Below are 144,179 nucleotides of genomic sequence, written 5' to 3'. Positions count from 1 at the left end.
GAAAGACAGTGCAAATGTATGCTTAAGGATGAAAATAAAGGTTCTGGTCAGGATGGCAATGTTGGAGGTGCTTGCCAATATCCAAGCAGAGACAGACCAAAGCGGAGTTATGAGCTGGGATGGCATGCTCAGGTGGCATTACCTGTTGACAATAGCTACATTAGAACATGAGGAGACTCTAGAAAGTCTGTATTTAGGGAGAGACTGAGGTTAAACATTAGACCACCATTCAGAAGCAAGGCAGCAAGAGTTTCAGATGTTTTAGAAATTACACATTCAATTATCAATCTGGGGAAATATCTGTTAAGTTTATATGGTTTTATATCAAAGTATGTCGTTGTGAAATTCATATAGTGATGGTTTATTTATGGTTGGCCCAGGGAGTGGCACTACTAGAAGGTGTGGCCCTGTTGGAGTAGGTGTGGCCTTGTTGGAGTAGTTGTGACACTGTGGATGTGGCCTTTAAGACCCTCATCCTAGCTGTCTGGAAGTCAATCTTCTGCTAGCAGCCTTCAGATGATGTGGAACTCTCAGCTCCTCCTGCACCATACCATGCCTGTCTAGATGCTGCCTTGATGATACTGGACTGAATCTCTGATTCTCTGAAACCACCCCCAATTAAATGTTGTCCTTATAAGAGTTGCCTTGTTCATGGTGTCTGTTCACAGCAGTAAAACTCTAAGATACATGTTTTAGTTTTTCTTGTATGTGAACCCCATTTTATTTTTATTTCAATCATATCTTAGGAAGGCTTCCCCACTTCTATATAAACAGCACAGTTAAGCTGCAGAAAATCCCTAGAAAGCTTTCTTCACACAGAAAATGACAAAACTGAGGATGGCAAGCAAGTACCACAGATAAACCTCAGCAAATCCCTTCATATCAGACATCAAGAGAAGACATAAACCTCTCGAAATCCAGTGTGGTGATCTCTGTGGCAACCATCTGGATGGGGCAAAGAGAAGACAAGTAGAGGTTTCCGCAGAGTTTTAAAACTCATTTAATCCCAAACTAAGTGTTTCTTAATAGGACTCTGTCCTAAGACCACACTGACAAGTGACATATGGCTGAGAGCTTGCACTGTGGTCAGGTATGTCTGTGTTAGTGTAGATGTACTGAGGTTCCTGATATGTGGCGCATGCTTGGTGGCCTGTGTGTGTGTGTGTGTGTGTGTGTGTGTGTGTGTGTGTGTGTGTGGTGTGTGTGTGTGTGAGTGTGTGTGTGTGTGTGTGTGGTGGTGTGTGTGGTGTGTGTGTATGTGAGGTGTGTGTGTGTGTGTGTGTGTGGTGGTGTGTGTGGTGTTTTTGTGTGTGTGGGGTGTGGTTGTTTTGTTGTTTTGTTTGGTTTTTTGTTTTGTTTTTTGGTGTGTGTGTGGTGTGGTTTGTGGGTGTGTTTGTGTGTGTGTGGTGTGTGTGTTGTGTGTGTGGTGTGTGTGTGTGTGTGTGTGTGTGTGTGTGTGTGGTGTGTGTGTGTTGTGTGTGTGTGTTTTGTGTGTGTGTGTGTGTGTGGGGTGTGTGGGTGTGTGTGTGTGTGGTTGGAGTGATGAGTGTGTGTGTTGGTGTGTGTGTGGTGGTGTGTTTGGGTGTTTGTGTGTGTGTGTGGGTGGTGTGTTGTTTGTGTGGGTGTGTTTTGTGTGTGTGGTGGGGTGTTTGTGTGTGTGTGTGTGTGTTGTGTGTGTGTGTGTTGTGTGTGTGTTGTGTGTGTGTGTGTGTGTTGTGTGTGTGTGTGTGGTGTGTGTGGTGTGTGTGTGTGGTGTGTGTGTGTGGTGTGTGTGTGTGTGTGTGTGTGTGTGTGTGTGTGTGTGTGTGTGTGTGTGTGTGTGTGTGTGTGTGTGTGTGCCTTCTTCAACTTTCAGAAGTGTATGGACTATTATAATTTTTTGCTCAATGTATTCTCAACTTTGTAGCTATTCTGATAGTTGTCAGCATTTTAAATAAAATTAGATATTTTCGCCACATTCTCTCTGGTTAGTTTATGATAGATCATTATATCATTGGCAACATTATACAAGAGCTGTTTCTCTGTGTCCCACCTTTGATCTCATGACACAGATATAGTTTCATATGGTGATGGACCTTCACTTAATGGCAGGAATTTTATTCCTGATTGTTTCCATGTGGAGGGAACTTACTTAAAGTAGTACTTCCATTTTCTTCAGTTTTTTCTTAAAAATGTTTGAGATTTTATTAATTTAATTTTATGCATCTGGGTGTTTTGTATGCACGTATGACCGTGTACCACATGTGCGCAGTGCCTGGGGAGGCCAGAAGAGGGCATCTTGTCTTGTGGCACTGGAGTTACAGGTGGTTTTGAGTCCTCACATAGGTGCTGATCCTGTGGATGGGTAGCCAGGGTTCTCAATGCTGAGCTATGTCTAGCCCTCTTGGGCACTTTCCAATCAATTGTTTTCAAGTAGAAGAATCAAACTCTAAAGCATTATGTTCTCAACCTGTGGATCTCCACCCCTTTGGGGTCTTAGCAGCCTTTCACAAAGGTCACCTAAGACCATCAAGAAACATAGATATTTTCATTACAATTCATAACAGTAGCAAAACTACAGTTATGAAGCAGCAACAAAATTCTTTTCTAGTATGTGTGTGGGAATGTCACCAAACATGGTGAGCTGTATTAAAAAGTTATTAGGAAGGTTGAGAACCTGTTCTATGGTTTTACTATTAGCTTTTAACCTGTGTGTCTGATCAGGCATTGGTCCCTGGCAAGTGTGAAACCTGTCAGATTTCTTTTCCCTTCTGATTGATGATAGCTTTGTCTACAAGTCAGTGGCCACGAACCAACTAGGAGTAGGCAGGGCTCCAGTTGTCTGCCTTAGAAGAATACTGAAATTGAGTCCAAGATGTGCAGAGCGAACTCCAGCACACTGTTGGGTAAAGGACTTTTAGACAGCAGCGAGGTGATTGACCTTCACCATGGTTTCTCAGCCCTGCCTTCTGCAAGGCAGGTTTTGCCAACTTCCATGTGCACAGTCTTCTTTTTTTTAAAATTTAATTTAATTTTTTTATATTTATTAACTTGAGTATTTCTTATTTACATTTTGATTGTTATTCCCCTTCTCAGTTTCCGTGCCAACATCCCCCTCACCCCTCCATCTCCCCTTCTACATGGGCTTCCCATCCCCATCCTCCCCACATTACCGCCCTCCCCCCAACAATCACGTTCAGTGGGGTTCAGTCTTGGCAGGACCAAGGTCTTCCCCTTCCACTGGTGCTCTTACTAGGCTATTCATTGCTACCTATGAGGTTGGAGCCCAGGGTCAGTCCATGTATAGTCTTTAGGTAGTGGCTTAGGCCCTGGAAGCTCTGGTTGCTTGGCATTGTTGTTCATATGGGGTCTTGAGCCCCTTCAAGCTCTTCCAGTCTTTTCTCTGATTCCTTCAACAGGGGTCCTATTCTCAGTTCAGTGGTTTGCTGCTGGCATTTGCCTATGTAATTGCTATATTCTGGGTGTGCCTCTCAGGAGAGATCTACATCCGGCTCCTGTCGGCCTGCACTTCTTTGCTTCATCCATCTTATCTAGTTTGGTATATGTATGGGCCACATGTGGGGCAGGCTCTGAATGGGTGTTCCTTCTGCCTCTGTTTTAAACTTTGCCTCCCTATTCCCTGCAAAGGGTATTCTTGTTCCCCTTTTAAAGAAGGAATGAAGCATTAGCATTTTGGTCATCCTTCTTGAGTTTCATGTGTTCTGTGCATCTAGGGTAATTCAAGCATTTGGGCTAATAGCCACTTATCAATGAGTGCATACCATGTGTGTTTTTCTGTGATTGGGTTACCTCACTCAGGATGATATTTTTCCAGCTCGTCTATTTGCCTGAATTTCACAAAGTCATTGTTTTGATAGCTGAGTAATATTCCATTGTGTAGATGTCCCACATTTCTGTATCCATTTCTGTGTTGAAGGGCATCTGGGTTCTTTCCAGCTTCTGGCTATTATAAATAAGGCTGCTATGAAGATAGTGGAGCAGGTGTCTTTGTTACATGTTGGGGCATCTTTTGGGTATATACCTAAGAGAAGTATAGCTGGGTCCTCAGGCAGTTCAATGTCCAATTTTCTGTGGAACCTCCAGACTGATTTCCAGAATGGTTGTACCAGTCTACAATCTCACCTACAATGGAGGAGTGTACCTCTTTCTCCACATCCTCGAAAGCATTTGCCGTCACCTGAGTTTTTTTTCTTTTTTTTATAAGAAGGTAATTTATTGGGGGGCACTTTCAACTTCAAATTCTTTTTTTTTTTTTATTAACTTGAGTATTTCTTATATACATTTCGAGGGTTATTCCCTTTCCCGGTTTCCGGACAAACATCCCCTTAATCCCTCCCCCTCCCCTTCGTTATGGGTGTTCCCCTCCCCATCCTCCCCCCATTGCCGCCTTCCCCCAACAATCTAGTTCACTGGGGGTTCAGTCTTAGCAGGACCCAGGGCTTCCCCTTCCACTGGTTCTCTTACTAGGATATTCATTGCTACCTATGAGGTCAGAGTCCAGGGTCAGTTCATGTATAGTCTTTAGGTAGTGACTTAGTCCCTGGAAGCTCTGGTTGCTTGGCATTGTTGTACATATGGGGTCTTGAGTCCCTTCAAGCTCTTCCAGTTCTTTCTCTGATTCCTTCAACGGGGGTCCTATTCTCAGTTCAGTGGTTTGCTGCTGGCATTCACCTCTGTATTTGCTGTATTCTGGCTGTGTCTCTCATGAGCGATCTACATCCGGCTCCTGTCGGCCTGCACTTCTTTGCTTCATCCATCTTGTCTAATTGGATGGCTGTATATGTATGGGCCACATGTGGGGCAGGCTCTGAATGGGTGTTCCTTCTGTGTCTGTTTTAATCTTTGCCTCTCTATTCCCTGCCAAGGGTATTCTTGTTCCCCTTTTAAAGAAGGAGTGAAGCATTCACATTTTGATCATCTGTCTTGAGTTTCATGTGTTCTATGCATCTAGGGTAATTCAAGCATTTGGGCTAATAGCCACTTATCAATGAGTGCATACCATGTGTGTTTTTCTGTGACTGGGTTACCTCACTCAGGATGATATTTTCCAGTTCCAACCTTTTGCCTACGAATTTCATAAAGTCATTGTTTTTGATAGCTGAGTATTATTCCATTGTGTAGATGTACCACATTTTCTGTATCCATTCCTCTGTTGAAGGGCATCTGGGTTCTTTCCAGCTTCTGGCTATTATAAGTAAGGCTGCGATGAACATAGTGGAGCACGTGTCTTTTTTATATGTTGGGGCATCTTATGGGTATATGCCCAAGAGAGGTATAGCTGGATCCTCAGGCAGTTCAATGTCCAATTTTCTGAGGAACCTCCAGCCTGATTTCCAGAATGGTTGTACCAGTCTGCAATCCCACCAACAATGGAGGAGTGTTCCTCTTTCTCCGCATCCTCGCCAGCATCTGCTGTCACCTGAGTTTTTGATCTTTGCCATTCTCACTGGTGTGAGGTGAAATCTCAGGGTTGTTTGGATTTGCATTTCCCTTATGACTAAAGATGTTGAATATTTCTTTAGGTGTTTCTCAGCCATTCGGCATTCCTCAGCTGTGAATTCTTTGTTTAGCTCTGAACCCCATTTTTTATTTGTCTCCCTGCGGTCTAACTTCTTGAGTTCTTTGTATATTTTGGATATAATCCCTCTATCAGTTGAAGGATTGGTAAAGATCTTTTCCCAATCTGTTGGTTGCCATTTTGTCCTAACAACAGTGTCCTTTGCCTTAGAGAAGCTTTGCAGTTTTATGAGATCCCATTTTTCCCATTTATTTGCTTTTTTCAGGAAATTTTCTCCAGTGTCCATGTGTTCGAGATCCTTCCCCACTTTTTCTTCTGTTAGTTTTAATGTATCTGGTTTGATGTGGAGGTCCTTGATCCACTTGGACTTGAGCTTTGTACAGGGTGATAAGCATGGATCTGATCTGCATTCTTCTACATGTTGACCTCCAGGTGAACCAGCACCATTTGCTGAAAATGCTATCTTTTTTCCATTGGATGGTTTTGGGTCCTTTGTCAAAAATCAAGTGACCATAGGTATGTTATTTCATTTCTGGGTCTTCAATTCTATTCCACTGGTCTATTTTTCTGTCTCTGTACAAATACCATGCAGTTTTTATCAGAATTGCTCTGTAATACTGCTTGAGTTCAGGGATAGTGATTCCCCCGGAAGTACTTTTTTTTTTGAGGATAATTTTAGGTATCCTGGGTTTTTTTGTTATTCCAGATGAATTTGCAAATTGTTCTGTCTAACTCTCTGAAGAATTGGATTGGAATTTTGATGGAGATTGCATTGAATCTGTAGATTGCTTTTGGTAAAATGGCCATTTTTACTATATTAATCCTGCTAATCCATGAGCATGGGAGATCTTTCCATCTTCTGAGGTCTTCTTCAATTTCTTTCTTCAGAGGCTTGAACTTCTTATCATACATATCTTTTATTTGCTTGGTTAAAGTCACACCGAGGTATTTTGTATTATTTGGGACTATTATGAACGGTGTCATTTTCCTAATTTCTTTCTCGGCTTGTTTCTCTTTTGTGTAGAGGAAGGTACTGATTTATTTGAGTTAATTTTATACCCAGCCACTTTGCTGAAGGTGTTTATCAGCTTTAGTAGTTCTCTGGTAGAACTTTTGGGATCACTTAAGTATACTATCATATCATCTGCAAATAGTGATATTTTGACTTCTCCTTTTCCAATCTGTATCCCCTTGGTCTCCTTTTGTTGTCTGATTGCTCTGGCTAGGACTTCGACTATATTGAATCAGTAGGGAGAGAGTCGGCAACCTTGTCTAGTCCCTGATTTTAGTGGGATTGCTTCAAGTTTCTCTCCATTTAGTTTAATGTTAGCTACTGGTTTGCTGTATATGGCTTTTACTATGTTTAGGTATGGGCCTTGAATTCCTATTCTTTCCAGGACTTTTATCATGAAGGGGTGTTGAATTTTGTCAAAATTTCTCAGCATCTGATGAAATGATCATGTGGTTTTGTTCTTTCAGTTTGTTTATATAATGGATTACGTTGATGGTTTTCTGTATATTAAACCATCCCTGCATGCCTGGGATGAAGCCTACTTGATCATGGTGGATGATTGTCTTGATGTGCTCTTGGATTCAGTTTGCCAGAATTTTATTGAGTATTTTTGCGTCAATATTCATAAGGGAAATTGGTCTGAAGTTGTCTTTCTTTGTTGGGTGTTTGTGTGGTTTAGGTATAAGAGTAATTGTGGCTTCATAGAAGGAATTCGGTAGTCCTCCATCTGTTTCAATTTTGTGGAATAGTTTGGATAGTATTGGTATGAGGTCTTCTATGAAGGTCTGATAGAATTCTGCACTGAACCCATCTTTTTGGTTGGGAGACCTTTAATGACTGCTTCCATTTCGTGAGGAGTTATGGGGTTGTTTAAATGGTTTATCTGTTTCTGATTTAACTTTGGTACCTGATATCTGTCCAGAAAATTGTCCATTTCCTCCAGATTTTCAAGTTTTGTTGAATATAGGCTTTTGTAGTAGGATCTGACGATTTTTAAAATTTCCTCTGATTCTGTAGTTATGTCTCCCTTTTCATTTCTGATTTTGTTAATTTGGACACACTCTCTTTGTTCTCTGGTTAGTCTGGGTAAGGGTTTATCTATCTAGTTGATTTTCTCAAAGAAACAGCTTTTGATTCTGTTGATTCTTTGTATAGTCCTTTTTGTTTCTACTTGGTTGATTTCAGCTCTGAGTTTGATTATTTCCTGCCTTGTACTCCTCCTGTGTATGTTTGCTTCATTTTGTTCTAGAGCTTTTAGGTGTGCTGTCAAGCTGCTGATATATGCTCTCTCCTGTTTCTTTCTGCAGGCACTCAGAGCTATGAATTTTCCTCTTAGCACAGCTTTCATTGTGTCCCATAAGTTTGGGTATGTTGTACCTTCATTTTCATTAAATTCTAAGAAGTCTTTAATTTCTTTCTTTATTTCTTCCTTGACCAGGTTATCATTGAGTAGAGCATTGTTCAACTTCCAGGCATATGTGGGCATTTGTTGCTTATTGTTATTGAAGACTAGCTTTAGTCCATGGCAGTCTGATAGAATGCATGGGATTATTTCCATCTTTCTGTATCTGTGGAGGCCTGTTTTATGACCGATTATATGGTCACTTTTGGAGAAAGTACCATTGGGTGGTGAGAAGAAGGTATATCTTTTTGTTTTAGAATAGAATGTTCTATAAATATCTATTAAGTCCATTTGGTTCATGACTTCTCTTAGTCTGTCTATGTCTCTGTTTAATTTCTGTTTCCATGATATGTCCATTGATGAGAGTGGGGTGTTGAAATCTCCTACTATTATTGTGTGAGATGCAATGTGTGCTTTGAGTGGTAGTAAGGTTTCTTTTATGTATGTAGGTGCCCTTGTATTTGGAGCATAGATATTTAGGATTGAGAGTTCATGTTGGTGGATTTTTCCTTTGATGAATATGAAGTGTCCTTCCTTATCTCCTTTGATGACTTTTAGTTGAAAATCGATTTTATTCGATATTAGAATGGCTACTCCAGCTTGCTTCTTCAGACCATTTGCTTGGAAAGTTGTTTTCCAGCCTTTCACTCTAAGGTCTGTCTTTGTCTCTGAGGTGTGTTTCCTGTAGGCAGCAGAATGCAGGGTCCTCATTGCATATCCAGTTTATTAATCTATGTCTTTTTATTGGGGAGTTGAGACCATTGATATTGAGAGATATTAAGGAATAGTGATTATTGCTTCCTGTTATATTTATATTTGGCTGTGAGGTTATGTTTGTGTGCTTTTCTTCTCTTTGTTTTGTTGCTAAGACAATTAGTTTCTTGCTTTTTCTAGGGTGTAGCTTGCCCCTTATGTTGGGCTTTACCATTTATTTTCCTTTGTAGCACTGGATTTGTAGAAAGATATTGTGCAAATTTGGTTTTGTCATGGAATATCTTGACTTCTCCATCTATGTTAATCGAGAGTTTTGCAGGATACAGTAACCTGGGCTGGCATTTGTATTCTCTTAGGGTCTGTATGACATCTGTTCAGGATTTTCTGGCTTTCACAGTCTCTGGTGAGACGTCTGGTGTGATTCTGATAAGTCTGCCTTATATGTTACTTGACCTTTTTCCTTAACTGCTTTTAATATTCTTTCTTTATTCTGTTTATTTGGTGTTTTGACTATTATGTGATGGGAGGAGTTTCTTTTCTGGTCCAATCTATTTGGAGTTCTGTAGGCTTCTTGTATGTTTATGGGCATCTCTTTCTTTAGGTTAGGGAAGTTTTCTTCTATGATTTTGTTGAAGATATTTACTGGTCCTTTGAGCTGGGAGTCTTCACTCTCTTCTATGCCTATTATCCTTAGGTTTGATCTTCTCATTGAGTCCTGGATTTCCAGTATGTTTTGGACCATTAGCTTTTTCAGTTTTACATTATCTTTGACAGTTGTGTCTATGATTTCTATGGAATCTTCTGCTCCTGAGATTCTCTCTTCTATCTCTTGTATTCTGTTGGTGATGCTTGTATCTTTGGCTCCTTGTCTCTTCCTTTGGTGTTCTATATCCATGGTTATCTCCTTTTGTGCTTTCTTTATTGCTTCTATTTCCATTTTTAATTCCTTCACCTGTTTAATTGTTTTTTCCTGGAATTCTTTCAGGGATTTTTTTGATTCCTCTCTATAGCCTTCTACTTGTTTATTTATGTTACCTGCATTTCTCTAAGGGAGTTCTTTATGTCTTTCTTGAAGTCCTCCAGCATCATGATCAAATGTGATTTTAAATCTAGATCTTGCTTTTCTGGTGTGTTTGGATTTCAGTGTTTACTTTGGTGGGAGAATTGGGTTCTGATGATGCCATGTAGTCTTGGTTTCTGTTTCTTGGCTTCCTATGCTTACCTCTCGCCATCAGGTTGTCTCTGGTGTTACCTTGTTCTGTGATTTCTGACAGTGGTTAGATCGTCCTGTGTGTCAAGAGTGTTGTAGACCTGTTTTCCTATTTTCTTTCAGCCAGTTGTGGGAACAGAGTGTTCTGCTTTTGGGCGTGTAGTCTTTCCTGCCTACTGGTCTTCAGCTGTTCCTGTGGGCCTGTGTCCTGAGTCCACCTGGCATATTGCTTGGAGCAGAAAAGTTGGTCTTACCTGTGCTTCCAGGGCTCAAGTTGCTTGTGGGGGGGCTGCTTTTGAGCTCTCAGTGAGGGAGGCAACCAGGAGGGCCTCCGATGCCTTTTCCCGGAGCCCCCGTGCACTGGGGTCCCAGATGGTGTTAGGTGTTCTCCTCTGCAGTCAGAAATGTGGACAGAGTGTAGTCTCTTCTCGTGCACAGTCTTCTAACTTTAGTATACCAGGCCTATGCCCCAGCCCAGGAGGGCAGCATTATTTTGATTGGTTGAATTCATGATCCTCTTTTAGGACAGAAAATGGAATTAACATAGTGACTTGTTGTAATTGTAGAGTTTTTTGTAATTTTGTTTCTGAACATTCACCCCTGGGGAGAATACATACTAACCCCACATGGTAATATAAACAAGTATGTTAGGAGTAGCATACCACATCTTCTTGTGTTGAGCTAGAGTGAAATTCACTCAAATATTGTCAATGCAAAGTCCTACCAGTAGGAGTCAGGGATTGAAGGAAAAACTCAAGGGCTTGGAAGAATGTACTTTCATTTAACAGCTGCATCAGGAGTAGGGGAAAATTGGAAAAAGAATAACAAAGGCACACTGATTAAAACCTGCAGGGAAAGAAAGGTCTCCAAGAGAGACAGGCTGAGATCTTAGAAGACAGATCGTGATAGATGTGAAATCTCTCAAGGCCAGAAGAGACAGAGATAAAACACAGATGAACCTAAGTAAAAATGCTCCTGCTCCTAAAAGGAATCTTGGCAACATGAGAAAAGCCTTTAACTATTGTTCCTTTGGAAAAGTTGGGTAGGCCAATGAAACAGAACAGAACAGAAGGCAAAATTGCAGAATACCTGGAATCGCTCCTCCAAAGGATGCTAGAATCCAGAAAAGTTCTGCAGACACTTAAAAAAAGTGCTTGAAGGTCACACTCATCCACATTCTGATGTGTTGGGTCAGTACAGAAAGTACTAGAGACATATTGGTAGATGCACTTTTTATGGAAACTTGGGGGAAAGCAACATGAGATGCTTAATGATTTCAAGTGATAGCCATATGTTAGGTGGCATGCAAGTGCTTCCTTAACTTTCTGAGAGTTTTGTTTAAAGAATTTATGAGATCAGAACCCTATGACAAGGCAGAGTTGGGATGTAGTCTGTGGAAAGACAGGACAATGTTGGAACTATTCCTAGGTGCCACACTTCCCTGATGGGAAAATGTCATCCAGGTGGGATTCATAGCTTAGAGATGCTTGCAACTTGTTTGAGAAGTTGATGGCATGTCAGGAACTTCTATTTCTTACCAGGGGAGTTCTTTCATGATGATATCTAAAGAGCTATCTTAGAAAACCAATTATTTGGTTTGGGAGGAAAATGCTTCCCAAATTTAGCTAACAGAGTTAGTCTTGTAAGCATTAGAAACAGAAAGAAATCAAGGATTAGGGCAAACACTGAAGACATCCACTCACATCTTCCTAAAAGAGAAAACTTTCACAGAGAAATGGTCCTCAGCCTTCAAAAGTCACAGGTTCAGGGAGGCAATGTTCCCTTTTTCGTTATATTAATTTCAGGGTACACGACTTCACATCTGTGTATTTGAAAATTAAATAAAATGTTCACTAAATCTACATGTTACTATGCCAGGTATAGGGGTTGAGTCCACAGGTGTGAGTTGGGGTGCTCCTATCTGGAGGCACTCAGCAGAACAACCCCTATTTTTGCTTTCCCTTGTCACACCCACCTCGTCCGACAAGGAAGACGCAACACCGTCGGATCCTTGTCAACAGCCTTTATTGCAGGACACCTTCATTGCTGATACGGGGACCTCGAGCGGCAAAAGCGCTCGCCTTATATACACAACAGTATGCTAATAATCCTTCAGGGATTGGCGGGGCACAGGTCACCCCACTATCACCCCACCGTCATCCCAATATCACCCCACTACTTGTCCTCCAGGGATTGGCGGAGAATGAATCACCTCACTAGCATGGTACCGCCCCTCATTAGCATATTACTGGCCAACTGACACCAGGTGCAAAACCGGCGCATGCACAGTACCATTGTTCACCACTGGAGGGCGCCCTACACTCCCTTTGTCCTTTCATGTAGGTGAACTGAACTCACTCAACCGCCTGACAGGCTGGTGATGTGTGATGGAAGGATGAGAGGATGAGATATGTCTTCAGTCATCTTTGCTCTGGGTCTTGCTACCTGCATAGTATTCATTTGCTCGTCCCCTGTATAGGTTATGTTACAGGTTTCTGGCTCTGGTCTTTAAGGAGGGCTGAGGGGCTAGGATGGGTGTGGCTTGGCTATTCTCTCTCTTTGATTTAGTACTTTAGATTGGGGTAGGTCCTACACCATTTTCTTCAACAGCTTTATCATGAAAAAGGTGAAGTTTAATCTCCTGCATTTGCCTCTGAGCTGGTTTCGAATTCATGATGGATGAGGATGGGCATTCTCTGCCCTGAGCCCTTAATTTCTGGTTACACACACACACACACACACACACACACACACACACACACACACGTAAGTAAAAGCAATACTTTGAAAAGGAACCTAAACTCAAATGCTTCTATGAGAAAAATCTGAAGAAAATAGGACAAAATCTACAAATCTACAACAGGAAAAGACAACGTTTTAGAGGCTAAGATGGAGTCCCAGTTCACATCACATGTTGTCTTCTGGAAGTTGAATAAATTCCCATTCAGCCCAATAGGACAGACACAATCATCTCATACCATTCAGGCTTTTCTTGGTCCTGGGGATAAAGCACAGAAATATAATTCCTTCTGAGAGTTCGCAATCCCTCATGGGACCATGGTAACCACACACAGAGGTCTGGTGTTGGTCTGTGTGGATGCCTGGTAAGTGACAGGAAAACATGGAGCTGTATCTGGAAACATCAGCACCTGGAGACTGATTCTTGTGCATTTTGTGCTCTCTTGAGTTATTTAACAAAAGAAACGTGTCTGTGCACTTCAGGTGTGCAAGTATCTGAAGAGGCTGGAGGCCATGGGGCTCTCTGGAACTGGAGTTACAGGTGGCTATGAGCTGTATGACATGCTCCAGTAAGGGAACCTGGAGCCTTTTTTTTTTTTTTTTTTTTTTTTTTTTTTTTTTTTTATTAACTTGAATATTTCTTATATACATTTCGAGTGTTATTCCCTTTCCGGTTTCGCAAACATCCCCTCCCCTCCCCTTCCTTATGGGTGTTCCCCCTCCCACCTCCCCCATTGCCGCCCTCCCCCAACAGTCTAGTTCACTGGGGTTCAGTCTTAGCAGGACCCAGGGCTTCCCTTCCACTCGTGCTCTTACTAGGATATTCATTGCTACCTATGAGGTCAGAGTCCAGGGTCAGTCCATGTATAGTCTTTAGGTAGTGGCTTAGTCCCTGGAAGCTCTGGTTGCTTGGCATTGTTGTACATATGGGGTCTCGAGCCCCTTCAAGCTCTTCCAGTTCTTTCTCTGATTCCTTCAACGGGGCTCCTATTCTCAGTTCGGTGGTTTGCTGCTGGCATTCACCTCTGTATTTGCTGTATTCTGGCTGTGTCTCTCATGAGCGATCTACATCCGGCTCCTGTCGGTCTGCACTTCTTTGCTTCATCCATCTTGTCTAATTGGGTGGCTGTATGTATATGGAGCCTTTTAAGTGTTTCCTCTTAGCTGCTGAGTCACCTCTCCAGCCTCCCTTTCATACTGACAAGAAAACACTGAAGCACCATGTACCCAACTTAAAGATGCAACGTACAGGGGGAATCTCTTTGCCTGCGTTCTGGAAATGGAAGGAAGCTAAAATTTCAGAGCTGTGCTTTGAGGACACTCCATGTTTTTTCTTTACAAACATACGTTTATCCATATTTTCTTGAACTGACTTTGATAACTTTTTTTTCAGAAAAGCATTTATACCACTTGGCTTAGAAACCAGGTCAGTCTGAGTTTTATATGCATTTCCTCACAATTTTCAAAGCTATCTTACTGCATGTTTTGAATTCTATATATTTTAGCTACATGATGCATTATTGGTACATGGGTCATGGATGTGATCTTTGTAGTGTTGCCTAAGTAACCTTTTACCTATAATTTTGCTTCTATGACATCTTCTATTTTTCAGATTCTTCAATGACATTTTATTATTATTGAAAAATTGTCTAAGTTCCTTTCTCTAGGTATCTTAAAATTTCTTTTATAGAGTTTAGTTTTGTTTTTGTTTGTGTGTGTGTGTGTGTGTGTGTGTGTGTGTGTGTGTGTGTGTGTATACATGCTTTGGATATGAAGAACAGAAAACTATTTGTGGAAGTCAGTTATTGTTTACCATAAGCCCAGGGGTTTGAATTCAGGTCATAAGTTTCTGTGCAAGTGGCACTACTGTTGAGCCATCCTGTTGGCTTGTCTAGGAATCTTTGGTTACTGCTTCTGACCATTGTGTTTTTCTTTCTTCTGTAGAATTACCTGCATTTCTGCTGTGTTTATCTTGTTTCTTATTTTCCACTTCTTCCTGAATTCCAAGAAACTTCCTGGTGTCAAGTCTCTGTACCTTGGCCTTGACATGCACGAGAGAAACCATTCTAACTAAGTATGTTAGTTACTAGCATACACACTTATGTTTAAAGAAAAAGATCGGGGTTGGGGATTTAGCTCAGTGGTAGAGCGCTTGACTAGCAAGCGCAAGGCCCTGGGTTCGGGCCCCAGCTCCGAAAAAAAGAAAATTAAAAAAAAAAAAGGAAGAAAAAGATCAAGGCACATTGACTTAGAGACCTCCAAATGTTGAAATAAATGCGTCTTAATCCAGCACAAACAAAAGCTCAGTGAAGACAAATTGAGAAGCAACATTATAGCATGTGACTCAGTAAACCCCAGCAGTATACTGCTTGGGTTCATGTGCTAATTCTTATTAGCTATGTACTGACAAGTGTCAGAAGTACTTTTTCCCCCTTAGTTACTTTATTTCAATGTTGGCTATTACAACAGTAACTTGTTCAAAAGTTATTGGAATAAATGAATAATCAAAATGAAGTATTCATAATGTGGTTCAAATAAATGTTCCATTCATTATTTTTTTATGTAAAAACATAAAAATCCTCAAAACTTTAATTGTAAGAAGCTGGCATTCTTTTTATAAATGAAGGATTCAGAGGAATTAAGTGTGCTTAGTTTTCATATAGTGTTGAGGTGGAGATAATAAATGTATTAAGTAAAATAAGATACAAATGAAAAGCTATTTAAACGCACAATTATCCAGGCAAAACTTTAATTTAAGCTAACAGTGGTTTTAAGATTCCATAGTTCCATATTTTAGTATATTCTATATAATAATGGCATTCCTAATTGCCTTATTAAAATGCATCATATTTCAAGAGCAGAAATGACCTGTTGATCTGTTAAAATTTATGTGCAATATTTTTTCTTACTTCATGACTATCATACCATGATTACTAATCTATTTAACTATAAAAGGAAAGCTTTAAAATACAAAAGACTTGCCATTGTAAGAATTTATTTCTTTGCCCCGAGGAAACTTTTAATACAATATTGTTCTGAACTTCAGGGAAACTCAGAGAAACTGCATATACATTTTACATTTTATCTACTGGGGCAAAGAAGCAGATAACACTAAATTCTTTCCATCCTTCTGTGATATCAAAATGAGGAGCAAGTGGAGCAGCCTGGTACCACATAGAAATATGGGCCTGCTTCTGTCTCCATAGTCACCATAGACCTGGATTATGCAAGAAAAGTGAGGAAAAGGAGGCTCACTCCTTTCCTTAACTTCCTGAGAAACGTCAACAGAGTTAATTTGAACAAGGGAAGGGTTGTATATTGTGCCAGATGAAATTCATGGGAATAGCCTTCTGGTTTTGGAACGTCATCAAATCAACCAGTTATACTGGTCATACTTCAGAGAAGATTAGAAAATAAATCAATAAAAAGTAAAGCTGTACTTATTGATTGCAATGTCTTCTCTCTCTCTCTCTCTCTCTCTCTCTCTCTCTCTGTGTGTGTGTGTGTGTGTGAGAGAGAGAGAGAGAGAGAGAGAGCGAGAGAGAGAGAGAGAGAGCGAGCGAGAGAGAGAGAGAGAGAGAGAGAGAGAGAGAGAGAGAGAGAGAGAATTTGTCTTCACTAAATTTGTGCTTCTGGGTTATTCTACTATGTTGTGTAGTGGTTATGTAGCCAGAGCTGTGTGTTATCAAGACCTTGAGTATGGCTTACACTGTATAGGGTCCACCATTAAAGACTGGTGGACTAAAATGGGTTAGCCCTTGAATTTAATCAGTGGCAGGTTCATCCCAGATAATGTAGTTATAAAAACTAAGTTAAATCCAAAGTTAGCTTGAAATTTTTATAGTTAGGCTTTGGCCTCATTATTCCTTCTGTCTTGAAGAAATGAGGTATGGAAACAGATATGATGACTAACAGAGACTCTTCTAAAGCTTATCTCATCTGCTACATTATGGAGGAAGCTGAGTCTAGTACTTCACTGAGCCTGCCACAGTCAATTAAGATACAATTGCTTCCCTGCTGATGGTTAATCAGGGTCACCTCGGTATTTATAACTGATTCAAGTTGGGAGCCAATTAATGTCTATTTTCACATGAACATAATCCAGACTCTTTCAAATGCTTATTCAGCTATCTCTTTTAAGGCTGACAAAAATCTATGAGCCTGGTATAATTTGGGGTAAGGAATTAGAAATATTCAGAAATTCAAGTTGCTTTGAACTGTTCAGTTCAGATCCACAGAGTGGCTGTGCAGGTGCCTTAGGATGTCTCACATTGAATCTAGAAAGAAATGGGGATCCATTTGCATTTCTACAGTTACATCTGCACAACCAGTGTGCTATTGAAAGAGGCAAGAAAAGAATCAGAGGGACTTCTTAGTACTTTGGGGACTCTACGGAGAGCTGTAAATAAAGGGCTGTAGAGTAGGGAAGTCTCACAAGCCCTCTCCTTCATCTGCACACTTTCCCCAGGATGAGGCTGCTTGCTCTGACATTCATCTTCAGCTTTTTCTTCACATTGAACCATTGGAGTAGATGCACAAAATTATTTCTTCCCTGCAGTTTTAAAGAAGAACAGCGAAAACCAATACTGTACCCATGTGCTAATGTGACTCAACATTTATTCTTGGTCTGGGGAATAAAGGACAGAGATACAATCCTTTCTGAGTGTCCATAATCCCACAGAGGAGAGTGATAAATATACATATTGCTCTGATGTCATTGTCAACTTCACGGGGCTGTAAAATCACCTAGGAGATACACCTCTGGGCATGTCCTGAAGAAAGGTTTAAGCGAGGAAGAAGGATCCACCCATGCCCCAGCATCCTGAACTGAATAAAAATGGAAAAAATGAAAAACAATAAAACAATCCTCAGACTGGGTTAGGAATACCTCATGGGTTTTATACTTCATGAAGAAGCTAGCAGAGATCCAGCATTTATCTCTCTTGGTTTTCCCATTGCAGACACAATATGAACAGCTGCAGCTACTACATGTTTACACTGTCATGTCTTCTGCTGCTATGACAGACTATTTCGTCTAAAAGTGCAAGGCAGAAGAAACCCTTCCATCTGAAAGAGCCAGAGTTGGGGCCAATCTGGGGCCAGTGGGAAAATTCCCACCACAAACCTCTGAGCACAAGGACCCCTCCCTTCCAGGAAGAAAAAAGCTGGTTTAGTTCTTAGAACAGCTGCAAGCCAAACTGTCACACAGAGCTACCTGACTCCCAACTCAAAGTCCTGAATGGTACACTGAATCGTTCTGAAAGTCATTTCGATCCACCAAATGCACATAGTACTCTGCTTAGTTACCACTGTGCAAATTCTGCCTCAAATTGTTTGAATTCTGCACCAATTGTTTGCAAGGTATGTAACTCTCTATTACAGTCTGCTCAGGGTTGTCTCCCTTTGAAGTGGGATGACCCTGATATGTCGAAATGATTAAACTCCTCTTGCTTTTGCATTGATCACAGTCTCCATGGGTCTCATTCAAGAGGTCCTGGAGGAGGTTCAATTCGGACCTGACACATCTTCACATTGTTTCTGCCAGGTGTTTTACCACAGCAATAAGAAATTACAACAGGAACCAAAGGGAAAGAACCCAATCCATGAACTGGAACTAGAGGGAGGGAGCAAAGCTCTAAAGATCAGTTTCACTTTCCTCTCAGTTCAGAGAATTTGAAGAGAATTCTGTGGGAGCAGTAAGGAATCCTACATGTGTTTCCTGTCAGATAATATAGACTTCACTTTCAGCAAATGATTATATTATATGATTTTCAACAGCAACACATGACATCACACATGCTTTGGTGTTGTGAGGATGGGATGGAGAAAAGAGCTAATCGCCAACGTGTTAGCATGATCACCTTGACTCACCCTTAGCTTCTCAACCCCAGAGTTAAATTCTCACTGGGTCTCTAGGAAATGTCTCTCATCTGTGCCTGCCTGTATTTCAGTTCATGCCATTCCATGAGATCTTCCCCTTGGCTTAGGACATTAGTCATGTTCCCAGTTAGGACTTTCACCTCCAACTTTTCCACTTTACTGATATCCTCTGTTCTGTTCACAAATTGAGGCTGAAATTTCCTTAGGTGTTGTGCCAGTGTGGATGAGAAATGGCCTTATAGGCTCAGGCATTTGAATTCTTAGTCACCAGTAGGTGGCACTGTCAGGGGAGGTTTAGGAGATATGGCCTTGGAGGAAGTATATCCCTGGGAATGGGCTTTGAGAGTTCATAGCCTCACCTCACCCTACTTTTTGCTCACTCTTTCTGCTTCTTGTTTGCTGTTGGAGGGTGTGCTCTTTCTCTTGCCATGCCTGCTGCTTTCTGTCATGACTTCCTGTCATGACAGGTTCTTATCCCTCTGGAGCCTAAGCCCAATACATTCTTTCTTCTGTAAATTGCTTCCATCACAGGGGTTTATCAGACCAGCAGAAAGATAACCAACTTGGCCAGTGGCCTGAAACTACATTTCTTGTCTCATGTTCCAAAGTGCTATGTATTCTGCATCTATCCAGAAACTTCTGGTCTCTGGGGAGTCAATACCTCCTTTCTTCTGCTCCACATCTGGACTTTGCTCTTAATCTTTTCAGTATCACATCAAGGACTGGTTCTTCCAGGAAATTCTCTGAACCATAGAGTAGAATACATCTTTAATATCTACTTTTTAATCATAGCATTAGTATAACACTGCATTATTCTACTAATTCCTTGCATGCCCCCTCTACATTTAGCCAGTGCTTAAGAGGACTTAACTAGTGGGCTGCTAGATCAGAGAACTTGACAGAGTCTTTTTGCATGAACAACTGTGTTTTTCTAGAATCATATAGAAAATGGACCTCCGGTTGGTTGACTGATGTATTGTAAGGAGATATCAGGGAAGTGCTGGGAAGTAGGGCATGGATAAGGAAACTTTACTATGTTTTTGTAATTCAAGTTTCTGGCAGTGTCTAGTACAGGATTTTGAAGCTTCAGGTTTTTCTGCTCACGGAAATTAGATGGAAACATCCAAGTTTATTATGAAATGTAATAGTCGACTCAAATAATCTTAATAAAGCCATGGTCAATGTAGCTTCAATTTCTACTAGAGAAAGGTATTTTTTTTTCAGACTAGTGATTATTTTGTCTGAATCATTCAACTGTCTGGGAGAAAACCATGGAGGAAGCTGAGATGGGACAGTATGATAAACTTCCTACACATCTGTAGAGGAAGAAGCAGCAGATTGCTGAAAGTGGACGTGGGCTATGAAGCTACACACAGTCTCATTAAGTCATTAGGAACTTGGAGTAGGAAGATGTTAAATGTTAAGATACTTTGGTGTTAAAGAGACTTTGGTTAGGACTAGGAAAATGGCCCAGTGGATAAGATGCTTGCCTAGTAAACATGAAGTCTGAAATTTGAATATTCAGATCCCATGCAAATGCCAGGCACGGAGGTTGTCTTAGGGTTTCTATTCCTGCAGAAAACGTCATGACCAAGAAGCAAGTTGGGGAGGAAAGGGTTTATTCAACTTACACTTCCACATTGCTGTTCATCACCAAAGGAAGTCAGGACTGGAACTCACACAGGGTAGGAATCTGGAGGCAGGAGCTGATGCAGAGGCCATGGAGGGCTGCTGCTTACTGGATTGATTCCCTTGATTTGCTCAGCTTGCTTTCTTATAGAACCCAGGACTGCCAGCCCAGGGATGGAACCACCCACAATGGGCCCTCCCACCCTTGATCACTAATTGAGAAAATGCCTAACAGTTGGATCTCATGGAGGCATTTCCTTAAGGAAGGCTCCTTTCCCTGTGATAACTCCAGCTTGTGTCAAGTTGACACACAAAATCAGCCAGTACCTGTAATTCTGGGTTCCGACAAAAGATTGTGTTTCAAAGAATAAGATGGATAGTGATAACAAAAGATTCATGGCAACAGCCTTGTTCAGGTTTCTGCGTGTACACACACCTCCTTCACAAATGTGGACCCAAATACAAGTGTGTATGTAAACACACACACACACACACACACACACACACACACACACACACACTGCATAAATAAGAGACCTAGTTGTGGGAGCTGGAGAGATAGCTAAATTGAAAGTGCCTGCTGGGCAAATATGAGGCCATGAGTTTGATTCCCAGAACCCACATAAAAGTTGGGTGTCTAAGGGTTTCTATTGTGATAAACACCGTGTACCAAAATATTCTGGACATGAAAGGTTCTAGGCAGTAGTTCATATGCACCATAGCACCACAGAAACCTGGAGGCAGGGACAGAAGCAGAGGCCATGGAGGGGTGCTGCTTACTGCTTTGCCCCTCAAAGTTTACTCAACTGGCTTTCTTATAGCACCCAGGACCAGCAGCCCAGGAATGGCACTGCCCACACTGAGTTTTGCCCTCCCACAGCAACCATCAGTCAGAAAAACAGACTACATCTGTGCCTGTGGGCCAATCTGGTGGGGCACTTTCTCAACTGAGGTTCCCTCACTTGAAATGACTATGATTTGTGTCAGGTTGACATAAAATGAGCTGTCATACTGGGTGTACAGGAGACTCCATGGGATTTTATGGACAGCTTAAAATACATAAATTTAAAAGAATCCAGAGAAATTATGCCTAGCAAAGTAACATGTTACATATATTTTACAATTTTCAAAGAGAGAAGAATGAATTATACCCCACCAACACCATTTGTTTATTGTGTATGTATGTGTACTCTATAGCTTGCATGTGGGGGGGGGGGATGCCACAGGACAACTTTCAGGAGTTGGATATCTCCTTCTACCATGTGGCTCCTGGGAATCAAGCTCAAGTTGAAAACAACTGCACTTACCTGAGATATCTTGCCATCACCTGATAAGACATTTTTACAATGATAATTTACTTATGTAAACTATAAATTAATGGAAGTTGCTGTGATATTTCTACACATGCATACATAGTAAGACAATTATATTATCTATTCTTTTATGCTATCTCTATTATTCTCCTTCAAGAGCAGTAATGAACTCTTTCTACTTTCAAACACTCTCCCCTTTCCCCCTTGTATTTTTAAACTTTTATGAACAAAAATGAATTAGGTTTATTTTTCTGCATCTCAGTTCACTCAACATAATGTCCAATGAGCTACTCATCTTGTTGCAACTGGTAAGAGTCTTATTCTTCTGTGTGACTGAGAAATAGTTGTTGATGTTTGTTTTATTACTGTGTATGGTAATGTCAATACCGGTCCCCAAGGTCAGATGCTACGTGACATTATTCCTTAATTTAAAACTATTGGTTGAATAATGATGCTGACAGCCTATAGCTGGGCAGAAGAGAAGTAGGTGGGGATTTGGTTCTCGGGCTTGGGGTCTGAGGAAGACCACAAGAGAAGAGAGAAAAGTTGGAGAGAAGAGAGATGCCCTGGGGTAAATGATCATTGAGAATTGGCCATGAGGGTTGGCCAGTTTGACTAAGAGTGGCCCAGATGGAATATGGCAAGTCATATTTCATGGTTATTGGCAGGGAAGTAGACATAGTAGCATAGAGGGTAGATACCTGCCCAGTGTTAGTGCTGATTAAGATTTATCATTAAATATAGAACTTTCGTGTCTTTTATCTGAGAACTGAATGATCAAAGGTGGGTAGAAACCCGTGATCGAGATTAAGAAAATTACTACAACAAATAGTCCATTGTATGTACTTGTGCATGATATATATGTGTATAGACACACACATAGCATGACACATGTATGGAGGCCAGGGGACAGCTATGTGGAGTTAGGCTTGTGCAGCAAGAGTTTTGATGACAGACTAAGTTATCTCACTGGTACTTAATAAGTATGTCTTTTATATGTTGAGTCTACTTCAGGCAGATGTTTACTCAAGAATGGCCAGATGCAATGAAAGCTTTGCCAGTAGTTAAGAATTCTCCTAACTGGTATTTGTGATTGAACTCCCTTGCTGTTTTCCATAGTAGCTGGACCTACTTACTTTCCCACCAACAGTATTTGAGGTTCCTTCACCCCACACTGATACCAGCTTTGATAAGTTTTAAATTTACTTTTGATAATAGACAATTTAAATGAAATAAGATGAAATTTTATCGTAGACTTGATTTGTACCTATAAATCAAGGTGGATAAAATATTAAGCCTTTGTATTTATTTATTATGCATGACAACATTTTCTTTTAAGAGATATCTTTTGACATCATTTAACATTTTATTTGGATTACCTTTATTTTAAACCAAATTCTGACTGATAATCCTGTATCAGATTAATAGCAGGGAAATATGCTTCTCCTATTCTGTAATAGTGTCTTCTGAATTATTTTCTTTCGCTGTGCAGAAACTTTTAATTTGATATAATTTCATTGCCATTCTTGCTGATTTCCTATGTAACTTTTGTTTTGCTTGTTTACTTAATTTTTGCTTTTAAGATGTAATGAGTAACCATGGATCTTGTGAACTACACACTCAGCATGGGAATAAACATGCCTTTTATCAGTAACATCTTTAAAGAGAAAGATGTTCCATATGGCATAATTGCTCACTATACATGAAATCACAGTCTGCTAATAGGGATTGTAAACCTTTACACTGTACAGAAACTCAGATTTGTATTAGCAGATTGAGCCTCATAATACAACTTTAAAGTTGGTTCTTTCTATTATTGTCTCCTCATCTTTATGGAGTTAACTGAGCATAGTGAGGCCTCTCCTCACTCGTATGAGCCAGAAATGAAACCACAGGGCCTTTGGGGCTGTTTCCCCTTTTACTCATTATGCAGATTCTGTCTGCTTCAGCACTGATGTCTGTTCTCTACTGTGTCTCCTGAATTAATCTCAGAGGTCAGGATCAGCACCCCAATTCTAGCCTCTTGTACTCTTTGTAATAAAACCCTATAAAAAACAACGATCTACTAGTAGCCTAGTCTGCATATCAATGGACATAAAATTCAAAGTCAAGCACATTTAGTGTTTCAGCCCAGTGCCCCTGGGGACTCCTGATTATTCCAAATGAAAACTTTGCCTGGCTCTGGAATTTTTTGTATTGAACATAAGCTAGCATCTGTGAATCATTCTTCATTCAACAATGGCAAATTTTCTTACAAAACCTTTAGCCTTCAGGGAACTATCACGTTAAGCTTCATATCCTGCAGGGGCACCAGCATTTGTGAAAATATCTAAAGGCAAGGAAACTGTGGCTCATGAGTGACACAAATGAGCTGTCACCACTTAGTTACCATAGTTACAACAGGAAAAGCTAGGAGATGTACTCTCCCCTATAAACACCAAGACTAGCCTTGTGTAATTTAGGATCATTAGGGTAAATAATATTCTACCTAACTGCAGGGCTTCCTCATGGCGGCTATGAGGTTAGATGTGTAACAAGGAGATAGATGAAGGAAGGGTGAACGATGTTGATGATGTCCTGCCAGTCAACCTTTACTCTTAGAACCTGCCACAATTATTCATTCCTTAAACTATTCATTCTTCCACTAACATGCTATTGAAATGAACAGCTACAAGTGATTTTAACCTAAGCAAAGCACTCTAGAATGAATGTCTTATATTTCAGAATTTCCTAGGCTGGATTTAGGCAGAGCTGTTAAGAACATGACACCTACCCTGGATATAGAAAACCAAGGGAAGAGACAAGGAGCTGTAGATACAAGCATCACCAACAGAATACAAGAGATAGAAGAGGGAATCTCAGGAGTAGAAGATTCCATAGAAATCATTGACACAACTGTCAAAGGTAATGTAAAAAAAGCTACTGGTCCAAAACATACAGGAAATCCAGGACTCAATGAGAAGATCAAACCTAAGGATAGTAGGTATAGAAGAGAGTGAAGACTCCCAGCTCAAAGGACCAGTGAATATCTTCAACAAAATCATAGAAGAAAACTTCCCTAACCTAAAGAAAGAGATGCCCATAAACATACAAGAAGCCTACAGAACTCCAAATAGATTGGACCAGAAAAGAAACTCCTCCCATCACATAATAGTCAAAAGACCAAATGCACAAAACAAAGAAAGAATATTAAAAGCAGTGAGGGAAAAAGGTCAAGTTCTACTTTGAAATCAGTTCTACTCTGGACCCACAGTAAGATGGTTCTTAAGAGATCAGTAGGATCATTTTTCCCCAATTTGTTCAACACATTTCTTTGACTTCCTTTGTCACTCAGAGTAAAAGTGGAATATTTATTCTCTTAATACTATTTTCTTTATGAGATTGATGGTTCCTAATTATACTGAGCACAAGGATGCACAATACTTTTAAAAATAAATTCTAAAGGTCTCTCATTCCTGTATCTTCCTCCTTTGCTCCCACTCTTCCAGGCACAGTGGCCTGCTTGCTGTGCCCTGAACATGCCAAGGACATGCCTGAGAGCCACTCCTTGAAGATCTCTCATCTACAATATCAGCCTGGTTCTTTTCCACCCCATTTTCCTTTCATGGTCTCCCATTGATATCATAATCTCTCCTCTTTCTGAGTATTTCCTCTATTGTGTTGATCACTATCTGACATGTTATTATATTTAGGTTTTTGCTTGCCCCTTTCTACTTCTAACCACATAAAGATACATGCTTCAAGAGGGTGGGGAATCTTATTGTCTTAGCTCATTGATAAGTTTGAATCAAGAGAATCTGGCACCCCAAAGACACTACCACATACCTTACCCTGGCACATGTCCAATATTAACAACAGCCCCTGAAACATACAAACCTTAATTCAATTCATTGTCTTTGGTAAGAACTTTCCCACCAGCCAGTCAGGTCTGAAATCACTGCAGGGTCTAGTATGTATATCTGAATGAGTATGGATAGACAAACTAACATTAAAAACTCTCTTATAGAAATACTGTGGTAGTTTGAGTGATAATGGTCCTCGAAGGCTCATATGTTTGAATGCTTGGTCTCAGTTGGTGGAACAGTTTGGGAAGGATTAAGAGGTGTGGCTTTTTGAAGTGGCGTGGCCTTGGTGGAGGAAGTGTGTCACTTGGGGGCTCCGAGAGAGGAATACTTTTTGAAGTTTCAAAACCCCATTCATTCTATATTTGGCTCTCACTCTGCCTTGTGTTATCATCTCAAAGTGTAAGCTCCCAGCTACTTCTCCAGTACATGTATGCCTTCCTGCTGCCATATTTCCCACCATGATGGTTATGCCTCGGAGCATCCTGTTTCAGCTCCCATGGATGACTAGACATGTTTTGGATTCAAGATACGGCTTTCTTACACAAGGTGTGGAAGTGATTTTGTACATTCACCCACTACAGAACTGATCTCCTTATACCACTACCACAGTGCTTACATAGAGGAGGATGCCCTCTTCAGAACAGCACACTTAGCTAATAGTGATGCTCTTCATGAAAAGACTTTGTTGACATGTTTGACGCTTGTAGTGAACCTCAGTCTGGAAATCACTGTAGACATAAATTCATGAGGTACCATTTCCTGTTGGGTTTGACTAGCATGTTTGGTTGACTTTACGAAATCTTTCAGCCATTGTATTTAAAGAAATATTGAGGGAATAAAAAGATACTGTAACAGTCTAAATCATGCAGCTAGACAGGGGAAGCTATGTTAGTTATGGCAGGACTGAGAGAGCCATCCTTATTGCTGATTGCAAGCTGGATAGCCAGTCAACTCCACTCATTCTAGCCATGAATATTTCAACAATTTCACCATTCATCTATAACATTCCTTGTGAAAAGCTGGAGAGATATTTTTCCCTTTTACATGTGTAGATAAGAAGACAGTTAAATTTCTTTAAAATAAATATTTAAGAAAGCTTCCTCTTGGAACAAACAAAAACAAACAAAGAATAATAAAACGAAACCCAGAAACCTAACCCCCACCAATGAGCACACATTTGAACATTCTCATGACTGAATAGAAGAAAGCATTAGTGTTTTTATACCCACAACAAAACATGGACCTGCAGAACTTTTCAAGCACTCCTCCAGCAGCTTCATGCGCATCTTCTGCAGCTCCGGGCTGTCCCATTCATCTTCCTCAACTCCCCAGTACAGATCTATGACCTGTGGAAAAATGGATGAAGCAGTGTTAATTCCCCTGCAGGGAAATTAAATTTACCTGTGGACTTTAGTCTTGCTCACAATGTCAAGTTAATGGGACTGTCCACTTTTCTCTCTGTAGCATGGGTTTCCTTGGTGGAGGGGTACTGGGGGGGTGCGGTGAGCACTGATTTTCAAGTTCTATCTAAAGAGACATGTCTTTACTCCATGATGGTTTGGGAATGAGCACTGAATTTTTTATTTTGTTTCTGATATAGGAATCACACAAGCCTGGAGAAAAGGAAATGCTAAATGTCAAAGGTTTTGGAGTGTAGCATTTAATTACATTACACTAGCGAAAATGATTGTATCTGGGATAAGTTTACCACATTACTTTTGAAAAAAATCACACTGTAAGTTATTATGTACTGTGAATACTAATATAAGAAGAGAGCCAGATCTGTCACTAAATACCCATGTTTCTTTAGAAAAGAAAAAAGACCCCCCCCTTTCCTGTTAATACCACACTTTATTCCAGAGGATAGATATTTTGACTACATCTGTTTTATCTGGGAACAATTTGGCTTTCATCAATACATATCTGAAGAACCTTGTTGGAAAACAGAAAGGTATGCTGTACTGAGAGAGGAAGATAATGGGGGCCTCTATGTCCTGACTTCAAACACTCCTTGGGAAGGTTCTGTTAGTCTGTAACAACTTTCAGAAGTCAGTTCATCAGCAGGGGGACCCTGTTCCCTTTACTCAGCACTATCTGCAGAAAGCAACTGTTTCTGCCTGAGGCTTTGAAGGTTTTTGCTTTTCCTTCCCTTCTGCTCTCCCCACATCAGGGAAAAGAAACGTCCTGCCTCTCTTACAGGCCCTGACATGGGCTTGGGTGAGGGGTAAACAGAAGGGGAGTCCTCTGTGATACAAGCAGATTCCAGAGACTTTGTGTGCTCCCTGGTTTTTGGCTGTGGTTCCCACATTAATTGTGTTTCTAGTAGACATCTGACATCATGAATTTGAGGTTTTAGGTTAAAGACAGTATTTCTCTAATAAATATTTCCATGAGGAAAGGGCAGGGGAGTGACCTGGTTCACTGGTGAAGAGTGCTTGCTGTTCAATTGTGGGGAACACAGAATTAGGATCCCAGTGTCCATGCTGGTGGACTGCAGCATCTATAACTGCATTTCCAAAGCCTACACAGACAATAAATCTCCTAAAATTACTTCCACAGAGTCCATTCCAGGACTTCCAGCCTATCTGAAAACTCTCCCATTGATTTGAGGAACACTATTTAAACTACATTGTAAGGTTTAACCACACATTAGTAAGGAGGGAAGTGATAGTTGGCAAGGACATAATAATTCTACTGATTAATTGGAGAATCACTAGCTGGAATGATTTAAAATTAATGATGAACAAATGAAAATGCAATATTCAGTTTCTCAAGGGCTCCCTGGTTCTGTAACTGCTGACTCTTAGGCTGGACAAGATATGCTTGTCACTGAGTTCCAAAGAACAGAGCTGTGTGCTTTTGAGTTTCAGGAGGGCACAGAAGTCATCTATGAAGAAAATCCAACAGAAAAGGCAGTAAAGTTAGTAATTTGGTAAGTAATTTGAACTGTGCGACTTAGAAAAGTGCCCCCTTTTTTAGACATTTTGATTTCTGTTGCCAAAAAACCAGTATGTATGTATGTATATGTATGTATGTATATATATATGTATATATATATATGTGTGTGTGTGTGTGTGTGTGTGTGTGTGTGTTAAAACAGGATATTTCAACAAATGTATTTCTTTTTAAAATTTATTTATTTGATTATTTTGAGTGTATGAGCATTCTGCCTGCTTATACATTTGTGCACCACATGCATGTCTAGTGCCCACAGAAAGGTCAGAAGAGGGTCTGAACTCCCTGGGATTCGAGTTAGTAGATACTTGTTAGCTGCCAATGTGGGTGTGGAAATTGAATGTGGGTCCTCTGCAAGAACAACAAGTGCTCTTAATTCTTGAGCCAACTCTTTAGCCTCGAAAACAGGACATTTCTATCCGTCAGTCAATAAAGCATCAAACACACTCAAATCCATTGCTGTGTGAATGCACTCTTGTTTGTATACTGTACAACAGAACAGTTGCACATAAACTTGGTCTTTCTCTTCTTAACTGACACTGGCTGGATGTGAAACCATGCTCTATGGGACAACATTACAGTGAATGACAGACCACATAAGGATGTATATGCCATAAAATAACTAGCAAGAAAACCCTTGAAAATGGTGACAAATGAGAAAGGGCAGCATTTGTTAATGGCACATAGGTCAAGAAGGAAATCACAAGTGAAATAAAGATTTAGGCAAATGAAAAAGAAGATATAGCATGTCAAAGTTATGGGAGGAAGTCAAAGTAGCATCAAGACAAAGAGCATTGTAGTTAAAAGGAACTACATTAAAAAATTTAAAATCACTGACTGTTTCCCTTTTAAGGTACTAAAAAAAAAAAAAAAAAAAAAAAAAAAAAAAAGGAAGAGCAACCAAGAACAGTGTAACCAATCAAAAAGCGAGAAGTAGCAGCTCATCATGGAAATGTATAAGCTAGAAAAAGGTAGGAACTGACAAAACAAAGCTTCATTGAAAAGGTTAACAAAATGACATTTTAGAGACAATTAAAATGATGTTAAAGGAAAGAGTCGATTATTACCCGCTCTAGAGGAATAGTGAGCACTAAGGAATATACCAGAAACAACTGACTGTGTGCCACTAAGTTAACTGAGATGAGACTGGAAATTTGCCAACAAGACACAAATTAGCAGAGCTGACTCAAGACCAAACACACAATCTATAGGCATCTTTAAGAAGAGATCAGACGGCCATTCAGAGCCTGCCCCACATGTAGCCACCAAAACTAGATAAGATTGATGAAGCTAAAAAGTGCATGCTGAAAGGGACGGGATATAGATCTCTCCTGAGAGACACATCCAGATCATGTCCAATAAGGAGGTCAATGCTAGCAGCAAATCACTGAACTGAGAACAGGACCCTGTTTAGGGGAATTAGAAGAAGGACTGAAAGAGCTGAAGGGGCTTGCAACCTCATAAGAACAACAATGCCAACCAAGCAGAGCTTTCATGACTAAACCAGGACTGACCCAGGGCTTCAACTGCATATGTAGCAGAGAATAGCCTTGTTGGGGCACCAGTGGAAGGTGAAGCCCTTGGTCCTGCCAAGGTTGGACCCCCAGTGCAGGGGAATGCTGGTAAAGGAGGTGGATGGGGGGAACACCCGTATGGGGGAGGGGGTGGGGATGTGAACTTATGGACAGGAAACTGGGAAAGGGAATACCATTTGAAATGTAAGTAAAGAAATACATCTAATAAAAAATTAAAAAAAGAAGAGATCACACAGTAAATGACACATTAAATATTGCTGAAAGAGAAGGCACAGCGCCAGATGGACGTGTTGGCAATGTCTGTCAAAGACTTAAAGAAGAATTAATATCAATTCTTTGTAAACACTTCCAAAAATTTGAAGGAGAAAGGACCCTCCTAAGCACAGTATGAATTAGGTACAAAAACTATACAAAAAAATTCCCCAGGAAGTTATGTATTGATATAATTTTTATGACTATAAGGCAAGAATCCTCAATGAAATATTAGTCCAATCTAGTTGTATAGAAATATAGAAATAGGATTATACAAGACAATCAAGTAAGATTTGCTTGGAATTCAAGGTTGGTTAAAATGTTAGACAAACTGGCTAATATAATATGTTATAGTAATAGAAAATAGGGCAACATTTACATGATCATCTCAACAGACAGAGAAAGAACTGACAGAATTGAGCCCCATTTCATGATAAAAGTACCTAAAAATGTAGAAACAGAAACAGACATTCCCTTAACCAGATGAAACACACTTCTATTCAACACTCTACTAGAGATTCAACTAGGATCGTTAGAAAAGAAATAAGTACATATATAAGGCATATTTTTGTATAATAAAATACTGAGGAATCTGCTAAAATGTGAGTGTGGGTGTGCCATGGTATTTGTGTGGAGAATCAGTGGCAAATTTGTGGAGTCCTTTCTCTCCTGCCACCTCCATGTGGGCTCCAGAGATCAAATGCAGGTTGCTAAGCTTGCCCAGCAAGAGCCTCAACATGCTGAGCCCTCTTGCTGACCACTTAATTATTGTTACAGATACTGGCAATCACATACTGTATACATGACCTGAAAGTAGAAGCAAAGCTACTTAGGGGGTAGAAAGCACTGATGGGGGAGGGCTGGAGGAAAAAGGGAGGATGGGAGCATATGGCAGAGAATGTTCAAATAGATCAGGGTAATAATCTTAGGAAACTCAATGCTATGTACAGTAAATACATGCCAGTGAAACCAAGAAGAGGCAGCAAGGATGTGGAAATAACAACACACAGAAGGAAGTTGTAAGTCAGAACATCGAGAGCACGTGGAGAATGTCGTTGACTCCATAATAATAGAAAAATAACATTTAAGTTTGGGAAGAGTATCTGAGTAGTTTCTTTTCCAAAGAGTACATACACATTTTTGTAATCATAAAAAGATACTCTGTATTATTTGTTATTATTATTCACATCACAAGTCAAAGCCAAGGTCAGATCATAATTATGTATACACCCAGGTGTCTGTAATGAAAAAGGTTGAACGTGAGGAGAGACCAGACCCTCCATGCATTCTGGATGGCTCAAACACTGGGAAGGGTCTAGCAGTTACTGAAGTGCTCAAACAGGGTTAACACATGACCCAGCAATAGTACCCAGAGAAACAAGCCCAAGATTAATGACCACATGTGTCCATGAAAACTTATGCTTGGATGCTAGTAGGGACCTTTAGTATTCCTAGCAGCCGGGGACAACCCAGCATTCCACCAGGTGATCAGTAGGCAACACGTGAGGTAATGAGATATGGTTACAGGCTACAATGCAGGTGAAGTTTGCAAGTCTTAACTAAAAGAGGCCAGTTGCAAAGAGCTACAGATTATACAGTTGTGCTTAAGTGAGCAGTCTGCACATAATGATAGAACATGAAGTAGTGTGGTTCCTTAGTGCAAGTCGGGAGGGGGAAGAGGTGGGTTTCTGTTACGAGCACAGGGTTTCTTTTGGGTTGAAAAAATGTTCTAAATTTGATTTTTCTAACTACCATATACCTGTGAATATACAAGACACCCCAATTGAGTCATACAGCTTAAGACTGCGTCTCAATGAAGCTGGATTCTCTGTACATCTATTCATATTGTGATTTTATAATGTTTTTATATTCCCTGACCATAGAGTACATGGGTACAAGAATAATGGATGTTTATTTACACCAAGTACTGGAATAGTAAAGGCAACCATCAGGATCTAAGTAAGTAGGTGCAGACCAAATGACCGCAATAAAAATTTCAAACAGGGTTCTTTTCATTCATCTAGTGCATTGTGGAAGGCAGAGCATCCCATGACTTACCTGCCACATTGTCTTTTGTCAATCATCTTTTTGTCTTTTGTGTTTGTATCAATCATCCTTACGCTTTGGTTACTGTTAGCCTCTTGTTGGTGACTGGTACCCTCTTCCAGCCCTTCTTCATAAACTGTCCTTTTCTTTTCTTCTTCTTCCTTTTTTTTTTTAAAACACTTCAGTAGCTTTGTTTAAATATTTTCCTGCCCCCAATTTTTCTCCATTAAACTGCTCTTTCTTGTATGTCTTTATGGGAATTAAATGATAAGAAAGGATAAAATCAAGCAACCTCAAAGACAGGGACAGAGTAAATACATGAAGCATTGAACTTATGCAATGCAAAACTCCATTTTGGGCAAATAGATGTGCCATCTATCTACATGATCAATAACTGGTAAAAAAAACCGCTTGGAACGAAAGTGCTCAACAAGACAAGATTTATTATACACTTAAAAAAAAATTAAGTTTAACTTTGAGAGTGATGCCTGGGCAGAGCATCTCCCATGATGCTCTTTGCTGTGTGTTGGACTACAGTCCTGTCAACAGCACATTTTCCATGCCTTTATTTATTGTGCCATTTAAGGAGAAAGCTTAGAGAAGCAATCTGACTTTTATCTTTTTTTAAAAACCTAAAACCATCTCATTTTTTTTAAGTTCTTAGGGATGCTGATTTATCCTGCTAATTATAATGTGCTCAATTGATCTGAAAGCAAAATAATCAACCAAGAAAGCCCTAATAAATCCTCCCCAGCAATAAGACGGAATTTGCTTTTCCGTCCGTTTTTGTTTGCCAACCTCACAAGACTATCAAGCAACATGTAAGAAATAGTTACTAAGCTAACATTTCAGCTTCTATCTATCTTCCAGAAAATTTGAATTTGAATTGATAATGCTCTAGTACTATCTCTTATTTGAAAAAAGCCTTTGGGGATGGGAGGAAGATTGTGGGAGGGGGTGACTGGGAAGGAGGCAGTGAGCAGGATACAATGTTAATAAGAAAAAAAAAAAGACTAAAAACAAAACCAAAACAAAAGGAAATCACAGGTGGCTGGGGATGTAGCTTAATGGCAGAGTGACTACTGCCTCCTGCACACAAAGTCTTGCACTTAATACCTAGCTCCACAGAAGTGAAAAGTAATAAAATAGTTTTTTAAAAGGAAAAGAAAAAAAAATAAAAAGAAAAGAAGAAAGCCTTTGAGGAAATGTTGACCAAAATGTTTCCTTGATAAAACTCTCCACATTATAGAACCTTATCTGGATATAAAACACCAAAGTCAGAAAGTCTATGTCTGATATAATTTGTGTATGGTGTTAAATGTGCATGTGAGTGTGGATGTGTGGGCGTGCATGCCTGTGCATGGCTGGAGACCAGTGGAGGAATTTCCTTGGCTTATTCCCTTGAGACAAGGTCACACCGAACTTGGAGGCTGGGTGGGGGGAGGAGGGGCTGAAGGCTGGAAGCTGGTAAGCCCTCTTTATTTTCCTGTCTCTGCCTATTACCAGCACAGAAATTACAGGCACGCTTGTAACTACACTCAGCATTTTGTTTGGGTGCTGGGATCTCAACTCAGGTCTTAATGCTTTGACTTACCCACTGAGCCATTGTTCCCATCCCTACATTATACATACATTATTTACACATTCATTTATTTATTTAAACAAATCCTATACTGAAGCGAGAGCTGTTAGTGATTGTAGTGGCTCTTTATTGCTTAAGGCACTTCCTCCTTAGGAATGATGTCCTTTCACCCTTAAAAATAATCTTATCACATTTTAGTTAGTTTGGGTTAAAAAATGGATTTCTCTAGCTTTCATTATCGCCATCCCCCCACCCCGCCCAACTTTTAGGGATATCATTTTAAGAACTCCAATATCTCAGGAAATAATTACAGAATTTGGCAAATGGGAGCACATGAAATTAAAAAACCTTCTGCCTAGCAGAGGAAACAAATGGCAGCGTGAACAGACATTGCAGAGAATAGGAGAAAACTGTTGCCAACTGTACATCAGATGGGGGATAATGCTTGAATCTATAAAGTTCTGGAAAACTATAGATCATCCTACCAATGAGTGAGTAAATGAAGCAGATTTTTCTCAAAAGCAGAGATGCAAATGATCAATAAATTATGCCTGTTATCAAAGAAACCAGTGACAAATGCAAGTGAGGGTGTGAGCAAAGGGGACCATGTGGGAATTGTCTCTGGGAATTAAATTTTTTGTCACCAGCCTGGAAATCAGTATGGTGGTTCCTCAGACACTGAAAACAGAATTAGAGCAAGATCCAGTCATGGGAATCTAACAGCAGCTTGGTGGGCGCATCGTCCCAAAATAAGAAAGATGGAATTTATATCCTAGGCTCATAGCGAGGATTAAGCAAATCAATAGTAAACTCTACATAAATTTCAAGTTCTCCAAATTTGCCCATGAGAATGTTTCTTTTTCCTGCAACTTTTTTCCCTCCAGCAGATCATCTTCCTCTACCCGTTTTTTAAAAAGAATTCAGCTTAAGTAGGCCTTTCTGAAAATGCTGGACAATAAGAACACTGACCACTTTCCCTCCTGCCCCCCACCCGCTGCCTCCATGATGCATGCCAACAGCACCTGCATCTCCTTGGCAGTAAGCGTCACATGGGTCAGTGCCAGCTCATGACTACATACTTTGTGAGACTCAGCAACCTTGGGTCAGAGACTGTTCAACACTGGCACTGCTAGTCTCATACCTCTTCCTGAGGCAGTGTGCTATCACTAAATGTCTCAGTTACTTGTTTTGTTGCTGTGACAAAAAACAAGAACAAGAACAAGAACAAAAACAAAACAAAACAACCCCCCACCCCCCAAATCGTGGTCGAAATGTCATGGCATCAGGAGCTTCTGAGACAGCTGTTCACAATGACGTAGTCAGCAAATAGAGAGATGAATACTGGTGCTCAGCAGGCTTCCTCCTTTTTATTTGGTCCAGGACTGCAGCCTAGAGGATGGGTCCACCCACAGTGAAGGGGGATCTTCTCATGTTAATTTACCTACTTTAGATTATTCTTCACAGACATGTCCAAACATTTGTCTCCCAAAGAATTTTAGCTTCTTTCAGTTTATTAATTTGAACAATATTGATCATCATAGTAACTATCTGAAAGCTATGTGGACAGGGCTCTGAGGTTCCCAAACAAGCCTGATTCATAAGATCAAGAGTAGACATCAGCAAGGACGTGATACAAAAATACATGTGATTGACCTTAAAGGACAGCTACATAGCCTCTACTCCAAAGAGGGTTGGAGGAACTTTTTAGTACACATGAAAGTGATGCAAAGACAAGAACTGTGCTGTATCCTGTTTGTGCATAGACACTAAGATTATGATATAAACTTCTGTAGTCAGAAGGACTTAAGGACCAGGTAGAGAAAATGCTTTACTCTATAGGTAAGTGAATAAGTTAACTACATCTCAGTGGTCTCTACCTAATTATGGACAAAGCAAATCTTTCATACAAGTTATCCTTTTAGTTTTTGAACATTTGTTAAACTGTCTCCCCCTCCCTCCTGAGAAAACAGGAAAAGTAATAATGGAAAACTTAAGTACTGTGAGTTTAGGATTTACAGAAGGCTTTGTGTTGAGTGTATTCAACCGAGACACTTAAATGTCACCTGAAAATTGGGGACTGTTTCTCATTCTGCTTACCAAAGGACAAATTCTCTTGGGTGATTTCCACTGCTGGGGGGTAATTGAGACAGTCACAGTTAGCAGAAATTAAGGCTTAGTAGAGAATAATGCTCTACTAAATCCCGAATCTCCCCCAATGCTTCCACTCTACATTTAGGAGAAATATTAAGAAGATCAACCCTGAGCACAAACTAAAATGAGGAATAATATTGTGTAAGAAGTCAGGTTTGGTTATTCAGAGGAGCCACTGCATGCTGTGGAAATTGTGATTAAATCAAAACAATGAAGGTCATGTCCACACTCTCCTTCTCCTTGCCTGCTGTCATCCTTATTTATTTTCACTCTCATAATCTGGCTCTCTCACAGGGATGGGAGATGGATGATGTAACATGCTTATACTCCCAGGGAGTATCAGCTTGGGAAAGCCTGGCTAGGCTCTGATGGACAGCACTGAAATGCGAAGTGACTAAACAAATTAGACCTCTGGCCTGAGTGAAGTGATGCGATCCAATGAAGAGCTGTTCATTTCCCGGTAGACAGAGGCATCCATTAGATAAATAGAAAAGAGAGAAAGGTGATTAGTTGACAAGGTGCAGGCGAGACCAAGGGTACCATAACAGAGTGTGTCAGTTACAAAGCCTACAAGGTATGTTGGTAACTTAGGGGACAAAAAAAAATCTTGGGATGCCCGAGCAGGCAGAAATGAAGAACACATGAAGAAACAATGTAGGAACCCATGTTCTTGCAACCAAAATAAAAATATAATATATAATAAAATAGGTTAGTGGAACATATATGAAATGAAAGAACAAAGGGGGGGTTTAGGAGCTGCTAAGGTTTTGAGTGATCAGGAGATCAGGGATCAGAGGGTGAGGGAAATGAGAGGGTGGGGGTAGATACACAACATTAAGGATGTATGAAGAAGTCTTGTGAAACTCAGTGAGTCTCTAAGCACAATAAAAGAAGACGTTTGAGCAGGGATATCTGGCACGGGCAAACAACGCTGCTTGCTTCCAGAAGACATGGGTTATTATATGAAGATGTCACCCCAAACAAGACAGGCTTCTGCTCTGGATCTGAACTGCTCCCCATAACTAGATTTGGCCCTATTGCTAAGGAAACCACCCACTGTTGTTGTAGAATGTAGAGAATCAACTTTTGGATGGACCAGGAAATTCTTCCTGCTGGTCATTGGTAAGTTTCCTGTTTCAGTGGCTGGCTCTACACACACTAGCATATGGGTAACACGAACTGCATATAATGGGTTATTTACAAAAGATGTAAAGTTTGGAAGGAGATAAGATATGTGGAAGGTAAGGTGGGAATGGAGAGAGAGAGCTGGGAGAGGGGGTTTGGGGATGACCATGACCAAGATGCACCAAAAAAAATGTTATACATGGATTTTTTAAAAAAAGTTAGGCATATAATTTTATAATTAAAAGAAATCAAGAAAAGAGGTGTAGAAGAGACTGGCTTGATGGGGTATGAGGACTTTGGTGAGATAATGCAAAGGGAAAACAGTAAGCATCTGCAAGGCCATGCTAATCTGAGGTTCACAAAATTTAATCCAGCCTGAGACTATGATGTACATAGTTCTACACATACATAGCTTATTTATTTTGCTTAAACCCAGTTTTGGCTTCCTGCCCATCAGAATAAAAAGGGTTGTTAGTTAAGTTAAACTGTAGTTAAGGATGATATATTCATGGAGCCTTTGTGGCAAGTCTTGGTTTTTCCATTGCTTATGAAGATGACCTCACATCCTGAAGGGAGAAACGGGAGTTCTTGGGCACTGGATGCCAAGTGCATGAGGAAGCAACACAGGAATCTATGCTCTTGCAACCAAAATTGTTGTAGACAGTCAGGGCTGTGTTTGGGGAAAGGGAAACCATGAACTGGTGTTTTCCTGTCAGCTAGATAGCAGCTGCTGTTCCTCAGCTGACCAACCCCCACTTCCCTTTCCCTGGATAGAGAGCCTCCATTGTATCATGCTCCATGTACCCTACTCATCCACCCCAGGTCTTTTGTGTGGTTCTTTTTCCTGCCCAAAGCATTGGTAGTAGCTTTCTATAGTGATAGATATGATTTGACATATCATAGTTAGAGGGCGTCTATGTGGATTGAGTTTGACTATACAGCTTTTTGTCATGTTGACTAAGAAGTTGGTGTCCCAGTTGCAAGTGCAGAGTGTTATGAGGTAATCTCTTTCTAGTGTCCTTTGTAGAGAACAGAGCAAGCATCCCTAAGAATTATTATCTACCTGCTTAATTTTGTTTATCAAATTCAGACCACACTCACCTTCTGAAGCAGAGCTCACAGAAAGGAAATGGGGGCATGTCTGCTGACTCTGCTCCCCATCTCCTCCCATTCTTTCAACAGCCATGTTGGGTAAGGTCTAACTCTGCCTTTTAAAAGAAAATAACAAACCCCCACCTCTTTCTCTATAAATTAGAGCTCCAGAGAGAGGTAGAATCTCACAACTAGCCAATGTGCTGAAGAAATGGATCAGAAGAATTGAATAAATGTTAAAGTTTGAGTGTAGGAAATTTATCCTCACTATGGCTGCTGTGGGGAGGAGAATTTTGAGAGATGTGTAGGTCGTGAAGCCTCCACTGCTCTGGGTATATTAAAGCTTTAAAAGGGCACTGGCAGAGGGGGAAAGTGGCCTTTCTGCCCTTCCACTGCCCAGCCTGTAGTATATCGTGCTTCTCTTTCCCAGAGGATACAGATACCAAGGTGCCATGTTGGAGACAGAGGCTGCACCCTTATGAGGAAGCAACCTATTGGTATCTTGCTTTGTTTTTTCCAGACTATACGACTGTTCTATTTTTGATAAATTAGTCTCAGGTGTTCTGTTACATGAGCACAGACTACCACAGTCTTTGTCTTGCTGCATCATCTCTTCTTGTATGTAATGCAATAAATGCTTTCTGAACTCAACTCTCCTTCTGCACCTGATAGAACTAATACACTCCTTAAAGTCATGGTTCTCAACCCGTGGGTTGTAATCTCTTCAGGGGCAGTTGAACAAACCTTTCAGAGGGTCACCTAAGACCACCAGAAAACACAAAATATTTTTTATTGTGATTCACAACGTAGCACACAATTACAATAATGAAGTAACCAAAATAATTTTATGGTTGGGGGGTTATCACAACATAAAGGACTGTATTACAGGTTACAGCATTAAAAAGGTTGAGGGCCACTGCCTTAGAGTAGCAGATGCCTTGGGATAACTAGTGTAAAAATCTTTTATGATACTCAGAAAGCCAAGAGAAGAACATATGCTCTTTCTTTGTATTTGGTTCCTGGTGGAAGAATGAAGAGTATGAAAGACAAGGAAGTTAGCATTGCTCCAGTGTAAGGATGGGCCAGCATTTATTTCCATTTAATTCGCACAATAATTCTGGAAGTTAGGACTGACTCATTCACTTATGCAAGTCTCAGCCACAGGTCAAATGGCAAGCAATGTGCCTAGAATACAGGGCTGGGAACTTACAGATTTGACATGTCAACTTTTGTATATCTGCAATAAAAACTGATGCTTTTGCTACTGTACTTCGTAAATGATGTAACAGGCTGTGCTGAACAGAAGGATCAATGCAGGCTGTTCTGGTATTATGTGTCTCAACAACAAAGAAATGTACTGTCAGTTCAAAGATGCCACACCATTTATTTGTGTCTTCAATTCAAATTTCAAATGTAATAAATGTGTAAAGCCCTGCCTCTGAGAATCAATGAAATCTGGTAAGTATTGTTTCAAAGAAGATTGTTTCAATAGCTGTGAGCAGTCTAGACAAGAGCAACAAGATATAAAGACAGAGAGAGGTCACAATAAAGAACCCTGTTAGACTTTCACATCCAAGCAAGGCAGAGACTTTCGAAATGGAAAGAAGATGAATTTCTAGGAGCTCCACAGCAGATGACTCAAAGGGAGCACTGGCAGCTTGGAGCTAGGCTTAGAAGGGTGGAAGAATGAACTCACTCTGAGCCAGGAGTTTATGTTTTAAAGAGTGGTAAATAGTAGCAGCTGGAAAACTGGGTAAAGAAAAAGTATGAGTTCTGTTTTAAGATACTAACATTCAAAGCAGAAAGGTCCTCATGCAACTATGGAAAGCAGATCTGTAGATGCTGAGAAAGGAAATACCATACTGACAAAAGCTTAAGTAGATAAGGTTTGAACTACCTTTTGAGGAAAGAAGGCCATAGAGAGGAAAGATCTAGATAGACCTGTGCTCTCAGAGGCAGCCTGGAATGATGGAACCACCAGGGATGAGCATCCATTTGTGTCTTTGAGGGTCAGCACAATGTCATCTAGGGGTAGAAACACAGGTGTGGAGATACCAGCAAGAACTCCTTGCTAGCAGAAGCTGGTTCCACTCTTATTATTTCCCAGCTCTTCTGGGAAGCCAGCTGGTTCCATGAAATGAAGGAAAAGGGCTGGAGCTAACATACCAGGAGGAGTTCTCAATGGGAGAACAAGTCAGGGCCCCTAAAGGCAAAGGCATGGGGAAAATTACTTTGACAGAAGTATTTAGTAAAATTGCAAAGGGCAGGAAAATAGACAGAGGGATATCAACTTAAGATATAGAAATAAGAGGGATTAGGGTGGCCTTCAGATGCCTTTTTTTGACTTGAGACAATTTAAGCATTAATCCCCCAGGCCTCTGACTTGCTAAGCTCTAGTCTTTTTGCATCCCGTTCCATAGCCAGCAAGTCAAGACAGAACAGCACCTTTGAAATAATAAAATGATTAATAAGTAAGAAAAAAGAAAGTTGAATTAACTACATCAATCACTTCAGATAACATATTCTATCAAGGCAATGACCAAAAAGAATGAGGGAATTTTAAATTACTATTTTGGCTGGTGGACAATTATTTTCTTTATACTTTTCTGGGTACTTAACATGTATAAATGAACTCCGTTTCTTCTGGCTCATCTATCTAATTGCTGTCTTTGCTGTTGTCAGCTGAAAGCTTGTCACTGGGCATCCAGGCTTCTTCCTGTCAGGATGATCGCTCCAGGAGCTCATTACCATCCAGAACTGCACTGCCCCACCCGGAAGCTCTATTGTCTACTTGTATCTGTCCACTGGCTGAAAAGAGGCTGGTTCAAATTTGGATGTGTTTCCCACATAAACTATAAGACTATAGAAAACAGTATGTAAAATACACTATAAACACTTTTTTTTACATTGATGGTATGTTTTGGATATATTGATTTCAATTGTAATATTAAATACATTATCAGGGTTATGGGAAAATTTTCAGCTGTATGTATGACTTGCATGGGTGATTGCTGTTTTCTATACCTCTCCAGAGATTCTACAGCATCTCATTTTTTAATTAATATATTCAGTCCAACCAACCAGCATTTATTGTACAGCCACTATGTGGCAGATATTATAAGAGATGCTGATAATAGAAAGATATAATAATACAGTTGCTGGCTTCTGAGAGCTCCGACTTAGTGGAGGAGAGAAATTAAAAATGATTAAAGTGTTACATGAATACTCTGTTAAAGACCAGGAATGAGAAGCTATATACCCTTAAGGAAGAATGTTCTCTGTTTCTTAAAGAATAAATATTGGGCTGCAGCGAGGCTAAGGGCGCTTACTGTGAAGCTGGAGCAAGCAGATACAGCTCACAGGAACTGATAGCAAATGATCCTCTTTAATTTTTACCACAACACAAGAGGACCTGGGTTTTAAAACCAAGTCCCAGATAAAAGCCATTGCAGGGCAGAGACAGATAGACCCTCCCTTTACCAATCTATTTGCCTCAGAGCAAAGCTCTAAAGTAACTCAGATCATACCCCTTGTTACTTTCATTATTTACATCTTATGTATGTATTTGTATGTGTGGGTGTGCTCACACACATGTCACATGCATGTGTGGCAGTCAGAGGATTTCTTGGGGAAACCACTCCTTTCCTTCCATTATGTAGTTTCTGGGGATCCAGCTCAGTTGTCAACCTTGATGGTAAGTACCTTTAGTCACTGAGGCATCTCTCTGAACCTTTCTAAAATTCCAAGTCCTTGATCACGTTCCATCAGGTCCCATGTGATCGACTTTTATGTCTTCTAGAATTAGTCCCTTGCTCCCTCTATGCATTTGTGTCCTCCTCACTGTTTGTAGAATATTCTAAGCATTCCCTTTCCCTTCTTGAGCCTCCTTTCTTGTTCCCCATGTCTGGGCTCCTCTTCCAGACATCTGCATGATTTGCTTTGTCGCTCTCTGAAGATATTTGCTTAAATATCATCTTGTCAGCAAATCCTTCCTGGCCACCTGGTCTCCCTTAACTCCCTAAAGCCATCTTCATTTCTCATACACTTTTCACTCAATAAGATGCATTTATCCTCCTTGGAATTTGCTTATCACCTGCCTCCCTCAACAGCATTGCTCCTTCTATGAAGAGGGCTTCTGAGAGTTCCCACTTCTCTGTTCCTGTATTTCTAGCATTTAGAATGTCAGCCAGTGTGAGTCCAGTGTTCTCTATACTCCTTTTGAATGAATTCAATGAATGATTATTGTGTAGAGGTTTAGAAGATCCCAGGAGAGGATATGTGTCATATCTTGTCAGGGTCTGGTGATCAGAGAAGTTTTTAAGGTGGTCAAGTTTACACTGTTATGCTGCAAATTCTTGCTAAGTCTTACTGATAACAGGCATCATCCTAGGATGAGGGGTGTAGCTGCCATGGGGATAGGTTAGTGCTTCATACTGTGAAATTTAGATCCCAGTGAGAAAGGGTAAGAAATACAACCTGTAAGAAAACATCAGACAATGGCACACACTATCCAAAGAGTTAAAATAATGTGACAATAAAGTGGCATGTGGGGTTGACTTTAGGTCCCAAGGTACATGCCCTTAGGAAGTGGAGCACATTGGAATAATTAGAAAATATTCCCCTGAAGAGGAAGGAGTAAGTACTCATGGCAAGAAAACAGCCAGGGCCAATTTAAAGGGGGCAGGGTTCAAGGTTTAAGAGCTAAAAGTGACACATATAGTCACAGCCAGATAGATAGATAGATAGATAGATAGACAGATAGATGGACGGATAGATAGAGATGGATAGATAGATATCTGAGATTAGATGTGAAGAGACCTAAGAATGAGCAGGTTCAGAAGGCAATGATGGGGAGGAAGAACCAGCCAAGAAAGAAGAGTAGTTGGGAGAGAACCAGAGCCCATGAAAACAGCATCTTAAACAAAGGCCAACTAGAAGCAAAAGAGGCTTTCATGCCACAGGGGTGCTGACCTTTGTTTCCCATGGGTTTATCGCACAATTGAGGATGTAATCTGGAGTACTATGGATGAGCCAGTTTCTCATGAAGCCCCTGGGAGCACATCTAATTGCAGTTGAGGAAAGAGAACTGTTGCCTAGAAAATCCATCTTCCAGGAGATGTATAATTAACTGCCCACAGAGGTACCACAAGGTACATTCTTGGAAGATTCAGATAACATGCATTTGGGCTTCTGTTATGCTGGCAGCTGGCAAGCAAATGCTACTTGGCACATTTTGCTTTAGTCTCAGCATCATCTCACATGGACCCCATCTCCATGGCTGCTTTGGATGCTGCCCTTGAGCAAGGGCGGGTAAAGGCACTTGGGATCATGTTTGTTTCTGTGATCATTTATGTTTACGCTGCCACCTAGCACCTCATGGAGGGGAATTCTGACACTCTTGTCTATGCTGACATCTTTTGGAGTGTTCCTCTGGCTACTTCAGCCTTTATCCATGGTTATCTTCAATTTTCAAAAAACACCTTTAACACTTCTATTTCCTTCCTTTTGCTAATCTCCGTTGATGCCTCGTTTTGTGACGTGTGTTCTGTACTCAACACCTTCCTTCCTCTGCTGACAGAGATGATGCACAATGAACTCAAAACCACAACTAACATGCCAAGACACTTTTCTCTCCCTACAGTAATTGAGTCCCCAAGGAATGTCCAAGTCCTTGGGAATCTTGACAGGTTGGGAGTTTGTAACAATTGGCGAGCTGTTATCTGTACAGCCAGGATCACCAGAGAAGGCACTGCTGAAATCATGTCAAAGAATTTAATTTAGGTTTCCATTTATCAAGGAAATGGTGATGTATGAGTAACTGTTCAGCGTGTTTCATAATGGCCCACTGCTGACTGACAATGTGTATCAAGATTGGAACCATTTAGAGGTGATTACTTCCTAAACCGTATTTGAAATCATCATGAGGTGTACTGAGATAAACTATTTATCCAGGATGCAACAAATGGAGGGTGAAATTGTCTTCCTCCCACAATAGTGAATGATGTGCTATTCTACCATGAAGTCTAATTTCATATTCATCACCTGACACATAAACATGGAGTTGAGAACACCTGACAGTTAAGATTTCCATGGTAAATGAGGCTCAAAAGTTCTGAATAAATAGTACTATTTGCTTTAGAAGCTATCAACTTTAGATGTTGGATGTCCAAGATACATTTAGCATTTTTTCCTATCATATGGCAAAATAAATAAAATTGCTGGGTTTGGTGAACTTTAATAATGATGTGTGTGGTTACTGTTTTTGCAGGACCAACACACACACATGGGGGTGGGGAAGCTTGGGAAAGGTACACCACTGAAATCCTTAGGGAAGAAGACATCCCATTTATAGATAGGATAAGAGAACGAGAGGGTTGTTCACCCTCTGAAAGGAAGGACTGCAAAAAGCTGGTCCCGACTTGAGTTGTAATACGTTTCTGTTGGCCACAGCCTAAGGCTGAAGTTTTAGCAACTTTCAGCTTTTTGGTATAGAATAGATACGAAGAAAATTAAAATAAATATGGTTTGAAGAAAAATATGACAAACACTAGGCAGAGTCTAAGAAACAGAAGCAAATATGAAATCATCAAAATTATCTAAGGTATTTGCATTTCTCATGTATGCATTTCTTTTTCCATATTTAAAGACATAAAGACTATCTGGAGCTTAAAAACTGTCTTTTGTAGTGCCCATGTTGTGATGGAAAGCAAGGTGAGTATTACCTGAAATTCCAACCCATAGTTTTCTCTGCAGAATTCTCGAAGTTTTGGATACACAGTTTCTCTTAGCGCCTGCCGTTCTGCTCCTGTATCTGTAACAGAAAACAAACATGTGCCAAATGAGTATGCCAAGGAGTAACTAATAATATAAATGTAATCAAACTGGGGTGCTCAGTTGTGAACTGATGTGATCTTTGGCTGCTAGGCTAATTCCACAGGCATCCATCCACTCGGCCTGTGAAAAAAAATTCATCCAATGGATGAATGACAGCTTCAACTGGCAGCTGTGTGTGACCAGTGAGGCTGAGAATTTACAGTTGATTGTTCATGCCCAGGTAGGTGTTTATACGAAACTTTTCCACATCCATGCTCCACTGTTTTTGGAGGAAGGAGAAGGAAGTACTTTTGGCCTATCGGATATTTGAGCTTCATATATCACAAGCATTTAAAAATATACAGGTTGGGGTTGGGGATTTAGCTCAGTGGTAGAGTGCTTGCCTAGCAAGCACAAGGCCCTGGGTTTGGTCCCCAGCTCCGAAAAAAAGAAAAGAAAAAAAAATATACAGGTTGATTGGTTCAGTTACACCCATCTGGACTATACTATTGTTTTCTATAATGTCCAGAAATAATCCAGCATTTTTTACAAAGTGAGATGCAGCATCCACATACTCAGCACGATAAATAGGAATAATTATCATTAAACTAATCATGGAAAGCACTATTCCCAACTATCAGAGCCCACTGTCTGTAGAGTCACTGGACCAGTGGTTCAACAGATGGCATCTTCCACCCTGGACTTAGGGATGCCATGTTGTATATCAGAAGCAGGAGCTGTTTTTATGAATGCTCTATCACATAAGAGTTCTGAAATAAAATATTTTTATTCCCAGTTATTAGAAAATGCAAGAAGTAACAGAGAACCCGAAACAGAACTCCATAAGCATTATGTGTTTAATTTTAAACATTTTGAAGAGGAGGGGGAGGAGTATCAAAGCTCTCTGTGTTGCTAGTGCCAAAATTCTGCCATGAGTGGTGACATTCTTGAGATTATGGCTGCCAAGAGTCTGTTGTCTAGCTGACTTCAGTAAACATGAGAACCACAGTGTTCAGGAACTAGGTTAATGGGCTATCTCATGAAAACTATATTATCTGAGAGTACCTCAATTCCAGCTATAATACAAAATATCTGCACATCTCATTTATAACGAAGATAATAACTTAAAAGAATAAATATCCTTGTTATTCTCCAGCACATCTGTCCATGAAAATTCAGCCATATGCTGCTCTGACCTACCGTATTTTCCTACTGTTCTCAAGCCTATTTTGAGAAGCAAATATTCAATCACGGGTCTAAAGTGCAGCTGTAGCTCTGTAGCACGGCAGACGCTGGTGTTTACAGGGAAGCCAGAACCAGAGGAATACAAGGATTTCAGATAATTTGAGACCTGGGAAAATAGAGTCTTTTCCTACCTTAGAGGCAATGTGGTCCAGAGCCTAATGGGGAAGAGAACGTAGGAGGACCATGCTGAGCCAACCCTGTGGTGTCACAGCGTTGCTAGAGACAACATATTGATCTTTTGTATGATCTATATAATCTTGGGATCAGATACCCACTCTCCCTTGGCCTATTTTAAAAGCTGAAAACATTGACTTTATTATAAAGCTGATAATAGTCAATATCTCTGAAAAACCTTAGCCGATTTTAAAAATCAAAGTACTGAAAGGTCATTAAAAAATAAATACCAGCTGGGAATGGGGGCCTATACTTGTAATCCCTGCAGTTGAGAGGCCGAAGTGAGTGGATCTCTGTGAGCTCAAGACCAGCATGATCTTTCCTCACAGTGAGTTCTAGGACACCTGGGATGACAAAGAAAGATGCTGTTTCCCAAATTAAAACATAAACAAATGGTACAGTGCATGGAAGTTTGGAGCATTGTTAAATAGGGATCGTTGTCTTAAAATTTGAAAATTGATGTTTGATACATGGAAATAACTATAGTAAAATATGAGGAACATGGAACACTCTTATTGTTAATTCTTATTATTCAGTGCTGATTTTAATATACCATAGCCAGGAGGAAAAGAGTAGTGTAGGACCTACTCATTAACATTTCTTTAGTGTTTATGATAGTATATCAAGTACTTCTGTGTGCATTATCTTAAGTAATTTCTAATGAGGACTCTATGAAAAAGTAACATTATATGTATGTTTTCCTGTGCTTAATTAAAAGAATACAAATGGCAGAAGTGTTGAGAAAGGTGCCACATGTTAGATACCTCTAGGTAGCCAAACTCAGACAAGTTCAGGCAGCCACACCAGGGATTAGTTTGTTACAATAGCAGAAATAGACACAAGAGAAAACTGTGAATATAGCCTATGCAATAAGTTATGTTATGGGTTAAGGGATGTGTGAAATAAAAATTGTTAAAGTTAGAGCTAATCTAGAGACCATTCTTAACATGAATAAGGCCCTGGTTTCAACCTCAGTCCCTCCAACAACAACAGTAAAAAAATATCGTTTATAGGACTACTTTCTCCTCTGGAGTCAGCAGGTCTAAATCTAAGCAGAAAGTGGTTATTATCCCTGTAACTATAATACCACTGTGGCAAGAGTAGGCATATCTTGCTTGTTATGTTGGCATTACAAACTATAAGCATTTTAGAGTTTGGGAAGGATGTTGATGACTCTTCTCCTCCAACAGCCTGCATAGCACTAGCCTAGGGAAGAGTCTGTCACTGTTGTCTTGGTATATAGACATGATATCACACTGCCATCTAACATTTTCTGTTTATGCACCTGGATTAGTACAGCTCTCAGCCTTGGCCAGAGAAGCTTCCTTTTCAAGTGCAAATCAGTTAATGTAGGGATTTCTAATGGGTGGAAGTGCTGGGGCGAAGTGGTTGTTGAGTTTGTGGTCCTCAACAGCACATATACACATCATCTTCTATAAGACTTGGGGACATCACAGAGGGCAGTAAGAGTGCTAGACTCAGAGTTCAGGAAGGGGCGGCAATGAAATGATTGTTTTCTTGGCATAATATGACTATTGTACTTATGAGATCAGAGTGCCAGTATCTACCTGCCCATCTGAGACTGGAGTGGTGTCTCAGTGGTTAAGAGCACTTGTTAGTCTTGTAGAACTCCTGTGTTTGATTCCCATGATTCACATGGTTGCTCACAACTGCCCATAACTCAATTTCTAGGGGATCTAGTGACCTCTTCTAACCTCTGTGGGCACCATGCATATATGTGGTACACATACAGACATGTAGGCAACATAATCAGATATATAAAAAAATTGGGCCCAACATCATTCTATCACAGATTCGGGAGGGACTCATGAGGTTCCACCCATCTCAAGAAACTTTAAGCAGGTAATGTCTGTGTGCGCGTGTGTGTGTGTGTTTGTGTGAGTGTGTATTTGTGTAAATGTTTATGTGATATCCCTTAGTGGTAGCCATTGATACATTTCCCTTGATCAAGAAAATAATCTCCAATCCTCGCTCAGAAAGGCAACCCCAATCAAATACAGTGGGCCATAAACAAATGAAAAAGCCACAATGACAGGAATGAAATGAGAAAAAGAAGAGGTTTGGTGAGAAAAAGAAAGGGAGAGTGAGGAGAAGACAATGGTGGGGACAATGATCAAAGTCAATATATATGTATGCAGTAAGGTTGGGAAAGAATGGAAAATTCTTTTGCCTTTAGAATAGAAGCTGAGCTCTTTCTCATCTGGACTGTGCCAATTCCATATTAGAATTCTCCCAACCTATTTACCACAGGCTCTCCAGACTGATCTTTCCAAGCGTAGCTCAGATCACATGTAGGAATCTACACTCCCTTGATTGAATACTCCCTCTCTCTTGCCATATGTTTATCTTTCAATACTTCCTCTGTTTGTTCCACCCCAGTGCTGGCCTTCACTGTTCCTGAGTTAGACTCCCACACCAGATCTTTGCTTCTGTTGTGACCTGATATGCCTGGTCCTGTGATCAGCTCATGACCCCATACTGTTATTTCAGTGCCAGCTTCAATGTTATCCCCTCAGAGAGAGCACTGACTGCAGAAGCCATGAAGACATCTTCTACTATCGTGTACTTCTTTTCCCAGTACTTGTTTCTGTGCTCCTGCAGGAATGTATGCTCCAGGAACTTTTATTTGCTTCATTCCCTTGCTAGCTCTTCAGTGATTATGAGTGAATGAAAGATCCACCAGTAGTAAAGTAAGCTGATGGGCACTGTGACCCCGCAACTAACCCCAGAAGCAGAATGGCTTCCTGGGGGTACTGCTTTACTGTTCTTCGCTGGACGAGTGTAAAAATAAGAGAATGGGAAATTAGGTGAAGTACATGGTGGAATTTAAATATTTGATGTTGTCAGGTAAATGAACAAGTTGAGATACTGATTTCCTTTTCTGATTTGTGAGTTTCTGGTGGGTTACGAATGAATTTTCACTAAGCTATTTTGAATCTTTCTAAATATGTGAAGGAAGTGTGCAACTGAATCTAACAGACATTCCACACTCTTCTATCACCAAATGACTCAATTTTCCTATATTTATGTTAATATATGATGACTGAATCTGAAAATGGAAAAGCAATTAAGATAGGATGGATTAATTATGAGGGTTGATAGATAAGCTGGTTTAATTAAATAAAAAAGCCCTGATTCACACCAACAGCAAATCTGGAAGGTTAGTAATTAAAATTATTTGAATGTCACAGACAGGAAAAATGAACTCACAGAATCTTACATATCAACAGGGATCTCAAAGAGGCAAGGTACTTTATGATTTATTTTTTTCATACATTGTCACTGGGTTTGTTAGATCTCTATTCAGATCCTCAATTCTCTGAAAAGCTACACTTATACCAGGACTCCAATAACTATTAGGATTTGAGAAACTGCTTTCTAAATAGTTTCTGGGTAATGTGGGAGCTAATGGAGGCTCATGGGCAGTGTCCGAATTACCCACAAGAAGTACATTAGTGCAGAGAATTATTAACTAAGTCTATGATCTTTGGAACTTGCTGATTTTACCCCAGGAGTTGAGATTAGTTCCAAGGTTTATTGAGTGCTGAAAAGACCATGCTGGACACTTTCGGTTTTTAGCTGGAGCCAGAACCTCGCTGATCCCCGCCCACAGCCTACAGCTCTCTGCTCCCAAACCCTGTGTGAGAGAGAGCTCACCACCTGGACAGGTGGGCACTCTTGAGACTGCAGAGCAGGAGAGACCACCAATACTGCCCACGCCTGCCCACATCCCTGGCCCAAGAGGAAACTGTATAGGGCCTCTGGGAACCAGAAGATAGGGGCACTCAAGCAGCAGGTCCCCTGCAATCCAGACACCGCCCAGAACTGAAGAGTCCCGGTCAACAGCTCCCTGCACCCAAATCCCGTAGGAGGGAGAGCTAAACCTTCAGAGGGGAAAACACCCCTGGGAAGCCAGAAGAGACTACACTCTGCCCACATTTCTGACTCCAGAGGAAAATACCCAACACCATCTGGGACCCCGGTGCACAGGGGCCCCGGGAAAAGGTGGCACAGGCCCTCCTGGTTGTCGCCCTCACAAAGAGCTCAAAAGCAGCCCTCCAGGAGCAACTTCAGCTGTGGGACCACGGGTAAGACCAACTTTTCTGTTCCAAGCGATCTGCCTGGTAGAGTCAGGACAAAAGCCCACAGGAACAGCTGAAGACCAGTAGACAGGAATGACTACACACCTGAAAGCACAACACTCTGTTCCCACAACTGGCTGAAAGAAAACAGGAAAACAGGTCTACAGCATTCTGACACACGCCTATAGGACAGTCTAGCCACTGTCAGAAATCAGCAGAACAAGGTAACACCAGAGACAACCTGATGGTGAGAGGCAAGCACAGGAACCCAAGAAACAGAAACCAAGACTACATGGCATCATCAGAGCCCAATTCTCCCACCAAAGCAAACACTGAATATCCGAACACACCAGAAAAGCAAGATCTAGATTCAAAATCACAATTGATCATGATGCTGGAGGACTTCAAGAAAGACATAAAGAACTCCCTTAGAGAAACGCAGGAAAACATAAATAAACAAGTAGAAGCCTATGGAGAGGAATCACAAAAATCCCTGAAAGAATTCCAGGAAAACACAATCAAACAGGTGAAGGAATTAAAAATGGAAATAGAAGCAATAAAGAAAGAACAACGGGAGACAACCCTGGATATAGAAAACCAAAGGGAGAGAAAAGGAGCCGGAGATACAAGCATCACCAACAGAATACAAGAGATAGAAGAGAGAATCTCAGGAGCAGAAGATTCCATAGAAATCATAGACACAACTGTCAAAGATAATGTAAAACAGAAAAAGCTACTGGTCCAAAACATACAGGAAACCCAGGACTCAATGAGAAGATCAAACCTAAGGATAATAGGTATAGAAGAGAGTGAAGACTTCCAGCTCAAAGGACCAGTAAATATCTTCAACAAAATCATGGAAGAAAACTTCCCTAACCTAAAGAAAGAGATGCCCATAAACATACAAGAAGCCTACAGAACTCCAAATAGATTGGACCAGAAAAGAAACTCCTCCCATCACATAATAGTCAAAACACCAAATAAACAGAATAAAGAAAGAATATTAAAAGTAGTCAGGGAAAAAGGTCAAGTAACATATAAAGGCAGACCCATCAGAATCACACTAGACTTCTTGCCAGAGACTATGAAAGCCAGAAGATCCTGGACAGACGTCATACAGACTCTGAGAGAACACAAATGCCAGCCCAGGTTACTGTATCCTGCAAAACTCTCAATTAACATAGATGGAGAAACCAAGATATTCCATGACAAAACGAAATTTACACAATATCTTTCTACAAATCCAGCACTACAAAGGATAATAAATGGTAAACCCCAACATAAGGAGGCAAGCTACACCCTAGAAAAAGCAAGAAACTAATCATCTTGGCAACAAAACAAAGAGAAGAAAAGCACACAAACATAACCTCACATCCAAATATGAATATAACAGGAAGCAAAAATCACTATTCCTTAATATCTCTCAATATCAATGGTCTCAACTCCCCAATAAAAAGATATAGATTAACAAACTGAATATGCAATGAGGACCCTGCATTCTGTTGCCTACAGGAAACACACCTCAGAGACAAAGACAGACCTTAGAGTGAAAGGCTGGAAAACAACTTTCCAAGCAAATGGTCTGAAGAAGCAAGCTGGAGTAGCCATTCTAATATTGAATAAAATCGATTTTCAACTAAAAGTCATCAAAAAAGCTAAGGAAGGACACTTCATATTCATCAAAGGAAAAATCCACCATGATGAACTCTCAATCCTAAATATCTGTGCTCCAAATAACAGGGCACCTACATACATAAAAGAAACCTTACTAAAGCTCAAAGCACATATTGCACCTCACACAATAATAGTAGGAGATTTCAACACCCCACTCTCATCAATGGACAGATCATGGAAACAGAAATTAAACAGAGACATAGACAGACTAAGAGAAGTCACGAACCAAATGGACTTAACCGATAGAACATTCTATCCTAAAACAAAAGGATATACCTTCTTTTCACCACCTCATGGTACTTTCTCCAAAATTGACCATATAATTGGTCATAAAACAGGCCTCCCCAGATACAGAAAGATAGAAATAGTCCCATGTGTCCTATCAGACCACCAAGTTTTAAAGCTGGTCTTCAATAATAATAAGGGAAGAACGCCCACATATACATGGAAGTTGAACAATGCTGTATTCAATGATAATCTGGTCAAGGAAGAAATAAAGAAAGAAATTAAAGACTTCTTAGAATTTAATGAAAATGAAGGTACAACGTACCCAAACTTATGGGGCACAATGAAAGCTGTGCTAAGAGGAAAACTCATAGCTCTGAGTGCCTGCAGAAAGAAACAGGAGAGAGCATATATCAGCAGCTTGACAGTACACCTAAAAGCTCTAGAACAAAAAGAAGCAGATACACCCAGGAGGAGTAGAAGGCAGGAAATAATCAAACTCCGAGCAGAAATCAACCAAGCAGAAACCAAAAGGACTATACAAAGAACCAAAACTTGATTTTTGAGAAAATCAACAAGATAGATAAAGCCTTAGCCAGACTAATGAGACGACACAGAGATTGTGTCCAAATTAACAAAATCAGAAATGAAAATGGAGACATAACTACAGAATCAGAGGAAATTAAAAAAATCATTAGATCTTACAACAAAAGAATATATTATTCAAAAGTTGAAAGTCTGCAGGAAATGGACAATTTCCTAGACAGATGCCAGGTACCAAAGTTAAATCAGGAACAGATAAACCATTTAAACAACCCCATAACTCCTAACGAAATAGAAGCAGTCATTTAAGGTCTCCCAACCAAAAAGAGCCCAGGTCCAGATGGGTTCAGTGCAGAATTCTGTCAGACCTTCATAGAAGATCTCATACCAATAGTATCCAAACTATTCCACAAACTTGAAACAGATGGAGCTCTACCGAATTCCTTCTATGAAGCTACAATTACTCTTATACCTAAACCACACAAAGACCCAACAAAGAAAGAGAACTTCTGACCAATTTCCCTCATGAATATCAACACAAAATATTCAATAAAATTCTTGCAAACCAAATTCAAGAGCACATCTAAACAATAATCCATCATGATCAAGTAGGCTTCATCCCAGGCATGAGGATGGATTAATATACGGAAAACCATCAACGTGATCCATTATATAAACAAACTGAAAGAACAATACCACAGGATCATTTCGTTAGATGCTGAGAAAGTATTTGACAAAATTCAACACCCCTTCATGATAAAAGTCCTGGAAAGAATAGGAATTCAAGGCCAATACCTAAACATAGTAAAAGCTGTATACACCAAACCAGTAGCTAACATTAAACTAAATGGAGAGAAACTTGAAGCAATCCCCCTAAAATCAGATACTAGACAAGGCTGCCCACTCTCTCCCTACTTATTCAGTATAGTTCTCGAAGTTCTAGTCAGAGCAATCCCACAACAAAAGGAGATCAAAGGGATACAGATTGGCAATGAAGAAGTCAAAATATCACTATTTGCAGATGATATGATAGTATATTTAAGTGATCCCAAAAGTTCCACCAGAGAACTACTAAAGCTGATAAACACCTTCAGCAAAGTGACTGGGTATAAAATTAACTCAAATAAATCAGTAGACTTCCTCTACACAAAAGAGAAAGAAGCTGAGAAAGAAATTAGGGAAACAACACCCTTCATAATAGTCCCAAATAACACAAAAGTCCTTGGTGTGACTTTAAACAAACAAGTAAAAGATCTGTATGATAAGAAGTTCAAGTCTCTGAAGAAAGAAATTGAAGAAGACCTCAGAAGATGGAAAGATCTCCCATGCTCATGGATTGGCAGGATTAAAATAGTAAAAATGGCCATTTAACCAAAAGCAACCTACAGAATCAATGCAATCCCCATCAAAATCCTAATCTAATTCTTCAGAGAGTTAGACAGAACAATTTGCAAATTCATTTGGAATAACAAAAACCCAGGGTAGCTAAAACTATTCTCAACAATAAAAAAACTTCTGTGGGAATCACTATCCCTGAACTCAAGCAGTATTACAGAGCAATATTGTTAAAAACTGAATGGTATTGTTACAGAGATAGATAGATAGACCAGTGGAATAGAATTGAAGACCCAGAAATGAACCCACACAACTATGGTCTTTGATTTTTGACAAAGGAGCCAAAACCATCCAATGGAAAAAGATAGCATTTTCAGCAAATGGTGCTGGTTCAACTGGAGGTCAACATGTAGAAGAATGCAGATCGATCCATGCTTATCACCCTGTACAAAGCTTAAGTCAAGTGGATTAAGGACTTTTTACATTAAACCAGATACAAGGAAACTAATAGAAGAAAAACTGGGGAAGCATCTCGAACACATGGGCACTGGAGAAAATTTCCTGAACCAAACACCAATGGCTTATGCTCTAAGATCAAGAATCGACAAATGGAATCTCATAAAACTGCAAAGCTTCTGTAAGGCAAAGGACACTGTTGTTTGGAGAAAACGGCAACCAACAGATTGGGAAAAGATCTTTACCAATCCTACAACTGATAGAGGGCTTATATCCAAAATATACAAAGAACCCAAGAAATTAGATTGCAGGGAGACAAATAACCCTAGTAAAAATGGGGTTTTGAGCTAAACAAAGAATTCACAGCTGAGGAATGCCGAATGGCTGAGAAACACCTAAAGAAATGTTCAACATCTTTAGTCATAAGGGAAATGCAAATCAAAACAACCTTGAGATTTCAACTCACACCAGTGAGAATGGCTAAGATCAAAAACTCAGGTGACAGCAGATGCTGGTGAGGATGTGGAGAAATAGGAACACTCCTCCATTTTTGGTGGGATTGCAGACTATTACAACAATTCTCGAAATCAGTCTGGAGGTTCCTCAGAAAATTGGACATTGAACTACCTGAGGACCCAGCTGTACCTCTCTTTTGCATATACCTAAAAGATGCCCCAACATATAACAAAGACACATTCTCCACTATTCATAGCAGCCTTATTTATAATAGCCAGAAGCTGGAAAGAACCCAGATGCCCTTCCACAGAGGAATGGATACAGAAAATGTGGTACATCTACGCAATGGAATATTACTCAACTATCAAAAACAATGAGTTTATGAAATTCATGGGCAAATGGATCGTAGTGGAAAATATCATCCTGAGTGATGTAACCCAATCACAGAAAAACACACATGGTATGCACTCATTGATAAGTGGATATTAGCCCAAATGCTTGAAGTGCCCTAGATGCGCAGAGCACATGAAACTCAAGAGGGAAGACCAAAATGCGAATGCTTCACTCCTTCTTTAAAAGGGGAACAAGAATACCCTTGGCAGGGAATAGGGAGGCAAAGTTTAAAACAGAGGCAGAAGGAACACCCATTCAGAGCCTGCCCCCCATGTGGCCCATACATATACAGCCACCAAACTAGATAAGATGGATGAAGCAAAGAAGTGCAGGCTGACAGAAACTGGATGTAGATCTCTCCTGAGAGACACAGCCAGAATACAGCAAGTACATAGGCGAATGCCAGCAGCAAACCACTGAATTGAGAACGGGACCCCTGTTGAAGGAATCAGAGAAAGGACTGAAAGAGCTTGAAGGGTTTTGAGACCCCATATGAACAACAATGCTAACCAACCCGGGCTTCCAGGGAGTAAGCCACTACCCAAAGAGTATACATGGACTGACCCTGGGCTCCAACCTCATAGGTAGCAATGAATAGCCTCGTAAGAGCACCAGTGGAAGGGGAAACCCTTGGTCTTGCCATGGCTGTACCTCCAGTGAATGTGATTGTTGGGGGGAGGGCTATAATGGGGGGAGGATTAGGAGGGGAACACCCATATAGAAGGGGAGCAGGAGGGCTTAGGGGATGTTGGCCTGGAACCTGGGACAGGGAATAACAATGGAAATGTAAATAAGAAATACCCGAGTTAATAAAAATGAAAAAAAAAAAGAAAAAGAAAAAAAAAGAAAAAGAATAAAAAGAAAAGACCATGCTGGATGAGAACTTCATATAGTGCCTGCTTCACCAAGACCTGAGTCTAAGGGCATTAGATCAAGTTATTTTTTCCAACGGTGCCTGAGTGCCGAATATCTGTTTATGATGCATCACACTTCCTGGGCCAAGAGTGACCTGGCTCTAACATTTCTGGGTGTGAGGATTCTACCACTGCATCACTAATACTTTCCTAGCCCTAAGCTTTTGTACATAGCTTGTCACTTGGATTGTATCCTAGCTTTTTAGCCAGTGACTCTTTGTATAATTTTACACAGCTGTTGGAACTGTTATTTCTTATGCATTAGCTTTCTCAAGTACTGTTTCTTCTTGATAGTCTTCTGATAAGTCCTTTGTACCCAATCAGTCACTAAGCCTCTCCTGTCTCACTGTTAACACATTGTGTCAGTTTTGTGCCATAAATGTCTTCTGAATGTAATCCATTTCTCCCTCTTTCAACCTGAAGTGTCCAAAGCCTGTTCGTGTAAACTGTCACCCGCCTTTCATATATCACTTTCTGATGCAGTGTAAAATAATAAGAGTTAAAGTTTAAGAGGAAAAAACAAACAAACAATAGTTTGATCATCAAGGACCTTGGTGAGCATCAGTGGTCTAGAGGCAGAAGATTCAGTTGCTTAGCAGTCAGAAATACATCTTCTCATTGACTTAAATCTTCTATTACAATTTACATGTGTCTTCTAGACACATTTTCATGCTACTTGACCTGGAGTTCTGTTCTCCCACAAGCCACTTTCTCCACTCAGAAGTGTGGATCTATTGCACACACTCTTTGTGTGGCTAGCTCTTATAAATAGCAGTCAAAGACAATACTGTTACTCCTTGCAAGAGTCAGACAGACCTTCTCCAGGATACCCACTCTGTTCACTCCTGTATGACATCACTTACTGATCTCTTGTAATTTATTATAATTAATATTTTTAGTTAATTCCTCCACTAAACTGTGAATTCAAAAGCAGGGAGTTTCTCGTACACTCTCAGATTATGGAAAGTAAGGCAGATTTCAAGGATAATCAATATTTGACAAATAATGACACAAATAAATTTTATTATAATAAGAGTATTAAAACAAATTAATTTTACGAAATTTTAGCACAGATCAAAATCCCATGTTATTTCTAATTAATAGCAGGTTACAGTGATGGTATCATTAATCATTTGTGAATCTGGGCTGATATAACAAAGTAGATGGTTCTATGGCTCCATCAGGAGTACAGGGGTATCCTCTTTCTAATAAGTGATAACTGCACTTGACAGCATTATCAAACTAGTTTCAAATGGTAATTCGACAAAAGAAACACCTACAAGCTGAAAGGAAGCAACATTAGGCACAGAATGGTTTAGTCCCTGGGAGCGCTGGGAGGTCTGGTTAGTTGGTATTGTTGTTCTATATGAATCTGTGTATAGAACTCAGATGGAGTATCTATATGTTTTAAGGAATATGGAACTGCTGTGTTTTAGACTGTGTTTCCACACAGGTTCATGTGTGAAAGGTTTGGTTCCTAATTGAAGACTTATTAATATAACATATAACTGTTTGCCATCTATAAGAGATGAACTTTGGGTTCAAAAAACACAAGTTGAAAGTAAAATTAGCTCTTTTCTCTTCTTTCTCTCGCCCCTTCCCCTTGTCTTGTTCTCCCATTAAATATTTCTATGTGGAAAAAAAGAAAGGAAACTAAATGGAAAAGATGCCTGATATTCAGATCTAAGAGTGGATTGGACTGTCTGGACCTGAAGCAGAAATCTCTGATTTCCTCGGAGACTCCATGGTGTCATGTGTTTGTGTTTTTGTTTTTGTTTTTGTTTTTTTTTTTAGTGGATATTTTTTAAAATTTACATTTCAAATGTTAGCCCCTTTCCTAGTTTCACCTTCAGAAACTCCCTATCCCATCCCATTTCTTCTTGCTTCTCTGAGGGTGCCCCCCTCCACCCACACCCTCCCACCTTACCACCCTGGCATTCCCCTACACTGGGGAATTGAGCCTTCATAGGACCAAGGGGCTCTCCTCTCATTGATGCCAGACAAAGCCATTTTCTGCTACATATGTGGCTGGAGTCATGGGTCTGCTCCATGTGTACTCTTTGGTTTAGTCCCTGGGAGCTCTGGGAGGTCTGGTTGGTTGGTATTGTTGTTCTTCCTATTGGGTTGCAAACCCCTTTAGCACCTTCATTGCTTTCTCTAACTCCTCCATTGGGAACCCTGTTCTCAGTCCAATGGCTAGCTCTGTATTTGTCAGGCTGGTGGAGTCTCAGATGACAGCTATATCAGGCTCCTGTCAGCATGTACTTCTTGGTATTCGAAATAATGTCTGGGTTTGGTGACTGTATGTGGGATGGATCCCTGGAAGCTGTCTTTTGAGAGTATGTTTTGCTGAGGCAGACACTTGAGCAGTTGTATGATGTTTGGAAAGAGTACAAGTAGAACTCAAGAGTGAATGACACTCTTGCATTGATTCACTTTGCAAAGTTTTGCTTGTCTTTGCTGACAGTGCTCTTGCATTGGTTTGTCTTGCAACATTTTTTTGGTCTTCACTGATCTTCACTTGTGACTTTGTTAGAGAAATGCACCAAAAAGCTTCTTGAGGTATCCTGGCTGCTTTTTGCTGCTTCTTGGACCCATGCCAATTTGGCGGAGCCTCATGGTTTCTTTTGGCTCGAGCTGCTGCTACTGATGTATGTTTGGTATTTGCCAATTGGTCTGGACTGTCACTACTGATTTGTGTTTGATGTTTTGTAATAGACTGCTGATATCCTGATAGCGAAGTTTGTAATTGCCCCAAAGAACTACTTCTAAACACACTGTATCCTATTAACCATCTTTCTCACCTACCCTTGTTTGGAGGACTAGAAGAGAAGTTGAAGCATTTAAGAACCCCTATTAAAGTAGGTTGCAAAGGATTGCCCTATCTGGCATCAATGGGACATGGGGACCTTGGTCCTATGGAGCTTGATGCCCCAGCATGGGGAATGCTAGGGCAGTGGTGGGAGTGGCTGGGTGGGGGGGGGGCATCCTCATAGAAGCAGGGGGAGGGAGGATGGAATAGGAGGTGTTCTGGAGGAGAAACCAGGAAGGAAGATAACATTTGAAATGTATATAAATAAAATAACCAATCCCCCCCCCCAATAAAGTAGGGTTTGAAAAGTCTAGGCCTACGGACCATTAAAACAGGCTTTGATAAATACTACTAGAGATAAAAGGATCTGTGACATAGTAACCATACTGTATATACATTCACAGAGAGAATTTGAAAATATCTAAGCTATAAAAACTAGGCTCAGTAGGTAAAGGGGCTTGTAGCCAAGTCAGCTGACCTGAAGTTGATATCCTAATGCCAACATATAGGAAGGAGAACTGACTCTGTAGAGTTGACCTCTGACCTTCACACACACATGCTGTGACAGCAGCAGAAGCGTGTGTGTGTGTGTGTGTGTATTAAATGTGAATTTAAAAAACTTAAAAGTATAAAGCAAAAATCTGAAGAATTAAGAGAAGAAACTAATGTTTTGATAACAGTCTGGTAGCTTGGTAACTTCAGTGTCTGACTCTTAATAGTTGGTGACAAAAACTGAATTAAGAGTCAACATGGCTAGAGAAGATTAGTGTCATTGTATCCAGAAATGTGACCTGACATTTGTAGACGATTATGAAGCAACTGGCACTCATGTAATCCAGAAGATACTCAAGGACAGCATATTCCTGTCTGGTACGCACAGATCATTTCCCATGGTGCCCATATGCTACATCACAAACAAGCCTCATAAATTTAACAGTATTGAAATCACAGAAAGTACATCCTCCAAGCATAATTAAATTAGAAATTAACAGCTCAGACTCTGGGAAAAGTTGGAAATTAAACAAAAACACTTCTTACATGCCAACAAACTTTTGAAGTACTTTTTTTTCCTTTTCTTTCTTTTTTTTTTCGGAGCTGGGGACCGAACCCAGTGCCTTGCACTTGCTAGGCAAGCGCTCTACCACTGAGCTAAATCCCCAACCCCTTGAAGTACTTGATATTAGTACCCACAGGTCAAAGAGAGAAGCACACGATAAGCTCCACATTTTGAACTCAGTGAAATGGAAGTGTACACCAAAGGTTATGAAAGGCAGAGAAAATAATGTTCAGAGAATAAAAAATTAGAACTTTGAACTACACCAGAAATGTAAAATCTAGAATCAGTAATGTTGGTGTGCATCTTAGGAAGTATAAAAAAGAAAGCAAACTGAGTTCAAAGCTGAAAGAGTGATAGATTAGGGACATAAGACAGAGATGATGTGATGTGGCTTGTAAGGTGATATCTTAGGTTTACTATTGCTGTGATAAAACATGGTCATCCAATCCAGCTGGGGAGGAAAGGGTTAATTATCCAAGGAAGTCAGGACAGGAACTCAAGCAGGAAAGAAACATGGAGGAAGGAGCTGATGCAGAGGTCATGGAGGGGTGCTGCTTAATGTAGCCATTGCAGTTCATGTCTAAATGAAATTTATTTAATACATTGGCTTCCTCCTAAAGGAACACCAAAGCCTTCTCTCATTTAGAGACACTACACAAGCCTGTAGCACACTGTGCAAACCACAGACTTGCCAGCATAAAAATATCAAAACTATTTTTCAAAAAGAACAGCAGGAAAAGCAGAGCCATGTCCTCACCACAGCTGGGAATACGCATTCCAGGAGGCTAACATTCTCCAGCGCTCTATAATATTATTGTGAATAACCCTGAAAGCATCAGTATTGATAATGAAGTATTTGACCAGTATAGATTTTGGTGTTACAAATACACACAGAATCTGTGAATATGTGCATGTGTGGATATTTTCCGGGTCTCCAAGAGTTGAAGGTCTAGGTTTTTATCAGTTGCCTGACAGGGGTACTAGAAACTAAACTGTAGATCCTCTCTCATAAGATCAACAAACTCTCTTACCGAGCCATCTTTCCAATCCTCTGTTACTTTATCTTTTATAGACACAACTCATAAGTATAAAAACCCATGAATTCTGAATGTTAACTTTATATTTAAAAGTTCAAGAACATATTCTTTCAACCTAGGAAATTAAAAACTTTACAGTATAATAAAATAAAATTTAATTGATGAGTACCAGGGTTGTCCTAAGAGGAAAAATACTATTGAAATCAAGTTATAGATTTGAAAGTTTGCCCCAGAAAGGCCTTGGAGATATTTGAAAGTTGTGGAGTCTGGGAAGACCAAGCCAGTGTAATAGAAGTTTCTAGGTTTACTGGTAATGGTGCAGCTCATTGATTCATGAGCAGGGTACAGGGAAAGCTGGATTCTTTGTCCAATCCATAATACAAAGGATGTCAGTGTAAGGAAGAAGGGCAGAGTCATAGCTAATAAACCAGGCACAGATCAAAGTATGACTTGCCATCTTGGTGTGGAGTCCTAAGCACATGTGTGGAGCTGAGGGGCAATATCAGATAGTTCTCCATGAGACAGCCCCAATTGAAATGTGAGGAAAATGTGCCACAGTAAAAGCTTTTCAGATGGTTGGGTTCCTTTGAGAGACGTCTGCTGCCTGGAGATGCACAAAGATGTAGAGTATAAGGCTGTCTACTGGAATCAAAGTTCTTTTTTTTCCTTGTTTTTTTTTTTCTCTTTTTTTCCTCCATCTTTATTAAATTGAGTATTTCTTATGTGCATTTCAATTGTTATTCCCTTTCCTGGTTTCCAAGCCACCATCCCCCTAACCCCTCTCTTTCCCCTTCTATATAGGTGTTCCCCTCCCCATCCTCCCCCCATTACCGCCCTTCCCCCAACAATCACGTTCACTGGGGGTTCAGTCTTGGCAGGACAAAGGGCTTCCCCTTCCACTGGTGCTCTTACTAGGCTATTCATTGCTACCTATGAGGTTGGAACCCAGGGTCAGTCCATGTATAGACTTTGGGTAGTGGCTTAGTCCCTGAAAGCTCTGGTTGGTTGGCATTGTTGTTCATATGGAGTCTCAAGCCCCTTCAAGCTCTTTCAGTCCTGTCTAAGATTCCTTCAACGGGGGTCCCGTTCTCAGTTCAGTGGTTTAATGATGGCATTCTGCTATGTATTTGCTGTATTCTGGCTGTGTCTCTCAGGAGAGATCTACATCATCCATCTTGTCTAATTGGGTGGCTGTATATGTATGGGCCACATGTGGGGCAGGCTCTGAATGGGTGTTCCTTCTGCCTCTGTTTTAAACTTTGCCTCCCTATTCCCTGCCAAGGGTATTGCTGTTCCCCTTTTAAAGAAGAAGTGAAGCATTCACATTTTGGTCATCCTTCTTGAGTTTCATGTGTTCTGTGCATGTAGGGTAATTTGAGCATTTGGGCTAATATCCACTTATCAATGAGTGCATACCATGTGCGTTTTTCTGTGATTGGCTTACATCACTCAGGATGATATTTTCCAGTACCATCCATTTGCCTATGAATTTCATAAACTCATTGTTTTTGATAGCTGAGTAATATTCCGTTGTGTAGATGTACCACATTTTCTGTATCCATTCCTCTGTGGAAGGGTATCTGGGTTCTTTCCAGCTTCTGGCTATTATAAAGAAGGCTGCTATGAACATAGTGGAGCACTTGTCTTTGTTATATGTTGGGGCATCTTTTGGGTATATACCTAAGAGATGTATAGCTGGGTCCTCAGGTAGTTCAATGTTCAATTTCCTGAGGAACCTCCAGACTGATTTCCAGAATGGTTGTAACACAGTCTGCAATCCCACCAACAATGGAGGAGTGTTCCTCTTTCTCCACATCCTCGCCAGCATTTGCTGTCACCTGAGTTTTTGATTTTAGCCATTCTCACTGGTGTGAGTTGAAATCTCAAGGTTGTTTTGATTTGCATTTCCCTTATGACTAAAGATGTTGAACATTTCTTTAGGCGTTTCTCAGCCATTCGGCATTCCTCAGCTGTGAATTCTTTGTTTATCTCTTAACCCCACTTTTTAATGGGATTATTTGTCTCCCTGCAATCTAACTTCTTGAGTTCTTTGTATATTTTGGATATAAGCCCTCTATCTGTTGTAGGATTGGTAAAGGTCTTTTCCCAATCTGTTGGTTGCCATTTTGTCCTAACAACAGTGTCCTTTGCCTTACAAAAGCTTTGCAGTTTTGAGATCCTACTTGTCAATTCTTGATCTTAGAGCATAAGCCATTGGTGTTTTGTTCAGGACATTTTCTCCAGTGCCCATGTGTTCGAGATGCTTCCTCACTTTTTCTTCTATTAATTTGAGTATATCTGGTTTGATGTGGAGGTCCTTGATCCACTTGGACTTAAGCTTTGTACAGGGTGATAAGTATGGATTATTCTGCATTCTTCTACATGTTGACCTCCAGTTGAACCAGCACCATTTGCTGAAAATGCTATCTTTTTTCCATTGGATGGTTTTGGCTCCTTTGTCAAAAATTAAGTGACCATAGGTGTGTTGGTTCATTTCTGGGTCTTCAATTCTATTCCACTGGTCTATCTATCTATCTCTGTAACAATACCATTCAGTTTTTATCAATATTGCTCTGTAATACTGCTTGAGTTCAGGGATAGTGATCCCCCAGAAGTTCTTTTATTGTCGAGGATAGTTTTAGCTATCCTGGGTTTTTTGTTATTCCAGATGAATTTGCAAATTTTTCTGTCTAACACTCTGAAGAATTGGATTGGTATTTTGATTGGGATTGCATTGAATGTATAGATTGCTTTTGGTAAAATGGCCATTTTTACTATATTAATCCTGCCAATCCATGAGCATGGGAGATTTTTCCATCTTCTGAGGTCTTCTTCAATTTCTTTCTTCAGAGACTTGAAATTCTTATCATACAGATCTTCTATTTCCTTGGTAAAAGTCACACCGAGGTATTTTATATTATTTGAGTTAATTTTATACCCAACCATTTTGCTGAAGGTGTTTATCAGTTTTAGTAGTTCGATGGTGGAACTTTTGGGATTACTTAAATATACTATCATATCATCTGCAAATAGTGATATTTTCACTTCTTCTTTTCCGATCTGTATCCCCTTGACCTCCTTTTGTTGTCTGATTGCTCTACCTAGAATTTCAAGAGCTATATTGAATAAGGAGGGAGAGAGTCGGTAACCTTGTCTACTCCCTGATTTTAGTGGGATTGCTTCAAGTTTCTCTCCATTTAGTTTAATGTTAGCTACTGGTTTGCTGTATATGGCTTTTACTATGTTTAGGTATGGGCCTTGAATTCCTATTCTTTCCAGGACTTTTGTCATGAAGGGGTGTTGAATTTTGTCAAATGCTTTCTCAGCATCTAATGAAATGATCATGTGGTTTTGTTCTTTCAGTTTGTTTATATAATGGATTACATTGACGGTTTTCCATATATCAACCTCTCCCTGCATGCCTGGGATGAAGCCTACTTGATCATGGTGGATGATTGTTTTGATGTGCTTTTGGATTCGGTTTGCCAGAATTTTATTGAGTATTTTTGTGTCGATATTCATAAGGGAAATTGGTCTGAAGTTCTCTTTCTTTGTTGGGTCTTTGTGTGGTTTAGGTATAAGAGTAAGTGTGGCTTCATAGAAGGAATTCGGTAGAGCTCCATCTGTTTCAATTTTGTGGAATAGTTTGGATAGTATTGGTATGAGGTTATGTATGAAGGTCTGATAAAAATTGTCCATTTCCTCCAGATTTTCAAGTTGTTTTGAATATAGGCTTTTGTAGTAGGATCTGTTGACTTTTTGGATTTCCTCTGATTCTGTTGTTATATCTTCCTTTTCATTTCTGATTTTGTTAATTTGGACACACTCTCTTTGTACTCTGGTTAGTCTGGGTAAGGGTTTATCTATCTAGTTGATTTTCTCAAAGAACCAGCTTTTGGTTCTGTTGATACTTTCTATGGTCCTTTTTGTTTCTACTTGGTTGATTTCAGCTCTGAGTTTGATTATTTCCTGCCTTGTACTCCTCCTGGGTATGTTTGCTCCATTTTAGGTGTGCTGTCAATGCTGATATATGCTCTTTCCTGTTTCTTTCTGTAGGAACTCAGAGCTATGAGTTTTCCTCTTAGCACAGCTTTCATTGTGTCCCATAAGTTTGGGTATGTTGTACCTTCATTTTCATTAAATTCTAAGAAGTCTTTAATTTCTTTCTTTATTTCTTCCTTGACCAGGTTATCATTGAGCAGAGCATTGTTCAACTTCCATGTATATGTGGGCATTCTTTGCTTATTGTTATTGAAGACCAGCTTTAGCCCGTGGTAGTCTGATAGGTCACATGGGATTATTTCTATCTTTCTGTATCTGTGGAGGCCTGTTTTATGACCAATTATATGGTCAGTTTTGGAGAAAGTACCATGAGATGGTGAGAAGAAGGTATATCCTTTTGTTTTAGGATAGAATGTTCTATAAATATCGGTTAAGTCCATTTGGTTTGTGACTTCTCTTAGTCTGTCTATGTCTCTGTTTAATTTGTTTCCATTATCTGTCCATTGATGAGAGTGGGATGTTGAAATCTGCTACTATTATTGTGTGAGATGCAATATGTGCTTCGAGCTTTAGTAAGGTTTCTTTTATATATGTAGGTGCCCTGTTATTTGGAGCATTTTTATTTAGGATTGAGAGTTCATGTTGGTGGATTTTTCCTTTGATGAATATGAAGTGTCCTTCCTTATCTTTTTTGATGACTTTTAGTTGAAAATTGATCTTATTCGACATTAGAATGACTACTCCAGCTTGCTTCTTCAGACCATTTGCTTGGAAAGTTGTTTTCCAGCCTTTCACTCTAAGGCCTGTCTTTGTCTTTGAGGTGTACTTCCTGTAGGCAGCAGAATGCAGGGTTCTCATTGCCTATCCAGTTTGTTATGCAATCTGTGTCTTTTTATTGGGGAGCTGAGACCATTATATTGAGAGATATTAAGGAATAGTGATTATTGCTTCCTGTTATATTCATATTTGGATGTGAGGTTATGTTTGTGTGCTTTTCTTCTCTTTGTTTTGTTGCCAAGATGATTAGTTTCTTGCTTTTTTTAGGGTGTAGCATGCCTCCTTATGTTGGGGTTTACCATTTATTATCCTTTGTAGTGCTGGATTTGTAGAAAGATATTGTGTAAATTTCGTTTGTCATGGAATATCTTGGTTTCTCCATCTATGTTAATTGAGAGTTTTGCACAATACAGTAACCTGGGCTGGCATTTGTGTTCTCTTAGAGTCTGTATGACGTCTGTCCAGGATCTTCTGGCTTTCTTAGTCTCTGGTGAGAAGTCTGGTGTGATTCTGATAAGTCTGCCTTTATATGTTACTTGACCTTTTTCCTTAACTGCCTTTTAATATTCTTTCTTTGTTTTGTTTATTTGGTGTTTTGACTATTATGTGATGGGAGGAGTTTCTTTTCCGGTCCAATCTATTTGGAGTTTTGTAGGCTTCTTGTATGTTTATGGGCATCTCTTTCTTTAGGTTAGGGAAGTTTTCTTCTATGATTTTGTTGAAGATATTTACTGGTCCTTTGAGCTGGGAGTCTTCACTCTCTTCTATGCCTATTATCCTTAGGTTTGATCTTTTCATTGAGTCCTGGATTTCCTGTATTTTTGGGACCAGTAGCTTTTTCTATTTTACATTATCTTTGTCAGTTGTGTCTATGATTTCTATGGAATCTTCTGCTCCTGAGATTCTCTCTTCTATCTCTTGTATTCTGTTGGTGATGCTTGTATCTTTTGCTCCTTGTCTCTTCCTTTGGTTTTCTATATCCATGGTTGTCCCCCTTTGTTCTTTCTTTATTGCTTCTATTTCCATTTTTAATTCCTTCACCTGTTTGATTGTTTTTTCCTGGAATTCTTTCAGGGATTTTTTTGATTTCTCTCTATAGCCTTCTACTTGTTTATTTATGTTTTCCTGCGTTTCTCTAAGGGAGTTCTTTATGTCTTTCTTGAAGTCCTCCAGCATCATGATCAATTGTGATTTTAAATCTAGATCTTGTTTTTCTGGTGTGTTTGGATTTCAGTGTTTGCTTTGTTGGGAGAATTGGGCTCTGATGATGCCATGTATTCTTGGTTTCTGTTGCTTGGGTTCCTGTGCTTGCCTCTCACCATCAGGTTGTCTCTGGTGTTACCTTGTTCTGTGATTTCTGACAGTGGCTAGATCGTCCTATATCTGTGTGTCAGGAGTGCTGTAGACCTGTTTTCCTGTTTTCTTTCAGCCAGTTGTGGGAACAGAGTGTTGTGCTTTCAGGTGTGTAGTCATTCCTGCCTACTGGTCTTCAGCTGTTCCTGTGGTACTGTGTCCTGAATCCACCTGGCAGATCACTTGGAGCAGAAATGTTGGTCTTACCTGTTGCTCGTGGGGGGCTGCTTTTGAGCTCTTGGTGAGGGTGGTGACCAGGAGGGCCTGTGCTGCCTTTTCCTGGAGCCCCTGTGGCCTGGGGTCCCAGGTGGTGTTAGGTATTTTCCTCTGGAGTCAGAAATGTGGGCAGAATGTAATCTCTTCTGGCTTCCCAGGGGTGTCTGCCCCTCTGAAGGTTTAGCTCTCCCTTCCACGGGATTTGGGTGGAAAGAACTTTTGACCCATGTCCGGAGGTGTCTGGACTGCGGGGGATCTGCCATTTGAGTCAAAAATCCCAATTTTTGAGAGTATCTTCTTTTGTTTCCTTTGAATCAGTGTCCAGACATGATGTAGAAAGGAGGCAGTCTACAGACCTCCGCTATGCACCATGCCTCAGCCCTTGTTCCCTCAGGTGCCTTATTAGCCTTCTGCCTCCATGATATTTTGTTTAATTTTTTTTTCTTTTTTCTTTTTTTCTTTTTTTCGGAGCTGGGGACCGAACCCAGGGCCTTGCCCTTGCTAGGCAAGCGCTCTACCACTGAGCTAAATCCCCAACCCCTTTTGTTTAATTTTTAATGACTCTTTACTTTGGTGTCTTTACAAGTTCTTCTGATATATTTCATCAGTCTAGAAGTAGTTTTCATGTTGTCTTTAAAAAAAGTTAAGAGTGGGGCTGGAGAGATGGTTTAGCATTTAAGAATACTAGCTGCTCTTCCAGATGAAGATCTATTCCCAGTATCTACGTGGCAGCTCACAACTGTCAGTTAACATACCAGTCCTAGGAAATCCAGTGCTCTCTTCTATACTCCATAACCACTACACGTATGTGGTGCACAGACATGTATGCATTCAAAACACCAAGAAAATAAACAATAACACAACTGTTAAGATTATTATAATATTATAATTTAGTTTCTTTCTAAAATTTATCTAGACAAAAGCAAAGTTAATTTTATTGCAGCATCTGAAACAAAAGAAGACAAGAACTGTAATGTACTCCACCCTTCTCTTCCTATTATCCCATTAGTGGCAAGAGGTGGGAGGTAATGCCTCCTCCTCAGACACTTCAGGGGGAGCTGCATCCAGTCCTATAAAGCCAAATAATAAGCTTAAGGATGCAATTTTTGAAAGACATAATTCTGGAACTCCCTACTAGACTGAGTTCTTTGTTCTAAGAACTAAATTAAACTATTGCTATTATCATTATTAGTATTATTATTGTTGTTGTTTTGTGTGTGTGTGTGTGTGTGTGTGTGTGTGTGTTTATATACCTGTGGACATATGTACATGTGACAGGATTTATGTGGAGACCAGAGGCCAACTCTGAGGAGACAATTCTTCCTTCTACTTTTATGTAGGTTCTGAGGAATCAAACCCAGGTTTCCAGGCTTCTACAGAAAGTGCTGAGCTGTGTTACTTGGCCTTCTTCTAATGATTTTTTAAAAAACCAATCTAGCTTCCATTGGTGATTAGTGGCACACCAGAAGACAACATTATCAAGGGAACAAATGAAAATTCTCAAGCCATTGCATAAATGCTCTTCTGGTGGTGGTTGGAAGTCCAACTGAGAATAGAGACAGCTACCAAATCACTACACTGGAGATGCTAATATCTGTCACACTTTGTCCATTCTGTTTGCCTTCCATCACTCTTCCTTACTGAGCAACACAAAAATCACCCTCTTCCTAAGGTGTGTGGGTGGAGCTGGGGCAACCTACAGAATTTCTACAGTAGTTTTGACCTGCTTTCTATCATTTACCTAAAACAAATAGCTTTTTCTGAGCCCAGAACAGGAAAGAATGCTCTATAAATACTCAGTGAGAAATTGAGAAAATTCAGGGAGAAATGAGGTGAGGCCCAGTTTCACTTAACTTATAGAGTATCTTGAACTTATTAACATTTCTTAATTATTACAATACCAAATGGTTTACAGTAGCCTCTAGGAATAATAATAGTTGGATGACTTTTCCACACTAAATAAGAAAGCATTTTAAAACATTAACCTTACTAAAGGCAAATATTCATTTTCTATATAAATTCATTTCACTACACACTGACAATACAATCATCCAATTAAAAAATTTCATCCACTATCAGTTACAAAGAAATCTGAACGTGTAGATCACTTTGAGATGCACTTTAAAGAAATTTATGTAAAACATTGCACTAGTTAGAGGAAAGGGAATTAATTCATTTTGGCAATATGAATTCTGACATAGTAAATGTCCATATGTCATAGTTAATGCTTTTTAACAAATTGGCAAATGAAATTATGTGAAACTTGGCATTCTTTTCTGAAAAAAAAATTAGTTCTGAAGAAGATACAAATAGATATTGTGCTAGTTTCTATAACAACTGCTTTGGGGAACAACTATGGCTTTAATTTGTCAGATAAGATTATTAGCAATTGTGGTTTGCATACTTGGCACATTCAGAGTCCTGACCAGCAGAGCTGATGTGAGAGAGATCTGCCTCTCCTTAGAGTTAGTTGGGGAAGCATCTAGTGCACAGGCAGACAATGACACATGGGTGTAATGCCAGCAAGCACACCACGTCAAAAGTTGTGTGTTTGTTTTGTTTTGTCTTTTTAATGGAGAGATGTTGAAATTGGCTCAATGAAAAAAATCTAATGGAAAAAAATCCTCCAGTAAAATTAGAACCATAGGGCCAGGGAGATGATCCATGAATGAGGACATGGAGCAAGCATAAGGATCTGAGTTTAAATCCACAGCATCCACTGAAAGACCAAGCACAGATGCAGGTATCTGTAAGCCCAGTACAGGAGTAAAAAAGAAACTGGGGGCAACTCGGTCAAGTGGAAACTGTGAGTTTCAGGTTCAGTGGAGGACCATGTCTCAAGGGAGTAAGTTGAATAGCAATAAAGGAAAGTACTTAGTGTCCTGCTCTGGCCTATGCATGGGCATACACAACACGTATATCTACACATTTACATGCATACATCATACACAACACACTACAATCACACTTGCAAGTGTGCACGTACACACCCCACACACTATTCTTAAAAATAAATAACTTACTAATATATAGCATGTGTGTGCATGTGTGCATGTGTGCCTGTATGTGCGTGCGTGAGTGTGCGTGTGTGTGTGTGTGTGTGTGTGTGTGTGTGTGTACAAGCATATACAGACAGGTTCGTGTGTGTGTGAGTGCAGATGTATGTGTGCCATGACACCAATTGTGAAGGTGAGAGGACAGCCTAAGGTATCAATCCTTGTCTCCCACTTTTTTGGGCCAGGGTCTCTTTGTTTACTGCTGTTTATGCCAGGATAGTAGCCTGCATGCATCCAGAGATCTTCCTGTCTCTCCCTTCCACCTTCCCCCAAGAGTGCTGGGGTTACTGACATGCCATTCACCTAGCTTTCATGAAGATACTGGGAATGAAAGCTCAGGTCCTCATGCTTGAATGGTAAGTGCTTTTGCGCATGGGACCATATCCTCAGCTTTAGAAAGTTATTCCTCATAGTCTGAAGACTAGGAAGTCCATCATCAAGGTGACAATAGATTTAGGGACGAGTAAGGACCTGTTCTCTGTTTCACACTTAAGCTGTCTACATGATCACATGGAAGAAGAGGTTGGTGAGGCCAAGGGCTTTCTTAAACTTTTTATAAGGTTACTAGTGGCTTTATGAGTTATTCACATTCTACCTTTTATTACTGTCACAATGGTGATTTACATCTCAACATGTGGATTTGGGGGCATTTAACAATCACACCAGAGCCACTGGCTTTAATTCCTGCATGGCACTTGAGAGCTGGCAGTTCCTGGCAGTTTATCTACAGAGAGAAGACACTTGCAGGTGGGATTATGTGGAGCCTCATTGAAGCCTAAAGTAATCCAATCATATTTAAGGACCATTAAGTTTGGCTTTAGCACCATTAAAAAAAATCCTGAAATCTATGTGATAATTTGGACAATTAGCCAATCAAATTCTTTGCTCTCAGAGAGATGTTCAGGTCTGAGGCATCTGCTCATTTCCCATCTTCCTCAACTCTTCACAAAACGATGTAAACTGCAGCGGAACTCAAGGAGTGTCCTACACCAGTGGTGCATGAGAAAGGCGCCTTAACTTGTTTATTAACTTTTTTATTTCTAAAATTAGCACGGAAGGTATTATATATAGTTATGGTACCTTAGCTTTAATATTTAGGATAAGCTAAAATAGTTTTTCGTGCATATGGATGCTTTCAACCCAGAAAGAGGGAGTCTCCCAATGCATATCACATACCATGTAAGAACACTGGCCCAGTTCTGCACAAAAGAAACAGCGAAAGCAAACAAAATTTTTGGTAAAGCTCTCTGCTCTAATGCATTTATGAATAATACATTATTATTATCAGTGTCAACTTCTAAATTCTACTCACAGCTAAAGGTTGCAAAGGTCTCCTTTTAATCCATCACAAGATACTTTCACCTCACCTTCCCCAATGTATCAATATTGAATGATATAAAAATACTTTTAGCATTTGCTTTCAAATAAAATATTCAACACTCAATGCTTTCATGGAGTGTTTTTCCTTAAAAATCCATTATGCTAAAAGTAAATATCTACATGGAGACCACTAGACTGATGTAATTAAAATGTAATGGTGCTTATGTCAGCAATGGGTGCAGTGGCTGGATCACTGTGGATTTTCCTTATATAATCCTATCTAGAATAAACAAAAGTTACTTTTAAGTATTTAAATCCCATAGTAGTTTTAAGGCTATTTTTTTGTTTGGTTTACTTAATAATTTTATCACAGATTATTTTAAAGATGTAAGCGATTCAAAATAAGAATAAGTTTGGCCACTTTTGTATTTCTTTGATTGTGTGTGTGTTCTCTCTCTCTCTCTCTCTCTCTCTCTCTCTCTCTCTCTCTGTGTGTGTGTGTGTGTGTGCATGTGTGTATGTGGTTACTCTGTGTGTGTGTATGTGTGCTTGTGGTTGCTTTGCGTGTGTGTATGCATATAGTTGCTCTCTTTCTGTGTGTGTGTGTGTGTGTGCGTGTGTGCGTGTGTGTGTGCGTGTGTGCATGTGTATGTGTATGTGTGTTTGTGCTTGCTTTGTGTGTATATATATTAGTTGCTCTCTTTCTTTGTGTGTGTGTTCTCTCTCTGTCTCTCTGTCTCTCTGTCTCTCTGTCTCTCTGTCTCTCTCTGTCTCTCTGTCTCTCTGTCTCTCTCTGTCTCTCTCTCTCTCTCTCTCTCTCTCTCTGTGTGTTTGTATATTGGTCAAAGTGTGTGCATCAGTATAAGCAAGAGCTCTATACCTCTGTCCTGATTGCTCTCCACTTTCTTCTTTGAGACAGTGAAATGTTGAGCATACAGCTGCTCTGGCTAGGTTTGTTGAGTCAGTCCTTGGGATCTGCTTGTCTCTCTGTGCCCTCCACTGCTTGTCTCTCTGTCAGCACTGGAGTTATAGACATTTACTGACACACCTGGCTTTTACATGGGTCCTGGGCATCTGAACTCAGGTTCTTTTGATTATGCTGCCAGCACTTTACCATTGAACCACATCCTCAGTTACCCACAGTTATTTGAATCAGTAAATTCCTCCAGGGTTGGTGACCTGCTCATTAGTATGCTGGTCCCCACTATATGTTCTGATTTCTGGATTTGTTCCCAGTTTCCCCATGGTACCTTTTAGACTTTTCCTCAGGATTCCACTGTTGCCAGAGGTGCTTTTAGATGAGTTTCCATTACATCAGAGTCATGCATGACTCATATGCTTTAAGGCAATTCTTCTCATCCTGTGGATCACGACCCCTTTGGGTTTCAAACAATCTTTTTGCAGGGGTTGCATATCAGATATCCTGCATGTATGGTATTTATATTATGATTCATAACAATAGCAAAATTACAGTTATGAAGTAGAAATGAAAATAACTTCATGGCTGAGGATTACTACAACATTAAAATTACAGTGCCCACCTTGTGAGTTATCACACACAAGGTGAGAGCGATTCTTGAAAGGGCTATATACTATATGTCCCAAATCTCAGTGATAGGCATGGAAAAACTATTTGTAGAGGAATTTTAATCCAGCAACATGGCTGCTCTGGCAAGGGTTCACATCCAAATATATGATCTGGCCAGAATGCAGGCAAAACCTTAGTATATACCTAACAATTCCTAACAATGAAGGTAAGGTTAGTTTGTAGAAGGAAGCAGCTATGTTTGAAAGTGAGCTAATTGAGGCCAGACAAAGTGACGAATCAGAGAAAGATTTGACAGAATGAACTAAATATAAGATACACCCAATTTACATGAGAACAGCAGAGGAAGAGAGATTACTTAAGAGCAGAGGGAGAGATAAGTGATGTAGTGGTATGTGTGTGTATATGGCATTCTACTAGGACAGTTTTACAGAGACAGGTTACAGAGAGAACATGCTAGACATGGACGAAGAAAGAATGAGCCAGAGAATGAGAAGGAGCCAGAAGATTAATACACATTGTCAAAGATAGTATAAGGTCAAGCAGAGAAATTCAGTCAGAAGCCAAGAGAAGCCAGAATGAAATTCAGCTAGGAAGATTAGCTTCCAGGTCTACGTCTAGGGATAGTTAGAACAGAGGAGGAAGTGCTTTGGACTCAGCCCAAGCTGTGTATTCTCACAACTTGGGTACAGCACTCATTTCATCCTATCTCTGAGGGAATACAACTGACATTTATCCTACTTTTGAATTGTTGGTCCAGGACAGTTCAAGACACTTCCAAAAAGTGTAAACTGCTCCCATTATCTTCCCAGGAAATGAAGGCAAGACCCTATTGCTGAATACACCACACATTTCTTTTTTTTTTTTTTTTTTTTTTTTTTTTGGAGCTGGGGACCAACCCAGGGCCTTGTGCTTCCTAGGTAAGCGCTCTACCACTGAGCTAAATCCCCAGCCCCCACCACACATTTCTAATACAGAATGTGAAGGAATTGAGATGGAATTGACTTGTAAGCCTCCTACCTGAGAACTAGCTCTGAGGGTGCTGTGCATGCTGCCAAGAGGGAAAAATCAATCACTAGTCCTACCTTGCTGTAAAGCCTGTGGACCACAGGAATGATGAACATGACAAGATATTCCTAATTGTACAGTACAGTTCCTAATTGTTGTAATTGCAACAGTTTTATCTTGGGTTAACTGACAGTCACCTAATTGTACTTAAGACCTACTTGATAGGAGGGAATTAACGCTTGCACTGTAGACCTAACTAACTATCCATAGCTAGAGATGTCATAGACTCTTGAAGAGAGTCCTGCTATTTTCCTACATCAATATGAGTTCTAATTATATTTGTAAATACTTAACCTTACACTCACAGGTTAAGTGTAGCTTTCACTCATAATCTAAAAACACTTCTTTTTTTTTGTAACAAAATGAGACTATTACAGATATACCTAACTGTTGGAAATATAGATAATAAATGACCATGGGGTACCCACCTCTAATCTAACATTTACAATGCAACCTCTACATCTATGGTTCAGGAAACATTGAGGAAGAAACAGTTAAAACATTGAAGCAGAGGTCCAGGATGCCTGCCTGATGCTACAGTGTCTTTTAGACATAAAGGAGAAGCCACACCCATGAAATCGCAACAATATGGTTAGCTAACAAGACAGTCATAATGACAAACCTAGTTGATGTCCTAACAAGGATGACAGAAATGTCACAAGGCTCTACACTTAAATTGAAGAGTTATAGGTAATTTATGGCTGTGCGACGTCAGGGGTAGGGGGAAGAGGTAGAATCACTAAGTAGATCTAGTTGGTTTTACACACACACACATACACACACACACATGCACACACACACACATGCACACACACACACACACACACACACACACACTTATGTATGTACCATTAATAACTAAAGACTAAGTTGGAGAGGTAGTTGGGACTCTGTGAGAGAAGTTGCAATGGGGAGAAGTAGTACTAATGTTAAAAATATACTGTTTTGGGTAAAAGGATGCAAGGATGAGGTGTGCTATTAGAATTTATATGTTGGGAGACTGAGACTTGTTGGTTTCTCAATAGTTTAGCCATAACAAGGGGTATTTGATACACATTTAACTGAGGAATCAATCCCAATTACGTTAGTCTTTTTAGCCTTATTAACAGGAGCCAAACGAAAGGCTAAAATAGAAGAAATGAGTTACCACATTAAACTTCCTTCAACTTGCAATCCTGGCAAATGCTTACCTGGTTTATGACTGTCCTTGTATTCATTTATGAGTAATATTTAGGTATTTATTGATCTAAGCCAATAATAAAAAAAATATCAAAAATATAGTGCTCATGTGTGAAGCAATTAAAAAATTTTAAACTAAAAAAAAAAGAAAATGGGTTATTCTCTGTCTTTAGGCAAGATATTCTTTTTTTCTCCATCTTTATTAAATTGGTTATTTCTTATTTACATTTCAATTGTTACTCCTTTCCTGGTTTCCAGGCCAACATCCCCCTAACCCCTACCCCTCCCCTTCTATATAGGTGTTCCCCTCCACATCCTCCTCCCATTACCACCCTCGACACAACAATCACGTTCACTGGGGGTTCAGTCTTGGCAGGACCAAGGGCTTCCCCTTCCACTGGTGCTCTTACTAGACTATTCATTGCTACCTATGCAGTTGGAGTCCAGGGTCAGTCTTTGGGTAGTGGCTTAGTCCCTGGAAGCTCTGGTTGGTTGGCATTGTTGTTCTTATGGGGTCTCAAGCCCCTTCAAGCTCTTTCAGTCCTTTCTAAGATTCCTTCAACGGGGGTCCCGTTCTCGGTTCAGTGGTTTAATGATGGCATTTGCCTATGTATTTGCTGTATTCTGGCTGTGTCTCTCAGGAGAGATCTACATCCGGTTCCTGTTGGCCTGCACTTCTTTGCTTCATCTATCTTATCTAGTTGGGGTATATGTATGGGCCACATGTGGGGCAGGCTCTGAATGGGTGTTCCTTCTGCCTCTGTTCTAAACTTTGTCTCCCTATTCCCTGCCAAGGGTATTCTTGTTCCCCTTTTAAAGAAGGAGTGAAGCATTCACATTTTGGTCATCCTTCTTGAGTTTCATGTGTTCTGTGCATCTAGGGTAATTCAAGCACTTGGGCTAATATCCACTTATCAATGAGTGCATACCATGTGTGTTTTTCTGTGATTGGGTTACCTCACTCAAGATGATATTTTCCAGTTCCATCCATTTGCCTATGAATTTCATAAAGTCATTTGTTTTTGATAGCTGAGTAGTATTCCATTGTGTAAATGTACCACACTTTCTGTATCCATTCCTCTGTTGAAGGGCATCTGGGTTCTTTCTAGCTTCTGGCTATTACAAATAAGGCTGCTATGAACATTGTGGAGCATGTGTCTTTTTTATATGTTGGGGCATCTTTTGGGTATATGACCAAGAGAGGTATAGCTGGGTCCTCAGGTAGTGCCATGTCCAGTTTTCTGTGGAACCTCCAGACTGATTTCCAGAATGGTTGTACCAGTCTGCAATCCTACGAACAATGGAGGAGTGTTCCTCTTTCTCCACATCCTCACCAGCATCTGCTGTCACCTGAGTTTTTGATCTTAGCCATTCTCACTGGTGTGAGGTGGAATCTCAGGGTTGTTTGGATTTGCATTTCCCTTATGACTAAAGATGTTGAACATTTCTTTAGGTGTTTCTCAGCCATTCGGCATTCCTCAGTGGTGAATTCTTTGTTTGGCTCTGATCCCCATTTTTTAATAGGGTTATTTGTCTCCCTACAGTCTAACTTCTTAAGTTCTTTGTATATTTTGGATATAAGCCCTCTATCAGTTGTAGGATTGGTAAATATCTTTTCCCAATCTGTTGGTTAGGCAAGATATTCTTAGTGTGCACCAAAACAATCAACAACTTTATGGAAAATTACTAATTAAAAGCTAGTATCTTGAAACTAATAAACATTGGTAAAATTCAGAGCTGTGGTTGTCCCTCAGAGTGAGTCTTGGGCTCACAGGCAATGAAGCAGAAGGAATTTGGGGTCAATTAGAATGTTCTGTGCTCTGCTTTGGGCTCTTCTCTTCTGGGTTATGCTGATGCAAGCATTTTGCAAAACCTCCATATTTAGGAATTGCATATTTATTGTATGTAAACTTGACCTAACAAATAAAAAGAATCATGGATGCACTCTGAGTTCTTCTGTAAGTGCAGGAACGTTTAAATGTGGTGGGTAGTGATTATTGCCATGTATTTGGAAATGCACTAATAAAAAGAAATTGGATGAAGAGAAAGACCTATGATAAAAGAAATATATAAAATGTTAATCATCAAACTGGTTGGTTATGTAAGTGTTTGCTGGAAATTGTTTTTAGCATTAATGGATGCTGGAAATTCTTTAGCACAAAACATTATAAAAACAATACAAAACCTTATAAAAATGATTGCCTGGCCTCATCTAGATGGAGGTACATTAGCACCCAAAAGTTAAGAGTTGAGTTCTCCTTCAGCTATACTCAGAATTTCAATTGTGAATGAAAGGATAGGATTAAGTGGTTCTAAAAATGTCAGGATAATAAGGAAAGTCCTGTTATCTATTATTGATGGGCTAATTCATTAATTCAGTAAATGCCTATAGAATTACTAGAATGTATAGAAACTGCTTTCAACACATTAGCCAAGAGTCATGTGCAGGACTACAACCTCAGAACTCAAGAGGTTGAGGCTGAAGGTCATGAGTTAAAGGCTAGCTCAGGATTAGTAAAATCATGTCTCAAAAACATGAGATCCTGGAGAGATGGCTGTGTGGTTAAGAACGTGTATTGCTTTTACTGAGGTCTCAAGTTCAGTTCCCAAATCCACATTGGGCAGATCACAACCACATATGTCTTCAGTGTTATCGGATACTCTCTCTGCTGCCCTTCAAAGGCACCCTCACCCATGTGTGTGAACACATGTGCATGCACGTGTGTGAGTTCATGCACACGCATGCACACACACACATACACATACACAACAGAGACACAGAGAATGTTAGATAGATATATAAAAAAATAAAAAAAATAAAAAAATAAATCTTTAAAAGTAACAGAAACAAAAGACCACAGCAAGAAGTCTAATGTTTTAGAAATGTAGATTTTCATCATAATTTCGAAGAGGAGAAAGAGTGGTAGTGGGTAGGCTTAGCAACAGAAGTGGGAGGAATCAGCAGCAGACAAGGTTGTAATTTTGTTTTTGTTTCAGGGTCCAGGACATTCCTCATGAAGGAATAATATCATTTGTCAGCTTTAAGTAGACTGCGGCACTGGACCTGGTATGAAGAATGATGCATTTCTGGCACAGCATCTTCAGCTGAGATGACTTTTAGTTTGTAATTGCATATTAACATGCATTCCAAAGCAGAATCGGCTTCTTTGGCTTTCTTATCACGTGGTTCACTTTGCCCTGGCAAAATGCACCAACTGCAAAGAGTAGAACAGTTCTGTGTTGTAGCCGAGTGCCCTGTACATAATGCCTGCACCCTCGAGGAGAGGAAGTGTGGTGGTTGGGATTGTGTACAATGAATTCTAAGTAGGGTTGGGGATTTAGCTCAGTGGCAGAGCGCTTGCCTAGCAAGCACAAGGCCCTGGGTTCGGTCCTCAGCTCCAAAGTTAGGGTTAAAATATTTAGTGTGAACTATCTATGGAATTAACAAAGAAAAGTAATGAGAAGTCATCGGACACAGATTTTAAGGTTTCTGCTTTTTTGCTTAGAGTTCAGCTCTGTTTCTGTTGGAGAGTTGGAGTCAGTAGCATACACACTCATACATACACACACAGACACATACACAGACACATGCACATACATACACACACAGACACACACACATAATACACACTCATACACACACAGACACATAAACACACACACAAACACAGACACACACATACACAAACACACACACAGACAGTCAGACAGACACACACACACACACGCACACACACATGCACACATACACACACAGGCACACACACAGACACACACATAATATACACTCATACACACAGCACACACACACACATAATATACACTCATACACACACAGCACACACACAGACACATAAACACACACAGACACAGACACACAAACACACACACAGACAGACAGAGAGATACACGCGCACACACACACACCCTGCAACTTTGGAGCTGACAATGGAACCCAGGACTTTGCCCTTGCTAGGCAAGTGCTCTAAATCCAAGATTTATTTATTTTTTTTATTTGATTTTTTCAAATGATTTAGGAAGTCAAACAATGGAGTCAAACAGGCAACCTGAGGTTACATAACCCCCTTTACATTTCCCCTCCTTGTGCTTGTGACCCCTGAGAGATCAGGCAGCAGACATTTTAGAATGTACCCACTAAATCTTCATGGAAATGATGGTAAGCTGATTAAATTTCTGCACACACTGTCCTGAAATATTAATATATAAATTAGGCTGACAATTAGAAACACTATAAATAACAAGTTTAATTTGATAGCTTGGTTACTGTAATAAATTTAACAACTGTTTCTCTCTCTCTTGCTGTATTCATTTTCACCTTGGGGTTAAGTGATACTGGCTAAAGTGCTCCTGGAACAAGAGGCATTTGCAGAAGGCCAAAGTGAGAAATTCATTTTCCTTGCTCTGGCTTTATTCCTGGTGACATAAAGGCTCCACATAAAACATTTCACACTAGACCATTGCCTATCTCTCTCACATTGATTTTTTTCCTTTAAGGTCACTAAGTTAAGGTTTGTGAGAAAATGATCATATTCAATATTTGTCTGTGTACAGAAATTCATAGTTAATGTTCAAAACATTAACTTGTGTGGTGCTATGCCAAGCATCTTCATGTGCACAGATTGGCTCACTTCATCTCACAATGATGGTGTGAAAGTGATCCAGTGAGCTCCATTTTCCCCATGAGGAATTGTGGTTACACAGTAGCTTGTCCAAGCTTATAAATGTTGCTGCTACTTGGTCTTTGATTTAATCTGGGAGATGTACTCCAAAGACCAAGTTCTTTCTACCATTCCCTGCAGTGATCTTAGTTCTTTACCCTTTTATTGTCTCCTGCAATTTGTGCTTGTCCTGGGGACTCCAGTGAAACCTGAACCTCTGCCTGATGAGTATCTGCAGTCAGTGCCTTGTGAAGGTATTCTTAATTTTAGGACTGCATGGCCCTACATTGTAGTGCAGCAATGTGAAGCAGCAATTGTTCTTCTTCAAGTTAATTCAGGTACTACGGGAATCCTGATGCAACAATACAAGGGTAATTTGGATGGCATTTCCATTCTATGTTATCTTGAGAATCTTACCATCACCACTATTACCATTAATAAGCTGATAAAGATGACTGAGGGGACTCTGGTCAGCTGGAGAGTGGTGGGCATGGCTTAGGTAGGCCTTCCCCTTCTCTACCAATCCCTCTGCCTTGCTAAAAACTATTAAATTCCTAAAGCTAGCCAGCAAGGCTGCTTTCCTCATTTGGCCACTTCCTCCTTCTAAGGCTGACTACTAAGATCCAGCTATCAAAGTATTGAGGTCCAATAATCAAAAGCCCTCTTTGGCCTTCCTAATTAACACACCTAATTAAAATGAAATACTTCATCTTAACTAGGGCTTTCCCCATTTACCTCCACAGACCGCTGTTTGTCCAACTGCCCCATGTCTGTCTTTTCTCTATCCAGAGATAGTCTTTGTCTGTTCTCCCCTAGGAAAATACTCTTTCTCCCTCTCTCACTCCTTTATCCCCCTCCCTTGTTCTCATTCCCATCTTCCTTTATGTCTTTGTCCTTTCTGCCCACCCTCTGTCCCTCTAGGGCAAATAAATCTCCTTTGTGCAAGAACACAGGTCTTGGGTTGTCTTGAACCAACTCTGAGGTTCCCAAACAGGTGTCTAAGGCTGATGGTAGACAACATGTGAAGCCACATGAAATGACTCATCTACCCAGGCACATTAGAGAATTCAAGTTCTCTTTACAGATGACCATTGAACATAACCACTACGCGTGTTAAGGCCATACTCTGCAATGTTAAAATATTTGTGCCACCTACTCACCACAAGAAAATAATTGTGTAGATTCCTGTTGTCAGAACTTTCAAGGTACTTACATCCAAACAGTTTAAGGTCACTTAATCCCATTATTTTGACACCAAGATGCTTCCTCCCCAGCTCCACCCCCAACCTCATGTTTCTGATGGGTCTTTAAAAACATCAGGGTAAAATTATTCTCTTATATCTAAGTGTGACACTATAGTAGTTTAAAGGACAACTGTCTGAATGGCATGAACTCTTACTATCTTAAACAGGATTTCCAGATGAGAAATCAAAGGGAGGCCATTTTATTTTATGTTATGGTTTGGGAATGAAGCTGCCCCAGGGATGACTTGTGTTTTAAAGGCTTCACCTCCTGGTGGAGGTGTTACTTTGGGAGATCCTGGACACTTTAGGAAGTGGGGTCTAATGAAGGAAGGCAGTCACTCAGAACTTATGCATAGATATGTCTTATTCTAGGCAGGGCCCTTTCTCTGTTTCTTGTCTATCATGATTATATCACGGTATCATCACATCATAGCTTCCGGCACATGCTCTCCCTGCTGAGATGTTCCACCTTACAGGGCATGAAGCCAGTGGAACAAGGACTGTGGGCTGACTTATCTGGACGGTGGGTCAGTGTGTGTCCTTTCCCTTCAAGCTGCTGTCCCCTAACACAATTTGTCACAGCAATGGAAAGTCTTATTCATATAGTATCTAAATGTTTTTATAGAAAAGATCATGTCCTGTCATGAATTCAGTCTAGATGTTCATTAACAGGTGTATGGATGAAGAAAATGTGGTATATGTACAAAATTGAGTTTTATTCAGCCACAAAATAGCAACTTATTATTTGCAGGAAAACATTAAACTGTACATTATCCTGTGAAGTGAAATAGCTGAATTCAGAAACACAAATATCTAATTTTTTTCTACATGCATATTCTAGATTTAAAAGTATTTGTGAATAGAATCGTGTATAAAATTTGTATATGTAAGAGATGAGAATAGGAGAGAGATTATTTGGACAATGAAAGGCATTGTTTTATGGGGAGAGTTGCCAGAGAAAGTGGTGAATACAACCAAAGCACATAATATACCTTTATGAAAATGGTATAATGAACTCTGTTATTTCATATAAAATATATACCAGTAATAAGAAATACATATATAATCAAAATGTCCACCAATCACAATCTTTTGCATATAAAGTTTCAGCATAACCATGTGAAGATAAATTATACAGAATAGTAATATGGACCCCAAATGAAGTAAAAATACATTGTTAACCCAAGATCAGTGAGAATATATTATTTATAGCAATTGAACAAAAATGTATAGGGTTTCTCAAAGAAAATTAAGTAAATATTAGGAACTAGCATCTTTCAGGTTGATAGCAAACACTTAATAGGGCAAAATGAGAATATAATTTGTGAAAACAATTCCTAGTAGTATTTTCACATGATTCTTGGATAAATAGAAAAATATTTGGTCAGGATAGTAGCATTAACTTAATCATTTAATATTATGATTAATTATAATTTAATTAATTATAATATTACCAGGTCTTATCAGGTCTTAGAGATCACTTAACTTGAAAAGTATATAAGAAATTTAGGATCATTATTTACAAATATGGTTTTTCAGCCTTACTGCTTCTTTTAACTATTCAGGAGTTAATGAGAAAACAGCCAAAAGTTGTTTGAGTGCAGAAAACACATGACAGAGATAATTTGCAAAATAGTCTATTTCTACTAATATCACATACTATGCTGCAATGTTCATCTTGGTAAGGGCTGTGTGAACCAAGTTTAAGCTCTGACAGTAGCTACTGTGTCTAGTAGGCTTTGGTCCCTCACTGCAAAATTAGGAGAGGGTAGAATGTAAAACGGAGGGTTAAAATTGTCTGATACTCAAGGTGGTTTGCAGTTTTCTGATTTTGATCAGTCCTACCCATCCTTCAACATGGAGGTTAGTGTGTGACTGTGGAGTTGAGCTGAGAGGGACAGTTCACTGTTGAAATCATACTGACAGTGTCATCTTTTAAGACAAATGGGTGAAGGGTCCTTCCATTTTGTCTCAGCATTCTCTCAGATATTGCTTCTAGTTTCCACTGAAGGAAGGCATGAAAGCATGTAGCTGTAACAGTGCAGGTGTGCAGCCTTGGTTTAGGGAGCAGTTATCCAAAATGGCTATGGCCATGCTCTGTGTTAATGACCTGCCGTGAAGACACAGCACAACCACAGCCCCTCTTATAAAGGTAATCATTTAATTGGGGCTGGTCTACAGTTTCCATGGCTTAGTCCATTCTCATCATGGAGGAGAGTATGGTGCTCCACAGGCAGACGTGGTCCTGGAGAGGTGGCTGAGAGTTCTACATCTGGATCTCCATCTGCACCTACATCTGCAGCAGGATGAGAGAGAGACACTGCACCTAGCTTGAGCATTTGAAACCCTAAAGCCCACCCACAAAGAAATAGACTTTCTCCAACAAGGCCACACATTCTAATTCCTGTCAAGTAGCACCACTTCCTAATGACCAAAAATTCAAATCTATGAGAAAATGGGAGGACATTCTTATTCAAACCACCACACTGTTAGAATCACACCCTGATCAGCATGGAGGTGGGTATTCCCTACCTTTGCTTGAGTTGTCCAAACTGAACTGTATTCCTTCACCTCTTAGTTTTACATAACTAAGGCTAAAGAAGTTTCTTGCATGTGGGCTGTAGACAGCACAATCAGATATATGGGGTCCTGATGGTAGTGGAACCCTAATGGCTTCAGTCTAGATATGCAAGTCTGAATGTTCATGTTCTTCTGAAATTGATATGAAGAAATTCTAACTCCAAAGGTAATGTTACATAGAGTTCTTCTGCATGGGATGGTTCTTAGATTAGAGACCTCAGGAGATCACTTGTCCTTTTACCATATGGAGATACAATATAAAGACTGCCACAAGGGAAGTAAGGCGGGCTATCACCAGACATCAAATCTGTGGATACTTTGATTTTTGACTTCCCAAGTAATTTTCACAGTGAAGAGAATATTATTATTTGCGTGTCAAAAAGTTTGATTGCTTTTATACTCATTATGTATTGAGCCTACTGTTCTTCTACAGTTAGGTAAAATATAATAAAATATTACCAATACGAATGCTGATCATTTCCACAGTTTGGGTGAGAGGAAGCTTTTCTATGATGACAGGAGATAATGTTGCAGTACATTTGAGTTGGTACAGCTGGTGACTGGGTGCCCAGGGTCAGGATGTCAGGAAAGACAGAACATGAGTCCCAGCACCACCACAAAAGCTTCAGTACTCACATCAGCAAAACAAGGGAAACAATTATGTCTTCAGCCTAACCTATGAATAACAATAATTATACAAGGTCCTGGGTGCATATTAAATAATACTAGCTGTTAACATCTATAAATTACAGTCATCCACACACCCTGCTTTGTTCTGTGGTCCCCGGATTCTAATGAAGCTGACAAATTCGTGAGGCAATATGGCCATTGTGATATCATGGGAGCACATTCCTCACATGTCTGTGGTGATGCTGGTGTGTTCTAAGGCTACAGATATTCCTTTAGAAGTCCATCACACAATTATGTACAGTACATAACACTTGATAAGAACTACTAGTACTCATGTTACTGAATTGTATATTTATGTTTCATCTTTATGTGAATGGATATTTCTTATCCTTATAAACATGGAGTTTGCTGAAAAGCAGTATGTCCTGTCCTGTGGTACAGCCTCAGATATCTTGATATTAACTGCCTTCTTGATTGCATTGTTTTCTGGTGTGTGATTTCATGCCATTATTTGTAAGTATGCTTACTTCATTGTGCTCACTATGATGGGACTACATAATTATTAATTTCTTAGGATGCATCCTGTATCTACGTGGCAGATGACTACAATTCATCTCCCACAATGACTCTAGAGGGAAGAGCTACGATGTAACTTTGACATTTGTGGAAAGGGGGATATAGAGGGGTTAAGGAAACTCTTCAAGAACACTCATGGGAGACATCCTCATTATCTTGATTAAGTATTTGTAAAGTGGGACTCAGGGAAGGAGAATCTAATGACTCAAAACCATTGATACTGATATGTTAAACAAACATGCCTAGTATGACAGCTAGCTCTTGTTGCTAAACCAATAGTGAACAACAAGGAGGCATAGAGCTGAACTTGAGCTTTTGTATTTTTTTACACTCTGTACAGATTATGATTGATCAGAAGGTAAATGATTGGACTTATCAAATTACTGGTGTTTACTCAGAGACATTCCCTTCCTTCTTTCCTTCCTTCCTTCTTTCCTTCCTTCCTTCTTTCTTTCCTTCCTTCCTTCCTTCCTCCCTTCCTTCCTTCCTTCGTTCCTTCCTTCCTTCCTTCTTTCCTTCCTTCTTCCTTTCTTTTTTTCACAGCTATAAGCTACATTCTCTGAGGAAGGTTAAGAGTACCAAATGCTTTCCAATCAGCTGTATTTTCTTCACTGTTAGGAAGTGAAACAGACTCAGGAAAGAACACTAAGTTGTTCTATACCATATGATTTTTACATAAAAAATAAGATGCAGCTATAATGTAATCATTATGATAAGAGTTTTTCTTTAATTGGAGCAGACTATATACTGTATGCTTAAGAGATTGTCAGTATGTGTTTTGATTTTAACTTTAAATTGTTTTTATGAAAATAAGGTGCTATTTTTAAATGATGAGATTAGCAACACTGTCGAATATTGAGGGTTATGCATAATTCCTAAAATTTATTGGTGGAGATAAACAAAGCTGAATGCATTGTAAATAAAACAGGGTCCATTTGGAGAAGACACACCCTGTTCTTTATTCCCTGGGGAGTCAAAATGGTCTTGGAGGTTCTATGAAGTTTAGTTTAGTTAGGACACCTTCTTTTACTTATTTCTTTTTATTCTTTTTGTGGTGTGTGTGTATGTGTGTGTGTGTGTGTGTGTGTGTATGTGTTAATGTGCATGTGTTTATGTTCTTTCACAAGTATATTGGCATGTATATGCATTTGTGTGTACAAGACAGCAGTTGGCATCTACTTTGAATGTTGTCTACTTTATTGATGAAGGCAGAGCTTCTTGATAAGCCTGGAGCTCTAGTATAGTTAGCCAGCTTGCTCTGGGGCCCCACTGTCTCTGCCTCCTGAGCACTGGGAGTACAGGTGGGCCACTATGCCTCTCAATGTTTTGTGTGGTCTAAGTATCTGACTCTAGTCTCCCACTTCTAAAGCAATCACTTTGTGCATTGAGTTATCTCCTCAGCCCTACCTTGCTTTCGATACTAGAATGATAATGTATTTATGTAAAATGGGTTTAAATTAATTACAATTTTATATCCATAAATTCATTAACTTAAATATTTTCATAATAACCACAATGAGTAAATGTTATATGATGAAATATAATTGTAAAAAGGAAATGCAAATACTTTAAAATTTGTATCTTTTGTGTCTGTTTCATTACTTGCACTGCTTCTAGTTTTAAACAATACTGAGTCTCAGTGTATATCACTGAGTCTCACTGTATATATGTGTGACGACAGATGGTCCCTACTTTCCAATGTTCATGAAAATCACATGGGAGAATGCAGAACGTTTTCCCCTGCCCTTTTGTCTATTTAGTCCCACATGCTTTCCCCTAAGTTCTTAAAATCCTATAAATTCTGAAATGGAAAAGATTTCTTTACTCATTCATCTGTTCCAGGAATTCTTATGTTTACAATGTGTGTGTGTGTGTGTGTGTGTGTGTGTGTGTGTGTGTGTATGCGCGTGCATGCGCGTGCATGCAAGCATATAAAGACAGGTTCGTGTGTGTGAGTGCAGATGTATGTGTGGTGTGTTTGCATAACTGTCAATCTGTCTATCTATCTGTCTGTCTGTCTGTCTATTTATCTGTCTATGTATCTATGCAATACTGTTGAGGTCACCAGATAACCTTGGGTGTCTGTCTTCACCTTCCAATTTGTTTGAGATAGGGTCTCTTGTTCAATGCTGTATAAGCCAGACCAGCTGGCCCACAAACTCCTGCCTCTGCTTCCCTTCTTCTTTAGGAGCACTAGGATTGCAGACACAGAAATTTGTACTCAACTTCACGTGGGTTATGAGGATCTGATTTGTCATCCTTGTATTTTCTCTTTTTTTATTGGTTATTTTATTTATTTACATTTCAAATGTTTTCCCCCTTCCCAGTTTCCCCTCCAAAACTCCTATCCCCTCCCTCTGCCTCTATGAGGGTGCTCATCCACCTACCCACTTCCACCTCACTACCATAGCATTCTCCTATGCTTGGGCATTGAGCCTTCACAGGACTAAGGCCCTCACTCCCATTGATGCCAGATAAGGTCATCTTCTGCTACATATGCAGCTGAAGCCATGGGTCCTTCCTCTTTGGTTGGTGGTTTAGTCTTTGGGAGCTCTGGGGAGTCTAGTTCATTGATATTGTTATTCTTCCTGTGGGATTGTAAACCTCTTCAGCTCCCTTAGTCCTTCCCCTAACTCCTCAATTGGGGTCCCTATGCTCAGTCTGATGGTTGGCTGTAAGCATCTGATTCTGTATTGGTCAGGCTCTGGCAAAGACTCTCAAGAGACAGCTATATCAGGCTCCTGTCAGCAAGTACTTCTTGGCATGAACAATAGTATCTGGGTTTGGTGGCCACATATGGAATGGATCCCCAGGTGGGACAGTCTCTGGATGACTTTTCCTTCAGTGTCTGCTCCATTCCTGTATTTCCTTTAGACAGGAACAATTTTGGGTTAAAGTTTTTGAGATGTGTAGGTGGCCCCATTCCTCAACTGGGAGCCGTGACTAACCTCTGAATATGGTCTCTACAGGTTCTCTCTCCCCTTTGTTGGGTATTTCAGCTAAGGTCATCCCCATTGGGTCCTGGGAGCTTCTTGATTTCTTGGCATCTGAGACTTTCTGTTGGCTACCCCAAGTTCCCCAACCCCCACTGGTACACATCTCTGTTCAATTTCCTGGCCCTCTGTACATCTCCCCCTCATCCTCGTACTTTCACAGTAAGCCTTTTAGCCCCAGAGCTATTCTTCTTGCTCTCCAAGGAATTAATTCTTTTAAGAGAAAACCTCTCTGTCTTAACATAAGCATACTTTCTCCCTATTTCTTGCTGTTTTGCTTTGTTGGAAACAGGGTCTCACCATGAATTGTCCTGACTGGCTTGGCACATTCTATTATCCCAGATGTGTCTTTTACTCACAAAAATCTTCCTGCCTTTACTTCCTGAGTGTTAGAATTGTAGACATGAGCATGAAACATGTTGTTCATTTTTCCTCTTTTTAAAAAAAATTCAGATTTACTTGTGTGCGTTCTTGAGGCATTGCTTTAATCAATTATATTACACTTTAGAGGTAGCTACAAGTATAAAAAACTACATATAAACCTGGACTTTTTTTCCACAAGAAACTTGGCTTTGGAACTACTCATTTTTTTCCTGTGTATCAGGACAAAAACTTAAGCTTGTCAAGCATCTAATTGGCAAAGAATATGAGGTAAATGCTATTTTCAGGATGATGTCGATAAAATAGAAATGTTTTTACATTTGAGCACTGAACAGTGTACATTTCCTGCATTGTACTCCTGATCTTATACTACAAAACTCACAATTCAACTCTATTTCTTTCGAGAGGCTACTGTGACTAATGACAAATAGCCAGTAATCGTGTTGGCTTCCTTTCCTTTTTTCACATCTAGACTTACCATTGTTGTTCATCGTTGTTCATAAACCAACCTTTCCATTGGTGAGGCATATTTTAAAATCAAAGCTCTGCCCCACATCTGTTTATTTCGGCTTCTAAAGAGAAAGGAAACAGAGCAGGAATGTGGAAGCAGAAAACCATAAAGCAAAGTGAATGATAAGTCACAAATAGACTTTAACCCCAGAGAAGCAAAATGTTTTCTCTGTTTAAGATATGGCTAGTTATCAACTGCATATTTCCTTAAGGTAAACTTATTTTCTCTTCCTTTTGTATCATGTCATATTTCTTGCAGCCATTATTCTTTTATATTGTCCAAAGGAGCTGACTGTAGTGGGGAAGGGGGCATATACTTAACAAGACCTTAAAAGATCCCTATTCAAGGTTGGCATTCTTGAGGTGAAAGGTGGACAAAAATTTAAAATATCTTGAGCTTTAAATAGATTGCTTGTTGTATGTACACAGGTAGGAGCAGTTGACAAAGAACATACCGGGAAGGGAACTAATCTCTTAGAGCTAGGCAATGAAGACCCTTATGAAATAAAGCTTAATATTTAATATTTAATATTAAGAGAACATCTACATTTCTCTATATATATGCATATACATATATATATGCAGCTGTGGTCTCATCATCAAACTGCATGGAAGACAGGTTTTATAGGACTAACTCAGATAATTTACAAAGCAATTAAATACACAGGAAGCTCAAAACAATGGACTTCAATGGAACATCAAACTATGTCATTGCTGCAATGTGTTATCTAGAATGTTCTGTTTCCAACAAAAATTTTGAGAGCTGTTATGAAATATACTTTACAGGGTAAATAGAATTGCCTGTAATATCTCCAATGCCATAGAAAAGGCTTCAAAGAAGCTATTATGCATAAAGGTAAGGAAGTAAAGGAAAGATATTTAATGAATTAATAAGGTATGAAAAGAGTGAGTGAAAATATCAAATATCTAGGAGACAAAGTTATCTAAAAATCTAGAGTTGAAAATTATAACAATAAATAAAACTTCCTATAAGGCCTAATGGCAGTGTTGAGCTATCAGAAGAATCCATGAATGACGTATTAGTAGATATTATCCAGACTGAGGACTTGAGAATGAAAGTAAATCAACAGAGCCTGAGAAACATGAACTAGAGTAGCAAATGTGAGTCCCTGAACAGGGGAAGGAAGTCGAGAACAGAAAACTTTCTTCTTTAACAAATAAGACAATACTTTCCAAAAGCTTATAAAAATACTAAATATGGATTTATGAAATTTAAATGCAAGATAAATGCAAACAGATTATCAGTTTGACTAAACATAACAAACGTCTGAAAACAAAGAAAGGAAACACTGAATAGAGAAAGGAAAGCTGGTGATCCCCTAGAGCAGAGCAATACCATTCCTGACTTCTCTTTCTTCTCTTGTGAATTCCTTGTATATCTTGATGGAACTATCAGATGACAAATGAGTTTTGGAAAATGACAGGTTCAAGGAGAGAAGGAAGTGGAATAGTATCAGCAAAATAAAGCAATTAAAAAAAAAACCTCCTGTAAATCAAGAAGTTATACCTATTAAAACTATCTTCCTAGAAAATGCAAAAAATCTTTCAGAGCAATATGAACTAGTTCAACAGAAATAATTAAGGCAGTGTAGCAAGAGTAAAGAGAAGGTTATCAAAGAAGCAGGGTGAAAGCAGAGAAAGGAAGCACAGTTTCACAGTGAAGTGACCTCCAACAAAGATATCAAAATAACTTTGGAGAGGGAGAGGTTGTCTTTCCAAAGAGTGGCACAGAGACAGATGGATCCACATGAATCAAGTGAATCCCAATATCTGCCTTGGACCTTAATCAACTCAACTTGAATTATAGACCTAAAAGTGAAGCCAGGAGACTGTAGAAGAGAATAATGCTTTTTCAAAATGGAAGAGGGCCTCACTGGAGCAAGATGCACTGACAGAGTCACATTTCAGAGGTAAACTCTTCTTCTTTTCCTCAAAAGTTATGACTTAGAAAATGAAAAGGGCATCAACATACTGACATGCATGTATGACACAGGACTTATACCTGTACTACATTCTCAAAACCCACCAAATCACATGTTTATGGTTTTTATTATTTTATAAAAGATTATTAGTTATGAGACTATGGACAACATCTCATTCTTTAATAACATAGTAAAATTACCATTTGGTAATATAGATAATTTATCTAATTCAAAATGAGTTAAAATCATTGATTACAACTTCACAGAAAGCATAGATGATTAGTTGATAAGCACCTGACAAGATACATAACATCTGTATCATTTTTAGAAATTGTAGTTGGTAACTAAGGAATTTGGCCACTCAAAGACTGGTTGTCATCTTATGATGTAAGGTTTGTGAATTCCTTGTATATCTTGATGGAACTATCAGATGACAAATGAGTTTTGGAAAATGACAGGTTCAAGGTTAAATACACCTTCTGAGTCAACAATTTTACTCACAGTCATTTAAATCAACAAAACCAAAAACTTGACCTTTTTGTAAAGGCTCATAAAACTCAAACTGGAAATAACCTAAAATTCAATTAAAAAGATCACATGTAATCAGTTTTCAGTGTATTTATAAGGCATAATACACAGTGTTGAAAATATTGAACCCCTGAAACATATTTCAATGAAGAGAAAAATCTTGAAAATTGAGACAAGAATATTGCTTTCAATATTCTGTTTGAATGAAGCTTAAAACCACAACTAGTCAAAATGCATAGAAATGGGAAGAGGGGGCCTTATATGGGAATGACCGGACAAGTGTAGGTCTCTTGGGTAGTGAGTAGGTGATGGAAGTGGTTTACACATTTAATGGAGTTTGATTACTCAAGTGAATATAGTCCCAAAACTCACAAAATCTTAAATTTTCATATTCTATATATTATAAATGGATTGTTAGTTGTGAGACTATGGACTAATATTCTATTATTTATTAATGTAGACATAAGTCTTGCATCACACCTGAAATAAATTACAAGCAACCACAGAGAGCAATATGGGCAGAGACAAACATATGGATGTCCTGAATCAGACCAGTTGTGACTGGTGCCATTTGTAATATGTTTGGTTTTTATTTAAGAAACTTTCTGGTGATTGGAGTGCAATTATGTCCTCTTATTGTAGACAAGGAAATAGGTTATCATGTTTAATTTAGTATGATATTTAATTCTTAAACATATCTACATAATATGAATGAAAACAAAACTCACAATAAAAAAAGGATCCCTTAAGGGCTGGGGAAAATCTAAAATTCTTCATTACAAATCTTCTTTGATTGCACTGGACTGTGATCAGTTACTGAAACACAGCCCGGTGATTTATTTCCACTTGTCAAATGATTTTTAGTGATACTTAAATACTCTTTGATGCCAATAGGTTATGCAGGTGCCCAACAGGACCCTGACTCAGTGACCTGCCTTCCTGTCATGTCTGATTCACTGTATCTTCCCTAAGTCTCATTTTCTAGTCTTTTCTCTCACTCATGGTCTGGCCCCACTCTATACATGGGTACCAGAGTATCAATTTCTTCATAGAAACTATTTGTTTCTCCCCTTCCCCTGTAAATATTGGAAAAATAGCCTTTTAAGGTTCTCTGGAATTACAGGGCACATCCCCCTATGCCAATAAGTGATCTTACTGCACAAAGATGCCATATTTTAATCTGTATGTGTAATTGTCTCATCAACATTCATGCTTGGCTGCCAACAGTACTGCATATTTATGGAGTCTTGCTGGCAGGGTGCTGATCATCTATAAATGAATGCAGTGGAGCCTTGGCTTTTCATTAGTTACTGAATTTGGAAACAAGGCATACACATTATATGTAGAGGGAAAAATAGAGGGAAAGGCTGATGTTTAAGAATCAGTGCTTATGCAGTGGTTTTCATAGCTAAATGAGGATGGCTTCTGGCAGGAAGTAGATCTTAGAAATGCAAAAAAAAATCCATGGGTTTTGATGAGCAATGAGTAAAGAGAACACTTTAGGAGAGGATAAAAACCATAAAGGTTTAATTTGATGAATATTTGGAGGCAGGTACAAAGAACTCATCTATCTGGCTGGATAATGTCACATTATGAGAGGTTTGGCACATCAGGCTCCTGATTTCAGACTTTATCTCATAGGTGATGAGGGTACTGAGATATTCTGCATTGAGAAGGAGAACATGAACTTTAAAAGAATAGAAATCAATCTTTCCTATTGAGAAGTGCCCATGGAATGTCAGTAGATGACAGGAACTGGTAAGGGGAGTGGTGTGAAGAATGAGGTCTGGAAGTGGGACCAGGAGTTCCATGTAACCAGGAACAAATGTCCTCCACTCTACGAATCACATTTGGCTGAAATATTCTGCTTCTGTGTTTGTCTCCCTAATCAGACAAGAGATCCCAGGACATAAGTCTCCTTCATATTGTTATGATGGCATCAGTCACAATTTTTAATTATGTTGTCATGATGTGAATATCAACTTTTCACAATCGACAAGCACTCACACTTACGTTTGCTTTAAGTCCAAGAAACATTGCAGGACCCACCCTGATCATAGAACTTTTATTATTTCAAAATTTTAGCCCATTATTTCGATAATCTATAGAATGCAGCAAGTTTCATCCTTAAGTTCTTAACTGAAGGACCATTGCCTCATAATAAGATGCTATTTTTCCTAGAAAGGGGGCAGTTCAGATAAATGTATTAGCCCCTAACGGTCTGCACCAGAGATGGAAGCTGTCTCTTGTGTCCTGACAGACAGGCAGACAGGCTATTAATTATAAGAGCTGCTGGTTCTGGTGGGACTGTATAACTAGGATAGTGTTGCTTTCTGCTACTTCTGCCTCAGCTTTCTGTTCCCTTATCTCTTTGCCTTTTTCTCTTTAAATCAGGAAGTTATCTGATATGAGTCATATAACTTAATTTGCACAAACAATCACAGTAAGTTCCCAATAAGTGAATGAACGACTGAATGAATCACTGAAAAATATGGAAAACTGGCTATTCTGCTATGACAATTTTTAATTAATGTGAACATGAAATATTTATGTCTTCTAGTAATAGAGTCATAGAAGAGATCCCAGAGCGGAAGCTGCTTCAAAGCAAGACTACAGTTTTCTGTTCCTTCTGTATCCTTTATTGCCTCGTGGGTTTTATAGCACACTATTACCTGTGCTTTCTTTTCTTCCTACCTAAATTCTACTCATCTTTCAAGTGCCAGCTTAAGCTATAAAATCTTCTCAACTCATTAAACTTCATAATGCACCTAATTCCTCTGATTTTTTAACACTTATTTTAATTAACCTTGAGCTACCTTGAGATATCTCTTGGGCTAAAATATTCTTTTCCACCTAATTTAACACATTTGCTGTATTTTTACTATATTAGTGGCACAGTACAAGGTGCTGGATGGGAAAAGTGGGGTGAAAACCAATATAAGCAGATTCTTTAGAGACTCAATATGTCAGTGGAGTGAAACAAAGCAAAATATGATTAATGTCATCAAAAGAGAAATATATATATATATATTACAATAAGCAATGATACAAATTAAGACCACCATAAATTTGATGATCTTCTGAAAAGTCACACCAGTTGGTAGCTACAGACTTCTTTTAGTGTCAGGCAATTCCTGTCTTCCTAATAAATGCTGCTTCCCACTTCTCATCTCTAGCTTCCATACATCATTATCTGTCCATGAATGACTGATCTAAGGTTTGGACATGTCAAGTCAGCCGAGATAAAGTTATTCTGGTTTGTAATGATTTTAACTGAAATAGGTTTTTATTATTTCACCACTTTCACCCCGTTCAGTTACCTTCCCTCAAACCTTTCCTATCCCCATGCTTTCAGACTGGTATTGATAACCTCTTTTTCATTGATTATATTTGTTGCACACACATGAACACATTCTTGTATATGTAAGAACCTGCTGAATCTGTTTTTGTTGTTTATGTGTCTGTGGTTTCAATGTTGACTATTCTGCATTGGACAAAGAGTTAGAGTCTCACACCTGAGTGAGGCTAATTGTCCTTCTCCCACTAGTTAATAGTTGCTTGTGTTTTTTTTTTGTTGGTCAAGGGTGGGATCCCCAAAATTCCACCTTCCATGTTATCACCGCATCAATATCCCTATTGATCTGGTTTTGTTTTTGCATGCATTTCTAAAAGAGACAATTTCATAGCAGAATTTCTGGTATTTTGAATCTTAACATTTTTCTGTCCCCTTTTCCATGTTGATCTATAAGCCAGAGATGAAAGATTTGCAATGCATAGAGGTAGGAAAATTTGCACTCAGAAGTTAATGGTAACCAACATGTCTAATCTAACTCAAGGGCCACTGAGGAGGAAGGAAATCATGACTTGTAGTAGAAACTCATCCAACTTCCAGAAACTAGTGAGGTCACAGATTTCAGGAAATAATTTACTACTACTAATTTGTTAGATAAGCACAGTTCCTTACTACATTATAAATCTTACCCTTATACCCATAATTAAATATAGTTACCATTCATCATCAAAGATGCTTCTTTTTATAGAAAATTGAGGCCATCATATAAAACCACAGCTAGACACAATGTAGAGATCAGTGGATTGATGGGAGTCCCAATGAATGTGTCTAGTCCAAAGTTTCTTCTTCTGAATTTTTCTTCAAGTTCCAATTTTTTATTTCATTAAAAATTTGTAAAATCTGACCTTGGAATGATCTCTGACTACATACACTTCTGCTAAAAAGCCTGTCTAAGAGACCTTTCTCAAGAAAGTAAAAACAATAGTGAGACCCTTCAAGTTTCTGACTGATGCTGCTTCAGTTGTTGTGCCTGTCTTGCTTTGTCCTTTACTATTAAACCTCTTGAGTTAACAATGTCTCAAATTCTTTGTATACCTGTGTGAGATTGGGGTTTTTCATCATCAAATACATTAGGCTTGAAGGCCACATGGGTCCCAGGTTAGTGATCAATGTGATCCAACACATTTGTAGATAACAATGCCATTACAATGTCAGAAGTTGGATACTGACCTTGTTAGCTTCAGATATCACTTCAAGACAATCTAGAGTCTTCTGTCTCAGTGGAGAGATTTCTCAAGTGAGATTTACCTGTGGCCATATTTGTAAGGAATTGTCTTGATTGATGACTAAAGTAGAGAAACCCATCTCACCGTGTGTGGAACCATGCCTGACAGTTTGATCTATACTGTATAAGAAGGTAGCTGATTAGCTCTGTACCCCATTTTAAAAATTGGGTTATTTGGGTTGTTAAAGAAGTGTTCAACCTTCTTAGTTATCAGGGAACTGTGAATAAAGATGACTCTGAGATTCTATGTTACACACATTAGAATGGCTAAGGTCAAAAACTAACGTGATACCATATGTTGGCAAGAATGCAGAGCAAGTGGAATACTCCTCCATTGCTGGTAGAAGTGCAAGCTTGTACAACCACTTTGGAAATCAATTTGATAGTTTCTCAGAAATTTGGGAATAGTTCTATCAGAAGATCCAGCAATATACCTATACTACTACATACCTATATATCTATACTCTGGGTCATATACCCAAAAGATGCTTCACCATCCCACAAAAACACTTGCTCAGATATGCTTTTAGCAGCATTATTCATAAAAACCAGAAATTGGAAACAACCTAGATTTCCCTCAACCGAAAAATGGATAAAGAAAATATGGTTCATTTACACAGTGGACTACTACTCAGCTATTAAAAACAAGGACACCATGAATCTTGCAGGTAAATGGATGCTACTTGGAAGTCATCCTGAGTGGGGTAACACAGACCCAAAAGGACATGCATGGTAAGTGCTCACTTATAGGTGGATATTCACATAAAGTACAGAATAGCCACACTATAATCTACAGACACAAGCCAAATAACAAGGAGGGCCATGGAAGGATAGTTTAATCTTTCTCAGATAGTTTATTGTAGGTGGGTGGAGGGTAGGAACTGAGTGGGAGAGAATATGGGGTGGGGAGTGGGACAGGTAGGGAACAGGTATAGGGAGAGCAGGGAAGAAAGAACAGAAATTGGCAGCAGGGGGCCAACCTCTAGGATGTGTTAGAGACTTGGGAAGGGGGGAACACAGTGTCTATGGGGGCAACTCTAGCTGAGACTCCTAGCAATGGGGACTATGGATCTTGTAGTGACCACTTCTTGTAGCCAGGCAGGACTCTCAGTGGAGGAATAAGAACAGTAACCAAGCCACAAGGCCTTCGACAAAAAGTATGTCCTGCCTACAAGATGTGCAGGGACAAAGATAGAGCAGAACCTGAGGGAATGGTCAATCATTCTAACTTGACTGATCCAAATTGAGACCCATCCCATGGGCAGGAACCAATTCCTCAAACTATCAATGATACCTTGTTATGCTTGCAGACAGGAGCCTAGCATAACTGTCCTCTGAAAGGCTCCACCCAGAAAGAGATGCAGAGACCAACAGCCAAACAAGAGATGGAGCTTTGAGTGTCTTATGAAAGAGTTGGGGGGAGGGATTGAGGTACCAGTAGAGGACAAGGACTCCACAGGAAGACCAACATTGTCAATAATCTGATACATTGGGGGCTCCCAGAGACTGAACCACCAACCAAAAAATGAACAAGGACTGGACCTAGTCCCCTCTGCACATAAGTAGCAGATGTGCAGCTTGGTTTCACGCAGGTCCCCTAACAACTGAAGCAGGGGCTGTCCCTGAATCTGCTGCTTACCTGCCTGTGGATCCTCTTCCCTTACTTGGGCTGCCTGGTTTGGCCTCAGTGGGAGAGGATATGCCTAGTCTTGCAATAACTTGATGCGTGTGTGTTGGGGGGGGAGTGGTGAGGGTCAAAGGGGTAAGTGTGTGGGGTGATACCCAGAGGGGGTTCCTTTTCTCAGAGGAGAAGGAGAAGAAGGAATGGATCTGTGTGAGGGGGTACTGGAAGGAGAAGTGGGGCTCATAGTGGGATGCAAAAGTGAATAAAGAAATAAATAAAAGAAAAAAGAAAAAGAAAAGAAAGACAAATTAATAGACCAGGCTCTACAGAACTCATGGAAAGCAATACAGGATCAATGGTTTGGTTATTTAACATGTATTATAAACATCTGTTTGTTATTAAAAAATTCCTGTTTGTATAACTAAAACCACAAACTGTAAAGGGCTAAACAGTATTATGTAAATTTGCATCTAAAAGATAGATAGATAGATAGATAGATAGATAGATAGATAGATAGATGGATAGCAAGCAAGCAAGCAAGCAACCAATCAACCAACCAATCAACCAAGCAACCAAGCAACCAAACAAGCAAGGTAGCTGAGAAAGCCAGGGAGAACCAGAAGTAGCATTCATCCATGTTCATGCTCTGGTTTCTGCTTAAGCTCCTGCTCTGTATTCCCTCACTGAAGGACTGAAGCCAAGAAAACCCTTTCTTTTTGAATTTGCTTTTGGTCAGAGTATGTGCTAGTTTAAATAGCTATGGTCTCCATACACTTAAATGTTTGAATGCATGGCTCATATGGAGTGATACTATTAGGAGGTGTGGCCTTGTTGGAGGAAGTGGGCTTTAAGGTCTCCTATGCTCGGGCTATGCCCAGTTTGATACACTGTCTCCTTTTTCTCCTTTTTCTACCGGTGGATCAATATGTAGAACTCTCAACTTCTTCTGCAGCTCTGCAGACCATATCTGCAGACTTACTGCCATCTTTCCCACCAGCTAGACCCAATTAAATGTTGTCCTTTATAAGAGTTGTCATGGTCATGGTGTCTCTTCACAGCAATAAAACCCCAACTAAGACAGTATTTGCTTTTTTTTTTTTTCATCACATAAAGAAGGAAGCTAACTAATCTAGACATCCATGAAATTCACTGACTGGAGAACACATTCTTTGAGATTGATGTTAAAAGAGAGATAGTATTCTGAAAAGTGAAGTTTTAAGATTAGGGGAGGGAAAGTGAGACACTGTTGCCAGAAAGGATGGACTTAGAAGACTGACAGGGAAGGAAGGTGACGATGAAATCTGGGCCATCTTTGGAAAATCTTGAATCTGAAGTGGGAAAAGTCCTTTCTTTTTTTTTCTTAAAGGTTCCAACATTTTGGCAACCTTACTATTGACAAGAACCTCAGTTATGAAATTCCTGAATATTACCTGACACAGCAGACTTGACTCAGACTTGACCTGTATAGGGAAGAAAAACTATTCTGCATTATCTGGTGGATGTAAAATGGTCAGAGTGAGAGAAGGAGACATAGTCATGGAAGCAGAACCAGAGGAGAATGACAACATGGACAGAGGTCATAGGAAGAGATGTGGCAGGTGATACGCTGCTGGCTTTGAAGACAGAGGAAGCAGCCATGACCTAAGCAACACAGACAGAGTCTAGATGGCAGACCAACAGCAGCATGGATCTGTTTATATCTCCTAGAGATGATGACAGCCAGTGAGCTATTTTGCACTAGCCTAACAAAATGCAGTTCAGACCAGACTTCTGGCCTCCCCAAGACAATACCTTTATAATGTAAATCGCTGAACTTTTAGCAACCAGTCATAGTCAGCAGAAACTAGTTCAAATTACTCATTGATGCTTAGTATTGGTTTCATTAATTAGCTTTTTAACTTTGCAGATGCGAATATCAACAATCCTACGACAGGCCCCTGGGCATAAATCTCATTTTTCTTATTTCTATGTGTCTTTATATCAAGATACATAGCACAAACCTACTGAATCTTACCAGCTTTTTGGTTCATTTCGGGTTATCTTATTAGAGTTACCGTCACGTGTCACATGATACCTGCTATGTTTTGGTATGATTTGTCTACCAATGGTTCATGTATTGGAAGCTTGGTTTTTAGTGTGACTTTGTTAAAAGGTGGCAAGATCTTTCTGAGATGCAGTGTTGTGGGAGATCTTTCTGAGATGCAGTGTGTGGTCTTGAAGGGGGTATAGCCCTTGGAAGGTAGTTCCTATAGGACTCTGAGATAGCTCTTGCCAGAATGAGTCATCTTATGATTCCTATCTCACAATATGATTATGTCCTCACCTAATTTTTTTTCTCCTCACTATGATGTGGTAGTGTAAATGGGTTCCCAGGGCCAGCACAATATATTCTAGCTTTGAGTCTCCAAACCTGTGAGTGAAATAACCTACTTTTCTTTGTCTACAGCTATTCATCACTCTAACTGTAGATATGCGAATGGAAGGCTGTTTCAGTCAGTGACAAAATGCATAGATGATGCTGGTCCCACAAGAATGCATGGCTTAGTAACACTCAGCCACCTCAATTCATATTATTCACACACTAATTTTCATACAATGACAAAATTGTCTCATTAATCCTGTCAGAACATATCCTTGTTAAGTGACAAGGCTGCATATCATCACATCTATATCTCCAGGTGGTTTTTATTAAAATAATTATGTACAGCTGCCATTATTATTACAAAGTATTATCTCTAATTATGACATTCTTGCAAGAATGAGTTGTCTTATGATTCCTGTCTCATAATATGATCATATGCTCAATCAAATTGCAGCACTGGTTGGAGCTGAGCTACATATAAAATAATAATTTCTTATGATCTATTTTCACTATTGAAACTTATGACAATTTACGCTTTTAATGGTATGGACCCTTCACATTCAGAACTAAGCACTGTCCAGGATAGTTGGATAATATAATTGTATATTGCAAAAGTTTGCAAAGACAAAATTTTGTATTTTGTTTATCTTGTGTATAGTTGTCATTTTGATGAGAAAATGGTATTGTGTTAAGCTATTTTTAAAAACACAATTTTCTTACAAATACAAGTTTTTCTTTACAGAGCTTAAGTGGAAGGTATTTATATATTGTTTGTGAAATATAAACAGATTAGTGAAATATAAACAAGTTGATTTTCTCCAGCTTATGTTTTATTTCTGATTTTATTTTATAAGACAAAACCTTTCACTTTTGATCTTTTTTAAATATCCGGTGACATGTCAAGACCATTGTTTTTTATTTGATTTTATGAAACAGGAAATTTCACAGTGTTCTATACCCTCAATGGCTTTCAAATACAGATTGAGATATTTGTTTGACATATGGACACATCCAGATATAAATACATCTAACTTCCTCAGGCCAAAAATCTACAGAACACCCAGTTTACTGGCTATGCAATAAAATGACCTATTTAGGAAAAAAAGGTCAACTGGTTATAAAAATCCAAATCATAAACAGAACAATTTCAGGTGGAAGGAGCTAGAAAAACATCCTTTTACTAAGGGAGCAGAAGGACGGAAAGGACACGCCCATCGGCAGTAGGCCGACCTCCTTTAAAAGAGGCTTATTTTCATTATTAAGCCTTTAGAAATCCACTCAATTCCCTCACACCTTCCTAATACATACTTTAAAACATCATCCATCCATTTGAATTCACCCCAGGCACTGAGTTAAGCAGACATTTAACTGTTCAACTGGGACTGGGCAAATAATTAACAAACTCTAAATATTAAGTCTTTACTGCTTTGAGTGGGTTTCTAGTTTAATACGGAATGAATGGAACAGCTATTTACTGCCTGCAACTGGAATCTGTATCTGAGTAACTATCACACACATCTTAGTGCCTTCACTAATTGCTACTTTGAATCAGAGATGTCCAGGAAGTATTATTTCCCTCACTGTTTATAGGCACTGCATGCTATGTCAGTGGTCAAGAAAGAAGGCAATAACCAGTTGCCTCCAGTTGGTTCTCTGAAGTTATGGTGTTAATATCATTTAATCATTTCCCTTCATTCATCCATAATTCAGAGACAATTCAAGTTTATGGTTCTTGTCTATAAATTGGTTCTCTGGCTTTAAAGTTTATAAAGGATAAGATATTTCCCCTATCACTCTATTCCTTCTCCTCAATAATATTCTGACATGACAATAATTAACTATGTTCCAGGACAGTGCTAGATATGTTTCACACCTCACTAATCACCATGGGAAATGACTGATGGTGAACCACCCAATGTGAGTGAGGGGAACCAAACCATGGTCCTGTTCAACAGTGCTATGAGTTCTTAACCACTGAGCAATCACTCTAGCCTAGATCTTGAGGTTTTGGAAAGCTTTCTTGTTGCTTCTTTTAAAAAATAAAGCTATATGTAATTTACGCAGCTCTGTTTGAGCTTATAAGGGTTGGCATCTACAGGAAGAGGTAAATATCAACTGCTATGAGGCCACCCAGTGAAGTGAAGCGCTCATCTTCTGGAGCTAGTGGTGTGCGCGTGCCCACACACATTCACAGTCTGTTGGGGCTTATCATAAGTAAAAGCCAAATGAAAATCACAGTAGGGTATCACTGAACATCTGTTAACATGGCTTTATTAGCAGAGAGAGTAAGTATTGGGGAAAATGGAGAAAATGCCCCTTTTTGTGTTGGTGGGAGTGAGCATTGGTTTAGCCATTGTCTTAGAACTTTGTCTTAGGATCACTTTTAAATCACTTTAAAAATTGAGTTGAATTAATGAAGTATTTTTTTCTCCAGAAAAGGAAAGAAAAATCCCTACCTTTTGTGAATAAAGTTAGCTGTTGGGCCTCTGTCCAATAATTATGGTGAGATAGCACCCTGACCTCCCCTGATCTGCCCTCCTCTAGTCCCTTGATCTCATTTCCTATCTCAGCTGATACCTGACAGACATACAGATAGAGCTTCCTGGATGTTTATGGATAGTGTCTCTTCTGGCTGGCTGCTGTCTGCCCTTAGAGGATATTACATTTTTTGAAAACCACCCACCTCTCCACTTACCATTTACTCTGTTTGATCTGGCTGTTCACTGAACATCCCTGGCTACACTCTGAAACATGGTTCTTGAGCCCGGCTTTGGATTCACTGGTCCCCTTGGTAGTTTATCTTTTGCTTATCTGCCTTGGCCTCTTCCTCACCACTAAAATTTCATCTCATCAGACACATCTTCTTTGGTTTCCTAAAAAGAGGGGAGAGCAGCTGTCCTTCACCATTTGTCCTTACCTTTATTCCAGTTCTCTTTATTGTGCTTACCAGTGCTTTCAAAATCTTTACAGTGCTGCACAATTCACTATAGTTATAGAAAACATTGAAAACTAATCACCCATCAGACAGTGCGCACAGTGAGGGTAGGCCTTGTGCTTGCTAGGTCAGCGCTCTACCACTGAGCTAAATCCCCAACCCTGGAGTAGTAATTTGCATGTGGAAAGCCTTCAATAAATACTTGTTGAATGACTCTTCTGAATGTTTTGTTAAAATTTGGTTCTTAATGTGGAGGAGGAAAACATGGTTTATAACTTACTTCAGTGGTTTATAACTTACTTCTTACGGTGATGTTTCAAAGGCACGTTAGACATAAAAAGAAATAAATAAATGAAGCCTGTTAAAGAGGCCGGATAGTTGGCAATAAACATTCTGTTGTGTTACAAATAAACAAGATAGAAATGTTCCTTAGAAGTGTCATTATACCACAGGTCTTTCTCTTTCCAAAGGATCAGTGCAAAAAGATATCCCTAGACAATGCCTGGCTATCTCGAGCCTGTTGGTTGGTTAAGGCTTGACAATCTTTTTCTATCTGAACTTGGAGTTTAGCATATCCTAGGAAAGGGAGCCATACCAGCATTGTGTCTGTTAGTGCTTAAGTATCTAGTTAATGTTTAGGGAAAGTTTATTGTGATCATCCTGTGTCACAAGCTACAAGTCATTTAAACTTCATAGGAAGCCTATGGTATTTTCAGTTTTGAAGATGATGGGAACTCAAGGAGATAAGTGATTATCTTTAGGCTCCTGTATCAGAAATGGCACAGGACAATATCTCCAACTCCATTTCTGCCACAAGTCTGGCCTGGCCCTTAGGCTCTGTGTACTCTAGTCTTTATGCCTTGAGTATTGCATACTCTTTCATAATGGATTACACCTCACAATCCCTTCTATCCAGGAGTTTATATTGAACTGACCCAGTCCCACTGAAAGCTTCAGCCATTGGGCTAATGAAAGAATTATCTGTGCGTATATTCCCAACTCTTAAAGCTCCCTCCACCGTGTTTCTCATTAACTCAGTCTTCTCATTGTTGGACAGTCTCTGTAGTATCTCCTCATCTCTAACAAGGCAGAACATCTGAGGCAGGAGGGGAGGGTGACATCGCTGTTACCTTCAGAGAAGGTAGTAGTGTATTGTAGAGTTAGGTGGGATGCTCCTCTCCTCTACATGGAAAACAATGATCCCTGCTGTCACAGAAGCAGTCATGTAACATTGCAGTTGGAAGATGCCCCAGAGATTCCACTTTTCAACCCCTTCATTCTGCGAATGGAGAAAAACATTGCAGAGAGAATGCACATAGGTCCAGAGCTAATGTGTAAACCAGAAGCATAAGTCATTTGTTTCATGCCCTATCCATTTCATGATTCAAATATGATAAAATCTGTACAAGTGTCATGAGAAAAGACGGAAAAAGCTCCTTGGAAAAAATTGATGTTGTACTTCCCAAGTGTACATGATTTAAATGGAATGCAGGATGATGTGCTCCTTAATAATAATGTTACAGAGAGCAGCAAGGTTCTCAACTGGTCCCCAAAGTCATCAGGTTGCTTACTGGAAGCTCTTGAACTCTCCTTGTTTTGGTGAGGAATTCATGGGATTTAATATTCATTGTGATTGCATAATTTTATAAGCACTTCATTTCTCAGTCTTTGCTTCCTTGGGGTGGTACAAAAACATTCTTTGCTTTCTATTGTCCCCTTCCTCTTGTGGCCATGTCAGAGCACTGGAGAGCTACATCCATGGAATCTGTTTTGGCTGGGAATAATGATCTCTGTGTATTAGAGACTTGAGATTCTCAGGATAAGTATCCCTGGTTGTTTCTTAGAAACCTAGTTAATAAGATTTTAAAAAAATCTTTGTGAAAAATACCTTAGAACAAGTCAATGGGAGATAAACACACACACACACACACACACACACACACACACAAACACACATATTTAATTTTTACTCAGTTTCAAGGATTCAGTCGTCAGTTTCCTTGATGGCTGTGGGCTTGGGGTAAGGCAAAATCTTCTAGTGGCAAAAGTGTGTGGTAGAGAGAAGCAGCTCATTTTATTACAGCTAGGATGCAAAGAGAGGAAGCAAGGGGATTGGGACAAGAGACCCTTTGTGGTGGTTTAAGTGAGAATGGTCCTCATTTCCTCATATGTTTGAATAGTTGGTCCCAGCTGCTAGGACTCTCTGGGAAGGACTTGGAGTCGTGATCTTGTGGGAGGAATTTTATCACTGGAGGTGAGATGCCTCTCATTCCCAGCGTGCTCTCTTTGCCTCCTTTGTGTGGATCAGGATGTGGACTCTCAGCTGTTCCTGACATTATCCTTCAGCCATTCTGGGCTCTAACTCACTGAAACCATAAGTTCAACTAAATGCTTTCTTTTATAAGTTGCCTCTGTCACAGTGTTTTGTCACAGCCACAGAAAACCCTTCAAACTAGAAACCCTTCAAAAACACCTACTTCCTCTAATAAGGTATAGGCACCTAAAATTTCCAGAAACATCTGTTAAGGACTAGGTTTTCAAAATTGACATTTATGGGAACTTGTCAAACACTAATATCTGACATCCTGAGGCAAAGTGACAGGGGAACCTCTTGGGCATGAATGTGGTTGGGAGATGATATTCTAGTTAGAGTTGGCCCTGGTGCAGTAGACTTGCAGGAATGCCTGAGAATAAGGTCACAAAGCTTTTTTTTTTATCCTCTTCCTTCTTCTTAATCTAAAGATCTCACTATCCAACGAGCAGTTCTATGCTTCTATTTCATGGGTAGATACTAGTTCATTAGTTACAAGATTAGTTAGGGTTATTTTTAAGGGTTTAAGTACTATGCATTTGGAAGAGTGTTAAGCAAAAGGTCCTCTTTTGTTTCTGTTTAATGTTCATAGCTATTATATTAAGATCTAATTTTCTGAACTCTATCAGATAGTCAGTATAAGCATGATGGCTAGTGGTAACTGTCAATATGAAAGGATCCAGACCACCCAGGAAACAACCATAAAGGATTATCTAGGTTAGCCTCTGGGAGTATCTATGGGGTTTCATCTTGATTAATTAATTAATGGGAAGATATGCCTATTAATGTATGGTCCTAGTCCCGGGGTTTGGACTTAGGACCATATGAAAAGGAAACATGGCGTAAATGAAATCTCCTAAAACATGTTTTGTGTGAAGATGTCATAATGACATCTAATATCTTGAAAGGCATTTAACATTTTTTTTAAACAGGGAAAAGTGAGCTCAGCTCACGTATTCATTGCTGTCTTCCTCTCCTCGACCGTGGATACCATGTAACTAACTGCTTCATGTTCTTGCAGCCTTAATTTCCCCACCACAGAGGACTGCACTTGACTGTAAGCCAGAATAAGCTCACAGTGGCCAGCACGCTGCTCTTGTTGGGGCATTCGAACACAGCAACAGAAAAGGCACCAAGATGGTGGACTGGGTTTGGGTTTTCGCTGTTGAGGAATATTATAGCACCTGCTTCAGGTCATGTACCTGATGTACACCAAATCTAGACTCCTGAGGCCGAGGTTTAAGATACTCTGATATCAGTGAAATTCATGCCTTGGCATTCTTTACATGTGGACATCAGCAGAGAAGAAATCCGTATATTTTATTCACAGGGTCACCTGTGACTTTAACATTGCAGCCACCTCCTGAGCAGGGGTCTGTTCCACCCCACCCCTGTGATCAGTAAAAGCCAGGTTCTTCTCAATTGAGTTAGACACATTCATGTTCCAGAAGGACACGGGTGAAGAAACATAAGGAGATTACACCATAAGAACACAGGACAAATAACCAGTTAATGAGTTTCAAATATCGTCTTAAAAACCCGGTAAAAGCTAACACACTTGGCTAAGGTCTAAATTTCCTTTCCCTTGGCTATCCCATATATATACAGGACACTGGCTCATGACCCTTTGATGTGGTGTCATTTGACTTTGAGAACAGCTGGATGACATTAATTTCTAGTGTTTGAAAATAGACCAAGCCACAAAGCTGAAACCAGAGTACTCCATGCTTCAGAATGACTGGATGCCTGTGTCTCCCTCATTCTACTTGCTCTATCCTTTGCACGGCAGAACTGTGGTCAGGTGCTTGAGCAGACCCTTGTCAGACTCAACTCTGAACTGTCAGCCCATTCCTTGCTCATGTATCCCCCAAACATGCACTCCTGTGGCAAAAGTGATGAAGCAATGTCCTTTTACGAGAACAAGGGTTTACAATAGCCATCAGAGGTATATGATATAATTTATATTAAGAACTGAAGGGTTATGTTTGAAATAGTAACTACTTGGAATTAACATAGATTTTCTTTTCTTTTTCACTTTTTAAAATTGTTTTATTTACATCTCAAATGGTGCTTCCTATTCCCCCTTGCAGGATTCTCCCCCTCTCCTCCTCTGATAGGGTAGCCCCTGTGTATTCCCCCTTCTGGGGGGCATCAAGTCTCTATAGGATAAGGTATATCCTCTCCTACTGAGGCCAGACAAGGCAGAGCTCTGGTACATATGTGCTGCTGGTGGTGGGTGGTGGTGGCTTGGATCAACCCATGTGTGCTCTTTGGTCAATGGCTCACTCCAGTGGTCTGGCTTAGTTGACACTATTGGTCTTCCATCCCACTCAGCTCCTTCAGTCCTTCCATATGGATCCCTGATCTCCATTCAATGCTTGGCTGTGTCTGTATTTGTCTCAGTCAGCTGCTAGGTAGCTATATCTTTATAATATTGCACTAGATTTGCATAAAAGTTTCTCAGACCACGGTGGCTACCTTATTCTTTTTCTTTTCTTTCTTTCTTTTTTATTAGATCTAACCTTTTCCACATGACATTTAGCTTTAAAACATCTGTGGTAAGCAAACTGTGCAGTGAGGTTTAAAAGATTAACAGAAGTCAGAAAAGTCTTTATGTAGGCTTAAAGTCCCATTAAAAGGACCCTTTTTACATGTAAAAGAAATAATAACTTTTAGAATAAGAGATTAGCACATCTTCCTTTAAAAAGTGGAAGTGCTAACTTTATTCTCTTTGAAAGCAATTCTATTGATCTCTGTCTACTATCATTTCAAAGACTTTTTTTTTTAAATGAGCCCCCTTTTTAAAAAAAAAAATAGGGAGTTGGTAATTTCTGCTCTAGTAGAGAAGTAACTTATTAACTTAATATTTCCCAGTTTGGGCTGAAGTTACATTTGTGTTTCAAATCAATATTTTAAAAGTATGATGTCTTAGATGGATGAAGCAAAGAAGTGCAGGCTGACAGGAGCCGGATGTAGATCGCTCCTGAGAGACACAGCCAGAATACAGCAAATACAGAGGCGAATGCCAGCAGCAAACCACTGAACTGAGAATAGGACCCCCGTTGAAGGAATCAGAGAAAGAACTGGAAGAGCTTGAAGGGGCTCGAGACCCCTTATGAACAACAATGCCAAGCAACCAGAGCTTCCAGGGACTAAGTCACTACCTAAAGACTATACATGGACTGACCCTGGACTCTGACCTCATAGGTAGCAATGAATAGCCTAGTAAGATCACCAGTGGAAGGGGAAGCCCTGGGTCCTGCTAAGACTGAACCCCCAGTGAATGTGATTGTTGGGGGGAGGGCGGCAATGGGGGGAGGGTGGGGAGGGGAACACCCATAAAGAAGGGGAGGGGGAGGGATTAGGGGGATGGTTGCCTGGAAACCGGGAAAGGGAATAACATTCGAAATGTAAATAAGAAATGCTCAAGTTAATAAAAAAAAAAAAAAGTATGATGTCTTTAAGTGGTCTCTTCCAGCTAAAAGCATTCATGATTTCAGAGGCAAGAGAACTTGGAGTTACTAGTCTTTTCTGTGCCACAATTTAAAAGAAATTGGGAAAAGAATTTATTCAAATAATTCTCACTCACTTGCAGTCCATTTAGCTATCTTCTATGGCTTTTTAACAAACTCTCCTATATAATTTCTGAGTCCTTGCTATGTTTTACGAACTACTCTTGATGCTGTATACAATATCCATTTCTTTCCCACAACAGCCTTTTAAGGTTAATCATTATTGTCCCCAATTTTCAGGAGAAGTGGAACAGGAAAAGACCAAACACTATACTCAGGTTTGTAACAAATCTTGAGTTTTAAACCAGGACCTTGCCTTCCCACCAGTTCTTTATTATTAGCGGGTACATGCGTTTACTTTATTTTTATTACTTTCTTTTTTTCATCTTTATTAACTTGGGTATTTCTTATTTACATTTCGACTGTTATTCCCTTTCCCGGTTTCCAGGGCCAACATCCCCCTCCCCTTCTCGATGGGTGTTCCTCTCCCCATCCTCCCCCCATTACCGCCCTCCCCTCCCAACAATCATGTTCACTGGGGGTTCAGTCTTGGCAGGACTAAGAGCTTCTCCTTCCACTGGTGCTCTTACTAGGCTATTCATTGTTACCTATGCATTTGGAGCCCAGGGTCAGTCCATGTATAGTCTTTGTGTAGTGGCTTAGTCCCTGGAAGCTCTGGTTGGTTGGCATTGTTGTTCATATGGGGTTTCAAGCCCCTTCAAGCTCTTTCAGTCCTTTCTAAGATTCCTTCAACAGGGGTCCCATTCTCAGTTCAGTGGTTTAATGATGGCCTTCGCCTATGTATTTGCTGTATTCTGGCTGTGTCTCTCAGGAGAGATCTACATCCGGTTCCTGTCAGCCTGCACTTCTTTGCTTCATCCATCTTATCTAGTTTGGTGGCTGTATACGTATGGACCACATGTGGGGCAGGCTCTGAATGGGCATTCCTTCAGTCTCTGTTCTAAACTTTGCCTCCCTATCTTCTCCTAAGGGTATTCTTGTTCCTCTTTTAAAGAAGGAGTGAAGCATTTGCATTTTGGTCATCCATCATGAGTTTCATGTGTTCTGTGCATCTAGTGTAATTCGAGCATTTGGGCTAATATCCACTTATCAATGAGTGCATACCATGTGTGTTTTTCTGTGATTGGGTTACCTCACTCAGGATGATATTTTCCAGTTCCATCCATTTGCCTATGAATTTCATAAACTCATTGTTTTTGATAGCTGAGTAATATCCGTTGTGTAGATGTACCACATTTTCTGTATCCATTCCTCTGTTGAAGGGCATCTTTCCAGCTTCTGGTTATTATAAATAAGGCTGCTATGAACATAGTGGAGCATGTGTCTTTGTTATATGTTGGGGCATCTTTTGGGTATATGCCCAAGAGAGGTATAGCTGGGTCCTCAGGTAGTTCAATGTCCAATTTTCTGAGGAACCTCCAGACTGATTTCCAGAAAGGTTGTCCCAGTCTGCAATCCCACCAACAATGGAGGAGTGTTCCTCTTTCTCTCCAGCCTCGCCAGCATTTGCTGTCACCTGAGTTTTTGATCTTAGCCATTCTCACTGGTTATTTTTTATTACTTTCATTTATATGTTGCAATGTAACAACTTAAAATCAGTGGCCTAGAACAATTACTGCTATTCTCTTCCTGAGTCTGCAATTTGCAGAGTTTTGAGATGTTGGGCTAGTTTTCCCCATATGTCATCAGTCATTGTGCCTTGTGATATAGAGCCCCTACCAACGTAGCTCGTGCTCCTCATGAGCAATGTGGTATTGGTTGTTAGTGATTCTCTCTTGAGGCTTCTGCACTGGGTAGTAGGGTTCCAAGAATGATTGTTTCAGAATAATTATGGGAAGGGTCAGATACTGTCTTTATGCTTCTTCTATTTCATATCTGATGGAACAGTCAACAGAATCTAGATTCAAAAGAACAGAATCAAAAGATGCGCAGACTTCACCTCTTTATGTGTCATGTTTGCAAAACTGTTGACACTTTGCAAAAGGTCTTGCGCAGCAGTTTTCTTTAAGTTATAAATCTGCCTAATTTTAGATTGCTCTTTCATAACCTTGAAGATGATGGCTGAAAATGGTGGCTTTGATGATTAGTCTAACTTTCCACATCTGAGAAGAGAATAACATTAAGGGAAGAATTGTCTCTATTAGATTGGCCTGTTGGCATTTCTATGGAGCCACTTCCTTGACTGTTAATTGATATAGAAGGGTCCAGGTCCCTGTGGACAGGTGGGCCTGGGCTGAATAGGAAAGAGAGATGAATGTGAGCCAGAGAGCATCTCAGAAAGCAACCTCCTGCCATTGTTTCTACTGCAGGATCCTACCCAGATTTTCCTTAAAGTATAAAAGAGCTAAAGTCTGAATCTTCTACTTCAGTTCTTTTGAATCTAGATTCTGTTGACTGCACCATCAGATAGAACACAGAAAATCAGAAAAGACACAGAACCCATATTTGGGGCTAGGCTTTTAGACATTGGTTATTTCCCATAATTATTCTGACTATAACCTGTAAGCTGAATTAAATCCTTTCTTCCCCAAGTTGCTTTTTAAAAAAAATAGCAGAAAAACAAAACAGAACAACTGAAAAACAACTATCAAAACAAACAAACAAACAAACAAACAAAACAAGCTACAATAGAAAGTGGAGTAGGTTGTTGCTGTCATGGGTCACTATCTATCTATCTATCTATCTATCTATCTATCTATCTATCTATCTATCTATCTATCAGCTCATAAAAACATTTAGAACTTAGGATAGAAAGAGCCATCAGGCTACTCTATGGGAGCTTGGTAAATAACAATGTGGAGAGAGATTCAGACACTGCAGGTCTGGATTGTAAAGTTTCAGTTGGGAAGCAAAGCCTCTCTAAGGGCGATATGTAGGCACATTTTCATTAAGACACTGTGGAGGGGAAATCTTCCAGCTTTACTGGGACAATGGGTGTTTTTTAGGTGCAGCTGAACTACCAAGGTGTAACCCTTGCATTACTGAGGTGAAATCTTTTAGGGAAGAATTCCCATAAAGTCAGCCAGCACAGGGAGACTGTCAGAGACCAAAGCTACATGTCAAGCTACTAGTAGAACTTGGCAAAGTGTAAGAGTTGCCTACAGGGTTTTAAAGACATGAGGGATGCAAGATTGAGGGATCATGGGGAGTAGGTGAGGCCTGGCACTATGTGGCAGGGTCAGAGTCCCAAAAGAGAGGCTACAAGTGAAGATGCAGTCTCAGTTGCTGGAGACTTGGGATATTGGAGGTGCTAGGAGCGTGGGTTGTACACCCAGGGCATTGCAGGTGTGGAGCAAGCCTGAGCCTCAAGACAAGCTGCATGTGTTTTAGGTGGCAGAGCAGGGGAAGAGGTACGACCTAAGCACTTTGGAACCAGAAAATCATTATTAAGTCCCAGAGTTGGACATTGATATATACTGCTGAATTTCAGTTTTACTTTGATCTCGTTGAAATCATTCCCTGGTCCTCCCCTCTTGGAACAAGAAATTACATAAACTGGTTTGGATAATAAAGGTAGCCACATGTGAAAGGCTTGAGCTTTTAAGGAGACCTTAGAGTTACAATGTATCAAACATTTTAAAAAAGACTATGGGACATTTAAAATGAGCAGGAGACCTTGAAACAAAGGTATGGTTTAACAGAAATATGTTTGGCTGACAAAGGGTGTTGACAAAGGGTGGACTTCTGAGAGCTAATTTTGGTTGTTAACACATAGGGGAAGATGGACCTCAACTGAAGAACTGCCTGCATGTGACCAGCCTGAGGGCAAGTTTATAGGGTATGTTCTTGCTAGATGGAGCAAGAATCAGCCACTGTGGGTAATGCAATTCCTAGTTCGGTGGGTCTAATAATATGAAAGGTAGATGAATGTGAGCAAAAAGCTCACCAACGAGGAAACAACGTTCCTCAATGGTTTCTGTTCCACTTTCTTGCTCAAGTTCTTACGATGACTTCTTTTGTTAATGGACAGTAAGCCAAAAGCAGTAAGCCAAAATCCCTCCTTCCTCAAGATGCTTTTGGTCATGATGCTTCTCATAGCAGCAGAGAGGAAAATTAGAAAATATTTTCATGGGGAAAATGGGCCTGGATCATTTTCCTTTTTCTTATGTAATACCAATATTATTATTTAAATTGCTTTTGTACAAAGTGGAGAGACTTCAGTACCCTACAGAGGTGGGAGCTCACAGCAGGCAGTTAGGTGTCACCCTCAGAAGAAATTCATGCAGTTATCGCTGGGTAGCGAGAGAGTGGGTCACTATGAAATGAGCAAATCCAGTTGTTGAATCACTCTGCTTTCTTATTTTGTGGTGTGATTTCTCCCTCTTGCATAAACTTCTGCCATGAATAGACTGGCCATGGGTAATGAAGACAGAAGACCCTCACCTGAGCTAAACAGATGTGGATGAGATGTTTCCTGATCTTCTGAACTATGAATTCATACCCCCTAGCCTGGAGTAGTTTTTTTTTTGTAGCAATAGAAAATGGACTAAAACAATGTATTATTCAGGTTTGTGACTAGGGCACATGGTCTTAAAAATTAGCTTCATATTTTCATGTCTTTGTGGTCATCTTAGATTTTTCTCACAAAAGAATTTTGCATCATTTGAAGCTTTTTCTTCTTATAACACAGTGGCCTCAATAACTTCTGGTTCTTATTTTAGTTAGCATTTTCTACAGTGCCATCCTCTAAGTATGATCTTTTGCTGAAGCCACTCTGCCTAGCAACAGACTGGCACGCAGGTTCTGCTTGACGCAAGTATATTTTCAGTATATTTAACAGTTTCAACACATCTCTCTCCCTTTGGAAAGCTGTGATTCTATCAGTTTTGTCATTTGAGCAAGAATGCCTTCCCAGTTATTTTCACCAGTATAATTTCTCCTGCTGTCTGCTTGCTTTCTCTGCTTTGACCAAAGGACATAGAATTAATTCTTTAATATATTCTCTCTCTCTCTCTCTCTCTCTCTCTCTTTCTCTCTCTCTCTCTCTCTCTCTCTCTCTCTCTGCTATTGACCTCCCCCACTCCACTGCATTTATATTAAAAACTATACTATATGTATGGTGATAAATACTTAAATGGTAATCTTTATTCCCCAGCAGACATTACTAATCAACCATTACTTTGTTTTCCATTCAGCTTTAATATGGCCCCATGACTCTGTTGACTCAGAAATGAAGCATACCTCACTTCTGGGGTATACGCAATTCTTGCTTTTCAGAGTTAGATATTAATTAGGTCCTTCTCATTTTTTTCACATTAATCCCTTATTTTTACTGAATAACTCCTTGAAGGGAGCAGTTCCCGAGTCCACCCTGACATACCTGGAAACCAGCCTCCTGTGTGTAATGGGGACTGCTCCAGCTCACTGTTCTAATCCTAAATTAGCCAGGAAGTTCTTAACACTGCTAGAATAGAATTCCTAGCTCTCTGTGACTAGCTCACAGGTCAAATTGCTCGGGAGTAGTTAGGGTCTTGCATTGGATTCCAATCCTGGCAGCCCTCCCTTGTTAATAGAATCCTGCAGTCTAGGGATCTATTGATTTGTTCCTTTCTATCACCCCACTTCATCATGGGAGTTCAGCACAAGAGTCCCAAGACATTCAGAATTCATTAGTGCCCCAAATCCATTGTATACAACCACCACTACCACCACCACCACCACCGCCACCACCACCAAAACAACAACAGAGAAGATGTTATTCAAGTTATTCTCATTCACCCGCAACCCTGATAACCAGTTTCTGATCCTAGCGATCATAGTAAAATCTGAGTTTACTTTTCCCACACTTAGGAAAATTAAATTTTATCACATTCTTTGCCCACTTGCTGATGGCCTTTAGATTCTATTGGACTTTCTGGTACCAACTACTTTGTCTTCAAAAGTCTCCTTTTTTGATCTAAATTTGTTTTCATAATCTGCATCCACTTTCTCATCATGCTTTCCCACTGTGTGTCCTTTAGAGTCCATCCAGTTCATCTGTGTCTGTCTTTTTGGCTAAATATGAGTGGCTCATGCTTGATAAGGACATGGGATGTATCCACTTAACTCCTGCCAGTTGAGTCAGCCTCTTCATGGAAGCATGTATTTTACAAATGGCAATGTTTGTATTTTTGGACCTATGTACTTGCCATGTGTTTTAAATTCATGATTTTAAAAAAGTGAAGGCAGCGATACTTATTTCCTCCCTCCTCTGTGCCTGCCCATGCCAACTAATTAGGAGTTCAAGGGACACAGTGGAAATTTAGAAGACATTCCTATTCCAGTATTGTATCTGATACTTGGAAGAACATTATAAAGAAATGGATTTTGTGGCAAGAATCTCTCTGAAAGGCTCTGTTGGCATGGCAGCATTATGAAGGGTACCCTTTCTATTTTGCAGTTTTGTTTCTGCAATCCCTAGAGGAGTGAGATCTTGTCACCCTGGCTCTGCTCTGATTAGAGGGCCCATCTCAGGGTTTTTGAAATAGTTTTGATTTAAAATGAGGTTTTAAGGGAGCATTTCATTAGAAGGGGGTTATCATTTTGTTTCTGATCTTTTCATTATGTTTCTATCATAAAACTCCTTTGCCCAATTATGCATCATGCAACACATTGTAATTTGAGGAATTAGTCTTCTTTGGCTTCAACAGAAATTGTGAGGACAGGTAAAGCTCTAGAGGATTGATACAAGATGTCTCTATGCCAGTATCACCCTGCTTTCCTATAGACATATTTTACAATGTAGCACTTTCATGATTTTTAAGTAAACCTACAGGCTTTATTTCTGTTTACGTCACATGATCACACAGAGAAAAATTTAAAAGAGAATTTTGTTAGAAAACTGGATCACTCATTACTCTTGGTCCATGCTTGAGAACAGATAATCTTTGATGTCCAAAATCCTACATAACAGATCTTCTGGGATGCCTTAGATTTGAATTCATGCAATGTTTAGACACAAAGATGATTACTTTTGAACATTTTCTCATTGAGTCAGTGAAATATGTGTGGTAGTGTGAGTTCTTGCTAGAAATTTCTGAACAAAGTGCATTTTCCAGCACTTCAATAAGTACTATTACTCTCATCCTGATTTAAAATAAATGAGCCCTCAGTGTTACTTTAATAAATTCAGCTAATTCCTATTATTCTGTAGACTTTCTCACATGTGCCATTAAAAAGAAGCTCAAGAGTTTTTACAAATTTTATTTTTCAGTTACTTAAAGAGATGGAGTGACTATTCTCAAGGCCACGCCAAGCTCCCAGTTTATAGACACCTTCTGAAATTTATTTGTAGTTCCTGGTGTTAATATCTTACATTCTTAATGTCACATTGTCTTCTTTGTATTAGCTTTCCACTGTTGGGGTTTGAATTCTAGGACTTGTTCGCAAGGTAAGCACCATACCACCGAGCTGCGCCCCAGCTCTTTTGTTACACATCTTAGCACAGTGTTGAATTTGTGTCTTTTAAAATTGTAGCTGTAATCTGCATAATAACTTGTCTAGGGGAATGGATAGATTTTACCGTATCTGAAAGTTCAAAAGGAAACAAATAAAGACTTAGGGTAGTGGTGACTGTTCTCTGACATGAGGGAGGTCTCTTCTGGAATGGAAGTCTCCTCAACTCTCTGTATCCCCTCACTTCCCTTCTCTACAACTGCAAACCTTGGTAAGGGTAAAGCAAGCAGTTGGACGCACCAGCACACTCTTGCCCTTTGGAAGCTGGCCAGTGCCTCAGAAACATACATTACTTTCTTCTTCCAACTAATATTTTATGAGCCAGACCACAGGTCAACAGGCATGGAATAGTGAGTTCCCAATCACAGAAGTAGGAAAAGTGGTAAATTGTTGTTTTAAGTATTTATGTCTTGGAGTGGGCTGATTAATAGCAGCAGACATCTGAAACAGAGACCCCAAACCTGCAGCTAACTTTTAAATTGAAAATGAGAGGCAATACCAATCTGAAAAAGAATGTTGAAAGATTTGTAGCTAGGACATTAAACCATGAGGCCAGATGGATGGGTATCTGTGTATCCAGTGTACTTCTATGGTCCAAACCATAGCTTTTAAGTGTTTTGACAAGATATCAGTTCTGTTCCTATTCAAAGAGCCGGAAACTCTTTGCCGAGTAACAAAGACTGTTTCTTTCTGCTCCCTGCCGGAATCTTATCATCACTTTGCCTCATATTTGATTATCATATACAACACGTTCCATACTTTGGCTCTAGTCATTCCTGTGGGGAGATTCCCAGCTCCTCACTCTGACCACCACCCCTGGCTGGATTACATGACTCTCCTCGGTGCTTCTTGACTGAGCCTTTGCTCTCTATCTTTGCTCTTGTATCTTCAGTATGACATGCATCGCATACATTATGGGATTTGGGTAAGCTCCCTAAGAGCAGAGACCTGGTCTGTATGGTGACTGCTGTGTTCTAAGTACCAGATGGCATCCACCTAGAATTGAATGTTCAGGAGCATCCTTGGTTGAAAGAATGCATGTGTCTGCTTCCTCCTGGGCTCCACATTGTTTCTTGGTGCTGAGGATCTTTTACCCCTTTGTTCTATCCTCTCCATTTCAGAACATGGGCTGGAAGCATGGAAATTCTTAGACTTGTCAGTTGCAAGGGCCCTTTTGTATTTCTGGCCCATCAAAGCCAGACATGAGGCTCTAACTCTTGAAGATGATGGGTGAAGATATATAAGTGAAAACAGACAGTGAGAAATCCTCAATATCATTTTCTCCATCCATATGCCTATCTACACAGGGAGAACAATGTGCAGATAATTGTAGCCCTGGACCACTATGCTATCACTCCCTGGACATGCATGGCATCTGAACGGAAGGCAATGAGGAAAATTCTTCTCCTATTGCTTTTGGTACCTGACATATGAGTTTCAGCAAACATGTCATTTTGTAGAGGCTGCTGGCTATTGGTATCCATAGGCACTTCTACAGCTTTCTGTCCTCTGGGTGAATGCTTTTTCAATGGGACCTAAATGCTTAGTGTTATCCTGATTTTGTTCTGAAAGCTTTGCAGAGATTTTTGAAAACACTCAATTCCATGAGACATCTAGAGTAGAAAGTTTTCTCTTTTGTAGCCAAGTTCTAACTAATGACTGATACATACCTCGTTCCTGTCATAGATACACCTACACAGTGCTATCATTGGAAAAAGAATACAATGATAAAAAAAAAACAAACCCAGACTTTTCCTGTTTCCTGTGTGGCCAGTACTTGCTTTGGGTGTTTTGGCTTATTTATTCTCTAATCCATGCAGATACTGCTGTTACCTTCCTGTGCATCAGGAAACTAGGAACAAAGGTGCCAAACTTGTTGCTCAGAAGTAGTATTAGATGGCAGATTGGAAAGTCAAGCCCAGAAAGTTTGACTGGAAAATTTATTAAGCCCATTGTTAACTAATATTCCCACTTTGTTCAGTAATGTCTGCCTAAGGACCAAGGAAACACAACCAGTAGACTTTTAATGTCTGTACACTAGGAATACCTTGTGAATGCTTATCATGGCGAAGTTGGCATATTCTCCTTCAAGATTCTTGATTATTTTAAAAGATATTCTTGGGGTATCAAGAAATCTCTATGTGTATATAAATGTCCATGGGCACATTTGCTTTGGCTATTTTTTTCTTGCAAATAAATAAAGAGAGCAGAAGAGGGAGCTGTGAGTGCTTAGAAAGGTAAGAATAAAGATGGCGACTGAGTTTTGTAGGTCTCTTGCAGAACTTGATGCAGACCTTCCTTTATCTTGGGTAGAAACACAAATTAATAGAAGTGCCCAGAGGTTGCAGACACTGAACCTGTGTGGGCTTGAGACAGAATGTCCTGTGGCCTCCATTAAAATGAAGAATACAGTTTCCTACTGAAGGTCTTAAGGCATTAATTAGAGTCTGGGAAGATACAAAGTCACATGACCAAAGCAAAGTAAACAAGAATGGTTAAATATGACCAGTTTGAAAATCTAAGTGGAAGTGCATAAACATGAATGCTGAGGATTTTTCTTTATTCCTGATTTCTCTTCATATGTATAGCAAATTGTCCTAGCATAGTAGTCCTGAACACACTCTGTCCTCATTGGTTGGCTTCATTTGGAAGGGAAATCTAAGCACAGAAGCTCGGAAACTTCTATAGCATTCCCAGGAGAGCTGCAATTCCTTTTCTCAGCCATGTTTTAGATTTGAAAAGGGTCAACTCTGTCCCAGGGAAGAGATCTAATTGTCTGCTCCTTGGCTGGGAGTTGGGAACTCTGTATAGTTGTGGATTTGATTTTTGGGAAACTGAATTTGCATAGTCTAAATCACATTCTCCAATAAAGTTCAGATCTCTTAGCTGCAGTATCAAAATCCCTAAACCTTAGCAAACAACAGACTGACCTCAGTTTGAGTGATGGCACAGTCAGTACTGAAACTTATTTGATATGAAGCTGTTTATTGTCTTTATCCACTTAGAGCAGTGGTTTTCAACCTTCCTAATGCTATGGGCTAATACAGTTCCTCATGTTGTGATTACCTTCCAACCAAAAAGTTATTTTGTTGCTACTTCATAAGTATAATTTTGCTATTATCATGAATCCTAATGTAAATATCTGATATGCAGAAGATATCTGATATGTGATCTCCAAAGGGGTTGATACCCACAGGTTGGGAACCACTTAAAGTTTGGAGCCATGTGCATATGTAATCAAGCTCATTAAATGATATAATGTTTCTATCATTAAATTTATTAAATTAATAAAATGAATAAAATTCAGATTCTTAGTCATACTATTCAGTACTCTTGCCATCAGACAGACATTTGTAGCATTTAGAGAAGGCACTATACAAAATTTACTTAGTGTATGGTTCTTATGGACATGTATGTGGCATGTCTGATAGTCCAGACCCCACATGTTGAATAGAAAATACTCATTTTCTCAGTAGAGACAGCAGAGATTACCAACTAACATTTAATTCAGGAGATCAGTAAAGGACCATGGGCTTCAATCATCCTTTGTCAATAACAAAAGCAATGTCTTACCTTTCTTCTGAATGAATGTCTTATTTAACTTACTCTAGAATAGTTCAGAAAAGAGGCAAGGGATATGAGAGCCCTTATGTTCTAATACCTGGGGAGACTCATGCAGGGTGGGTAGGCTTGGGCTGGTTATGCTAATCACAGTAGACAATTTTGTATGTGTTTTGAAAACATTTTTTTTCTTCCACAGAAGTATAAGCGTTGTTCCAGCAGAGAAGCAGTGGCTATGTGACAAGAAAACTTCCAAGGATTAAGAAATACTCCATAAATGAATGAGAGTGAGACTAAGTGAAGTCCATTCAATAAACCAAGTCCGGATAACGTGATTGTCTTCCCCTGGTAAGTATCCAACATCATCCATGTAGTAGACAGGTCAGATGTGGATACACTTTTGGAGAAGTACAAGTCCTTTACAATGTGAAATTCTCTTGCGTGTCCCACGACTCCCTCTTAGTGGGAAGAAGTGGGTTGGGCCAGTTATGTTCCCTTTTAGTTGTTCGTATTCTTGGAACTAGAAAATGCTGAGCAGCACGAACCCACCATATTTGGCCATGTAGATGTGAGACATTTACAGGGATCTGGATGCTGCCAGGACTGGCAAAGAACAGCAACATAAGTATTTTAAGTTCCCTATGGGATCTGTTTATTTCATTCTTCTTTATAAATCCAGGAAAGTAGCTTCACTGCATAAAGCCTTAGTTGTCTCACTTGTAGAATAGGAAGAACTCCTTTGTCCACTACCTTTAGAAGGGTCGTTTGAGGATGAAGGAAAAATTGAATGAGCTAATGCATGGGAAACTAATTATTCCATTCTGAAGACACCTATTGCTGTCATTGTGGAGAGGGAAATTCCAACTCCACACTAGTTTTGTAAAGCAATACCTATTTAAAAAACAGTCCCCTCAGCAAAAGTCTTGTTGGATTTCCCAAAACAAAACAAAAACTACTATGCCTTTAACACAAAAACAGCTTTTATTCAGAATGCAAATTGGGTTTCTGCTTCTAAAGGGAACATGAGATAATGTCCTTTGTCTTAATTTGACACTGGGAAGGCTCCTCATCTCTAGTATTGTCCAAGAATCTAATACTGGATGCTACAGAAACACAAGCATTCGCTTTCTAAATTGCATCCATAAAGATGCCATGCTAAAGTGCTGCCTCAGATGGAGCATTTCCCGGAGTTTTAAGGCTTCAGGTTGAGAGCATTAAAAATGCCCATCTCTGCCTATTTTCAATATGCCCTTGGCTCTTCAATCTGGATAAAATTCCAAGTCCTGCTTCTATTAAAACTTATCAAGTAAGCTTCACATTTCTGGTCCTTTAAGACCAGCCTGGAAACTGTCCAGCAAAATCAGTTGACCAATAAGGGTGGCTTGTGTTTGCTTTCCGGTGCTTAGTGTGTGTTTAAGTTTTTAGTGTAACGAAGGTGAGGGTTTGAAGAGTACTATGCTGGTGCAGGTGCAACAAAAATTACGCTAACTGTGTTTCAGTTTCCACATAAGCTGGCAACATCAATTCATTGTCATGCAACCCCATAAAAGGCACATTTAAAGCCAGAAACAAATCAACCACCGCTAATATTAACAGAACACTCACACTATTTAAGAAGTAGTTTGCTTAAAGGACAAGAGTTTTAGTTGGCTTTCCAGTAGGGCAAACAACTCCCGTGGCACTTAAGAAACCTTCAGATAATTGAAAATTGCAAGACTAAACATTATCTAACCTAATTCTTTCAGCCATTGTGCTGAGACTTGTAGATTCCTGAACCCTAACTTTAACAAGGTTGTCCGTTTCTGTGGTTATTTATGCACAATCCATGTCCATACTGTGGCATACTCGATATAGAATGATTCTTAATGTTGTCAGGTTGCCTTGATTAGGTTCTGAGAAAGTGGGTTGTAAGCTCAGGGAAGGACAGTCAGGCCCTCCACCCTCCAAGCATAGAATTCTCCTTAATTACTGTGTTATTTATTTTATTGCTTTGACATTCCATTGTGACCACAAACACTTTATCAGAAACTTCCAGAAGGGCACGCCTCCCTTTCAGAAGTGATTGTTTCTAGAAAGTTACCGTTTCTGTCCTCTCAGAATTTTGCAGCAACAAAACAGAGCCTTGAGTGTTTAATGGATCAAACTCTTCAGTGATTACTTGAATGTAAACTTACTGTTTTTTTTTCCAATTAGGTCAGAGATTTGCTGGGGTACAGAAAAAGTTAATTCTCTCTCTCTCTCTCTCTCTCTCTCTCTCTCTCTCTCTCTCTCTCTCTCACACACACACACACACACACACACACTGCTATATATGCATTCTTCATTTTCCCATCATTCACTGGAAAGAAAAGTTAACGTTAGAAACCGAGAACTGCCAGGGTTTAGTCATTCCTCCTATAAACCCAAGCTTGTCCACCAGGAGAGACCAAGTCCCAGCACCCAACTGAGATGAGCTCATCTGAGTGGTCCAGCACTAATTTCACTAATTCCGTTCTGGGTTCTGGGTTCGAGGGCCACTCTGTCCTGGGCCCATCAAGAGCCTGTGCTCCCTAGACCTCTGCTGGCCTTCCTACAGCAGGACCTGTTTTTTTTTTTTTTCTTTTTCTTTTTTTTTCTTCTTTTAGAGAAATATTTGGCACCCAGGAGAGAACTAGTGACAGCAGGGAACCCCCTTTCAGTTACAGGCCACCAGAGGATAGCTACTGTTTGTGTACCAGGCAAAAGAAACCCATGAAAGAGAGGCAAAGAGGATGAAATGGTAAAGACAGAATGAATCTTCTAGAAAGCACCTATTAACAGTGCCTGGGCTATGTCTTAGATTGACTTAGGAAAACCAGTGTGTCCTAGTAGTCAGCAGGGGAGCGGATGAGTTCAAGGAAATTAAGTGATTGGAATAAAATTTCCACGCTCTCAGATCTGCAGCGGGAGGCAGGGAGCGCAGGGGACGCAGGATGTACTTGGCTGTGCGGGCCCCATATACTTTCGGACCCGTGCTGATCGAAGGAAAGATCGACAGACCGACTAACAGGGCCAAAGGACTTACCTTCAGGGTTGGCGCTGATGAAGACCCGGACGCTGCGGCCGGCGGGTACTAGGTGAGAAGGCAGGGCGGTGAGATTGCCCGAGAACGCCGCCCGCCGGAGCGCGGAGTCTCGGGCACAGAGCTGCTTGGTGCCCGCACCGGCCGGCCACATTGCCCTGTGGAAGGGAGGATCAGCCGCCACCACCGTCTCTGCTCTTCGGGTCCTTGACCCTCCGCGGTCCCGCGAGGGCGATGTCCGCCGGCGCAGCAGCTCAGAGTCGCTCGGAGCCCTGAGCGCAGCCGGCGAGCTCTTCAGCGCTCAGCAGCCGCCCGGGAGCAGCGGCCATAGGGACCCTCGGGTCCTCAGTTGTCGCCTCCTACACCTCTGAGTTCTGCCTTGGCTCCCGCCAGAGGCTCAGCGCCGCAGCGGGGTAGGTCAGCGTGGAGGATGCTACGCGGGCGGTGCCAGGTTGCGCCGAGAAGAGCCCGCTCCGCTTCTGGAGCCCGTAGCCATGTCCACACCTGAGCCCACCGTGGGAGGAGGGGACAGCGGGGAGTCGGGGACCCGGCGGGCGACCAGAGCAGGTCAAAGTTTAGGAGAAGGCGGCGGGAATCGTCGGGACTCTCAGAAATGAAGCGGCTCACAGGGCGGCTGCGGTGTAGATGCGCGGGCTGGGGGCAGTTCGGGGACCTCTTGGTTTCCTAGGAGGACACGCTCCAGAACCCCAGGCTGCTCTCTCAGTGAAGGACAGGAGATCGATCTGCCTGAGATTCCTGCTATCCTTCCTCCAACTCTCCTAAAGGTCAAACCAGTTCTGTGCGTTTGTGGGAATCCAGTCGCGCGGGCGTCTGCAAGCCTTTGCCAAGTCCCCCAAAGTTCAACGCTTCTCCACACCCCACGCCTAAGGGCTGGAGCATCAGAGCTCCGGGCATTGACAAAGGAGTATCAGGTTCTATTTGTCTCTCGTGTCGTGGGAGGCCGCGTCTCGCCTCGGTGCTCTCTCCCCACACTCGTGCAATCGGGGGATTTTTATAGCTAAGCCACGACGCTCACGTGGTCCTCCCCGCGTTGTCGCGGACCCTTTCGGGGAGCGAATCTCTGTGGGCAGTTCTCCCTAGACCTTTAAAGGACCTAGGGAGCCTTCCTGCTCCCGCGGAGAAGCCTTTCCTGGCTGTTCGCCCTCCTGCTGGCTCAGGAGGCAGGCGGCTTTCCAGGGCTTTGGAAGCCCCACGCAGTGGTGGGTGTGAGCTCAAGGCAAGGATGCAACAACGGAAGAGACCACCGGCCACGCCCCATTCTGGCAAAATGCAGGGGGCCTTAATTTGGGGGTCTGGGTGGAAAAGTTGGCTCAAGGTTGTTGGTAATTTGCACTTAAACTGCTTAACTAAGTCAGAGCAGGAGCCTGAGTCTCTTACTTTGAGGGGGATTCAACTGGCCTCAGACTTTGCATCTTCTTTGGGCCAGGGTCTGAACTGCACAGGATCCCAAGTGGCATGAGGGGTAGAAAAGTCCAGTTGTAAAGTTGCTGTCACCCTCTGAAACCTTACAAACCCCAGGAGAGTGTGATTCTTTTGGATGGCAAGTAAGAAGGGAGTCTTTGGAGCCTGAGTTAAAGCCTGGCCTTCAGATCTCTCATTCTGAGGTTGGGGCAGCATCACCCATCTTTTAGAGAGAAAACACAACCCATCCCACCCCACCTTCGAGACAGGATAGGATAGGTGGGTACTGAGCTTGGTTGGTGGCTCATGTTTCTAATTAACAGTTCTTAGAAACCGAGGAAGTAGGATTATTGCTAGTGCCAGCCTAGGCCAGCCTGAACTACAGTGTGAGACGCTGTCCAACACAAAACGAACCAAAATGATAGTGGCTTCCTGGTGTGTTTCTCTTCTCACCTGAAGATTCCTACACTAGGCATCATCTGCCATCCCCTTCGCCTGCACTTCCTCTGGGTCCTGCGGGTGGCAGTGAGGTCCTGTGTAGTGCTGTTTACAGTCTTAGAGCACCCCAAACCCAGCACGCATTCTGGACCAACCTCTTTGGAAGAACTGGGTCTCTAGGTTTTTAAGGCTCCAACTACTCCTGAGAGCCTGAAGCAGACGGCACTTGTTGATGTGTGATTATTTCATGGAACCCACGAAGAAGTCCTGTGTATAACCCAGCCATCTATTCTATTAATTCACTCTAACGAAACAGCTTTCCAAAAATCACTATTTCTAGGTGGGAAGACAAACCGGAGCGGAATCCAGAGATTCTTGCCCTCCATGTCCCTTGGTTATGTACTGAGAATTCTGTAACAGGTAATGAACAGTGTTGGCTACTGCTCCAACCTTTATGAAGATATAATATCTATCATAGGAAAAGAGCCAGGACTACATTATGCCTCCACTTCCCAGCTGTTATAAAATATGGATAAAAAGTTTACAGATTGTCACCTGCCTGACTCCCCCTTCCCCTCTTATTATGTCTCTGTTCTTAGAATCTAGATTAGTGTTTGTGTCTTGTGACCTTTCCTTCAGCTCTTGCTTTGGTGTTGAATTTTCTTTGAATGACTTTGGGGTTTTTGGCAGCCTCTATAACCTAATTAACTTCTAGACAGGCTGAAGTTTAGCATCTGCCTGTGTCACTGCAGACCAAGCCTGCAGAGGAGAGATTTGTCACTACTCCTAGCATAGTCTCTGCACCACCACCTTTGCTGGAAATAAAGCTAAGCATGGTTTGAGGAGTGGGGAGGCATGTGCTTAAAGACAGAACTGCCTACATCACTCCCACCCGGCCTCCTCCCTTACACTTTCCTAGTCCATCTCTTTTTAAATGGTCTGAAAATAAGACTGATTTCTCAGCATGCAGACAGCACAGAGGAGAAGCTGCCCATCATGGGAAGATTTTAGTGTCAATTCCTATGATTTTCCAGCTTGATGAATTAGATTACCAATTGTTCATTAGATAGATAGAAAGTCCAGATTTTGTAGGCTACTCAATTTTTATCTCTCTTTCAAAGTTTTGTCTTCTTCAGTATTTTCTGAAATTTTATTTACCTAGAAGTTTTACTGCATTTTTGCATATGGTAGAACAAGGTTGGGAAAAAAAAACCCAGAAACTGCTCATACAAAGACATAAAGCTAATCTACAGTAGAGCCACGATCCAGGCATTAATGCTCCTGTCAAAGATTTTCTTTGCAACATAATAAATCCATGTCTGATCTTGGTTGAGATTTTTAACAATCAAGACTGTGGCTGTTCAGACTTAGTGGTTGAGATTTTTAACAATCAAGACTGTGGCTGTTCAGACTTAGTGGTTGAGATTTTTAACAATCAAGATTGTGGCTGTTCAGACTTAGTGGACAGACGTGGAAGGCTGGCTGTCCTTTCCGCTTCCAAGAAAGATCACCTAGGTCTATACTTCTTCTTCTGTTTTTTATGTTTTTATTTTTTCATTGCAATCCCATAGGGAAATCAATACCAGTCTGGAAACAGGTAAGAGAATTTAAAGCACCTAGAAATGGGAAGAGAAAGGAGTCTCGGGGCCAAGACTATGCTGCCGAGCTGTTACCTTGCCTTGTCTCACCCACCCTAGCTAGCAGGCTAGAAGTTCTTATAAATAATGCCAACCCTTTTTAATAGTGACCTGTGGGGAGGTGAAATCACTGATAGGCCCCTTCCCTTCACTGGGCTAGAAAGAGTCATTTGCTCATAGATTCTCATCCTTCTAGGTAGAGAAGGTAATGACCCTGAAATAAATTGTAATTCCATTAAACCTCTGTCTAGTGATATTGCTATACTGAGCACTCCCTGTATGATACACACTGTTTTAAGCCTTAATTAGTATCTTACTTAATGATATTGCATTAAGGGTCTTGGCCTGCCATGTCCTATCTGCAGGTTAGCATCCTGCCTTAGACATTATTGTCCCTGTTACTTATTTTTATTTTAGTGTGTTTAAAATGAAAATATAATGTCATTGTTTTCCCTCTTCCCTTTCCTTTCTTCAGCCTCTTTCAAGTACCCTGTTCAACTTCTCCCATGCCCTCCTTCTCAAACTGATAGCCTCTTTCTCACAAGTACTACATATAAACATATGTTTAATTATATGTAAATATTTAAATATAGTCCACTGAGTCCATTTTTCCTATCTTTGTGTATATGGTTTCAGGGATGACCACTTTATATTGGCCTCCTTCTTCCCTGGGATAGGCTCAGTAGACATTCGTTGCCTGCCATTCTTTGTGTAGGTGGAACTCCATGAAATCTTCCATGTTTCATGTCCCATTAGCATGTCTATTGATGTACTGATGTCATTTGTTCTGTTCTTGCTTAGGCAACCATTTCTAGAAGAAACTGTCTCACAGGAGACTTTCTATTTCTGGTATTTGGGCTCTAACTATCTTTCCACTCCTCTTCCCTAATGTTCCCTGAGCCATAAACACAAGAGTTAAAGAGTTGTGATAAAGGTCTATTCCCTGGGGCTGGCTTCCCCAAAATCTGTTATCTCTGCATTGCATCTACTTGTAGAAATGTGTTGTGGTTTCCATTTGCTGTAAAGAGAAGCTTCTTTGATCAGGAGTGGTAGCTACACTTATCTTGGGGTATAAGGATAAGATTTAGAATGTTCTTAGGGATTATTCGGTAGTAGTATTATTCTCTTCTAATGACCTTGCTAGCCCTGGGAGGCTGGGTGGGTTTCTAGTACGAGGCAAGATTTCCCCCCGTTGAGTGGACCAATCACACAGCTGTTTTTATCATCAACATGTAAAGGCCACTTATTGTACATTTAGGGGTAGATTGACATGCTAGTCATTGTTCTTGTAGTTATTAGGTGTTGCAGTTGGGTAGAATTGGCTCCCTCTATTGGCAGCTTGTGTGTTTTCTGGTTAAAAGGAAGTTAGACTGCAGGCGGCGCTGGGGGTAGGGAAGTTTTCAGGCTAGATCAATGGTAAATAATACAAGTCCTATACAGTTAGTGTGAGGAAGAGTCTTCTGCAATATGGGCTTATCTTCAATCTCCGAGAAGCAACCAAAGACAAGGGAAATAATCTCTATTTTGCGAGTCACTTAGACTACCCTGACCAAAGAAAGGAGGGTTTTTTGTGCTTGTTCCTAGTTTTATTTTTAGTTCATGGTTTTTATGGGGAGCATCATCAGCCCAAGTAGTATATTTTCCTAGAATATACATATATACGTACATATAGATATACACACATATACAAAAACATACATATGCATGTACATGTTCACATATACATACACATGTTTATATGTACATATAATATACATATAGTATCATATACATGCTTTGTTTGTTTTAATCCATAATGCACAAACATACCTCACCTATTTCCTTTGATGTGCTTCAGGCTTTGCTACATGCACATTTCTTTTACATTTGTGGTAGGGACTACCATGGAAATTCCAGAGTCAGAGCCCACATGACTGTCTCTGACCCCAACATGTGTGTCTACACGTACACTCATGTTTGTGTACATCAAATATCCTGATCAGAAAACTGGTTTGTTGTTCTGAGTTTGTGCTGTTAACAGGTCGCGGTAGTTTTAATGCCAACAGTGTGATGAAGAAAGCCAAACGGACACATAGTTCCAGTCCCTCTCAGGGAATCAAACCCTTGGAGCCAGGCACACAGTGCTTGTGTTTTCCAAGCCCAAGGCTAGATTTCAGATACACTATTACATTCATGCTCTCAGTTGCTTTCTGATTTGGTGATAAATATTTGATTGTCTTTGCTAATGTGAGAAATGAATAATAAATGTCACTCAAGCCGAGACTCTACTCCCAGAGTTCCAGCTCAGGAGATGAGCTAGACCATCAAGAATCCACTTACTTGTTTACAAAATGGAAAATTTCAGTAGATTCGAGAATTTGTCAGCATAACAATTTGTCAACATCGATGGTTGATTCAGAGGTGTCTGCAGCAGGAGAGAAACTGCAGCAGCTGAGTTTTAAATAAAGTTACACCTTTCAGGAAGTGCTAGCTGATGTTTTCATGACTCAGAAATTCTAACTTTATACCCACCCCTTCCAAATCTGTTTAATGTAATTTTTGATCAGTCTCCTTACAACCTCTTAACACGTTGCAACGAGAGCACTATGCACACCACCCGAAGTAGAAGAAAGTAAGTTTTGAGATAAAAATAGAGCTATTATTTCATATTTCTAAATTAGAAACTTTATTTTCACTTTATAGCTGCCACATTTTCTCCTCTATGACAATCTCAAATGTGAATCTTAGAAACTTTATTTCATCATCTGACACCTATTTAAAGAGCTAACTTTCCTTCTTCCTTCCTTCCTTCCTTCCTTCCTTCCTTCCTTCTTTCCTTCCTTCCTTTCTATGAAGTGCTTCGATACATGCCAATTCACTTTATTTCTAACCCCATGAGGTAAGTTCTGTAATAGCTATTCCACACCTCAGTTTTTGTATGGAAAAGTAGTTCAGGAAACATTAGTAGTGTCACCAAATTAAATAGGCAGATTCCTGGACACAAGCCACACATCAATGATAATGTATTACCTAGCCATCAACTGATAAATCCATTTGGCCAGGTTGATAAAAATCATTTGTTGGCAGTATGAAATTCATGTCCATGGTTCTGCAAACGAAGCTACATGGAGTGTGAAGTGCTCTCCTTAGGTGGCACCGCTCACTAATGATCTATTTACACTACCCACTGCTTTTTATTTTATTGTTTTAATGGTTCAGAAGTCAGTTAAATAATGAAAGAAAGTTTGTTCTCCAAATGGGTATCAGATGACGAAGTAAAGTTGCTAAGGATCCAAATCCTTGGATCCTACTAAGAACTTGCTTTGGTAGGAGAGTGTTTTAGCTTTCCTTTAGTGTGACAAACACCTGAAGGGAATGGCAAAGTCTGTCTGACTCACAGTTTGGAGGTTTCATTCCCTGTGAGAGGCAGCACAAGGTGGTGGGGCATGGGGAATGTATAGCAGGGTAAAACTTCTCACTTTATGACCTGGTGTAAAAGAAAGAAGCAACTGACCCTCTGCCAGGGCATCACCCCTGTAAAATAGAACCTCCCCAGGCTTTACCTCTTTTTAAAAATTATTAATCATTCCATTTGTTTAAATCTCAAATGATATCCTCCTTCCCAGTTACCCCTCCAAAATGTCTCCTTCCCACATTTGTCCTTCCCCCTCCTTTTTGCCTCTATAAGGGTGCTCCTCCACCCACATACCCACTCCCGCCACCACTCTAGAGTCCCCCTACACTGGGGCATCAAATCTTCACAAGACCATGGGCCTCCCCTCCCATTGATGTCAGACAAGGCCATCCTCTGCTGCATATGTATCTGAAGCCATGGAACTCTCTCTGTACACTCCTTGGTTGATGGTCTAGTCCCTTGGAGCACTGGGTGGTCAGGTCAGCCAACATTACTCTTCCTATGGGGTTGCAATCCTTTTCCACTCCTCCAGTCCTTCTGCCAGCTCCCCAACCGGGGGCCTCACCGCAGGATCCACCTCTTAAGGTGTTTACCACATTGAAGAAAGTGGGGACCAAGCTTTTACCTCATAACTGTGAGACTCTTCAAACCCAAGTGGGAGCAGTGAGTACAAATGAAGGAATAAGGCTTGTCTAAGCTAATGAGTTCAAGGCAAGAATGTGGTCCAGATTAAACTAATCATTCCAGGCAATATTATCTTCTCATTATCCAATGCCAAGTCCACAGGAAAATGTGTGAAATTCGTCCCTTTAAGTGGCTTCATACTGGCATGGCCCACATGTTTGAAATATGTTGCTAAGGCCACCTATGCATATTCTTTTCTTCTTTCATTGTATAAATGCTTGTGTGTATGCAACTAGAATCCTGTTCACCTTGACTATGCATTGAAGTTACTTTAATGTACAAAAATACTGTGATGGGACAAGTGTTTTTTCTTGGCTATTCACCAATATGATCTGCCTTTTTTCTCTTCCCTCTTCTCCTCTGCCACAGCTTACTACACTATTGTCTCTCCAAAAATGTAAAAGTCACAACACCTTTAAAATATGGAATAACAGTTAATCTAAGCAGCAGGGTATGGACGAAAAGCAGGAGCTCCATCAATGTCCACTTCCGGGCTGCCAGGATGTGAGCAGCTTGCTCCAATGTATACTTCTGAATAAGATGCTTGTGATGATGTGCTGCCTCACCGTAACCTACAGAGCCAGAAGCACAGCTGAAGACTGAAACTTGTGTGAACTGACCTGGAACAATTGTCTATCTAACAAGATGAATATGGGTGGCCATTCTGAAAAATCTCTCTTAAAATAATTCTGCAGGTTCTATTTTTTGAAAAGAAACAAACAGAAACCAGTTGATCACCTTATTTTTCTCCCATCTTTTTATCCTGCTTTATGTTTATTATTTAATAACATTGACTTCTCAAAATAACAAGCCCATCCCATGTCTTTAGTTTGAATTAGTGATAGAGAAGAATTGTCTGTGTTCCTGGATCTGTAAAAATTCTTAGGACATTTACTCTTTGAAGAAGGGAATAGGTAACCAGTTATAATTACTTTGGAGTGTTGAGAAATGTAATGACATGATTCAAAATCAGGTTTTTAAAATTTCAACTCTTGTCATTTGATAAATATAGGATAAGGCATTCTACCATCTCAGGGAACAAAATTTAGATTTGCTTTTCCCTCCCCAAATGAATATAGTACAGCTTTTTATTATAAAAAGCATATACTAAAAGAACTATTTCTTTATGCCTTAAATAAAATAGAATTTTGTATATTGTTATTAAACAATTTTGATTAATTAATTAATTAATTAATGTATTTAGAGGTTGTGTGTGCATGTCTGGCATGCATGTGTAGAGAGCAGAAGGCAATTTACTGAATCAGATATTTTCTTCTATTAAGTGGGGCACAAAGATTGAACTCTAGTCATCAGCATTGGGATCAAACACTTTTTCCTGCTGTGCAATCTTTCTAAACCATTTATAACACTAAATATTGACCTGCTTCTGCAGAAGCCAAACCTTTTAATTCATAGAACACTAAAAGCAAAAAGGAGTTCAAGAGTATATAGACCCTAGTATATAAAATGGAATTGAGTGTTTAGAAAAACTAGAGACAAGAGCTGGGAATATCCTCCAGAAACGGAATGGTCTTATTTTTGTATTTCTTACTTCTGGGTCTGTTCCAGGGTCTTGAAGGTCCATCTTTCTCTAGTCTCTGCTATTTCATACTCATGATGGAATAGACACATTCAACAGTTCAGGCTACAAGGAAAGACTGACCAGCTCTAGTACACAATAAAGTAATTGAATAAATATGTTTTTATATTAGTATTGCAGAGATGTTTGTATCCTTCCTGACTACTGGGAAGCTTCTTCACAGGAACACAAATTTACAATAGCTTTTTGTTTTAAGGAAGGAAGCAGTACAAATGATCTAATAGCCTCCCTTTTATACAAACATACTTGCCATGAACTTCCTATCACTAAGAACATCATAAGCTTTGTTCCTCTGCACTGGTTGTGCCTTAGGAATACTCCTTTAAATCTTTCATTATTACCTCTATCATAATTTGAATCCACAATCCCTCAATCTGCTTGTGTTTTGAATGCCTGGCTCCAAGTTTGTGATCAGGTTTTGAAGTCTGCTTAATGTTGGTATTTAATGGGCATTATCTTGATCTGCACAAAAATTTTTAAAATTGGGGCTTAATGGTACAAAGATTACTAAGGGTAGACCTTTGAAGGTGGTACTCATTTCATGTAATGGCCTGCTGTCTGTATTCTGTTTACTGATATGTGACAGGGGACAAGACTCCAGACATATGACTATTGTCATGAATTTCACTGCCACAGTGTATCAAAATCACAGAAACTCTAAGCCTAAGGCAGTCTTTTCTCACCTCAGTTTGTTCTGATAGAAGAACAAGAAAAGTAGCTAGCACTGAGTGCTTATTTCAAAACTATTTAAATGCCTTTCTAGGTTTTAAAATGCTTAGGTAGTATGGTAGATTAAACAGAAAAAGTGCCCCTTATAGGCTTATTGTATTTCAATACTCAGTCCCCAGATAGTGGTGCTGTTTGGGGAAGTTAAGGTGGTGGGGCCTTGCTGGGGAGGATGTGGCAATAAGCGTGAGGACTGAGAGTTTGTAGTCTCACCTCATTTCCAGTTCTCTCTCTCATTCTGCTTAGAGCTTGTTGTTGAGGATGTAATCTCTCAGCTTCCTTTCCCCACCATGATGCCTGCCACTTACTGCTATGCCTCTCGGTCATAATGGACTCTAATCCCTCTGAAACCATAAGCCTACATAAACTTCTTCCACGAATTGCTTTTGGTCATGGTGTTTTATCACAGCAACAGAAAAGTAACTAATACAGGTAGTAAACGTAAGTAGGAAGTCTAAGTTAAAACGATTTTTCACTTTCTCTGAATAACTGAGTAAATGAGGATGAGAAGATGAAGACCACTCTGAAAACAAAGTATGATTGGGATAGGAAAATAAGCAACTCTAAGCCTGCTCTACACAGAGATTTGGCAAATTTTGATTGGTGTACTTGAGTTGATAAACAATGTAATGGAAATTATTGGCTTATAACAGGATTATTGGGAGATCTGAAGACCTGAGGTTAGAAAAATGGGAGTGGACCAAAAACGGCCAGTGACTGAACTCAGCTAAGATAACTTGGTGGAAACAGAGTTCAGAGCAGCCTTCCCGTACCTACTGATAAATCCTGAACACCACAATGTACTCAGAAATCACCTTATGTGGTATACTCACCTGGGTACCATTGCTATGGGCACATGCAGAGTAAGGACAGTGCTGTTGCCTCATTAACTCCTTCACTGTGGTTTCCAGTCTCAGTAAACCGGGGAAAGTGGAAGCCTTTAATGCATCAAGTGTTAGACTGTCCATGAATCCTCTCAAGAGAAGAAGCAATTCCAAATGTTAAATTAACAAGACTCACACACGCCCTCCAAGCAAATGTACAGCACATTATCTTTTCTCTCATGCCACCCAGAATATTTGTACCATAAAAAGGATGAATTAAATTATTTTTGCATCCCAAGTTAGAACAACGAACCTCTCTCTCTTCCAGACTCAGATGGCAGGAAGTACTCACCTCTGCGTGTAAGCACACAATTCAACCTGGCCTTTCCTGGTTGACAACTGATTAGAAAAATTGACTTAAAAGTGGGTAAAAGGCTGTTATTATGTACTATGCAGCTAGAAATAAGAAACAATTGCTTACAGAAATGACTCAAAAAACACGACAGCAGAGCTCTATACATGGACACACACATACATGCAGAGAGACAGGCATACACCCATGCACATATGTGCACCCACGTACTCACACACACAGATACATAGGCATACACACACACAGGCATCTACATACATAGACACATACACAGAGTCACATACACACAGTCACATACACACAGTCACATATGCACAAACACACACACACATAGTCACATACACACACATAAATGCACACACACATACATGCAGAGAGACAGGTATACACACACTCCCACACACATATGTACCCACACACTCACACACACACACATAAACACCCATATTCATACACATACGCATACAGAAATATACAAACACACACATATACACACCCAGACATGCACTCAAACGCACACACACAAACACATAGACACACAGACAGACACACACACACACACTCACATAGTTCCACTCAGTGGTTTAGGACTGCTTATTTGAGGACAGCAGTAGTCATAGACACACACACACACACACACACACACACACACACAACCAAACACATAGACAGACAGACAGACAGAAGATAGATGGATGGATGGATACATAGATACATAGGTAGATGGATGATAGATAGATAGATAGATAGATAGATAGATAGATAGATAGATAGAAGATGGATGGATGGATACATAGTCATAGACACACACACACACACACAGACACACACAACCAAACACATAGACAGACAGACAGACAGACAGACACACACACACTCACATGGTGCCACTCAGTGTTCTAGGACTGCTTATTTGAGGACAGCAGTAGTCATAGACCGCTGGTAAAAGATGAGGACTCTGGCGTTTATTTTGTAGACCTTTTAGACAAGATGGGAAATGGGTAAGCAGTGAATACTAAATAATTGAGAGCTATTCAGAAATGGTGGGAGAAGCAAATTGAGTCTTCTGGAGTTATGGCAAAGAGGAAAAGATGGAAGAGTATGGAAGGCAATCTTAAAATGGAAAGCAGGAAAGCACCCTGTCCAAGATCAAAGTGAGGCTATGAGGAAGGCTCAGAGCTTTGTGTTCAGCAGCTAGGAAATACTTCTAGCTTGAAGCCCAGGCTTTGGAAGTCTTGGTCACTGGAGTATACATATTGTTGAGACTCTAAATGTGAACAGTGGAGGGGGGCTGGGAATAAGCAACAACAGTTTCTTCCAGGTCCTGACACTTGCTCTTTCTTTTCTAGGTGCTTTAAAGATCCTCTTAATTGATCTATCTCCCTTTTAACTCCCCAATATGCCTTCCAGAAATGTTTGTTCCTAACTTCTATTTTTCTTTTTTACCTTTTACTGAAATGAGATTATTTTCTCTTACAATATATCCCAATTATTGTTTCCCCTCCCTCTACTCCTCTCTCAGTTTTTCTTTACCTCCTCTCCAATCTAGATCCAAGCCCTTTTTGTCTCTCATTAGAAAAGAACACGCTTCTAAGAGATAACAACACACCTTAATACAATATAATAAAATAGAGTGAAAAGCATTACATTGAAGTTGTATAAGGCAAACCAACAGAAGGAAAAGAGCCAGAGAAGGCACAAGAATTTAGAGACCCATTAGTTCACACACCCAGGAGTCTCATGAAAATATTAGAGAGAAAGCTATAATATATATGCAGAGGGCCTGATGCAACCCCTATGGACCCTGTGCTTGTTGTTTCAGTTTCTGTGAGTTCATAATGAGCTTTGCTCAGTTGATTTAGAGGTCCTTCTTCTCCCTGTGTCCTTTGTCCCCTATAGGTCTTATACTCTTTCTGCTTCTTTTACCTTAGGGCTACTTGAGTTCTGAGGGGAGGGATTTGATGTAAATATACCATTTAGAGATGTGTATTCTAAGGTACCCCTCTCTCCGCATAATGTCTGGCTGTGGGTATTTGGTTTTACTCTAGGTCCCTGGGCTACCTAGTCTCTGGTTCTTGGTTACTCAAGCAATGTCAGGGATGGGTTCCATCTCATGGAGTTGGTCTTCAGGCAAATCAGACACCAGTAGGTTACTCCTATAAGCTTTGTCCTACCATATTTTTCAGGTAGGATAGTGTTGTCAATAAAAGGTTTTATGACTAGGTTGGTGTTTATCTCTCTTTCTTTCTTTTTCTCTTTCTTTCTTTCTTTTTTCTTTCTTTCTTCCTTTTCTTTTCTTTTCTTTTTTTTTTGTAGCCTGCAGAATACCTGCCCATCCCAAAGATACTAGAACTTGGGGATGATGGCTCTCTCTAGGCACCAGCCAATCTCTCTATGTATATTGACTTGTGTGAGTGTTGTCTTCAGCAATTTGGTCTTGCTGTCACTAAGTGGAGAGCAACCTATTGTCTTGGCAACAGCCTGAATTATTTGAGGATTTCCATGAAAGCCCTTTGATCAACCAATCAATTCAGTGTAACCTGGTCCTGGTAATGGAAGTTTCTTTTAGTGACTAGAGATGGCTACTGGGACTCTTGTTTTCTACTCTGTTTTGCTTTGTGATTGCCCATGCTAGGTAGGTACTTTATCACTGATCCACACTTCAATCACCCTTTCTACTCTTCTTTAAAAGTTCCTTGGATGAAATCTGGTTATTTAATTCAACATTTTACGTTTTCATACTTAATGGTTTTATTTCTATCTTTTCATACTTAGTGTATATTACATGCCCAAAGATTTTTGTTGGTTTTGTCAGTGAGAGAAATAGGAGCCATCTTCACTTCAATCTTCTTAATATTTGAATTGATATACAGGCAAGGTAATATCAAACTTAGCCATAGGAGTTCATCTTTTAGACATTACATTTTAGGTTCTAGCTAGAGAAATGGGGGTGGGAACAGGAAGAGAAATAAAGGCCTTAGATTGAAAAAACCCACTAGGTTGGTAACTCTCTTTATTTGGAAACAACATGAGCTTCCATGTAGAAATTCTCAATGAGTCTATGAAAAATTACCAGACATAATAAAAGATCTCGACAGTGCCATAGCATGCAAGTTCCAGAGATACAGTTTTATATTAAAATGAATATCAATCGTAGTTTTATATTTGAACATTGAGCAATACAAAAAAGAAATTATAATGAAAACTTTATTCACAGTATTATCAGAAATACTAGGCTTAGGGATTAACATCAGTAGAAAGGAACAAGTATCTTATACCTCACAGTAAAAGACAGTTGGAAAAATTAAATAAAGGGAAAAGATTCTTATCCCACAGAGTCAGAAACCTATGTGTGTTGTGTGGTACTACTCCTCACACTTCTCAAACTGAACAGTGGAGGTCACATCATCCTCATTGAAATACCATACAGATATTAAAATAGTAATTAACCAACTGGCCATAAATTTCATTTGGAAACACAAAAGCACAGACTGGTTAAATAAAATGCATAAGAGTGACAGTGTGAAGATTGGTACTATTAGATTACAAACCTCCAACAAAGCTATAGTAATTAATATCTTGTGTTGCAGGTATGTGGGTAGACATGTGTAGAAAAAAATGAAAAGGATGGAATTAAAATCCCAGAAATAGACCTGTTATGATAAATTAGGCATTTTTGCCTAGCTCTGCCCCACAGTTACCCATACAGCAGAAAGTATTAAGAAGTAGTGAGAGACCAAACACTGAACACTCTTGGAAGAAGCCATAGAGGTAGATCTTTTTGGTCTTGCTGTAGTCTTAACTCTAGCACTGAAAGTACAAGTATCAAACAAGACTGGGGGTAAGGGTGGGAGAGTGGTGAGTGGTGAAAGGGCTTGCCATACAAGTGTGAGAACCGGAATTCAGAGGCCCAGAACTAGGAGAAAGGCTGTGTGGCTGTGTTGGTCTGCTTGTGATTCCAGTTCTGAGAAGGCAGAGACAGAGGATCCACAGATTGAGCTGGTGAGGAGGGGCACCTATAGAGGAAAGTTCTAGGTTCAATTTAGAGGTTGTACTTCAATAAATCAGGTAATGAATAATGGAGATTCCCACAGTCAAGTTTGGGCCTCCACACTCACTGGCAGGTGCACAGGCACACACAGATGTGTACACATAAGTTCACCCATGCACACAACATGCACATGTACACATAAAAATTACAGTAATAGTTTTCATCATATTAGTAGAGTGAAAATATAATATTCAGAATGGGAAAATACTTGTATAATTTATATCTAGTGAACTCTTTTAGTTCAGTAAGACAAATAACCCAACCATAAAGTGATCAAAGAATTTTAGTAGACATTTGTCTAAGATATTTACAAATGACAAATAACTACTTGAAAGAATAACTCATAATCCATTAGGGAAATGCAAATCAAAACCGCAGTGAGACACTATTTTATATGCGTTTGAAAGACTACTATAAAAAAAAGCCACACGATAAAAAAATTCTTGAAAATTGTTAGTGAGGATGTAAAAAGACTAAAGCCTCCTAACACTGTTACGTTCACACATTGGGAATGCAAGATAATTTAGTCACTTTGGGAAATAGTTTGCCAGCTCCCTAAACTGTTAAATCAGTTAACAAAATATCCAGCAGTTCTATTCCTAAAGCCATTCCTTGGCGAATGAAAATTTTTACTCCCACAGTAACATGGCACAAATATTTGTGTCAGGAATATTCATAGGTATCCCAAAGTGATAATAGATAAGTCATTTATACATGTACAATGTCCATATCATGATGTAGTTCTCAAACAAGAATGGATACAGTAAAGGATGCTACAACAAGAATAACTTCACAAACATTATGTTTGTTGACATACAGCTGCAAAGGACCACATCCTGAGTTCTTCCTTGTGAAATATCTGGCCTTGAGAAATTAGTAAAGACAGAGAGAACATCAGTGACTGCTTGAGGCTGGGAGCATGAGAGTGGGATAGAGAGTTACAGATTTCTCTTTGATGAAAATCTAGTAAATGATGTTGTCCTGGAGAAGATGTTTGAAAATTGGGTTGTGATGGTTGTTACATAACTTTCTTAAGTGCTGCATCCATCAAAATGTGTTCCCTGAACAAGAGATGTTATTTGTTTATTCTTTATTGAGAATTGTTTTCAATAATGATTTAAAAATCACAGTGGTAAGTAGGTCTGTTTCTCATGCTTCATAGTCAGTGAAGGTTAGGAGAGGGTCCCTACTTCTAGTGGGTTCTCAGTGGCCCTAGGTGGTAGCAGGTCTATGTGAGCTATATACCTTATGAACACTAAACTAGGGCAAAAAGTATATGGGGGAAAGTATATGGAGGAAAGTATTGGAGGACTCTTAAAATCTGCCCCAGTGAAAGCAGTACACCCAGATTTAACTCACATTCACTGGCCAAAAGAAGTCTTGGTCACATTCAAGTTCAGAGAATGTGGATAATTAAAAATCTATCATTTACCAGGAGAAGAATAGTTGTGGAGTCCTAATAAATACTATTCTTTTTTTTTTTTAATGTGTGCACTTCTTTTTTTTTTCTCCATCTTTATTAACTTGGGTATTTCTTATTTACATTTCAATTGTTATTCCCCTGCCTGGTTTCCAGACCAACATCCCCCTAACCCTTCCCTTCCCCTTCTGTATGGGTGTTCCCCTCCCTATCCTCCCCCATTACCTCCCTCCCCCCAACAATCACATTCACTGGGGGTTCACTTTTGGAAGGACCAAGGGCTTCCCCTTCCACTGGTGCTCTTACTAGGCTATTCACTGTTACCTATGCAGTTGGAGCCCAGGGTTAGTCCATGTATAGTCTTTGGGTAGTGGCTTAGTCCCTGGAAGCTCTGGATGGTTAGCATTGTTGTTCATATGGGATCTCAAGCCCCTTCAAGCTCTTTCAGTCCTTTCTCTGATTCCTTCAATGGGGGTTCCGTTCTCAGTTCTGTGGTTTGCTGCTGGCATTCACCTATGTATTTGCCGTATTCTGGCTGTGTCTCCCAGGAGAGATCTACATCCGGTTCCTGTCAGGCTGCACCTCTTTGCTTCATCCATCTTATCTAGTTTGGTGGCTGTATATGTATGGGCCACATGTGGGGCAGGCTCTGAATGGGTGTTCCTTCAGCCTCTGTAATAAATACTATTGTTTTTTTTTTTTTTTAATTTTACTTTTGAGATTGGAATTTAACTACAGCATTTCTCCTTTCCCTTCCCTTTCTCAAAAGTCTCCCAAATATTCTGTCCCTGTTCTCCTTCAAATTCCTTCCTTCCTTTTCCATGAAATGTTATTGCATACATATATGTTTTTATAAACACATGTATTCCTAAATATAACCTGTTGAGTCCATATAATGTATGTCTATGTATGTTTTAGGGTCGGTCATTTAGCAGTGGTGACCTCCACCCCTTCTCCCAGCTATGCTCAGTTGCCTATAGTTCTTTTTGTAGGACTAAAGCCTCTTGGGCTTTACAAAACCTGAAATACCACACATTTTGCCTCCTTTTCTAAAGTTTTACTTATGCAGAGTAGAAATTCCATATTTCTTTCCTGCAACAGAAAACCAAGTAGCTTTCATTCATCCATTCCTGATTTTTTTTTTTTAATTTCATCCACGAGTTATACACTCTCTCATCCCTCTAGGTCCTCCTTTCATGAGCCCCTCTAAAATCTCTATCATCTGTTTGTCTATCTATCTATCTATCTATCTATCTATCTATCTATCTATCTATCTATCTATCATCTATCTATCTATCTATCTATCTATCTATCTATCTATCTATCTATCTGTTTAGCAATTACCACTTTATATATAATCCACTAAAGCATACATCCTTTGGGAAGTCTGGTTCTTTCTCTCTCAACAGTCATTAATTCCTTATAATGCTTCACCTAGGAATGGGATCTTGTCAGGTTTCTCATTTATTTTGGCATGTGAAAAGGTGTTGTCATTGTGCCGGTCATTCATATTACTGAGATTTCATTGGTGCAGTTTTCCCCATTACATGCAGAAGACACTATCTCACTGCAGACATCCTCTGCATCCTACAGCTTTTTCAACTCCTCTTCTATAATGTTCCTTAAGCCTTAGGTATAGGGTTGTCCTATAGATGTATTAATTGAGCATAGGCATGTCATGATCAGGTATTCTCTGCATTTGGACCAATTGTGGCTTCCTTCTGCTGCAAACAGAAGCTCCTTTGGTAAGAGTTGAGAGTTTCTTTGAGTGTAAGGATGAGTATTTAGAATGCACTTAGGAATTATGCAGGTTTAGGTGGCAGTAGCAAGTTCTTCTTCAGGGTGCATGACCACACCAGTCATGGGTAGTTGGCCAGGAGTACAGCTCCAGGCATAAATATCATTCTCTTGGATGGACCTTAAGTCCAATTAGATGGCTTCAGGTTCATGTTCTTTTCTATTTCAAGAAAGTGGAAAAGTTGATACAAGATTTATAAGGGAAAAGATGCCTACACTAGTCTAGACTAGTGTTTTCCCCATGGTAAATGTCTCAGAATTATGAGCTAGTTGAACAAGTGAACAACAACAAAAAAATGAATCACAACAAGGAGCAATAAATGACAGAGATCCTGGTGTGGAATTCAAGCTAAGCATTCAGAGAGTTCAGAAAAGAGACCAAGGTGAACCCAAGTGTCAACAGCAAGGTAGCAGGCATCCCCGGTTCCTATGTTTCATATCAGCACAGATGGATCCTAGAGAGATGCTGCAGTGACCCAGATGGATGGGGTGTTATCTGTGTCACAGTTTGTTTTCCTTCCAGATATGGCTTGGGCAGAACTTTGCAAGTTTAATGAGGGCAGAAAAGAATAAGACCTGGAATCATCTAAATGTGCTGAATTTCCCTTTGTTAATCCAGAATGTGAAATGTAACTGTAATATGTTAGATCCCCTAGGATGAAAGACATTACTCGCTTTGTGTTTAGAATCTCTTAGGCAGTAAAAGGTTCTCCATAATGTGCAGTTGCTGAACATAAGGCTTTAAGAGGGAGGCAGTCTGGAGATAAACCCCATGTTCTTCTGTCTGAATTCAGAGTTTGATTGATGTGATTTAATAGAGACCCCCTTCTCTCCAGCAGCTCATTAGATGGAATGGTTATACACACAGAGTTATATTATGTCATGAAAGGTTTTTACATTAAAAAGAGATCTAAGAATGGTTTCAAAGCTCAGCTAATTCATTCATTCTATGTAGACTTTAAAGCAAGAGTTTCCCACTGTGTGAGCTAGCAGAAATCAAAACCTCAATTGCTGTCATATTCCTTGACCTATGTCATTACCAATTTCAGTTCTTCAGAAAGTACTTTCCCTTCAATAAACCTTTTAATGTGTCCGTTTCTAGTCGTGGCCATGAAAGTGATAAGATTAACTGCACAGCCCCTCATGACTGCTTTACAGACACTGGTGAACACATAACAGTGAGCCAATTAGCATAAAAGCACCTCATTAAAAGAAAGCCATTAAAAATTTCAGTCAATTTCAGTCATTTATTTCTATTACCAAAAGAGGATTTAAATGGAAGCATCAGCAAAGAAAGAGAAAAAGTAGACACATATCCCCAATACATGAAAATCTCATTTTGGAAAAGAAACTCCAAAGACATGGAGTTTTCAAAACTGTTGTCCAACTTGCAGAAAAAGTAGGAGAATAAGAACAATGTAGAAAGAGGAAACATAGAAATAAGAACAGCCAAAAGACCGGAAATTAAAATTTATATTATAATCATTATTTTGAAAACATATAGTGTGTGAAAAGGAAAAATTCATTTTCATGAACAGGTTATTTAACACAATTGTATAGTAATTGACCCTGAAAAGACACTTAAGGATACTTGTAGAAAGAATCAACCTTCTTTCAAACATCCTTGGAACAAATTCGGAATAGCCTTTATGCTTTTGTGGTTAAACACCCCCACACACACACAGAGAGAGAGAGAGAGAGAGAGAGAGAGAGAGAGAGAGAGAGAGAGAGAGAGAGAGAGCCATCTATACAATAGAGAATTTTTAGTGCTTTTCTTAAGGGAACCACACCTATTGCTAATCCTGGGAAAAAAAGAAAAGATAAAGGAAAAGCTCAGATCCCAGAAATAGAAAGGTAATTGTTGTGGTTTGCCTTGGAGATCTCTCTGAATTTGTGGAATAAAGACAAGAGCGCTAGATTTGGGCAGAGGGAGGAGTCAGGAGCAAGAAGGGGATTAGATTCAGAGAATAGGTTGAGAGAGGACAGTTGGCGACAGTTGAGCCAGTGGAACCTGAGCAGGAGGGGAAAGGATGGAACAATTGAGAGAGTGAGGGGAGGAGAAGGAAGTTAGGTGGAAAAGAGGACAGTTTAGAGACACGATGGGGAACTGAGAAGAGTTAGAGGAAACAGGAGAGAGTGAGGGGAGGAGAAGGAAGTTAGGTGGAAAAGAGGACAGTTTAGAGACACGATGGGGAACTGAGAAGAGTTAGAGGAGACAGGAGATGGAGAGAGGGGAGAAGCTAGGAGTCGTTGTAGGAGAAGGAGAAACTAAAGCATGGAAGAGTTGATATAGTTGGGAGAGTGAGTAAAGGAAAGATAGAAAGAGGGGAGAAGCGAGGAGTCGTTGTGGGAGAAGGAGAAGCTGGAGACCTGGCAAATAAAAGGTGCAAGGGATAGATGGTACTGGGCTTTGTATGTTTATGTGGGAAATTATATCTTACCAATTGGATCTAAGATTATTGTGTTGTGTGTTCTTTTATGTAAGAGTCTGAGTGTAGGAAAGTGTGTGACTGGGCTGTGTTTCCGCCAAGATATCTAGCAGATATCTGGGGCACTGAGGTGTAGGACCTAAGCAGGGTAAAAGACCAAAAGACTTTACCATTTTACTTTTATATAAA

The 144,179-nt window shown here is 39.9% G+C and overlaps 1 protein-coding gene across 1 annotated transcript; it reads right to left on the bottom strand.

Annotated features, from left to right (window-relative positions):
* Positions 1-24,654: 24,654 nt before the first annotated feature.
* On the bottom strand, positions 24,655-124,388 carry LOC116912284 (NACHT and WD repeat domain-containing protein 2-like). The gene is made up of 3 exons (XM_032916279.1): positions 123,199-124,388; positions 44,723-44,811; positions 24,655-26,608 (listed from the first exon to the last, which is right to left on the bottom strand). The coding sequence occupies exons 1-3, from the start codon at positions 123,347-123,349 to the stop codon at positions 26,450-26,452; spliced, it is 399 nt and encodes a 132-aa protein (XP_032772170.1). The 5' UTR covers positions 123,350-124,388; the 3' UTR covers positions 24,655-26,449.
* Between the last annotated feature and the right edge of the window lie 19,791 nt (positions 124,389-144,179).

The sequence above is a fragment of the Rattus rattus genome, chromosome 11 (genome assembly GCF_011064425.1).
Source record: "Rattus rattus isolate New Zealand chromosome 11, Rrattus_CSIRO_v1, whole genome shotgun sequence".
Classification (NCBI taxonomy): Eukaryota; Metazoa; Chordata; class Mammalia; order Rodentia; family Muridae; genus Rattus; species Rattus rattus.
Note: the sequence above shows the minus strand (reverse complement) of the source record. Positions and strands in the feature narration are given on the sequence as shown.

What these genes read in the sequence shown, in the direction of transcription:
- LOC116912284 (XM_032916279.1), bottom strand. Translation starts at nt 123,349, where the DNA reads ATGTGGCCGGCCGGTGCGGGCACCAAGCAGCTCTGTGCCCGAGACTCC. An exon ending in CATCAGCGCCAACCCTGAAG is followed by an intron (nt 44,812 to 123,198) that starts GTAAGTCCTTTG and finishes TTTCTGTTACAG; the next exon opens with ATACAGGAGCAGAACGGCAG. An exon ending in ACTATGGGTTGGAATTTCAG is followed by an intron (nt 26,609 to 44,722) that starts GTAATACTCACC and finishes ATTTTTCCACAG; the next exon opens with GTCATAGATCTGTACTGGGG.